The following is a 121,009-nucleotide window of genomic DNA, read 5'->3' as shown; positions in this document are numbered from 1 at the left end:
TATGACCCCAGGACACTGAAACCATCATAAATACGAATCTGTTGCCAAACATCAAAATTTTGATCGCGTGACCATGAGGATGCTGCAACGGTCACTAAGTGTGAAAATGGTCACTAAGTGTGAAAAAGGTGATCAGTCACTTTTTTCAATGCCATTGTAACTTTGGTCACTAAGCCCATTATACCACCTTTCTTGCTTTTATTTATGTTTGTGAATGAAATCAACATATTTCTTCGTATCAGCTGGTTACAACTTTGAAGGACCTCAGCCCCCTGATCAGAATCTTCAGTGCATGCTTGCCAAGTTCACTCTCACATGGGTCATTAGCGTTGCAGCTAATTTTTGAGATGTCAGACCCTAGACTGAACGTTGGCTGCTCCTCTTCTCAAAGAGCTAATGAAGTGACACTAGACTCTAGAAAAGTGTGGGGTTTTTTCCCCCTTTCACTTTGATCTAGCCTAAAAAGAGACGATTTATTATAGTGGTCTCTTTCAGTCCTAAAAGCAGGTTTCTGAAGTTTTGCCAAGAAAACTGCAGGGACTCATCCTGGCAGTTGCCAGAAGTCAAGACTGATTCGATGATACAAAAAAAAGTGTTGGAACTTCTGCTGTGCCTGTGGGCAAGGGGGGTTTCTGAGCTTGCACAGAGCGTCAGACGGCTGCAAACGGATTAAAGGCTGCCAAAAAGACCTATCATCTTCACAACGCAGCACAGGACCAACAGGTTGTCTCACAAATCCGGATGCGTTTTTGACTCCAGGCAGTAGAGAGCGCCCGTTAGTAAGCAGCCTATTCTCCGCCCCCACTTCCCCGCTTTTTTCGGTTCCTCCCCAAGAAGGCGGAGCGCTGTGAGAAGCTTCAGTTGAGACTGAGAAAAATCGGCGGGAGCCGCTGCTGGACCACCCGCCGGCGCCTGGGCCTTTCCGGAGCGAGCGGCAGACGAGGTGAACTTCAGACAAGGACAGTTCCGAAGGACTGGTGGCTGCAGCCCAAAGGCGGCTCATTGCTGAATAGGACTAGTCTGGTACAAGCGCGCGCCTAGAAAGACCGTTTCTTCTTTCCTCCCCCTCCCTTCTGCCGTCCCCCCCCGGAGGGGGAAGGGTTAAAAATGGACCCGAACCGGCAAGCACAGGGGCCGGGGTGAATGGAACTCTCTTGCGTATCTCGCAGGGGCTTGGAGAAGGCTGGCGGAAGGGTTGGGGTGGGCGAGGTTGGGCGTAGAGTTGTCCTTTTAAATCCATGTTCGCCTCAGATAGTCGGGTGCTTATGGAAACGCTGTGCGTGGTCGGCTTTCGCCAAAGCTCCTCGGAGGCCGCAGGTTTTGTTGTACTTCGGTTGCCTAACAACGCCTCCCGGCTCCTTAAAGCGGCAGGGCTGGCGGAAACTTCAAGTTGCTTGTTTGCGCTTCTCTCTCAGCTGCGAGCGGCTGACTTAGTTCTGGGTGGTTTTCTCCGGATTTAGAAGATATTTCGGATATCCGTAGCTTAAGGTTATCTTTGTGTGTGTGGCTCTTTGCTGCTTGGAATCCTGTCCTAGCGATTTACATCAGGAAGCTCTAAAAGATTTAACCATAAGATGCCACCAGAATGAAACCAATCAGGTGTAAAAATACAAGTTAATGCAAAGGGGAAAAAGTGCAAACATAATAGTGATTTATTATCCAAATGTTCTCTTTCGCGGTAATTCATTCTTCATTTCCGGAAGGCTAACAGTGAGTTTGTTAACCCACCCTTGAAAGGGAAATAGTCTCATAATATGGCAGCTGCAATTGGAAATATTGTTTGCTGGTCTCTCTCCCTTTCATCTCATGGTCCTGTGAATTCATCAAAACTTTTTGAAGGAATAGTTGTACTTTTGTACTTAGAGAAGTTGAATAGGCCACTTTTATGTGATTGAGCCATCGGTTTAAAGAAGGAAAATAACACACGAAGATGGTTTGTGAAGTGAGGGAAGTTGTTGATGAAGCAAACCTCTATTCATTATCTTTGGGAAATTCTGGAAAATGGATAAAATATGAGAGTATGTTACTAAAGAAAGAAAAATATTACCTTTAGGAAGCTACATACCATTCAGCAATCCATTGCTTGAAAGACTATAGAGGAGACCACCCATTAATCTACAAATTTACTAAAAACAGTGAAATATTAGAAATCCTTAGGAGTTTGTCCAAAATGCATCATAATAAACTAATTTTACTTCATGTTTTGATTAGATGTCTTCTGTAAATATAAGGGTTGTCTCAAAGTGTGCAGTAGTGTGATCTTATAAAATAATACATCTGTTTTATGAATAAAACTAAAAAAATAAAACTATTGTGATTGGCAGATAGCTCTGACTGAAATTAGACCTCTCTAAGCCTAGCATCTCTTAAAATTTGTTTTGTGCCTTACTCCATATTTTATATGAACAGACCCACAGTAGTTGTGTCCAGACAGCATGAACAAGTTTTAAAGCACTCCTACTTTGTTTGCACAAACTTGATCAGCATTTTTTTTCAATTGCAATTCTTCTAAATTACTTGTGACCTCTGGAGATTGCAACCCACAATTTGAGAACCCCAGCCTTGGTAGCATCAAAGGTACTTTTTTAAAAGAGGCAACTGGACTTTCTGGTTTTTCTTTGAAGACATTTCGCTTCTCATCCAAGAAGCTTTTGACTAGATGTTGGGGAATAGAAGGATTTATACTCCTTGCAGATAGCTGATCATTTGCATTCTTTTAGCCGGTCATTAAGGTGGACATTTATCTGTGTCACCAGGGTCACCTGAGTGGTGCAAATTGGTGTGGAGTGTTTGAAAGGACTGTGTTGTAGATTGGAAATAGATGATATTGTATCCCTCCCCCTCTGTTGAGAGAGGGCTGTTCAATTCTGACAAAAAATGGCCTTTTTAATCCCTCTTTCAAACCAGCAATCCTCTCTGTCCAAGAGGGTTAAAGAGGGCTTTAAGGGGTTTCTTTCAAATTACTATGGGATTTAAAAAACCAAACAGTCTGTATATTGATTAAGCAAATTTAGGCAACTAATAAAATAGTGTTTCTTTTATTTATCCATTAGGTACTATATTCAGTTAGATTATCATTTCCAGAAGTAAATAATGATGGCTGAGAACCTAGACAAGTTTCTTGAAGACCACAAAGCCAGGTTGTTACAGGACAAGGCAAAACTTGAAAATGATCCCCCATACATGGAAATGCAGGTAAGATTTTATTGTAAAACAAATAAATACAATCCTGTTCCTTTAATTCTGATTCTGTAGTTCAGGTTAAAAGCTCTTAGCTATCTTTCTGTCCAAATAATCATATAAATTGTGGTTTGCTATTTAATCCATATTAGACCATTATACCTATAAACTAAACAGAGGAAAGGAACAATATATAATATACATATTCCTCTTTTCTATACAGTTAGCTGAATACATCTTCTTGTGATTCAAAATGAATTCAAAAGCTTACATTGTTAATGTATTTGGGGCGGGGGAGAACCCTGATATATCAAGAAAACAGGAGTATCTTGCTCGATTAGATCAATCTTCTTTCAAAAGTATGAGAATGACTGAACTTGTTTTCGCCACTTCTCCATTAGCCCTAGCTATCAAGCCAAAACTTGGAAAAGGGGGGTGGGGGTGGAATGCAGAATCACCAGAAATCTAGTTCTGTGGTTTTTATGCTTTTTCTTACTCCAAGTAGCATTTTTTATACCTTTTGCATGCATTTATTAGTTGTACCTTATCATTTTTTCTTTTTCAGAATAAAAGTGCAGAGAAACTTTCAAAGGCTAGTGAATTATTAATCTCCATGGCTAAAGAAAACATCCCACCGAATAGTCAACATATTGATTTGCATGGTATTATTTTTTTCTAATGGTTATTGTGTTGCAGTCAGTGGGAAATGATTAAATTGATCTAAGGGTTAAATTACTCCTAGTATCCTTGTTATGTTATCATAGGTTCAAAATATATTAAGCTAAGTTTTTAAATATGATGTGGTGATAAGCCAGAATGGCCTGTCATACTTCGTGCTTAATGGATAGCCTTGCAGTGCAGGATGGTTAATGCTTTTTTTTGAGGGAAGATGTAATGTCACTTGGTTTAAAATAAGGCCACTATGCAGCCTGTTCCAATCTTATCAAGCAGGTTGTTCCAGTCTGTAGTCATTGTAGGAAGAGCAGTTGATTCAATATGAGACTGCAGGACTTGTTTATCCCTCTCATGTTAATTAATGCCTGTCTGCAACTGCTGGTCATTTATTTTTTGGAGTAAAATATCCTTAGTATACTGATGATGTTTAGCCATATATTGCCACTTCAGGTCAGAGGTTTAACGGATTGAATGTTCAGATTAGGCTGTAGCAACATGGAAGTGCTGGTAGTTTGTAAACATCTTGACAGAAATATCGGTTTCAGTGGCTGCTCTGAGATGAAGATACAGTCCACCAAAAGAGCAGGTCTATGTCATGACTTACAGCTCCACCTGGAATAGCAATGGAAACTATAGCAAGAGAGGCTTGGCAATGGTAACTCAGACTTGATCATCATGCAACAAAACTGCACATGGCATTGCTTTAAAAATAATCCAGAGGCTGCATTTAATTCTGAACGTATTAACTAGACTGTTATCAGAGAAAACCTGCTCTTTTGGGGGTCACTGCACTGGATTTCCATTTATAAATTAGCATGCTTATTATTACCTAGAAAGCCCTATAAAGTATTTCTACGTTTTATCAGGAAGGTATTAACATGACTTATTAACATGATCCTGCTTGTCCTATAGGGACACCTAGAAATTTACATTTTATTCAAAATTTCTGGGTTTAAGCAGAATATGAATTTTATAAAACAAATAAAAGATAAATAAAAAATAACCCTAGGATATACTGTGATGTATAAACTGTGGCTTTAATATTATGAGAGCTGGGCAAGTCCTTTTAAAGTGATGATTTAGAACTGCAGGTGTGCCAGTTAAACATCTTTGTTTGAATTAATTCAAGCAGTTCAATTTTCCAGGTTTATTTGCTATTTTGGGGGCCATTTCTGTATGTGCATAACTACTTCGTTTTACCATATTCTTTTGGGTACTTCAATTTTTGTCTATATATGTTCCAGGTTCTTTTTCAACCTGGGCTTAGTGATAGACATTATCTTAGAGGGTTAGTTGTTACTTAGCAACGGCAGTTCCCCTCACGTGTGCCTTTCCTCTGTTTAAATTTAATTTTCTGCTATTTCATTTAGCTGCCATTCGTGATTAATAATTTTTTTTGTGAATGACATTTCAAATTATTACAGGAATTATTTTGGAAACCTGTACTAAATTAATTACAAAGTAAATATGGAAAATACATTTTTAGAATTAATGTTAAATTAATATTAAAGTAAACTGTGGCTTTAAATTTTGAATTTGTTCATCTTTCAGAAAGAATGTAATTTTGAAATTGGGGTAGAAAGTAGGTGAGGAAAAAATATCCAAGCTCTTTTGTAAAAAGAAGTGCTACCATAATTGTATGTTAATCTTAAATTAACAACTACTACTACTCAAAATGCAGGCTGATTTCAGTGTACAGTATGCTTAGTAATGAATTTTATATTGTGTTTTCTGACAAATCAGTAATGCACTTTAGGTACATAGAACCTACATACATTTTCTTTGAGTTCTTTAGATAGAAGGAAAGGTGTAGCTGCTGTTTGTCTAAAGCTAGGCTTAGAAAATGGTCTAATACAGATAGTCCTCAACTTATGACCATAATTGACCCTATAATTTCTGTTGCTGAGTAAGAAATTTGTTAAGTGAATTTTGCTCCATTTTACAACTTTTCTTGCCACAGTTGTTAGGTGAATCATTGCTGTTGTTAAGCTAGTAACATGGTTGCTGCGTGAATCTGGCTTCCCCATTGACTTTGCTTGTCAGAAAGTCGCAAACAGTGATTTCATGACCCTGGGATGCTGCAACTATCATAAACCTGAGTTAGTTACCAAGTGTTTGAATTTTGATCATATGACCATGAGGTTTCTGCAATGGTTATAAAGCGTGAAAAAATAGTGTGCCATTTTTCAGTGCCGTTGTAATTTCGAACAACCACTAAATGAACTGTTGTAACTGAAGGACTGCCTGTAGTTGGTACTTAGACTCATAACGTATATACATGCTCCATGTAGCAAACAATTATGTCAATGTCAGTATTCAATGGCATGGATTGTGGAATTTTCTGTTCATATTGACATTCTTGGATTCATTAAGTATGCCTATTTACAAATTATTCTTTCTCTCAATTTCATCTGATGAAATGATAAAATGCCTGGCTATCTTGCAGAATGTTAAAGCAAAAATCAATCAATACATATTTCAGAAATTAAAAGTTCTAGATAACTAATTTCTCTCCAAAGTTTGTTTCATGAATAAAAAAACATCTAGGAAAGTAGGCTACTGAAAAGGCATAAAAATTGCTGCCAGGTCAAAATAATTGCATACGATGTTTTTGCACATGGATTAAAATCAAGTAACAAGTTGTCCCAAAGTTCTTTCTCTTTTATCTACCTTGTCTTTTCCAATTTAATAAACCTCAATTGTTACAAGTGAGAAGAATATTTATTATTATATTATATTATATTATTATATTATATTATATTACATTACATTACATTACATTACTATATTATATTATATTATATTTATATAATTAATATAAGTGACAAAAAATTAAATGGAAGAGGCTGGATTGTTTAATAAACTGGTGGTTGGAAAAAGAGCTTAAATTTTCCTCTAATACAACTTTTTTGCACTGCCATTTCTCTTCATTCAGCCCTTTCTCTTTGCCAAAAAATGTGTACATTCTTACATTTTAGCATACTGAAACAAAGTTCATATGGAATATCCATCCTTTCATACAGTATTTATGATAAAACTTCTGTTTGGTGTTAAATTAAGATCAGAATAATTCTCATGTACTTCTTCTCCTTAAAAAACTTTGATAATTTAAAGAATCAGGAAGAATACATTTATGAATTGTTCTCTTTTCTATACCAAAAGATCACAAATACACACTTACTTTTGCAATTTACCATTGTTGAACATGTGTATGCTTAAAAGTATTTGGTGGTGTCAGTACTCTGGCAGTGGTAAAAATGACATCACTAGAAGTGACCTAAAATAACAATTAAGTGTAGTTTACCCTCAGAGGCCTCCTGGGAAAACACCATGACAGCACCAAAAAGAGTATGTGTTCCATATTTGGATTTTGATTTGTAAATGTGTTGATCTTAGAAGGTAAAAATCACCTTGTTCAGACAAACTAGCTGTTACGAGCTTGATAAATTTGGAAATTTCATAAATAAGGATAATTTAGTGATTATTTTCTCTGGTAGCTTTAGTATTTAAAAAGTACATATCAATGGAAGTTCCCATTTTGCGTAGTTGTAGCTTCTGCTGTACCTGCATACTGTAAACCTCTTTTTTTCTGTTCAAAAGTTTTATTTCTTTTAAAACAAACATTTCATCATTCCTCAATCAGTAAGACATCGAAGTACAATTTTTTATATGTCAAAATAATTCTAGTTTACCACCAAATAAGGACCATTGCCCCGCCCGAATGTTGTATGCATGTTGCTCATTATTTTATTATGTGTTGTCGTCTTAGTGTTGTATTCCCCCCTCCCTGGTTTTCTGTGAGCCGCCCTGAGTCCCCTCAGGGAAAAGGGCGGCCTACAAATAAAATCAATTCAATTCAATTCAATTCAATTCAAATTCTTGTCTAACCTAATGCATACCCCTCCCTCCCCCCTCCCCCCAACCCCCCTCCTCCCTTAGCTTCTTCTTGCTGAACTAACTTTAAACAATTTAAATCATTTCTGATCTTAAGCATAGGCTAACTGGAATTTCTTGGTCCCGTATTTATTTTGTATATAGTCAATCCATTTTTTCCATTCTCGTTTATATCTCTCATTTGAGTGATCTTTAATATATGCCAATATTTTAGCCATCTCGGCTAAGTTTGTAACTTTCAATGTGCATTCTTGAGTTGTAGGCAAGTCTTCCTTCTTCCAGTATAGCGCCACCAACAGTCTTGCTGCCGTTATTAGGTGCAGAATCAAGTTACTCTCTACCACTGTAAAATCAGTACATATACCTAATAAGAATAACTGAGGAGTAAACTTTATCCTTCTTTTAAAGATATTTTGCATAATCCACCATATTTTTATCCAAAATGCATTAACCTTTTGGCAGGTCCACCATATATGATAATATGTAGCATCGAGAGAACCACACCTCCAACATTTAGGCTGTACATTCGGATACATAGAAGCCAGCTTTTTAGGATCTAAATGCCATCTATAGAACATCTTATAAAAATTTTCTCTCAGATTTTGAGCTTGTGTGAATTTCACATTTGTTACCCATATTCTTTCCCATGTATCCAACATTATTGGTTCTTCAATATTTTGAGCCCACTTTATCATACAATCTTTAACTAATTCTGTTTCCGAATCCATCTGTATTTATACATACTGTAAACCTCTTATAAACCTATTTAGCTTATAAAATTTAGAATATTTTATTTTCTAAAACAGGACTGTAGCTGTCAGGTTAAATTAACTAATACATGTAATATTGCTCATTAAGATATTTTCCCTAGTTGCAATGTATTGATAATAGTACAAAAGAGGCCATTAGTATTTAGGATGATATTTATATATACAGTATTACCAAGCAATTGATCATGGAATTTATGAAATCCAACTGCCATTGAAAAGAACCAGCGTAGAAAAGTGTATTTAGCTATCAGCTTTCCAGTAAGCTGTAGAGATCTCTTACAGTTAACCTTGTTAAAAATATTTCTATGATGTCATAGAGGGCCAATGCTCATAAGCTGCTGTTATATGATTATCATGGTATGCTATGAGGTTCATTATGAGGTTCAAGCAACCTCCCAAATAAATAGTCTCAGTTGCATATTTTTTTTAATAAGCGATAGCTCATGCACAACATGCCTAAAGTTTAAGTTTAAACTCTGTATTTTCCTATCATATTAATCTGATAAGCATCTTATTCCTCTACTATTTTTTATATCAGAAAAGTTTATTTGCTTCTTAAAAATATCATTGACATTATAAAATCTAATCAAACTCATAATTATATGCAAGACAGATCCACTAAGTTTAATGGAACTAAAGGAGTATAATCTATTTAATTATGTAAACATACACAATGTTTATTTCTATTTATGTTTAAAAGTTTTTAATGTTTAATTGTTTTTCTGTATGCTGCTCAGAATCACACTGTGAGGTTTATTTTTATTTTTCTGATTCATTTTGGAGAAGAAAATCTAAACAAAATAGGGGAAATTGGTATTTTGAATATCTAAACAGAGTCAGTTTGGTATAGTGGTTAATTCATCAGGGTAGAAATTAGGAGACCATGAGTTTTAGTTCTGCATTAGGCCCTAAGCCAACAGAATGACTTTTATCTTAGCTTTAGGAAGGAAGCAGTAGCAAACCACTTGGAAAAATCTTGCCAAGAAAACTGCAGGGACTGGATCCAAGCAGTGTCCAAGAATCGGACAAAATTGAACAGAAAAAAAAGAGCTAGACGCACTAGGTATTAATTATTTTCTTCACCCCAGCCGCTTATAGCAAATGCAAATTGGTTACTAGTTTCAGTGACGTCCCAAAAATACTTTTTTCCAAAAGCAACTGGTCTTTGTTTTTTCCTTGAAGTCGTTTTGCTTCTCATCCAAGAAGCTTTTTCAGCTTGAGCTTAGGCTGAAGAACCGTCTTGGATGAGAAGCGAAAAATCTTCAAGAGAAAAAAAAACGAAGTACAGTTGCCTTTTGGAAAAAAGCACTTTTGGGACAACCACACTTGGATGACTAAAAATCTTCATAGACATTTAGTTTCAGTGATAATTACCTGACCCATACTACCAACATTATTCAACTCTCTTTGCTACAGTAGCAGTTCAGCAGGATATTTGGCACAGATATTTCACATCAAATTCTGGCAGGGATTGCGTATAGAACTTTCTACAAGATACATACTTTGCTGCTGAATTGCAAGCCACTCTGTAGAATGTGTGCAAGGAGACTGCAGGAATAAGGTGGAGAACCCTGTGACTCTCGGAGTTGTATTGCATTGGAACTTTATTGCTTCCAGTCGTTATATCCTATTTCAATTTTGTAGTCCAAAAAATTAGTTGACTGAAGATTCTTTATATCAACAATGATTAAAAAGGTTTCTGAACATATTGCAGAAAATACACATGTTGGATACAGCTTTGCAATGAAGTAAGCCTATATGATGGTTATATACAGTACTGCATTGCTCAAGAAGTTCTTATTGATCTTCTTTCCTGTTTTAAAAATTGTAACCAGGCTATGTTTATATCCTTAAGAACACACTGTAGTAAGAGTGCATTTTAAATCCCTGATCATAATTTTTAAAAGTGGAACTTTTTCAATTCAGTTTCTTTTATAGGGTAATAGAAATATTAAATTACCTTCATTTGAATAAATTCTCAGGTTTGCTACACTGGAATATTTTTTGCACAGACCATTGATAAGAAATGTCTTGTATTTTGTAGACTATGGCTTAAGCTTGCCTCTGGGGGAGGATTATGAACATAAAAAACACAAACTAAAGGAGGAACTTCGACAGGACTACAGGCAATACCTTTCACAAGTAAGGAACTATCATTAAAACTTAAGTGCTGGTTTGTGAAGCAAAAATACATTAAAACTAAGTTTGCTAAGAACTGAAGACATTAATTTCTAGAATGTGTTGCTATGCAGCATCAGGACATTAGGTAGGTGCCATATAAAATATCTGTGATAATAAATTATTGGAAATTGATTTTGGAAGCTGCTTTGAAAGGACTTTGATTGGAAGATCAAAGGGAGAAATTGTATTTTGAACAGGTGAATACTTAGTTTAATTTAATCAAAAACCAATCAATCACATTTTAGGCTAATGTGTACTGTAAGGCTATATTTTATATGAGTTTATGGTACATTGTACTGTAACCCCTAAACTTGGGTTTCTGTTAACTAAGACAATGGGAATTGTTAAAAGAGATGGATCACATTAGAAAAATAAACAATGGGAGGGAGCCACAGCCAAAACTACCTTTCTCATCTCCATGTTCTAAAACTTGATCGTTTTCTCCTTCAGAGAAATGCTGAGACACGGAGACTTTAGCATTTTCTCCTCCAGAAAGGAGAAGAATACTAGTGAAAGAGGTGGACTGAAATGCCGAGTCTTTCAGAACGTTGCAGAGCCTTGCAGCATTGAGGTCCATTCCTTCAAGTGTAGGATCTTTTCCCTTTCCAATGGAGAGACTAGAGCAGCGATGGTGAACCTTTTTTGGCTCGCGTGCCATAAGTGGGGGGAGCGCAGGGGGGTCGTGTGCTTTGTGCCGCACCCATAATGCAATGTGTGACCCCCCAGTGTGCATGCACGCACTACAAGCGCTCCCCCCATTTTTTGCATGCTTTTTCCCCCCTCCCAGGCTCCAGAGGCTTTATAGGAGCCTGGGGAGGGCGAAAACAGCCTCTCCCACCCCCTGGAGGCCCTCCGGAGGCTTCAGGGACCTTCAGGAGGCTTCCCTGAAGCCTCTGGGGCAGTCAAAACGACCCTCCGAGCAAACTGGAAGTGACAAGGGCACTGCAGGAATAAGGTGAAGAACTTCCGGTTTGCCCATAGGACCGGTTTTTTGCACTCTGGAGGCTTCAGGGAAGCTCATGAAGCCTCCGGAGGGCCTCCAGGGGAGGGGGGCGGGGAGGCTCTTTTCGCCCTCCCCAGGCTCCTATAAAGCCTCTGGAGCCTGCGGATGGCAAAAAATGGCTTTAAAAAAGGGTGAACTCAGGTGGCCAGTGTGCGCATGCGTGCTGGCCAGCTGACAGGGCAGCGTCTTGCGTGCCCTGACAAATAGCTCCGCGTGCAATCTGTGGCACGCGTGCCATAGGTTTGCCATCCCGGGACTAGAGGAAACCTCTGGGGGAATGGACCTCAACCTTCCCTACGAGCTTCCAAAGAACCTGCAAAGAAGATTGCAAATGGTGATCACATGATCACAGGTCACTTGGCAAAATGCAGGCATGTGAGGGTAGTGTAGCATTTTATGATGTCTGGATGTGCTTTATGGGCCTTAAAGCACCATGAATAGCATGCCTGCAAATGGCTGTTAAGCAACCAATCATAAATTGAGGACTATATGTAAGACTCTATAAAACATTTCTGGTATGGTAATGTTTGGGTATATTTTTGGTGTGTATGAAACCTGAACCTAACTTTTAAATATTTTATTTACTGCGACAAGAATTTTCACTTATGTTTAGTTAACATTGCTGTGATGTTTTATTTGACAATATTTAAGGAACTGCGGGTCAATCAGCATTATTCAGACAAATGAAAACAGACTGAGTTAAGTGATGCATCTATCTAGATTAAATATGTTAGAGGGATTTTACTTATAGATGGAAGATAAAAATATTGAAGAAGCAGCTGAAAAACAGAGGCAGTTGGAAAAAACCCCAGAAGAATATTTATATATTCAGTACAAAAAAGTGAGACATGAGTTTGGATTAGAGAAATGGAAAAATAACTTTAGTATATAATTAAACTTAGCATCAAAAGATGAATTAGCAGAAAAATATGTTTTATATCATATCTAATATCATTAATATACATATGATACTTCATAAGGGAATGGCAGGAAGAACAAACTTGGTTAACAACTAGTTTTTAAAAAATCTACTTTCAGATGTTTTAAATCCTTTTGTGCTGAATTTTCAGTATGTGCTTGAGTTTGTGTGATGATGCAGTAGCAAAGATAATGATCCCAATATGTATAGAAGAATTTCCAGTGACAATTTTCCAAAACATTGGAAATGTTTTTAGAAGTAGTTAAATGTAATAGTGTAAATTGATATATTAGATATTATTTACTGCACTTTTTAAGAAGCAGCTTCTTTAAATTGTTTTCGATTTGCACTTGTCTGTCTAAAGAAGGAAAAATATCCAGAACTATTGTTGATAGAGTATTCTTTAAGATGAAATCTGTTTTCCAAACTTTTAGGGTATGTCACAGGCAAAAAAAAAGGTATGATTCTTGCATTATGCTACTCTTCAAATTCATATCTCACTTTATTTGAATGTGGTATTAAAAAGTCTTGGGTGAAAAATCAGTCTTTGTGCTTGTCTTTGTTTTGTGGCTGTCCCACCATTAAAAAATTGATTTTCACATGTTATTCATAGTTTTCTGTTCATATCATCTTAATTGTACTGATACTCTGTCCTGTATTTGATTTCACTGCAAAATTGATAATTCTGTATTATCTAAATATAATCAATACAGAATATACAAATTGATTAGCAGTTTATATTAGCTTTAAATTATTTCTACAACTTATAAAGATTATTTGATTTAAATATATATTTATTTCATTTTTTAATAGAAAAGGTATTTAACATCTGGTGAAGTTGACCCATATACTCAGGGACTTTCTCTTCCTATTAGCGACAGAAGATCAGCTAAGGTAAGTTCTTGGGAATTTAAACAATTTGTAGAACTGTTGTGATTTGCAAATATATATTTTGATGTATTTTAACTTACAAATTAGAAAATAAAAAGTTTAAAAGCCAAAACTAATTTGTTGCAATTAGTGGTGTAAAGTAAAATTTAAGTTCAAATTCTTTTGGTTCCATTTTTTTAAAAGCTAGTCTACCAACTTCTGATTTCAAAATATTTTTCCCATGTGTTTGGATAGCTAATTACAGTTACTGTATTCCTGCTGGTATGTATCAATGATCAAACAGTCAAGTTTCAGGGGAAATGTTCAGGGTACTCTCTTCTGATTTTATATTATTAATGCTAAAAAAATAGCCGCTCTTGTACTTTCAAAAATGAATATCAAATTATGATTTCCTTGTTCGGGTGAAACTTTGATGTTGGCAAAATGCATTTTGCATAATAGTGATCCCCTGGAATATGAAATTCTAAATAAACCTCAGAACCTTGATTTCAGTTACATGTAGAGTCTCTGTGTTTCTATATGCGAACAGATCATTCGTATAAAATTGAAATCTGAGCTTTTTTGCAATCTTGCTTCATATATAGAAAAATCATGTCCCTATGGTTTAAAACCTTTTGCTGCTTCTGTGCAATTTCTGATATTTGTTCTAGGACAGGTTAAGACTTGAAAGAAACAAGGAATACAATCAGTATCTCAGGGAAAAGGAAGAATGGAATGAAAGGTTAAGAAGAGTAGGGAAGAAACAAAGAGAGGTAAAAGATAGATTTTTTTTTCAATCATATTGGAAATAATGGAATGATACCAATGATTAAGCTGGAAGAAAGTTTAATTGGGGATTGACAATAATCTTTTTTTTATATTCCATTATAAATCCATTAGCTTATAAATACAGACTTCTGTGTACTTATGAAACAATGGTGGACTAACATAGGTTGAGACAATATAATATTTGCTAATGTTTTTCTAGATTTTTATCATAAAGTTTATATGACATCGTATAAATCCGCTCTTTTTAACCGCTTTTCTACTTTTGCTTGCCATTTGTAAATATGTGAATGAGAGGGAAAAGTAATGATCATATTTTTGGCATATCCTTTCTTTGTATTTAGTTTAAAAATGCCTAGACTACCCATCACCTCATATAAATTGATATACAAATAAAATGACATGTTCAACTGTCTCAAAATTATACAATATCCTCCATAAAAGTGGGTGGGTGGCAGAAATCTGAAATATAAAGCCATTTCAACCAGGTACCAGATTAAATTTATAAAAGATTAAATGGCTAGAAAAATATAAAAAGTTTAAGTTGATGCCCAAACAAATACAGGTGGCTAATCCGATCTTTGTTGACAGAATATTTCAAAATTATGACATTACCAAACATAAGACTCCTTCTACTTGTATCTTGCATTGCATGTCTTATATTGAAAACAGTTCATTGTGGTTATTTAAGATGCCATTACATTTCCTCTTGCTTTTTGAGTTTTTTTTTTAAATGGCTAATTAAAATTAAAATGTGTCTTAAAATTGAAACAAATATAATCAAAATGATTTTGTTGTATTTAGTCTTTAAATATTTGTCTTGTATTAACAGCATGACACAGATAAGCAAAATTTTGCTGTTAGCAGAATCCAATCAGAATTATATGCTCCAAATGTGTCTTTTCAAAAAGATGAAGACTCCAGAAAGAAAGATGCTTATACATCTACAGATACCTATGATGGGTTATCAAATATAAGATTATTGTTAGACGAACAACATAAACAAGATATTGAACCTGGTTCTGGGGATTTATTACTGAATAAAACACTTGATGAAAAACTGAACATTTCCAGTCGAAAGCAAGGAAAGCTGGATGGCAAACCGGATAACTATTCCCAAAGACATCACAAGTATGAGGATCATGATCCTGAAATAAATGATGAAATGGATCCCAGGTTTCGCTATGAAAGTGACTATGACAAAAAACCATTGCGGGTCTTTCATGCCCAAAGGTAAATTTACTTTCCTTATTAGTGTACTTTGAGGAGAATGATGGTAAGCATCTTTGTCCCTGAGTTCAGCTGTCCCATGCTAGCCCTCCCTATACTAGATAATTACCTTAAGGCTAGCAATTTTTCTATACCACTGTAGTTCAGTTACCTCGTTTTGTATTTAGAATATTATTCCATAATATTTGAGAACTAGCTGTATTACAGTTCATTTCCTGTTGAAGAATGATTGGATGATCTATGTGCCCCGGGGACTAGCCCAATTTTTATCAACATCTGTTTTGACACTTTTGCAACTTTGTCAGTTATACCTTTAAATATTTTGGATACTTTAGGATTTACCATTAAATCCTTTGCTAGGTTAGCTTAAACTTTCTATATTTTTAAAAAATTACTCAGTGACCAATTTTGTATCTTTCATTTCAGAAGTCAAGGATATTCCCCTATTGAGCAAGTACAGACTGCTGTTGATAGAGTTCCATATGCCACAGGACTAATACTTGGTATGTTTGAAAAACTGGGATACTAAAAAATGTTATATTTTGATACTACATGTAATTATTGTTCAGTTGTTTCATCATCCTTAGCTCCTAATTAAACTAAGGACCTAATTAGGATTGATGACTGAGAAAAGATCCACTGGGGCAACCTCCTCAGGAATTCTAGCCAGCAACTGAGATCCAGAAGATCGTGGAGGCCACTGTCAAGGAGATAGATATTTCATGCACATATTCCCCAGTCTAGTTATTGCAAAACTTTTTTTTCTGATCGTGGCATCACAATAGCTGTATCTAAAACTCAGTTTACCAGATTTTTGATAAGCCCATCTTTATCATTGTGCAGCCATGTCTCAATTATACACAAACGAGGTCCACAATCTTTATCAATACTTTATGAGCAGACAGAGTATTACTGCACATAGACCTAGACCACTTGGACTCATGGTGGGACAACTGACTTAGGAGAAGGGAACTGTACTTACCTGAAAGTGAGATGGAGTGCTATATAAGTTCAGTAAATTGAATGTGACCGTGCCAATTATAATGGTAGTTTTGGCAGTTCCAGTTGGCATTGTTAGGCAAATCCCATACAATCAGTGTCCTGATCGCCATTTGTGATCTTCTGCCTTTGCTTCTGACAAGCAAAATCATTAAGGAAGCTGGCAGTGAAGGTCATAAATGGTGATCATACAACTTTGGGACACTACAATGTCGTCATTACAAGCTGGTTGCTAAGAGCCTGAATTTTGTGACTGAGGGACTTTGTGATGGCTACAATTATGAGAACTCATTCCCTTGTTTAGCATAGTTAGAATACGTGCTGGACCTTAAATGAAGACTACACATATTTCAAATACACAAGTCCAGCTGCTGTTTTCTGCATCTCATCTCTGATGTCAATGTGAATAGCTGATCAAATATTGCATTATTCTGCACTACTTTTATTGGTTGATGCATTTGAAATTTGAAAAAAAAATCAATCCCGCAGGCTGAGATACAGGGGATTGGATTATCTGATTTTTTTCTTGTTTGACTTTAGAGATCATCTGCAGATATAACTCCTAATTAAGACATCATTGCTGTACTATTGTTTCTCTGAAAATTGTTATTACTTATTTTTCAGATATGAAAATTAATTATTAATTCCAGTGGAAAGTTCAGAGCCAATTTATCTCATTTGTTATCTAGTGAATAAGCTGTAATTCAGTTTTTGGATGTAAAGATGTTTCTTACTATGGTTACAATGTTAATGGAACTATGCAGTAGGAATAAATATGGCATAGTTTTGGATGAAATATATTTGCTTCTGTTTATTTCCTTTTTTAGGAAGTCAAGACAGAGAAAATGTTCAGAAAAGAAAAGAACAATACAGGCAAGATTTAATAGAGCAAATGGCTGAGCAGCAAAGAAATAAGAGACGGTAATAGAAGAATGATGGTTAAAAATTATTTCATTATTGATTAGTAATAACATTTATTTTTACAGGTAGATTTTAGTTTGAGTAGTGCAATATCGGATTTGGTGCAAATTATAAATTGATACCAAAGCATCTTAAGGCAATCCAGAATTAAGTTAGTGCAAGGCTAATGTGGTGCATTTGGGGCAAGTGCATGTACAGTTGCCACTGGGGATTTAGATGCTAATAATTTTGTGTGGAAAATGGAAGAAAGGAAGCTTTCTGCTCAAGGAAAGCTCAGAAAAAGAGGTTAGTGTAAAATTACAACAGAATATATACAAGTTAAGCACATACGTTTTGTAGATGCGTTTACTCTCTTTTACTGTTACACAGTACTTCATTAATAAACAAATTTATATTTAAACATTTCTATTGCCTATTTCTATTGTGCTAGAACCAATTAATCATAGATAGGTCACTTCAAATAGTGTGAATTCAAATACAGTAATGTTATCATTATTACATATATATTATATACATACATGATCATTTTATAACTTCTTTTTCTGTCTGAATTGTATTTTAATCTTTGAAATTTAGGAAATTTAGAAATTTAGGTTTGGACATTCTTGAGTCTTTCCTTCCTTTGAGATCTGTCTTTTGGAAAATGTTGATGTTTTTAATTCTTTTTTATTAGTTCTAACAGAAATATTGGCCAGCTATGGATTTATGATTGAGGGATTTAGTTTATATGATTGATCTATTGCTCTATAAGGATCATTAGGAGGATCTATTGGCATTTGTTGTATCAGAGCACTGATTACAATGGCTTGAGCAGATGAAGCTATAGCTTTCCCAATGATTGTTCAGTTTGAATCTGGAAGATCTGGATTATAATGCTGAATTACCTTAGATAAATAAAATATCTCAAGCTAATGTGTCTTAATCCTCAGTGAAAGTGGGTTTCTCCCTCTTTATTTTAATAGTGAAAAGGAGCTTGAACTCTCTGTTGCTGCATCGGGAGTTGTAGACCCTGAGAAAAACGTGAGTTAATTATTCAGTTCTTTTCTAGCTCCAAAGCACAATGCTGTACCACCATGCTACATTGAGGATATGATGTACTTTTTGGAATTATGGCCAAAAGGTTCAACCTTTGTTTCATTAGAGCATAACACATGCTTTTTTACTTGATGTAGGTTTGTAAATGTAGTCAGAGTTGGATGTTTTTCTTTGTAAGAAAAGACTTTGTTCTTGCCACCCTAACCCTCAGCCCAGACATATATGAAGTATCCAGAAGATTGTTGTCACATGTAGTCACAATCAATACTTGCCAGAATTTCCTGCAGCTCCTTTAATGTTGCTGTAGATCTCTTGGCAGCCTCTCAGACTAGTTTTCTTCTTGTTCATCAGTTTTTGAAGGATATCCAATTCTTGGTAATGTGACTGTTGTGCCATATTTTCTTCATCCGTTGATGACCATCTTCTCTATGTTCCATGGTATAGCCAATGTTTGGGGGGGGAAATATACCCTTCTCCTGGACTGGCACCATCTAACAATGAGATAGATCCATTAGATGCTTTGTAGCTTTTTGTAGAGCATGAATTTTGCTGTAAGAAGCAACTGGGTAAATACCAGAAAAATTCTATCAGAACAGCTGAAGTTTATATGGGCTTGATGTGAGTCACTTTAATTGATGGCAGGTATGTACTGACTACTGTTTAGTATCAGTTTGTAATTGATTAATTTTGAACAAAGCCGTATCCCTACTTATAAGAGGGTGTGCATACTTATGCAACCACATTATTATGTATTTTTTCTCTCTCTCTAAAAGATAGGGTTTTTCTATTGAATTGTACAGGTTATAGGTTATGATAAAAGTGGAAAAAATTCTGAAGAGATTTAGCTTGGTCTGATGTTTTTACTTTTCAAATATCCACTGTACAAGTGGGAAAAGATTGCTTAATCCTGTTATGTCCAGACTTCATCTCTGTATTAGATAATATCTTTTCAGAAAACCTGAAGATGGTGAAAGCTATTTGTACAGCTAAATCTATTATCTCTTTTTTGTGGAATATGGCAGTTATTTGTGCTGAATTACCACTTGGAACTGATTTGCTGATCTTTTTACTGCCTTTAGTTGACTTAATAAAATATCTCCAGTATTATTTGAATCACTCCTGTAGTGGAATAGATATTCTAATCTCACTATTGTTTTCTGTTTTGGTGCAACAGTACACTTTTGTTGGTAATGTTGTTAAAAATTTAATTTGACAAAAAGATTGATATAAAGGTGTAAGTAGACAAAAGTTGCAAAAGATGTAAGTGCTCTTTATAGTTTTAGGACGTGTTGAGAACAATTATGTTTTAGGTCATATTTATGCAGAAATATTGAATATTCAAAAGGGTTCACAAACCTACAGTTGTCATTGTACATAAATTGTGGTATTTTGGATATTTGTTTCTATTACCCCATCCATCCAATCCACGACCTTAATATAATGTCTGCTATAAGCTTGTTGCTGAGTAGAATATTATATATAAATGCCTTACTAGATGGTGCTCTGTTACATCATTAATAGTGTCATTATGGAATGGAATCTATTTTTTTAAAGAATATGCTGTATTGCCTTATCAAAAATAGGTATAATCTTCAGGTATCTTAATTTGATGATTATTGGCAAATAAATTATTGAATTGTGGGTCACGATAATCTGGAAATGCCCTTTGTTCTCAATGATATGTATCCACAAGTGATAGATCATATGACTGTCTTGGTACATAGGATACAATATATTTACCTTGAAAAATGTATGGTGGGACAATCTGTATCTCAGAATAAGCTATAACAGAAGAACAAATGAATGTAGGTATAGCTAATATCTTAAAGGAAAAAATGCATTAATAATGAATTAATTGTTTGAAAACTGATAAATTTCATAATTTAATCCCTTGAGAATATTATCTACTTGAGTATCTTCCTACTTTCAAAATATGATCTGGTTAAAGAAAGAGTACTTAAGAAAATTGAAAACATTTTTAAAATGTATTTCTCAACTGAGATTTAGATAATTGCCATTGTTTTAATATTATACATGATTATAGTCCAGTGAAATAAGGAGGCCATAATATTGAGGAAGCACCAGTTATGTATTTAATTAAATTGTTTAAAAGTAACAATCTACCGTATTTTTCAGAGTAAATGCTATTTAAAACAAGTATTTTGCAAACTGATATTGTGCATTGGAATCCTAGGTCCTCCAGACTGAGTACAGGTAATGGGCTTGTGCTCATTATTGTGACACCCTTGTGCTTTCAGGAGCAAAGGAAACCCCATTTTTCTTTTTTGGCGTGTGCCTCTATTTTTAATTAAAAGGACAAATAGAAGATGTTGGCAAATGGGGAATAATTCTGTATTGTCCAAGATTATTTTGATTGGATAAGCAGATGTGGTAAAGGCACCTTTTACGTCTAGGTGTCACATTAGGTTTTGCATATTGTAAGATGCTTTCTTCCACTAAAAATAAAATGCAATAATTGAGTAATTATTATGAAAGCTCCTTTTGGTTTGTTCTGATGGAGGTATTTTAATCACGTTCTAGTCAGATTATCTGATTTAACAATATTTGCCAACAATGTTCTACTGCTTAGTTTTTTGGGTTTTTTTTACACAAGCTAATATACTACACAGGTTTTATTTTATTATGTAATTTTATTTGTCTGAAGCTGCCCACTAAGGAGGAGGAGTCATGTAACATAGAATCTTGTATTGAAAGTTATACATAATATTTTCCCTCTGATTTGTATGATGAGATTATCTTGTGGCTGCAAATAGAATAAAACATCATGGTTAGTGTCCAATATTTCCTCCAACCTGAGTGTTCCTAAACCTGAAACAATTTGAGTCACTTGAGAAACTAAACAATAAACAAATCACAATAAACACCACAATTGGCAAGGGAGATAAGACTGTTTTGTTACTGGAAAGATACAGGTTGATAGTGAAAGTTGATAATAAAAAATTAGTTGATTTTGGTGATTAATAAGTAGGAATTTTGTAACTCTTAGATTGTTTTAGATTGTTATCAAATGTTTACCCGCTAAAAATTAATTAACCATAATAATAATAATGAAATGATAATGGATACAGCATAATGATATATACATGTATTGGCAATTTAGTAAAAGAAATTTGGATATAAATTGTAAATTGAGACTTGGGAAAAAGACCTATAAATTTTATTAACAAATTTTAATTTATATCTTGTTATAAAGGTGTAGGTTTTTTTTGGGGGGGGGCTCTGACAAGAGGAGATGGGACATACATAGTAAATGATTTTTAGCCAATTATAATAATAATAAGGAAATGTTAATGGTCATTGTTTAACAATATATACATGCTATGGTATTGGCAAAAGTAACTTGGATATACATTTTAATCAGTAAGTTGGGGGGGGGGAAGGGGGGGGAGGTTTAGAAACTTTATTAATTGACTTTTACTTAAAAGATGTTATAAAGGTGTAATGTTATTGGAGGATTTTTTGAAATAGCTAATGAATGCCATTATGTGGTTGTGTCTTTAAGTATGAATGATTTGAGGTAAAAGCATGTTCAAATAATTGTAGTCAAATGAGAATTGTGGTACATTGATAGTAAGATATGCAAAGATTTTTGTTTTAAAGTGTATAATCTAATATGAACTATAATGACTGTGGAAGAAATGCACGAGTTATCTGTAACCAATCAATACACTTTCTACAAGATGTAATGAAGGATGATGCTTTTTTTGTGTTTTTGTTCAATTAAAATAATTTTTTTTATAAAAACAAATCAACTTTCTTTCATAGCCCAACAGACTAAAAGAGTTGGGATTAAAGCTAGATATACCTGAGGAAAAAATACCACCTGAAAGACCAAGACCAGCTTTCTATACTCCTTCTCCTGGAATTACTTCTGTATCTGCACCTCCTGTGTCACCAGTGAATGAATATTTCCATAGAGGCTTGTCCAGTGCTCTTGGAGAAGTGTTGGCTCCCAGGTGATTTTCAGTAGTGTTCACTTTAAAATTGGATAATGGTTAGAAATGGGAATGGGTTTTGCCCACAAACTTCATCTTCGCATTGTTGCTTTTGTGTGACTATAATTAGCTGAAGAGGTTCTTGGTTAATCCTACTTTTCCAATGCATGCAGATTGAGAAGATATAATAAACTAGGGTTAGAAAAAAATATCAATTTCTCAAAACATGTGGGTCCTTTTTGAAGAAGTTGATTTCTAGGTGCTTGATACTAAGAATGAAGCAGTGTTAAGAGGACAAAATGTCTAGGAACCTGGGTATTGACTTAGATTTGTGTATCTGAACTGGACCATTTCCATATAGAAAAATGAGAAATTGCTTTCTTTGTAGGCATTGCTTTCAAAGAGAAAAATAGGAAAAGTATCCTGTATTTCTTTTAATGTGAAATGGTGATTTGGGCGATGATTAACAGGTTTAAATTAAGGTTTCCATACATTCATTTTATAAATCTAATGTATTTTCCATTACATTTAGTTGATTACAGGTCATTTTCTTGCTGTCTTTTGTTCTAGATCAAACATTGGCTTACACTATGTTGATTCTGATTGCTTCATGCCAAAGAAATAAATGTCCCTTTTACACACAATATTTAATTTTATGGAAAAATAACTGGTGCTTAATTAAGTGCTTTATCTTCTGTATTATTTCTCTTAGTAATTCAAAAATGTCTTTAGCATTCTATTTTGAGAAAGACGAGGCTTTACCATCACCCATAAAAACCTCCAGATAAAATGGTACATCCTACTATGTTTGATATTTCTTTTTTGGAGACCAACATTACAAATATTGTTTGCTTTAAAAGGGCATCTGGTAAAATGTTATTATATTTCTAAGTTTTAAAGGAATGTTGTTCCCTTTTAAGTTCCAATATTACATCCTTTGTATTTAAATATATACATTTAATGACTCTATTCTTTGAATGCCTTCTATGTGCTGTCAATGTATTAATTGTGTAGATTTCCTAAATTTCTAATAATTCAATAATATATTGATTTGAGGCCTGAAGCAATGCAGCAACTCAAGAATAGGTGTAATGCAGTAGTGTCAGGCTACTGCTGCATTCTATCAGCTATAGCTTCCAAGTCAACTTAAAAAGCAGTCCCATTATAGTAGCCAGATCACGTGATATTGAAGTCATTGGTCCCAATCATCAGAACTTCCTGTCCCAGACAGAAGCACAACTAGCATAGCAAACTAAGCTGGGCGAAGCCCTCCTAGCCATGGCCTCTATTTTCTCTTCTAACAGTAATGGTAAATCTGGAAGAATCTCCAATATACCAATTTATTTCTTCAGGGATAGTTCATCCTCAACTTGAGCTAACTGTAACTGATGTTTATGAATGAGCAGTTCTTCTGTACCATTTTAAAAAGTTGCTTCATCTTTTTTTGTCTAGAATTGCCCCCCTCCCACCACCTATTGCACCTCCAATTTTGACGGATAGTTATAGAACTCCATATGATGATGCCTACTACTTCTATGGCACCAGAAATCCTTTGGATCCCAGCCTCGCATATTGTAAGTTTTATTTTATTTTTTATTCTTTTCTTTTAGAGTGATAAGATATAACTTGCCTTTCATGGATAAATGTTACTGAATTGAGGGAGGGTGATGAATTATGAAAATATAGAAATGCAAGTTGGGTTCAAAAATTCCCAAGCAGTTCTTACCTCATCTCAAATCTTTGTAGCGGCTTTGATGATAATTCTTTCAGCTTTCTTTTTTACCCTCCTCCTTCCCATTCCATGGGAGAGAAAAAACAGCTGTTTTGAACTGTTCTTCTATTTAAAATTAATTCTTCCAGTGTTCCTTCCAAGAAATATGTATGTATGTATGTATGTATGTATGTATGTATGTATGTATGTATGTATGTATCAGGGACGTGCAGTCAAGGGAGGCCGGGGAGGCGGGGCCTCACCAGTGTCATGAGGAAAAGAAAAGAATAACTAAAAGGAAAAAGGCTAAGGTAGCTGCTGACAGAGTCACAGTGAATGATTCTGCTTAGTGCTTAACTGCAGTGGGAGGCGAGAGAACTACGGGCCTCCTTTACTCTAGCTTTATGATCACTTGAGCAGAGTTAAGCAAGGGTTAAAAGATGAAAAAATTCTTATGAAAAGGAGGTACGTGTTCTCTCGCCTCCTGTAGAGGGCATTTTTAGAGGCTTTTTAGAGTTCTCTGGGAGCAACTAGCTCAGTCTGACTCAGAGCTCTGGCCTTTCATGAGGGCAGGCAAAAGCAGAGTTGAAATCCTCTCTGAAACAGCTGCAAAAGGTGCGTGTGTGGGGAGGGGGGAGGAATTCAAAAAGTTTGATTGCATGCAGAACCACGTTGCCTTTTCAAACACACACACACACACACACACGAACACACAGAGCTGGATATAAGCCCAACTTCACTGATTACAAGTTTGAAAAGGTAACGTGATTCACCTGCAATCAAAGGCTCCGATCGGAAGGCAACAGGGGAATGGGGGGGGGGGTATGGCAGAGGAGCTGCTTTCAAGCCTTTGGAAAATATATCCAATCCAACTTCTGTGTTTGTGTTTGTTTGAGAGTGAGTGAGTGAGTGAGTGAGTGAGAGGGATCCAACTTCTCTGTGTGCGTGTATCTGTTTGAGAGAGGGGGGAGGGAGAGAGAGAGGGAGGAAGGAGGGGGAGGGAGAAGAAAAAGAATGAGGAAACTTATTTTGCAAGGGGGGAAAATTCTGTCGCTTTAAATCGGAACAGAGCATGCCTGGCTGTGGAATTCTGGGAGTTGAAGTCCACAAGTCTAAAAAAATTGCTGTCTCACCAGCCATAAAGCACACCGCACGTCACTGGTATGTGTATGTATGTATGTATGTATGTATGTATGTATGTATGTATGTTCTGACCCCCCCCCTCCAGCCTGTGAGTAACGCAGACACAGGCTTGGCTATTTGCCACTCTTTAATCACAGGAATTACAACTCTGTTGGCTGAAAGCCCAGACAACACTCTCATGCAGGAAGGGTTGGCAGCAACCCAAACCAAACAGAACAGAAATACAAAACAAACCAGATAAGAGTTCCTCGAGACTGTTACGAACAATTGTGTCCTGCAAAAGGACCCCTCCCAATTTCTCACTTATATACTCTCTTGGGAGGGGCCAACCACAACCACCTGGGCTTGATTATCTCTTATGAGTCTGCCTCCGGAGCTGCTGCTTCTGTTTCTCCACCTTTCTTAACCTTGCCTCAGGGACAAACTACCTTTGATCTTCCCCACTGATCCATGCCTCAGGCGCCTCTTGGTGGCCAACCAGCCTCTCTGGTCCCTGCTCTGAGTTTGAACCCTGCCCAAAATAGTATAGGTAGTCTTTGAGTTATAATGGCAATCAGGACCAGGATTGCTGTCACTAAGTGATGCAGTTGTAAAGCATGACATTGTTACTGCATTACTTAGCTAACAATCATAATTCCAATTAGCTAACAACTGTAATCCTGACATAACCCCAGGACGCACAGGTTGTTAAGCAGGAAGATGCAAAAGTCCCATATAATGGGCATGGATGCTGTCGTGAAGACAAGGGGGGCTTGGGGGAGGGCTGGGTTATGGTTTTAGAGGCCTTCAGCTTCTCTTTGTATGGCACATTTTAATCCCCATATCTGTATCTTTGTAATCTGCCAATATCCTTTTGCACATGTGGTACTTAGAATCACACACTACCACAGATATGGTTTATTAGTAAAGAGTGCAAGGTAGTAAGTACTTCATATGTCTCTGATACAATTCTGTTTCTGATGTAATCTGGAATTACATTGGTTCTTCTAATAGCTCATAGTGTTGACTCATGTTTTCCTTGTCAGTGACCACAACCAAGTCCTTCTCTGACATAGTGCTTCCAAACCCCATATCCCTCATTTTGTATGGATCCTCTGTAAATGTAATACCTTTCATTTTTCCTTATTGAAAGATTTCTTGTTCCTCTTAATCCAGTCTTCCAACTTGTCTAAATTAGATTTCAATCTTATTCTGTTTTGGAGGGCGTTGAACAGTAGTTTGTAGTGTGTCATCTGCAAATTTGATAAGCAACTCATTAGTGTTGCTATACAGGCAATTAATTACAGTGTTGAATAATACTGAAACTGAGACCAGATCCCTGCAGGACCACCTTGGATTTACAGAGCCATAATGCTAACCCTCTTACAACCACTTGTCTAGTGACTAAAGTTACAATGGTGCTGAATAAAGGGATGTATGATCCATACCCAAAATTACAGAAGTTGGAGCACTACTCCCACCACTCCCATAGTCACAAGATCAAAATTGAGGCACTTGACATCCTACCAGCACTTATGACCATAGAGCACTTCATCTTGTCCCATCTCCACCCCACCCACACACACCAACTTGCTGATCTGTGCTCTACCAACTGGCTGCTGGGTGGACTGGCCTGGCTTCAGCTGTAAAAAAATAAAAATGAAGCCTAAAGCAGCTCAGAGCTGTGGTGCTCCAAAATGCTCATTTGTGTCATACTCCTAGACCAGGCTGGTCCATGCTTCAGCTGCAGGGCGGAGAGCCAAAACAGCCACTGTCAGAGCAACAAAATGTCTCTGTGCTGGAGTGGGGAGGAGGAGGAGGAGGAGGAGTTGTAGTATGCTGAGGCTTTACAGGAGTATGAAAAGGGCATATTGGCGTACTGAAGCTCTGGTGCTGCTTTTGACTTCCTTTCTTTTCTGCAGCCCAACCTCACCCAGGAGTGTGAGCCAAAAGGGCAGAGATGGGGGGATGGTAGATGCATGGGGGACATTGGAAGCAGTCTCTTATCTTACTGAGACTTGGGGCTGGACGGGATGAAGCCTAGAATGGTTTGGATTGGGGGTGGATGCTTGGCTAACAGATGGTTGCATTTGCTTAATGACATCAATGGAAAGTGCTGGTATAGTATTTGCTAAGCGATACAGTCATGTGACATCTTGCTTTATAACCCTAGCATCATTTACCAGCTGATTAACACTATTAGCATGCTTCTGGTGATAATAATTTGATATTTATTATTTCACAATATGTATATTATATTTTGCTATACATCTGAGATGTACATTTTGGATATCTTTGCTATTTTAGATGGTGCAGGTGGGACACAGCCTTCATCTGCACCACAACCTTTTGATGCTACTCAAAAACCTCCTTTGCCCATGTAAGTACAAAAAAGTACAAAGTAAGCAATAGTTAATATTGTTTATTTATTTCTAGTTGTTAATACAGTTTTGAAATGATTTGTCAGCTTTCAGAACATAATATATAAAGCAGACCACATTTGTAGCTGACATTATACAGGAAAATTATGAAAACATCACTTAAAATACACTTTGTTTAAATCTTTTTGATGCAGCAATAAAATTGGAGCAAGCTTTGCAAGTACTAGACCAAAAGGTTTGGGAATATTTCCGGAGGAAAAACCAAAATCCACAAGAGACGCTACTTTAGCTTATCAGCAAGAATTACAACAGCAGGTAGGCAGGTGAAATCTGTCCAGAAATTATTTTTGTATTTTCAATTGAGGTGTTATTTTTTTTAAAAAAATTGATAAGAGCAAATAATATTTTCTGATAAGTAATTTCTCATTAATAAACCAAATGATCTTAAATTATTAATACTACACACTCATGCTGCAAACCATGATATATGCTTAGATATTATATTCATATATTTTGAATTTCTAGATAAACACTGGCATCAGTTCCTTTAAAACAGACAGCTTGTTCCAGTCTACTTTGGGTACATTGCCAAAACTGACAACCTTCTCTTCTCCCTCTCTCTTCTTCCCCCTCTTATCCACCCCTTTTGTTCTCTGTGTATATAGAAGTATTATGCAGGATGATAAGATTTCAAGGGACCATAATGGTACAGGGGTACAGGTGACAATTTATATCTTCAATATTCATATTCATATCATTCATATTCAAGGACTATTTAGACAAGCCCAAACACACTTCAACAACCGGTAACAGCAGAAAACAGAAATAGAGCATCTTTACAACATATTTCAAGAAAATGGATATCCATGCAACTTTATCAAAAAGTCCCTGACCTCTCAACTCAATACAAATACAACCAACACAAACCCTAAAAAGAATTACACTGCTATACATCAACAATATCTCAGAAACTACCAACAGGCTACTGCAACCACATGGAATCAGCAAAGCACACAAGCCAACTAAAGCCCTTCAAAACATTCTAAGCAGACCAAAAGACCCAACAACCCCAGAAGAAAAAACAGAAGTCATTTACAACATACAATGTAAGGACTGCCAACAACCACTATGTAGGACAGACAAACAGACTGGCAGAACGCCTCCATGAACACCAACTAGCAGTCAGAAGACATGATGAAAATTCTTTAATTTCACAACATATAGACAGATTTAATCGTAGGTTCAATTGGGAAACTGACTATCCTAGACCAAAAACCTGGCATTCTAACAAATTAGCCATTAATAGGCACATAGACATAAACAATATCTATAGATTATTCAGAAGAGACAATCAACTAGCCAAAAGGGGGACAAATAGACCTAAGCACCTCTCCATTAGCAATCAGCACCCAGTAGAACATAGATTAACTCCAAGGTTAACATCAGACCAACAATCAAGTAAGCAATACCCTAATCAAGAAACTGCCAAAGAAGCCAACAGCAAACAGCCCAATCAAAGAATCTAAGACCACCCCCACCAACATTGACAGGCTAGTCTCTAGAATATAAACTAACAGCAAACTGCACTCCTTACTAGCATTGATGAAGTTACCTAGTTTGGGTAATGAAATGTCTGCAAGAAAACAAGCAATTTCAGAGAACATCAAGGACCCTTCTTAGGTCTACAACAGGGATATCAAACTGGTGGTCTGTGAGCTGAATGCATCCTGTGTAGGCCATGCCCACCCCAGATCTGCAAAGGCAAAAAACCTGTCATGATATGTCGCAATACATCACGTGATACAATTTGACACCCGTGGTCTACAGTATATTTCCAACTTTAATGTATTATTTACACCATTATTACAAGATCAAATTCCTGCAATACTTAGAAAATATGAATATTGAAATAGCTTTCTAAAAATGCCATGTGATTTTTAATAAGTATAAATATGTTGTGGTTATTATTTTTAGTCCTGGTCTAGGTGTTACTGATTATCCTTTTATACACCAATTAAAGAACTGGACATTTTTGTTTAATCTAATTTGTAAGTATACATCACAATAGGACAATGTATGTCAGTATTGTTCAAATTCAGTATTTGTTAAAAATAATTGCTGTTTCATGTATATTTATATAGATCAGGGAAAGAGAAGAACGCCGTAGGCAAGAAAAAGAAGAAAAAGAACACTATGAGGCCAAATTAGAAGCTGAAATGAGAAATTACAATCCTTGGGGAAAAGGAGGGGGCGGAGCTCCTCTCAGAGACAAAAAAGGAAATCTTATAAGTATGTTTGAAAATCTAATTATCTTCCTTTTAGTTCTTCAGACTTGTAGCTGTTTATATATACTCTCTGCTAAAGGGCATCTTGATATACAAGTAAAATGGATGTACTACAGCGAATTTACAGCATAGAAGGATTTTTTTTTCCTGGTTAAATAATATGGTTGAAAAATGTTTGCTTTTATGTCAACAAAAACTGTTTATAACAGGATTTTTAAAAAGTTGATTTGATAGAATTGCATTAAGAAAATGATGGTTGGATGTTCTGACCCCCCCCCCCCCCCAGTCCACACCAAAGCACTCCGAGCCATACTTTATGGAATTTATTCACAGAGAGACAGGTCCTTGGCAGGAAACCAGCACAGATAAGCCTTGGCAGCAATCTAGGTCAGACAAGCGTTGGCAGCAATCCAGTCTGCCAAGCTAACACCACAGTTCTCCAACATTAGTTAATGCGTTGACTTCTGCAAAAGAGGTGTGTGCACAAGCATTCCTTTTATAGTCTGGAGAGGAGCCTAATTACCACCAGCTGAGTGCAATTGCCTCTTGTAACTGCGTAACTTCTCTTTACACCTATTAGCTCTCCGGTGCCAGGCATCTAGGAACAATTCCCTTGGCTCCTGCCCACTGCTGACGTCTGGATCACACTCCCTTGTCTCCTCCCCACTGGTCCAAGGCTCAGGCACCTCCTGGTGGCCAACTAGCCTCTCTGCACCCTGCTCGGAGTCGGAACCCTGTCCAGGGTCCTCCACATCATCCAAAGCCGACTCATAGGGCCCCTCGCTGTCGGAGTCTGGTGGCAGCTCCAACAGCTCCTGCTGGGCCACAACAGTTGGAGTCCTGTGATACCTTTAGCATCTGGACCAAGATTTTTTTTTTTGTAGGCCATTATATTCTCAATAAAAAGGCAATTGAATTACAGTAGCCTTATAAAAGTTGAAGGGTCATTCAACCTTCATACCTTCTGTTAGAAGTTCTGGTTTTTCAAAATAAATAACAACTCAGTTAATGTTAACTGTTATCCAAAGAAGTTGTATGTGTCCTTTTGGAGCATGTATACATGCAGTAGAGGTTTTAATTTGTATAAAATTTTAATCATATTTTAATCAGAATTATAAAAGTCACGTTGATTTTTTAACAATGTTAGGCTGGAGCCATTGCTTCTTTTCACTGAGGTAGACTGCTTTCTAGGCAGAATTCTGTTCATTGTGCTCAAATTAAGTGGAAGGGATAAAAAACAGTTTTGATCATTCTCCTTTTCCTGCATTTTCCAGATCTGAAATATTGTATTTGAAGCAGATTATCAGAAACAATTGAAAAATACAGGAGATTAACTAGAATTTACTTCTCTCCATTCTTTGAAAATGCTGTTGAATTAAAAGCCTTCTTGTCACAAGAAGAGATTGTCAATTCAATCTTTCATATGGAAAGTTTTAAAATATCTATGTTTTAAAGTAAACCTTGCACTAATCGTTTAATACTATTAGGTAAAAGTAAAATGTAACAACAAAATTGAAATAAGAGTACTATAAATTGAGTGACCTGATCTCTTATAGCTAAACTGGATGATAATATTTTTAATTTTAAAAAGATTTTTAAAAAAATACTTGACTTATAGTAGAGTTTGAAATAAAGACTATTGTACACAGTGCACATAATACTGTCTTAGACTGAGGCCCTCATGCATCCTTTTAACTGTAATTCTGCATTAATATTTCTTGAAACTGTTATAAACATGCCACATTGGAATAAAATTTCCCCCTTTTCTTCAGCGGACTTGCATATGATGCACAAGCAAAATGAAGATGCATACCATAATCCAGAGGCACGAGCATATGAAGATAAAAGAGCTTTAGTATCTGTTGACCTAAGTTTGGCCTCACCAAGACTTGAAAATACAGATGAATCTACAAATAAAACAGCAGGTTTAAATGCTAATATATTTTCAGTTGCAACTGTGTTGTGTCATTGGTCAAAATTATTGTTCATTCTTCCTATGCTGTACTTTCCACTGAAGGCAATCCTTTATATTTTTTCAATCCTCTTAAAGCATATAAAGTTAAGTAGTACTAGACCTGTATTATTAAACTTACAAAAGTTGTTACATCCCTGTTGACTTATGATCTGGATCAAAATGGACTTTGTGCACATGCAACGGTTTTTCCACTCATTTACAGGCTGGATTCACATTTTGGGAATGTAGTGAGGTTTCTTTTATTTTTTTTAGTGTGGTACATTAATGGAATCAGTGAATAATCATTGTTTTAAGACAATAAAGACTTTAAATAATGATTTTTTTTAAAAAAGTCATTGCAAATGGGGATAATTAGACTTAGAATAACTTTTTTGTCACTTTGAATGTACGCTAATTAGCATACATTAAAATGAAATTACATTGCATACATCTCTCAATTGGATTGTTCATGGTTTATGATTTCTGGTTTGCATTTTAAACTCAATTCAAATTTGTTTATCTTTTTCCTTTTATATGGCCATTCGTTTTGTATGAGTGACTCTGAGCGACTATCACAATTAAAATGTCAATATAACAATAAAAAATGAAATTGAAAAATGACAATCATCAAGAAGCTTTTGAGCAGTTATAGAGGCAAGACAAATACCTAAAATAGGAAAAAAAATCAAAGCAGAATTTTTTTCAACTGGAAGATTGAGTAACATGTTCATTAATTACAATAAAAATATCTCGCTGGGTGGAATATAATTTCCATCATATTGTCTTATTTGAAAACAAATCCTAAAAATACTCAACCTGCCTAGAGTCATATACTGGACTCTTCTTCAGGATTGCATTTGGACATGCCTCTTTCATGATTTTTAAACATTTTTTATGCCAGCAGTCCCAAACTTTGCTGCTTGGTGCCCAGCTGGGTGGAGAGGAGAGCTGGGTTCATGAGCAGCAGACTGATGTGCACATGTATACCTCCGCAGCTCAACTGCAAGTTGAGTTGTGTGCACAGGCACATCTACATTGGCCCACTGTTCATACGAGTTGAGTTGCGCTCATGCATGTGTGCTGGCCCATGGCTGGTTGCAAATAGACCATGGGCCAGTAGTGGGCTGCGGCCCAGGGGTTGGGGAACCCTGTTTTACATAACTACCATTTTAACAAACTGGACTCAACTCAGTTTCAGGGCCTTTGTATGATTTGGGATGAAGAAATGGAAATTATTGCTTTTTAAAGTATGTTTTGAAGAGAAAAAGTGGACATTATGAAAACTGACTGGGCCTTAAATGGAACAAGCAGAGGCCAAAAACGGGGTGCATGGAGGTGGCGATGGGCGGTGGTGATCCCCATAGCCTGGAACAGCTGATCAATGGTATTCCGGGAGGCCGATCCAACTGCCAATCAGCTGCTCGTGCTAAATCAGGCTGTGCTGAAGCTGACCAGGCTGTTTGCTGCAAGGAGGCAAATTGCTGGGAGACAAGATTTTGTTTTCTTGTTGCTAGTTGTGTCTTATAATCCGGAGCATTTTATAGTCTGAAAAATGCGGTAGTCCTGAAAATCCACCTCCATCATATTAAATAATTTAAAGATGTTCTAATTCTTGGTATATGATTGCTAAAGCTCAGGGTATCTTGGGCACAATTCAGACCATCACAGTAAAACCTTTGAATGTAGAAAATGTTGATTGATTAAAGGCTTTGGGGTTTTTTGCTATTTCTTTTCCCTTATCAGTGTGTCCATGCATATTAAAGATATGGTTGAAGGGGTGTACATATTCATGTTTCTATCTAGCAGTCATTTTGTCTTGCCTTTCCCTTTTGTAAGGTTCTTATTTTGAAGAGTATATATTATATTATTATATTATATTATATTATATTATATTATATTATATTATATTATATTATATTATATTATATTATTATATTATGGTCTTGTTGTATTCGGGTCTTTTCCCATGTAAGATTGAAAAAACCCGAATACAACAAGACCAGCATACCTACACCCGTGAAAATCTACGAAAACAAATATTATATTATGTCTGCACTTCCAGTTCCCTTTGTCGTCTGTTTTGCAATCTTTATTAGTATTGGTAGTGGAAAATTTAGTTCTTTCAAATTCATAACTTTTGTTTTTGCTTCCAGTGGAGGTAGGTACCTATTATAGAAAAAGTCAAATTGATTCTTTAAAAGCTTTAAAAAATACTTTTGAATTGTTAATTTCAAATATATCTTAAATTGGGTAATATCAGTACATTCAATTACAGCATAATTATAGATTATTTGGCGTAAGATACCTAAGGTCAGCTTAAAAGTATTTGTGGTATTACCAATGTTTACAACTTTCCTCCTTTTTTTAAAAATTAGGCTTTACATATACACAAACATCCCCTTTTGCACGGGGTAATGTTTTTGGAGAGCCCCCAAGTCCAGAACATCTAAGGAGACAAGAGTCATATAAGAACTTTCTTCGTTTTCAAGTGAGTATATTTGTAACAATATTAAACAAAGAAAAATATATTTCTGATTTAGTTTATTTCCATTTTCTAAATACTGCTGCAGATCTGGGCTGTTTACAGGTTAAATAGTAGTATTTTTATTTAGTAGTAGCAGATTTCAAATACTGAACACAATCCCCAAAAGGCCACACACTAAATGCATGAGGTTAAAATAAGGAAATTTAGGTTTATTAAAAAGTTGCAAATGTATCATCCCATCATAATTTCTAAATAATACTTTTTGAAAAATCTTAGGATACATTTGTTTAGACATCATAGAATGTCCAGTGCCAATGGATATGAAAACTGATTAGTGGAGAAGTGGACAGAATACAATGAAGTATCCTCAGAAAGAGTCAAAATCCTGAGTAACAACACTTCAGTTTACAACATTCAGTTGTAAATTTCTCCTTGGGAGGAATTTTAATCTTCATTATTTGCAACCATTATATTCTGTTTTCCCGAAAATAAGACCTCTCTGGATATATAAGCTCAACGAGGCTTTTGAGAGCATGTGCTAAAGTAAGCCCATCCCCAAAAATAAGCCCTCCCCCAAAAATAAGCCCTCCCCTGAAAATATTGCAACACACCAGCAGCCATGAGGTGACCACACTCGCTGCCTCCTGCACCTCAAAAATAATAAGACCTCCCCGAAAATAAGGCCAAGTGTTTATTTCAGGGGTCCAAAGAAAATAAGGCCCTGTCTTATTTTTGGGGAAACACAGTATGAGGCACTAATCTTAATGAGTGAATTGTATATTATCAAAAACTCTGTACCTCTTAGAGGAGTTATGAGAGGATATAGATCATCACCCTGGGGCTAGTTCCTTTCTATGAGAACATCTCCTTTATCCTTGAGGTGATATTCTCTGCCACAATCCTCATTCTCCATTACAGCATAGGAAACTGCATCCTGGGAATGGAATCAAGCTGTTACATTCTACAAATTAGAGTTAGTACTTGATTTATGACCACAATTGAGCCCAACATTTATATTGCAAATGAGAAATTTGTTAAGTGAATTTCCCCATTTTAAAACTTTTATTGCCACAGTTGCTAAGTGAATCACAACAGTTGTTAAACTAGTAACATATGATTGTTAAATGAATCCAGCTTCCACATTGCCTTTGCTGGTCAGAAGGTCACAAAGGTTGATCACATGACCCCAGGACACTGCAACCGTCATAAAAATGAACCAGTTGTCAAGCATCTAATTGTAAATTACATGACCTTGGCGATGCTGCAATGGTGTGAAAAATGGTCACGAGTCACTTTTTTTAGTGCTGTTGTAAGTTTGAACAATCACTAAACAAACTGTTATAAGTCAAGGGCTACTTGTATTATCAGTGTAGCTTACTGGTTGTCTGAGCACACATAGTTTAGAATTTGGGTCTCAATAAAATGGGCTGTTCTCTGATAGCTTATTACATTGTGCATAAATGCATAACTTGTACACAATAAGCAGCTAGTCACGTATTTATCATACTTTCAACATATTGGGACCATTCCTTTCCAAATTGACTTTCATCTTCATACTAGTTACTATTGCTATATTTGTATTCTTTAGGAATTGTTGTATTTTCATCATTTAGGCCTCTTTCTTTTCACTTAACCTAAACTAACCTTGGGGACACAGTGGCTCAGTGGCTAAGATGCTGAGCTTTTCAATCAGAAACTTAGGCAGTTCGGCGGTTCAAATCCCTAGTGCCGCGTAACAGAGTGAGCTCCCATTACTTGTCCCACCTTCTGTCAACCTAGCAGTTTGAAAGCATGTAAAAATGCAAGTAGAAAAGTAGGAACCACCTTTGGTGGGAAAGTAACAATGTTCTGTGTGCCTTTTGTGTTTAGTCATGACCACAGAGATGTCTTCGGACAGCACTGACTCTTCAGCTTTGAAACAAAGATGAGCACCCTCCCCTAAAGTCGGGAATGACTAGCACATATGTGTGAGGGGAACCTTTACCTTTAAACTAACCTTGATGTGATCAGTGTTTTTTTTCCTTGCCTTTTTCCTCCATTAATCTTCCTCACAAAATTCCACAATTCTATCTACATTCCTGATCATGAGATTCCAATTGCTTCTCTTTTTCTTTATGAGGATATTCAAGGTTAATTAACTATAACTACTAACCTTCATAAAAAATACTAAGAGATGCAATGGTTTTCATAGTAGATGCATGTATTGACACAATCCAGTGATTAAGATTGCTGTGGAGAGAAAAGACTTTCATTGATAAGCAGTTCATCATAATGATCTAGCCAGTCTAATCAATTTTATGAAAACAGCAAACAAATGATATTTTGTTTCCAGATAGAGGAAAAAAGAAGAAGAGAAGATGAAGAACGTGAAAAACGAAGGCTTGAAGAAGAAAGGGAAGAAAGAAAGTTAGTTGAGCAGAGAGCTAGAATACAGAGAGAGTATGAAGAGGAACTGGAAAAGAGGAGAAGGAAAGAAGATGAGGTATGATTATAAATTAATTTGATTGATTTTTGCAATGAAGAGAATAGTTGCTTCCTTTTATTATCCCAAAAATGAGACAATAAATTACTACTTCTGTAATAATTCCTTACATCAGTTTTTTTTTTAAATCAAACTCCATATTTTTTGTCATAGGAAGTTGTCAAAAGACATCTTCCTTGATTGTACACTTCTGTCTGATTAATGAGCAGGTAAAATGTACTTATTTTTCACTAGTATTCCAACTTCACTTTAATTAATACATGAGTAAAGAAAATGTGTATTTCTATTCCTTAATTGGAGAACTCCTGTTAAGTGGAGAACAGCAAGTAATTTAATTAATATATGTAATGCAATTTATATAAAATGAAAAGATTTTAAATATATCAGTTTGATTTACAAATCTCTCACATAAATATTTAAGTGGGCACTTGGTAATATTACATATGAATAGGCTTTCTCATTCTTTGCAGTGCAAGAAAAGACTTCAGAGATGCAGTTTGATCAATTGTTATGCCATCAACATTAAATTTGTTTTTTGTCATTCCATTTTTATCTTTATAGCAAAGATTAAAAAATGAAGAATTATATAAATTAGCTGAAGAAAGAAGGAAAGAAGCTGAAAGGAGAAAGATAGAGGAAGAAGAAAAGAATAAACAGGATGTTGAAATTAAAAACTATTTTATTGATGAGAAGGTAATTTAAAAACAAAATCTTAAAGTCTGTCCTTATTACCTTAGATCCATCTCCATAGAATTCCAAACTGCAGTTCTAAGCACATCTCAAAATGCTTCACTCTCAAAACTGCATGGTTTCTAGGACATCAATAAGAATAGCTCCTAGTTTGATGTTTGAATCCAATGCACCAATAATTATTGTAAAAGAAATTGCAAAACAACTTACTGTACATATTATTTAAAAAAAATCTCTTAATGGCATAGAACATTGGAATGTTTAAATTTGGGGCCCCCAAAGGTGCTTTTTCAAAAGGCAGTTGGACTTTCCTTATTTTTCCTTTGAAGACATTTCACTTTTCATCCAAAAAGCTTCTTCAGTTCACTGTGTGCTGTTTTGCCTGCAATATGATCATGTGACTGCAGGAGAGGATGCAAACTATGATTTATGGTGGCCAGAACAGTAATGGTTTTCTCTTTGCTACCGGTTTGGAACTGGGTGCACACATGGGGCACTTCTGCGCATGCACAGAACCTGCTGCACATGCACAGAACATCTGTGATGATGTCTGGGTGGGTGAGCGGAGCCTCCTGCCACTGCTACCGGTTTGCTCGAACTGGGGCGAACCAGCAGAATAGCACCTCTGGGCTGGAAGTGCTTTATAGCCCATAAAGCAGCCTTTCCGAGGTTGTCATAACTTTGAAAGATTGTTAAATGACCACTTGTAAGTTAAGAATTACTGCAGACATTCTCTAGATTAAGGTCTGAATATGTAAATTCAACTTTGTGCATCTAAAATATTTAGCAGCATAATTCGTAAGAGTTCAGAGTAGTATAGAACATTGGTAAATATATTAAACAGACTTAGCTTTCATTGGGTTGTGCTGTTGAGGCTTAGCTGATCACAGCATAACTGATGGAATTTCATTCTATAATGGGCCAAGTCCTATTTGGTGGTTGTCACATCAGAACATTTGTTTTTCTTTCAATATTGTATTAATTGAACATCAGGTTTACACATACACTTCACAAATGCACTTTGTATGGATAAAGAATAGGGTAGGGAGAACTTTTAAGTCTCTCTGTTAGTGAGAACTTGTGCCCAGTGGTCTGGGCAATGGATTATTGGATCCACACAGCCATTGTTTATGTATTGATAAAAATTTGCAAGATAGTTGCAAAACAGAAAAGAAATGTCCATTTACCATTCTGCTTTTTCTTTTTCCTTTTGTCCACATGCTCAGAGCTAAGGATAGTGTCCATTTGTCTTATTAGTATTATAGACTATATTCAATTTTTTTTTATTTAACCTGTGCTAAATTTCAGTTATTATTTTCATTCCATGGTGTATGAGAGATTTATTTTGAGAAAGTGTATATACATATATATAATAGAATGATAGCACAAACTTAATTTACCTACCTGAATTATAATAGCCAACTAGTATAAAAGGAAATATTACAAAATGAATGTCAAAGTACAAAAAAACCTATAGAAATCTTACGTTATTCACAATGATTTCTTTCAATATTCTTTAGTTTCTGTCCATCAGACATTAAAGAAAAGGAAACAGGGAAATTAAAGATGAGTAAGATACAGGGACTGAACAGTCTTTAATGGATGTGATTTATTTCTAAATAACCTTTTAATATTTTCCTGGGATGTCCTCAGAATCTAGTCTTCTCCAGTCCCAGTTAGAAGAAAGGCATACGTTAGTTCTGTGTCTGGGATAAAAGCCCCTTTCTGAAAGAGTGGCCTCAAGAGAAGAATATAAGATTTTGCAGTGTTAGGTTTCTGATATCCTAATTGTATGTTGTTCTGTTCATGTTCAAATTAACATGACCAGAATTATACCCCGACAGTCTGAAAAATTTGGGGGCAGAGAGCATCAAGAAATACGGCGCTGCCATCTCTACATAAATGTATTTACCTTCATTGAGTTTTATGGTAGAGCAGGGTTTCTGCCACGTTTTTCCTTTTTGTGTATTCTAATTTTTAATAGAATGTTTAATTTTTTTAATACAAAACTAATCCGAAACTTGAACTTCCATTAGTATTAGCAAGATAGAATGCAAACATTAGTCAGTACTGTTTTTTGCTTCCAAAAATGTAGATTCTATATATTATTTAACAGTGAGTTTTCACAAATATGTTCCTTAAAAAACCCTTGTTATCATTTTAAAAATAAATATAGTCAAATCAGAACATTCATTAATATTACATCAAAAGAAAATTATAATGATTTTTTTAATTGATAGTTTAACTATTGTACTTGTTGAGGTCAGTTTTAGAAATGTACATTTTCATCTGCCCGTTTTCTTGTTTATCAGATTTCTAGACAACCTTCTCCTCTTATACCAACTCTTCAGAGTAAACCATTAGTACAAGAAGGAAGAAAAGTTCTGATGGAGAGTCGTTTGTCTTATTACACACAGGTATGTTTGCTTATTAGACAGGTGTAATTCAGGAATTATTTTTAGTGTTATATTTCCTAATTGTGTTCTTGAAAAATTGTAAGTTACTTGAGGAAAGGGCACATCAACATATTAATTTATATATTTATTCTCCTTAGTAATGTTTAATAATTTTATTGACTTTATCTTAGCTACAGTTTAGAGCACTATTTTCCAAACCTGGCAACTTTAAGTCTAATTTTGCTTTCTTCAGCTTGTAGCATATGTTCCATGACTTAGAGGTTCTAAGAATGTGTAATTCTACAGTGTGGTTAATAATAATTTTAAAAATTAAATGGCTGATAGGAATGGGAAGTTAATATAGATAGACGTATTTCTTTTTTTTAAAAAAGGAACATCCTTCCCATGCAGCATTTAAAATTAAGGAAATATCTATCATTAAAACCAATGGATTATTCATTTCTTAATACTAAATGTTATGGAAAGGACTGGGTTATGGTTATTGATAATGTAATTGAGAAAGGAAGGATTATATCTCTTTTTCCTGGTTATAGTTTCCCCCTTCAATATTTAATATTTAATTTAAAAATTACTTGAATATGAATTATATTGTTAGTATCATATGTAATCAGGCCTTAGAATGCATGACAGCAAAGCCAGTAAAAGTGAGCTATTTCCCCTCTTATGGATGAAAATTTTTCCCCAAGATAAATGTAAATTTAATTTTTTTTCCTAGGATGTCCCCAGAGCTCAATCCCCGCCAGTGCCAGCTAGAAGAAATCAGTTACGTGCATATGGTAAGAAATCTATAACTCTTCTTACTTTGGTTGTGTTAATGACCAGAATAAATATTTCTAAAGGAGAATGAATACTAGGCATTCTGTACCTAATTATTGTTATACTGAATTTGCAGAAGAAAAAAAGAATGTAATAAATGAACTTTCGGAGATGAGAAAGCAGCTCCGCAGTGAAGAGCGACGACTACAGGAACAGTTGTTTAGAGTACACAGTGATGATGATGAAATGCCAGGGAAAGGGTAAAGAGTTTGGTTTGTTACAAATCGTTTGATAAAATACACATTTCTTCTTGGGAAAGTAATGAATACTTTAATTCAGCAGGTCCTAACCTTTCCAGCTTGGGGTGGGGAGAGGAGATGGTTGTGTGTGAGTGAAGGGTGGGCGCATGTGCAACTCCATTTATACGAGCACACTTGCCTGCTGCTCATAGCAATAGCAATAGCAGTAGACTTATATACCGCTTCATAGGGCTTTCAGCCCTCTCTAAGCGGTTTACAGAGAGTCAGCATATTGCCCCCAACAATCTGGGTCCTCATTTTACCCACCTCGGAAGGATGAAAGGCTGAGTCAACCCTGAGCCGGTGAGATTTGAACCGCTGAACTGCTGATCTAGCAGTAGCCTGCAGTGCTGCATTTAACCACTGCGCCACCTTGGCTCATGCAAGTGGAGCTGTGCATGTGTGCTCTCCTGCCACTTCCACGGCCCGATTCCAAAACAGGCCGTGGCCTGATATTGGACCGTAGCCCAGGTGTTGGGGCCCCTGCTTTAATTAGCAGTAAGGATACTTGTATGGAGTTAAACATTTTAGAATGAAAAAGTATCTGAAGACAGTATTTGGTCTTTTGGTTTTCTATGTTTTGTTACGACAGATACATTACCATATATACTTTACCACACGTAGTTTTGTATGTGAACTGGTATCCTTTCATTAGGAGAGACCAAAAATACATTCTATAGAAAATTAAAGGAAAAACTTTCTATAGTTTTTTTCTTCTGGAGCTGCTCCATGGTGGAATATCAGATAGGACTGTGATGAATCTGGTTCCGAAGTAGTTTATGATCTAAAGAAATTCTGCTTTATAGTTAAACAATAACAACCAAACAAACCCATATTGTCAAGGTGAGGGATAACTCAGCGATTGCGAACCTTTTTTGGCTCACGTGCCAAAAGCGGGAGGAGTGCAGGGGGGTTGTGCGTGGGTGTGCCACACCCATAATGCAATGTGCGACCTACAGTGCACATGCGTGCATGACAGGCGCTCTCCCCCCCCCCCATTTTGTGCATGCTTTTTTCACCCTCCCCAGGCTCCAGAGGCTTTATAAGAGCCTGGGGAGGGTGAAAACAGCCTCCCCTCCGGAGGCCCTCCGGATGTTTCAGGAGCTTCCCTGAAGCCTCCGGAACGCAAAAACACGGCCCTACGAGCAAACTGGAAGTTCGGGAACGGACTTTAGGTTTGCTCGTAGGGACAGTTTAAGCCCTCTGGAGCCTTCAGGGAAGCATCCTGAAGGTCCCTGGAGGCTCCAGAAAACTAAAAACGGCCCTACGGACAAACCGGAAGTGACTTCCGGTTTACTCGTAGGGTCGTTTTTCGTCCTCTGGAGCCTTCAGGGAAGCCTCAAGAAGGCCCTGAAGGCTCCGGAGGGCTTAAACCTGCCCTACGAGCAAACCGGAAGTCCATTCCCGAACTTCCAGTTTGCCCGTAGGGCTGTTTTTTTGCACTCCGGAGGCTTCAGGGAAGCTCCTGAAGTCTTCGGAGGGCCTCCAGGTGGGCAGGGGAGGCTGTTATTGCCCTCCCCAGGCTCCTATAAAGCCTCTGTAGCTTGGGGAGGGTGAAAAATGGCCTCAAAAAAAGGCTAAAGTCAGCTGGCCAGCGCACACATGCATGCTGGCCAGCTGACAGGGCAACGCCTCACATGCCCTAACAAATGGCTCCGCATGCTACCTTTGGCACGTGTGCCATAGGTTTGCCATCCGGGGGCTAACTGATACAATCAGTGTGTTGATGGCTTCAAATAGACATTCCTAGATTTAAGCAATTTCTTAATTTGGTTCATTTTTAATCATTTGTATTTAGATTGGAGATTCAAGTTTTTCCAAGACATAATTAAACAGTTTCCTCCCTGGCTGCTTTATTTAATGAAATACTTGATATATTTAACTTTTTCATCTTGGAGATTATTTGTATTTCTTAATTTATAGCTACCATTAATAGCTAAACTTTAATGGAAACTATTTGCCTAAAATAACCTAAAACCTAAAATAATGCATGGCAATGCATATTGTCATAGGTATTGCTGCATGTAGTGTTTGTAATTAGTAAATTGTAAAAATTGGGTTCTCCATGTCTTTTATAACTGGCTTTCTAGAATTCACAAAATTGGAACATTTTTTCATTTTGTTTTAGACCCATTTTTATCATCTGTTTAATTCTAAATTTTCTTTTGATTTTAAGTGAACTTGTATATATTCGAAATTTGGATCATCTTTTTGCATGATTTGGTAACTTTCATAGGAAAAAAGATAAACAGAATTTGGATGTATTTGAAATGGCCAGACTCCGCATGCAAGCTCCAGTAAGGCGACCATCTTCAAAGGAGATTGCTGATCCTATTAATCTACAGAATTTCCGTGAATTTAATGAACTTAAATATAAAGGTTAGTTGACAAACTCTGAAATGATGTCAAAGAATGAAGCAACAAGCATCAAAATCATTTTTTCAGCATTTCTGTGTGTACCACAGTGTTCTGACCCCCTCCTCTGTCCAGTAACGAATGCCGAGACAAGCTTAATTGGAATGTACTTTAATTAGCAAAACACCAAAACCTTGATGGCTGAAAGCCAAGCAAACAAACAGATAAAGACCTTGGCAGCAACTCAGACAAACTCAGGCAGCAATAAACACAGATAAGGCTTGGCAGCAATCCAGCCAAGCCTTTACTCACAGAACTGTCCTCCAACATTCAATCCTGCGTTGACTTCTACAAAGAGGGCCGTGTGCACAAGTAGCTTTTATAGTCTGGAGAGTAGCCTAACCTGTACCAGCTGAATACAATCATCTCCTGTAATTGCATAATTGTTCCTGACGCCTAGTAGCTCTTCGATGACATGCATCCAGGAACAACTCACTGCTGGCTTCTGGATCATTCTCCCTTGTCTCCTCCCCACTGGTCCAAGGCTCAGGCGCCACCTGGTGGTCAACCAGTCTCTTTGTGGCCTGCTCGGAGTCGGAACCCTGTCCAGGATCCTCCACATCCTCCAGAACCGACTCATAGGGCCCCTCGCTGTCGGAGTCTGGTGGCAGCTCCAACGGCTCCTGCTGGGCCACAACACCACAGTAAAAACAAACATGAATTGTGTTCATAGTTTCTAAAAGCTATTCTATATGTAGTGATGCTAATAACATAGAGAGAAAATTTATCAGCACATAAATAGAAACTTGAAGCTTGCAAAGTATAAAATATTTTTATAACTCACACCCAGTGTAACCAAAACAAAAAACAGCGAAGAGTTCAATTGGAACTACAGTAGGTATGGAATATTGCCTGATGGATGACAAAGAAAAAAGAAGGGTAGTGTTGGGATCAAGGAAAGGAACAGAATAGGCTGGCTGAAATCGTAAACAAGGAAAACAAACCGAAATATTAATTTCACCTATCAAAAACAAGTAGTCCAAACAGGACTACTTATAAATAAAAAAAGCAAGAAATCTCCAAACTTTGCAAAGCAGGCATACACACCAAAAAATGAAGCCACTTGAAGAAAATAAAAACTAACCGAGGGTTTAGGAAATCCTGCAAAAGCCCATAGTGTAGCCCAGTGTTTCTCAACCTTGGCAACTTGAAGATGTCTGGACTTCAACTCCCAGAATTCCCCAGCCAGCAAATGCTTCAAGTTGCCAAGGTTGAGAAACACTGGTGTAGCCAATGATTTTTAACACAATTGAAAATGCACATAAAAAGATAAGACAAATCATCTCAAATAGTAATTGTTTAATAAAGTCATTGAATATATAGATCATTTGTATTTAGTCCACCCCTACCCCCTTGCCAAATTTTTCTGTTCAAAGAGTTATGTATGTTTGAAGAAAACGATATGAGACTTCTAAATGCTTTATTTTATGTTATAGATTCAGATACACGAGTAGAAACAAGACATTTATATCCTGATCCTCCCACCAATAATGATAGTCTGGACATTCAGCAGCTAGCATTGCTAAGAGAGCAAAAAAAGAAACTTAAAAAAATGAGGAGAAATGCAGAAGGTAAGCTAGGGCTCCTCAAACTAGGTGGATCTTTCATGGTTTTAATTTCACTCTGCAATCTTTATCTTGGTCTTTGCACATACCCAGTTATACCCCAAATATAACTATGTCAAGCGTGGAAAAATCAGAAGCACAGGCAGTTCAAATGAATATAAAGGTTTGTTGCAAGCTTATGCTCTATATGAGAATCTGAACTACTAACAGTCAAAACTAATTTGGGCAGAGTCAATGGAATTCAAGATGGGCTGGACTTAGATCTCTTGTGGCGTAAAGGGACTCAAGATTGATGACTTGTTTGACCCCTTCTTCGGGCTCAACCTGATGATCTCCTACAATTTATTATCTTAATAGAAGATCAGTGGATACCTATTGCTATTAGCTTTGAGTTTTGTCATATCACGGCTAATAGCTGCAGTATTTTTCTGCCATTGATGCTTGTGGGTTTTCCCCTACCTTCCTATGCTCCTCATAGTTACAGTATTCAAATTCTATGAAAAGATATCTGGAGACTCCATCTTGGTGATGATTTTGGGATATCAAAATTAACAACAAGAGAATCTTTGATTGGGGTTTTTAGATCTTGTGATATAGAATTGCACAAAATACTGTGTTTCCCCAAAAATAAGACAGCGCCTTATTTTATTTTGACCCCCAAAATAAGTGCTTAGCCTTATTTTCGGGGAGGTCTTATTATTTTTGAGGTGCAGGAAGCGGCGAGAGTGGTCACCTAATGGCTGCTGCTGCTGTTTGGCAATATTTTCAGGGAGAGGGCTTATTTTGGGGAAAGAACTTATTTTAGCGCATGCGCTCAAAAGTCCAATTGGGCTTATTATCCAGGGAAGTCTTATTTTCAAGGGAAAAAGGTACAAAAAATTAATAAAGTTGCAGAACAAATGTAAAAATACTATGTTAATACAATACCCATATTTTGGGGGTTGCAAATTGGCTGAATATTGATCAATAACTTATTTAAAAAGGAATTAAAAAGGAAAATCCTATTTGTACATAATTTCCTCAATAAATGTCTAATAAATTACAGGATTTGGTGATAACATTAAATTTTCTACTTTATTCCTGTTTCATTATCAATTTTTGTTTATTAGCATGTTATTTTAATAATTAACATTACCATTTCTCAGTAAAATTCTCCTGCTGTTGGTGTGATTTTGAATGCATGGCTTTGATAATATTTATTACATTCCTGAATTCTAGTGTTATGGAACACTGTCAGGGTCCTTTGGTTTTTAATTCTATTTTTCTTATCAATATATTTGCTTTATTAGGTTCCCTAGATTTTGATGAGCCGGTATCTAGCATCAGACCAAGAGACAAAGGATTGGTGAGTAACAATACAATAAACTTACTCATTTTTTTTTATTCCTTGTTGGAAATAATAATTTTGTGCACATGTACTAATTCATATTCCTTGAACTTTTGCCTTTTATATTCAGTTTCATTAGAGATTTCACTTTTTTTAATGAGGATTATAGTGCTAGGTTTTTCTGTGCAGGTCCCACCTAGTTGTCTCTATGACTTCTTTAATGGGTATCTAATTTGTCTAAGTTAAGGTGGTATCATGGGTTGCATGTATAATTTTCAAAGGCTTCGGTAAACAGTGCCTTTGAAAAGCAACAGTGAGGTCAGTGTGGGCTGGGATTTATATCGTGAACACTTATTAACAGTATTGAATAGTTGTGTCATTCTTACACATTTCACTGTAATTTGAAGGCTGAAACCTGGAAGAGTATTCTAAAGGATCTTTAGTTATCTTTTAAAAAACAATTTTAAAATGTTAAAATGTTTCCTCAGTAATGAGAGTTGGATATGTTTAACTCTTATATTTGATCAAAATGAATTTGATCATAATTGATATCATTATTTTGTATTTTTTGCAAACTGGAGATGTGAATATCAGATAAGCTGACACATAGAAAATTAAAGATATCTCACGTTGAAATAAAAATAGTAGAGTAGGAAAAGCTGCACAAAGGAGAACCAAAATGATCCATTGAAGTAGATCCATTGTTAGGAAAGTTTCAACTATTGAAAGGCACTGAAAGTTCACTTCCAAATTGTTTCCAAGAAAACCAAAGAGAGATATTCATAACACATTGAGTTCAGCTGAAATGAAATTTTACTTTTAATAAGGAGACACAGAAAAAGATTACATTATAATATTAGAGAAATAAGATAGAAATCATTCTCGCTATACTGGATTTCAGTGTTGTGTGTGCCTAGAATGGTAATGAAAAGAAAGTAGCTCTTTAACTGTTTGTAGTTAAATTGAAATTTATTACAAAACAGGATAGTTGCCAATTAGAGAAGAGATTAGATAAATTAATCCTTTAAAAGGGGTACATGACTACTGGCTAGTAGTCTTGATAGTTATTAATTGACTTCACTATTAGGGTTTTTCCTCCTTCAGTGCCAAGTGAACCTGTACAGATTCTATCGCACTTCCACCCTGCTTGTGGCTGCACAGAGGCATCTTGTTGATTGGATAAATACATCTTTGCTGTGATTCATTGGAACTTTATTTTATTCCTTCACTTAGTAAAATCTATTCTGAATGAATAGTTATTTTCAGAGTAGATTAAATACGTGCAAAATGAAAGATATATGGAAATGAAATTGTGGCTTGCTTTTTAAAAGGTAACTTTTCAGTACTGCATTACATTTATTCAGTAATATATTAAGTCAAGATCCAGATTACTGGAGCTTGACTTACTAGATTGGAAGGCTATTATAGGAACAAGTAGGAATAATAGAAAACTATTATCAATGTTAAACAAAATAGACTGTTGATTTGACTTGAGTTTTCTGTTGCTTTTCATTTGTAGATTAGAGATGCAGACTCAGATGGACTTATGAAAACATCACTCCTGGAATCTGAGAGTGCTTTTATTGGTGAATTTATCTTTTTAGTATTTTTATATTTGACAGACTACTTATCAAGAAGAGCTATCTTGTATGTGTTGCTGCATTCCCTTCAGGTTTATGCAGCATTTTAGTTACAGCTAATATTTATTGTTTGTTTGAAAGGCATATATCATCCTATATTTGTAGGAATAAAATCAATTGATTGTCAGATATTTCAGTTTTTTGAGTTTCTATTGATACATTTAATAGTTTTCCATTATTTGGAGGTATAGCGATAGCAGTTTGAATGTAGTGTGTTGAAGCATCTTCTAAATTACAGCTCTTCAATGAATGAAGCTACTGGAGACTTTTTCGGTCTAGTTTTTTTCATAATACAGTAGTCCTCAACTTATGACCACAATTGAACCCAACATTTCTGTTGGTAAGTAAGACAATTGTTAAGTGAGTTTTAGACCATTTTATGACCTTTCTTCCCACAGTTGTTGTGAATCACTGCTGTTGTTAAGTGAATCTGGCTTCCTCATTGACTTTGCTTAAGGTCACAAAAGGTGATCACAGGACCTCAGGACACTGCAATCATCCTAGATATGAACCAGTTGCCAAGCATCCAAATTTTGATCACATGAGCATAGGGGTGCTGAAATGGTTGTAAGTGTGAAAAATGGTCATAAGTCATTTTTTCAGTGCCATTACAACTTTGAATGATCACTAAATTAATGGTCGTAAGTTCAGGATTACCTTTTATGGTTAACTAATATAGTTCAAAAACTAGCTTTACAATTTCACTATTGCTTAAAAATCCAGTATGAACTTATATTTTTGACACTTGCTTCTCCTAGATACGGATGGTGAAACTTATCCAATTTTAGAAGAGCATCACTACTATACAACTCCTTCACCCCCTGTATCGGCAAGAGAAAGAAGGAGAGAGAAGAAGGTAAAGGAATTTATTGGATTTTTTCCCCATTGGTGCTTTGTGCACCTAAGTCTTGTTGAAGTAAAATTCTACCAACTGTTTATTTTAATACACCTTATTCAATTAAATTCATTCTCATTCTCATTCTTCCTCCCTCCCTCCCTCTCCTGATGAAGTAACTAGCATTTTCTTTATAATATTTCTGTGTGATGTGCAAATTTTTGATTATTTTGGCAATTCCAGTAATGTTGACTTGATAAGCATTTCATAATAATTCAATCAAATTCTCTGTATCTTCAGGATGATGCTTTTTATAGGGTGACTCCACCACCACAATTGGACAACAGCTCTCTCCACTCAAATTCTAGTCTCAATATAGATCAATTAAAAGTCAGAAATGAAGAAAGACTGCAAAGATTAAATGAACTACATAAGAATGCTGCTCATATAGGTATGATCGCTTTATTGAATGTTAGGACAGAAATTATTGAAGAATTAAACATTTTGTTAGATTTGGAAGAACTGATTAATACAGTGTGAGCAAACTTTATCTAGATTAACTTTTCCCAAACTTGGTAGCTTTCAGATATTTGCAGCTCATCTTGTAGGATTCTCAGAAATTGTTGAGAAACTAGAAACTAGCCATGGATTCTTGGAAGATGACCTGCACAGTTGGTACCCATTGGATGGGAAATGCTAGCCAAGGGCAAAGTATTTCATATATACTGCACACCCAGAATACATGGCTAATGTGCTACCAAGGCTAAACTGCACAGAACACAAGAGTGCTGCATTGCATTACTCTTCCTTCCCACATTCAGATTTTTAACATACGCAAGTGCATTAACATATAAAATGGAATGGTGTGGGTGGGGGTAATTGCTCTGGATTTTCTTTGTAGCCTTGTAATTAAAAGAAGAAACGACTAAAGCAGAAAAAAACAGGTAGCTGCAGATCAATTTAGGCAACAAGTTAGTTGTAGCCTCCTTTCACTGTTGGATTCATTTGAATGTAGTCCTATATTTATATCACAGACAGACCTACCGAATTTTAAGAGGTCTTTAAGTCTAATTGTATGAAGGTAATTTAAAGGTAGAGGCTTCCAGTGAGGGAGAGTCTCTCCCAGTTATTGATTTCATTGCCACCTTGCTGTTACTGTTACTGTTCTTAATAGTCATCATCTGAAATATATTTTCCTTAATTTAATCTTATTAGACTGAGTCTTCACTTCTAGATCACCATACACAAATATTTCAGTCTTATGCATAAGATATTTAAATGCTATGAAGAGTAGTATCACCATATTTTCCTTCAGTCCTTTTCTTCTTGAGGCAAGAGACACCCAATCCCATCAATTTTGTTGTTGTATGGCTGTATTGTATGTTGTTGTATTTATACCAGTCATATATTTTAATGCTAACCCCCTCAAAGTATGATGCTCAGAGTTGGATACAATCCACATTTAGAACATGTTCTGATAACATTTCGATACAGAATTTGAGTATGGCCTCTACTATGATACTATGTGGAGGGATTTCAATGAGCATCTTTTCTTCAGCTTTGCAGCCTTTACCTTTAATTTTTCAATTTGAGATTATAGATGTCAGACTGCCAACCTTAGCTGGCTCATACTTGGTTTCCCAGACACTTATGACCTGGCACAGGGCTGTTTGCTTTTGTTTTTACAATAAGTGCACGAATAAAAAAAGGAAAGGACAAGGATCAGGGGAAAAGAACAGGATGTAAGGGTATGTAGGAATCACCTTGGGGCATGGGGGAAGAGCTGCAGTCTATATAATGGATAACTGTCCCTAATTTTGGGGAGCCTAAAAGTGAAGTAAATAAGGAGTATTTCCAAACTTGCAGATTCTGTTAATGTAATCCTCTAATAATCTTGTAATACTGCAATATTACTACTACCACCACCGTGGTTGCACAGTGATTAGAATGCGGTATTGCAGGCTAACTCTGCCCTACAGCCAGGAGTCTGATTTTGACCAGCTCAAGATTGACTCAGCCTTCCATCCCTTCAAGGTCAGTAAAATGAGGACCCAGATTGTTTGAGACAATATGTTGAACTGTAAATTGCTTAGTGCTGTAAAGCACTATGGAGCAGTACATATTGTAGATTTAAATGCTATTGCTATTGCTAATAAAGACAGATCTAGTACTCCTGGTTATGTTTCTTGTCTAGACTACGTTGCAAAGCTGACATCAATCTTACAAGCATAAAAGTAATCCTACCTATGTTCATTGTTATTCTCCCCAAAAGCAGGAAGAGTCCCTTCTGAGATGCTTTCACCACTCCTCTTCCGTCAGACTCAAATTTTGTTTCTCACACTGTAGGCTGAAAAACAGGCTCTTCCTCTTTTCCAAGGACATTGCCACATTCCATTATATAGAATGCCAGCAGTAGTACAGTTTTGGAACTACTTCAGTGGCCAACTTGAGAAAAGCTAACTGGCTCTGATGAATGCTAATAATTGTTATGAGATAGCCATACACTTGTGCAATTCGATCTGAAGTTTTGAGGAATAGAAAGACTAATGATGCAGAATATATAGGATGCATACAATCAGTAGAATTGCCTCCTTTTCTGGATTACCATTAGTGGAATTATAAATTGAATTTCTCACTGGAATTCTGTGATCAATCAGTAAACATCATCTTAACCCTTTGTTGCAGCATGCATCTGATTTATAATCAACTTATCATTGATTGCATTGAAACTAGCCTTAACTACTTAATTCAGGGGTGTCAAACTGGCTGCACATGGGCTGGATGCATCACACGCAGGCCATGCCCACCCCAGCACAGCGAATGCAAAAACTTTCGTGATATGTTGCATGACATCAATGTAACATGGCGAGTTTGACACCCGTGACTTAACTTGTTCTTTAAATTTCCTGACTATCCTCCTCCAGTCAGAATGCAAATTGGCTTTTCTCAAATTTGTATGTCTTTATTTGAAATTTCAACTGGGATTTTTCTGAGCCAGGCTTACCATTCTTCCAAGATAATTTTGATCTCCCCCACCCCGCTTTATGCAGTCTACAAATGTGTTGAAATTTCCCTTCACCAGGAAGCATTATATAGCAGGTACTATCACCATAAAGAAACCAATGAGATGTTGAAAAAGATTTTCCTGCAAATATCATATATTCTTTCTTGATAGGTTAGCATATTCCATCACCAAAATCTGGACTGATTTTTGACATTTTCTTTGTAGAAAGGAAGTGATAGTCAGGGTGAGTAACTGACAAAATTTAGTTTCTTTTAGTTATCTTTTAGATAGACTCATAGATATTTGAAGATCCTTTTTGAATTCCAGTTTCTCAATGCAGCAAATGCCAAAAAAGATTTCTGTTCATAGAGAAGCTCTTCTGGGTGCATAGAGAAGCTTTTCTTTGGTGAATGCTACCATGTGCTATTCAAACATTTGATTTTTTCAATCATTTTTTTAAAAAAAACAGCTTCTGCAAACCAAGAAAATTATTCTTTCTTTGGAACCTCAGTGGTATATATTGCTCCTAGGTGAAATTCTGTATAGTATAGAGTCTTAAAACCTCCTAAGAGTCTATATTGAGTTGGACCTATTTTCAAATTTGACATAATTATTTATTACTGAAGCTGCAATTTCAAGAAGAATCTTTATTGTAGTTTGACTGTGTTTATTGATTGGCTTGATTAAAATTAATTTATTCATCCATCTTTTTGAATTAGATATGAAACCATAGACCCAAAAATACTCAAATGTGATACTTGTCTTTCGTATACACAGATTGGTGCTCCGAACCTCCACCTATATGTTTTAGAAAGGACTGGAAAAGTATCCAGTTTGATGCATATGCAGATTTTTGTTTGCCTGGGGTTAATTATCTTTTAATTTTACACTTTTAGTAATTTATTAGTTAGTACTAATTTGTTTTATATAGATACCTTTATATATAGATAAATCTATTCTTCCCTCCATGCATACAATATTTCTTGTACCCTTGGCTGCTGTACAATCCCTGAGCATCATAGAGCCTCCTATATATTTTGTTGGCAAGGTATTTTTTCTTCAAATGCTTCATCTTGTTTTTTCTAAAAGTGTCTTACGTTGTTGTGGCCAAAAACTTCTGTGTCAAAAGAGTGAAGATTTGTAAGTTTTCTTTTGCATACCTGAGATGTTGACTTTTATGATGACATTGAAGAAAAGTGCTGTTTTGATAATTCTCCCATGCAAAATCATTATTGTATAAATAATGTTCTTCTATGGATAGGGACACCAATGTCAACTAAATGTCAGTAGGTCATTTATGGTGACTCCTGGTTTCTGTTTTGTACATCTGACTAGTTTTCAGGCCATTCTAGCAGAATTTTTTTCTTAGTCTTCACCATAGTCAGCAAGTAATTGAAACCTAAAGAAAGATTGGTTATTTCAGCAAGTCAACCTTGAAATAATTTTCCAAATTGATCATGAAGTCCCTATGTGACCAGGAGTGCCTGAAGTTTTGCATACAGGTGTATGTAAGAAATATGGCAAAAAGGGGAGTTGGGTCCTCCAGTGCTGTTTTAAGGCCTAGTATGCAGTTGGTTTTGATCACCTTCATACTTACCTTAGAAACGCCATTTCCCATCCTTCTGTGTCAAGTAGCATTATTTGACCAGTCACTCCAGAATAAGGAAATACTGAAAATCTGAAGTACCCCAATTGGGCAAGTTGTGCTGATCTTGCTGCATTTTTATTCCACAGAAGTCCTCTGTAATACTGAAGAATGAATAATTTGGTCACTGAAATATATGGTAGGATACGAAGTATGACTTCATATATTAACATTTATTTGTTTTCCTCAAGCTGATGACATTTCATTGGGGAATGGTGACGACATCCTGAAGGAATTACTTCCTAGAGATGGCAGAAGATCCAGTTCGATTGATTCTGTGGCAACTGAGCCATGGCTTAGACCCGGGACTTCAGAAACTCTTAGAAGACTCATGGCTGAGCAGTCAAGTCAAGCTAAACCAACTTCTGAGAAGAGCATAACATTCAATTGGCAGGGGCTGTCAACTGCCCATGGCTAAATAAACTTGTTTTAAAGCTGTTTGTGCCTTTCAAAAGTTTCACTATTGCACTTTTATATTCATACTTGATTGTGAAAACAATTCCTACTTTGTTTAATTATTGATACATTACTGATAACCTCTAAATTTGGAAATATATTACCACAGTAAATTTTCATGACAGCTTCAGAGTATAGCTAAACATATAATTTAGAGTACATTTAATGGTACTGAGGCAAAATTTATTTTTGGGTTATTATTTTTCTCTGAAAAAGTACCTCAAGACTTCTGCAAGATTTGAGAAATATGACCTGAATGTAATCAAATAAAATACTGTGGCTTATTGTTCTTAGACATGCAATAGACGTTTAGGGACTACCCAGAATTTAAATTCATTGCTGCTTTACTTCTAGCCCACAAATTTTATCTAATCATTTGTTCTAAAATGCTGTTTTTTTAATATGTATATATGTGTTCCCAAATGTCAATAGTGAATTCTATAAATGTATTTATGTTCATGACTTAAGATGACAAAAATTATATTTTTATCATGATTCTAATGAAGTATTTGTGAAGATGGATATTTTGTGAAATGAATAAATTGTCTTTAATAATTAAATCTCTGGAGTTTTCTTGATGATGCTTCTTTTTCATTGCAGTAGAAATGGCATGTTCATTGAATTTCATTATGGAACTAAATTCTGTCTGAACTGTATTAAGTGTAGTACAAATTTGTTGATTTGTTAACCCCTTCACATTTATTTGGAAGGAAAAAATACAAATATTACTGATGGCAAAGCTGCAGGGCTTTATCAATACAAGTTCCTTTTTGTGTAAACAAGATGTTTACATAGTATTCAATATTTAACAGTATGTGTAATATACCATTAAAATGGACTCTTTTCCAACAAGAAATCAGTTTCCCAACTATAAAATCTGGAAGGCTGGATGGGTAGAAAAAGATACCTTGAAGAATTTTCTGATCACCTAAATATAACTTTTTCCTTTCCTTCACCAGGATGTAGTTCTCCTTTATTGAACATTTAATTGTAACAAAAAACAATTGCTTTTAGGCAAATATACAGGGAAACAGAAGAGAAGCTATAATAGCAAAATACAGTAATTTATAATGTCAGTCATTGGCAACGTCATTGGTTACTAACCCCTTTTCCTCCAAATAGGGAGGGATTATTGAGTCATTTGGGGTCCAAAAAGTACTTCATAATACTTCAGAGCTGGAGAAGCTTCTTGGATGAGAAGTGAAACGTCTTCAAAGAAAAACCAGAAAGTCCAGTTGCCTCTTGAACAAGCACCTTTGGTACTTCATTGTAAGTTTAGCTCCTGTCCTCAATTGCCTAGTGCAAAAAGGAAAGAGATGTACTACACTGGTTTTCCCAAGGGAATAGTATTTTCTCAGAGTAGGCTTACCCTTCTGCCTCATTTGAAATCCTTGATTTACAGCTACTCTATAGCTATAAGATCCAGCAGTCTTGTTCTCATCACAGGCTGGGAAGCTGCTGCCTGCCTTTTCTGCTCAAGCCACTTATTGGATGATGAAGCTACTACCCTTGATCAACTATCCAACATTTGCCGTATTGGCCCTGTCTTGTTTTTTTGCCTGGCTATTGGAGAGATTTTTGCATGAGGGTCAGTTCGAGGCAGCCTTCAGTTCTGCCGTTCTGTATGTGAGACAGAATACTGTCCTAGATCTTGATTTAGCTACAGATTTTCCAAAATAAGATGATTTTGAACTGAAAAATAGAAGGAATGATACTTAAGTTAAATTCTTTAATGACTTGCAAACATGCTGAAAGCAGTTTGCTTCAGCACTGTTAACCATCATTGTTAAACTTTTAAGTTTCTTGAAACATTAAAACAAGTAGTTTTACATTGCATTGGTTTTCATTGCACCGATGAAAGAATTCAAAAACTTTATTGACTTATAACCTGATTAGAATATGCCAGATGAGAACCAATATTGTACAGAAAGTTGTACAGAATTTACATAGAAAACTTTACAGAGCTGTACCATATACATTTTTCCATCTGAAAAAATTTTCTACATCCACTGTAAGACAGAATGCTTGACAATCTTTTCTTTAACCATCAGAGCACAATTCACAGTATGAATACATTTCCAATAAATTTAAAACCATCCCTAAACCATGCCAGATTTGTTACTTGAATATATTTAACATTACATTCTGTACACAGAGTGAAATCTACATCAAACAACCCCACCCCACCCCCGAAAGGTGACATAAGATAAAACCTAGACTCATTTGCAGTGATTCAAGTTCCAGCCCAGAAGGATCGTTGCAATGGCTTATTATATTTAAAAGCCCTATCACAGGTATATTACAAACAGTTAAGCCAGTTGTGACTTTTTCAATCTCTGCCCTTCATTAAAGTTAGCAGGACTAACTTTTAGGATACAGATCAAATCAATCACAACATAAACTCAGACTAGTGCATTTGGTAAACAAATGTATGGGTTTCTATGAAATCATAAAAGAATGCAGGAAGAACTATATAGTGTTTGTAATTTTATATTACAGACCTGCACTCTTTTCAGTTTTTTCACTGAAGAATGATTACCTATATCTCAGCTTGAGTGTGCAGATTTTTTTTCAGAATAAGAATTCCATAAAATTGCTAGATCTCTTAACTAGTGTTTTCCTGTGCTCTCAGTACAAACCATTCTTTCAAATACAGTTCTCCTGAGTTGAACTCTATGGAAGTTCAAACTTTTTAAGTGTTAGTTCTTTGGGTACATATCTTAAGTTCACAGCCATCATAAATATACACACGCATACACATACACATAATATGTATGCATGTCTGAATAAGAGGACATCACAGTCCAAGCTGACAATAAGACTGTTTAAAACTGGCTCAATGCTCAGCACAAGCCAGGAAAGGGAGGAAGAAAAATCCACTGGAGAATTAAAAGTTTTGCAAGCCTAAGTTACAGCTTTACTCTATACTGTGAACCTATAGATGCCCACACTGCCATATAGAGACCCTCATCATGAACATCCAGTGCAAGTTGATTTGGTTCTTAGTTTCCTTAGTTATACTTCTACTGCTTGGCTACATCTTCCTCTTGATCTGCTGGCTGAGATATTTGGAAAACAACTCCAATTCGTAGAAAAAATCTTCTCAAAACAGCCCGGAGTTCAGGAATCAGATCAAATTGCATTATTTCACACAAAAGTGGATAGTAGAAAGATGCATGAGCTTTGAACTAAGGGAAAAAAAATTCTATTAAGTTTTTGAACGAGTAAATGCACTAATTCAAACATTACAATAAAAATTATCTAGGTGTCAGATTCCTCATCCCATTTTCTGAAGGAACAAATGTTCATGGTCTTATTGGCACTGAAGTACTGATACCAGAAAAGGGTGAAAAAGGCAAATGGCAATATGACATGAATGGATTGGAATGTTTTTATTCCTCAACAATGGAAGGGAATCTATCCTAAAACTGGTTTATTACAATTAGGATATGTTGTTTGTAAAGAAAAAAACCTGGGCTCAATCCTTAACTATTCAGAATGCTTACTTACCCGATCATCACTTATCTTCAGAACCTTTGTTAAGAATAAAAGTAACAGGCTTGTCCAAGCTTCCCGGTGACTCTCTGAGGTCAAAGTGAGGAAGTAGCTGAGAGCTTCCCTGCAGACACTACAAGCAACATGCAACATAAAACCAAAGTTTAGTTGCTTATTTTCAAAACAGAATCCTTATCAGAAAAACTGCATATTCAGAAAGATAATTCAATAATCACATCCTACACCAACACATTAAAAGGAACATCAGTAAGCCCAAGTATACTTAAAAGTTAGACAAAACACTTCAGCATATTGTAAAGCTGTCAAGGAGCAGCTGCAATGGATTGTTTCACTGATTACTGAATGGATGGTCTCATCTCAAAGATGCTTACAGCTGGCAGTCAATTTTTCAGATATTGGTAAGTAGTAAAAGGAGAAGGAAGGAGTGAGATCATAGGCCTGTTTACTGAACCACTGAACAGCAATAATAGAAAATATTCCCAATAAGCAAAAAGTTAGATCTAGAGAAATGCTGATAGACAATGACTTATTGGTTCTTTCTTTTACTGTCTTTCCAAGATTCTTCTTTTGAAGAACTTTGCTAAATGGAATCATCTGTGTCATGAGGTTAATTTCTGAAAATTAATCAATTCAGTATGTCTTTAAATTTTTAACTACTGTTATGAAACCAGGTAAAAGCTATGAACAAGCCATACTTTAGTAATCGTTGTTGCACTTCTTCCCAGGCATCTTTGCGACTCTCATCCATGTACATGCGGAATAGTATACGTAACCCACAGGCAAGACTGCTAGTCTCCTGTTTTAAAAGATTAGGCTTCGATTTCCCTTTGAAACCTGCCAAAACAATATCTGTTATTTAGATTTTATTGACTATCTAAAAATCAGCACTTGAATTTAAAAAAAAATGGACAAAAATGGCTATTGCATAGGCTATTCAGATTCCCTAATCAGGATGCTTCTAAAATTCTACAGGAGTGGGAGTTGGATTTGAATTAATATCATCTTTTTAAGCAAAATGTTTTACTCCATATGGTGCAGCAGCTTTGTGCCAGGCCAGGGTGGTTGGGACTTTCTGGGTCACGGTGGCTTTGCACCACACTGTAACTCAAGGGATTCTTAAGGCCCAGAGTTGCAGTGGATCAAGAAACTCTCCTGAGCCACAGTATATTCTTTCTTGTCTCTATCTATAAGCACACCCTGTATTCTCTTTCCCTGGCCTTCCAGAACTCACTAACTTCAATTGAACAATGGTGGTTAAATGCAGCACTCCCGTCCCAACTCAATGTGGCCGATGTTAGGCCTCCCAGGGCCCCTCTCCCTCTCTCTCTCTCTCTCTCTCTCACACACACACACACACCATGGCACCTCTGCACTCTTTATCTGGGACTTCCTCTGCTTCTCAGTTAGTGAATAGGACATCTTGAATTACGATAGCAACTGGGCCTGTTAGGATTGCTGTTGCTAAGTGATGTAGCCATATGTTACGCTGCATCACTCAGCAGCAGAAATTCATGTCTAATTGTAGTCATCATCCTCTCTTTTCCTAGCATGTCTCTTAATGCCTGCTTTGTTCCTGCTCACCAAACAATACATTTTGTAAATTAAAAAGAACAAAGAAACACTGCCATTTGTTAAATAGAAGTTCTGTGATTGGTTATATGAATGGGTGCAACTATGTTGTGAATGAACAGACCCCTCTTCCCTCACATCCATTTTGGGGCTATGGAATCTCAAAATTTAATGCATGCACATGTGATGAAAAATGCTAGTGATACAGCACAACATTCAGTATTTATATATAATTTTTGTTGTTACAAATTATGGTTACCCATCTGAAAATATTTAACTATTTAAATAAATGAATTATTGAATCATAGTCATTGAAGAAGTGATGAGTGAACAACAAAGGCAAATCCAAAATTCATATTCCTCTAAAACTTTCAGAATAAAAAATATGGGTTACAGATGTCAAGACAAGATGAAATGTTTCTGTTATCAGTACAACTTGAAGCTATTGCTGTTTTTCATCTATAATTTTACTATGCCACATTAAAATAACTTACTGTACAAGTAGACTTCAATGTAAAACCATTTGTTTAGCTACTGTTCAAAGTTATGATGGCAGTAAATGAGAAAGATTTACCATCAGTCTTCAGAATTCTGGCTATCGCAGTATCTCTGGAATCATGTGAGTGACAGCTGTGTCCTCAGTGCCCAGTTTATAATTACAATGTTGCAGCAAGTTCTAGCCACATGATTACAATGTCCAGACTGACTTCCCACAAGCAAAGACAATGCAGAAGCCAACAGGAAGTTGGAAGTTATTCCTGCCACTTTTTCACCAACCTATCCTTTCTACCTTCTACTTGCAACTGCCTGTGCTCTCACATGCAGCTGCTTATCTGGAGTCTCATCTCTTCTCATAACAAATTGCATGTTACTGGAATAATAATGGCAATTGTGACTATCGGACTGTCGTTAAGCAATGTGGTCAACTTAGGTTACATTTTACGACAACACTTGCTTAGTGATGGAAAATCAAGTCCTAATTTCTGTTGTAAGCTGAGGACTACCGGAATAGTATTTTTCTGTAACATTCATCATTTAAAGTCTTTAAAATTAGCAAGAAAGACTTACCTGCTTTCCAAAGTGCAGTTCTTTGCTCATTATTTGAGTTGAAAGCCTTAGCAAATTTATGAGATTCTAATAAACAATCCAGGAGTTTGAAAAGCTGCTGTGATGTTAAAAAACGATACATTCCTTGATCTTGTGTGTCCACATGAACATTAAAGTCTACTGCATCCCTCTGGAAGGAAAGGAAAGGAAAGGAAAGGAAAAGGGAAAGGGAAAGGGAAGATTAAGTTTTATTATAGTTAGCTTTTTGGGTGTCACAATGAATATCAATATGGTTTCCAGCTGTTGAGAACAAACTGATTTCATCAAGATATCATAAATAAATCTCAAATATTAAACCTGAATTTATGGCATTAATGAATTATATTAGAACATGTTGATGCAAAATGCTAATGTTTAAAAGATGTAATTGACCTTACTTAGTTACTTAGCCTTCAGAGTAAATCAGATACAAGAAATGTTGTTCATTATTTTGAGTTGATGTCTGCATGCAGATTTTGCCTACTGTATTCTGAAGTCTGCTAAATGAGGAATCTGTTCAATTGACATTTTACTCTAAGTAAATTTACAACTATGTGGAAAATGATTGTTGGCTTACCTGAACGGTCGTTCTCTGGGCGCTTCGGGAGAGTCCAAGCATGGGTTAAACACAGTCTATCTGCTCTAGGACTGAGTAGATTTTTCTTTGACCATGCCTCCCTTTGTCTCATTGAGATTTATTTATTTATTTATTTATTTATTATCAAAATTTATATGCTGCCCAATCCCGAAGGACTCCGGGCCGCTTACAAAAAAAGAGAGGAAAAAAGAGGGGAAAAAAGACAGTTTAAAAATGAAGGTCTTATCCGTTGCAGGACACCTGTCCAATAGTCAAATTAGAAATAAAGAGTTTTGAACACCTTGTTAGACGCTGAGTGGGTTTGGACTCTCCCGCAGTACCCAGAGAACGACCATTCAGGTAAGCCAACGGTCATTCTCCTGTGCGCTGCTTGGAGAGTCCAAGCATGGGACATACCCACCTATTGTGTCCCAGGGAGGGAAGAGTTAGTGTCCAGAATATCCATAGCCAAGGCTACCTGTTGCAAAACATGTCTGCCAAAGAAGGCTTCAGCGGAGGCAAAGGTATTAATTTTGTAATTCCTGATGAATTCTGTGGGGGACGCCCACAGAGCTGCTCTGCAAATGTCAATGATGGACGCCTGGGTCGCCCACACTGCTATAGTGGCAGCACTCCTTGTGGAGTGTGCCGTCACTCAACCCGGCATGGCCCTGACATGGTGTTTATAGGCCATTTTAATGCACGCCCGCAGCCAACGGTCCAATGGTCGAGGAGGAAATCTTTCGTCCCAGCGAACCAAGCTGAAAAGAAATAAAGAACGATTCAGAGCGTCTGAATTCCTTGGTCCTTTTAACATAGATACGGATGGCTCTCCGAACGTCCAGCTTATGCCAGGAGCACTCCTTAGGATGCTTGGGTCTGTGGAAGTGAGTGTTCACTTTCGGTATAAAGGTGGGATCCAGTTGTAGAATGACTGTTATGAATTACACACAATTCCACCCTGACAGAGAAAGCCGCAAGCTCTGAAACCCTCCTAGCAGAAGTAATTGCCACGAGGAAGGCAGTCTTGAGAGTCAAGTGACGGAGATCGGCAGTTTGAATGGGTTCGAAGGGTGCGCTTGTCAAGGCTTGCAGAACATAAGATAAGTTCCAGGAAGGGTATTTATGTACCGTTGGAGGACATATGTTGGATGCGCCCTTCAGAAAGCTCTTGACCTGAGGATGTTGACTCAGGGAACGAGAGCTGTTTCTTGCCAGGATGGTGGACAAGGCTGCAATCTGGTGACGGAGAGTGTTTGGCGCCAGAACTTTGTCCAAACCATCCTGAAGGAAGTCCAACAGTTGAGGTATGGATGCTGATATGTCACTGATACCACGCTCCTTGCACTAGCCCGAAAAGGCGACCCAGGTCGCGTCGTAAATGCATGTCATGGATGGTCTTCTGGATGCTTGGATGGTCTGGATGACCTTGTCAGAAAGATTTTGCTTCCTCTGGAGTTCCCCCTCAAGTGCCAAATGGCTAATTGCAGCCACCAAGAATCCAGGTGGCTGACAGCTCTCTGGCTGAGGGAGATTTGCTCCTGAGGAATTCTCCACGATTTCCGGAGGGAAAGACTGACAAGATCCGCATACCAGGACCTCTTGGGCCAATGCAGAGCTACAAGGAGGATCTCCGCCTTCTCCGCTAGAAGCTTGGCAATCACCTGCAGAATGAGCGGTAGGAGCGGAAATGCATAGAGTAGTCCTGAGGGCCACTTGCACCTCAGAGCATCCGTCCCTTCCACCTGGGGCGAGTGGTAACGTGAGTAGAACCTTGGCAGGTGCGTGTTGATCTAAGTGGTGAATAGATCGACTTGCGACTTGGCCGAACCTCCAAACTATCTGCTCGAACAGAGCAGGATGCAGACGCCACTCGGAGTTGTCGATTGTCTGTTGGCTCAGCCAATTTGCCCTCATGTTGCTTGTCCCGGACACTAGGTGATGCTTCGCCCATCTTCCCAGAGACTTGACCTCTGTCATGAACCTCCTAGAGTGGATGCCACCCTGCTGGTTCACGTGGGCCTTTGTTGCAATGTTGTCTGTAAGTAACAGTACATGGCGACCCACAATCTGTGACGAGAACCGTTGGAGGGTGAGCCTGGCCGCTCTCAGCTCCAGCCAATTTATGCTTTGAGCTGCCTCCCTCTGTGACCATCTGCCTTGTGTCATCTGCCCTTGGCAATGCACTCCCCGTCCGTAGAGGCTGGCATCAGATGTGACCACAATTCTGTCGGGTACTGTGACTGCCGTCGAGTGCCACAATCTGAGGGAGCGGCATACTTTCTGAGGGACCAGCGTACCTTCTGAGGAAGCGGAATCCTTCTGGGAGAATTGCTGTGTTTTGACCATTGCATTGACAGGAGGAACCACTGTAGTTTCCTGGCATGAAGGCGTGCCCAAGGAACTGTCTTCAGGCAAGAAATCATGATGCCGAGTAGTTGCGAAAGTTGGACAATCAGTATTGGTCTGGTCCGTCTGCACAGACGAATTCTGTTCCTGAGATCGCGTAGACGGTCTGGAGAAAGGAACACCTGGCAAGATATCAAGTCCACGATGGTACTGAGGTGTTGAATGCACGTGGTCGGCTCGAGATGACTTCACCGAAAAGCCATGTCTTTCTAGTGTTCGAATGTTAATCTGGATGTCCCTCAGGGCCTGGTCGCAACTTGAAGACTGAATAATGATGTCGTCCAGGTAACATTCCAGGCATATCAGACGTGCATGGAGATGAGCCGCTATTGTTGTCAGAAGCTTTGTGAAGGTCCTGGACCCTGACGCGAGGCCGAAGGGGAGAGCCCTGTACTGGTAATGCCTTCCGTTGTAATGGAACCACAGGAACCTTCTGTACGACACATGGATGGCATGTGCAGGTACGCTTCCTTTAAGTCTATGGAGGTTAGCAGGTCTCCCTGCCTTATGCAGTCCGGGATGGACTGGAGGGACTTCATCTTGAAGCGCTTGTAGGCCAGATGTTGATTTAGGCGCTTCAAATCCAAGATGGCCCTCCACCCCCCTGAGCTCTTGGGAAGGAAAAGAATGGAATAGAATCCCCTCCCTTCCTGGTCTGTTGGAACTGGCTCTATGGCCCTTATTTGCAGAAGGTGACAAATCTCTGCTTGCATGAGGGACCTCTTGAGGGGGTTCTTGGGGAGGGGGCAGCAAATAAATGTTCGCGGGGGAAACATGAGAAAATCTAGGACTAGACCCCTCATGATGGTATTGAGGATCCACGTGTCCGTGGTGATTTTCTCTAACTGGTCGTCATAAAGTTGTAACCAACCACCTATGGGAGGGTTGCCCTGCTGATCACTTGGTGCGTTGAATTGGCAGCCGTTGGAACCGCCGTGAAAGGGCTTCCGAAAGGAGCCCTGTTGCTATCGACCCCGGGGCCTGAAGGAATTCCTGTCCTGATTCCTGTCGCTAAACTGGGGGTAGGACCTCTGGTAAAAATAAGAGGAAGATGCCTGTGTACTGTCTTGGATTCGAAATGGCTTCCTGAAAGAACCAGACCCCTTGTGCTCATTTTTCTTGAGAGTTGCCGGAAGGAACTTTCTCTTGTCCTTTGTTTCTATTAATAATTTGTCTAAAGAGCTGCCCTCCCTTTCATTTGGCCTTCATATCCAGCTGCCAGTGACGAAGCCACAGCAGGCGGCATGAAGTAACATTTGATGTTATGAGCGCCCGAGGCAAACTTTGCGCATTTAAAGACGCATCTGCGGAGTATTCCACCGCAGTTATGATCTTAATAATGACATGGCGCCACTGAGATCCCTCCGAGGGAGGTTTAGATATCAATTGGCGTAACCAAAGTAGGGATGACCTCATGAAGAAGGACGCAGAGGTGGATGCCTTGATGGCCCAGGTGGCTGCCTGGTGCATCTTATGGCAGGATCTTTCCGTCCTTTTGTCCCCTGCCTTGAGTTCCTCCAGGAGATCTGCTGGCAGGGTCGAGTTGGACGTCAATGAGACAACCGGGGCATCCACCTCTGGTAACTTCAAGGTATCCTCCATCCTGGCTTCCAGAGAATACTAGTTTTGTCCCTCTCACTGGGGTTAGCCAATGTGCCAGGCTGCGCCTATTGGTGCTGGACAATGTCCATGAACAAGTCAGGGACTGGAATCAGCTCCTGAGCTGGCGCGTCTTCCTTGAAAACGCACTGCTTGTGGTCCTGTGAAGTAGAAGGTACTTCCATACCCTTAGTAGTAGTAGGGGCAAGTTCAGTGGAGGATCTGGCGTTATGTAAAATGGCTTTGAACAGGGACGGCTTGAAAATGCCTGTAAAGGCGGGCTTATCGGGAGGCAAATCCTCATCCTCCGATAATCCAAAATAGTCTGTGGTTTCCTCTTCCCAGACTGACGCCTCCGTCGCGACGGAGGTCCCTGGAGAGGCTGGGGTATGATCCCTGGGCTCAACTGGCTGAGAAGCAGTGCACAGGAGAAATACAATTTACCCTATACAAGTCTGCTCTATACGAATTCTAAACTATGTTATTTAATGATTGCCCATATCCAAAAGACAAGAAAACAGCATCCTTCAGGAGCAGCCATTATCTTATGAAGCCACAGTGATGAGGCAAAATATATGCTTTATCCTAAAAATCTGTACCTTTGTCTCCCACATTATTTAAGAGAAAGGCACATGTAGACCAAATCTGACATACTTGCATCTAAACTCTGGCACTCAATTACAAAAGGATGTTATGATGCAGGCCCAATTTTTCTGTTATCGTAGTTTATTCTGGATATTAATTGAAATGTTTAGAAATCTAGGACTTTTCCTCCAGAAATTACAACCTTTATGAAACAGAACATTTGGCTCAAAACCGGAAGAAGAAAACACTTATAAGAATATGCATACTAGTGGACTCTCCTTACCTGTGCTGCAGCTAGATTCTCTGCATCTTCTTTTTTGCTAGTTGCTGGGAAAAATACAATGTTGTCTATTGTTTGAATAAGTTCCAGCTGTACCACACATTTGATTAACAGCGCACCAAACAGTTTCTGATCTGGAAATTCTTTTAAAACAAGAAAAAAGTAAAATAAATTTGGTAAATGAAAGAATCATGCAAACCACTAATGATCTATGTTTGTTAGAAACTTTCTACTGTCTGCCAAATTATTTGCATTGAATATACATTAATACAATTGTCAAATGTATTGCCCTAAATTACATATATAAAATATCTACAGTACTTGTAAAATTAATGATAATCAATATAAAGACTTTAAGTGTTGTTGAACACAAACACACAGAAGCCCTAGCCACAAAAGGTAATGAAAGATTAGTGAAATGCAATCCAATAATTTCTGAAGAGTTAAATACAGCATTGTCCATCTGTATCTTTAACACAAATATCATAGAAATGTATTAATTAAACTTCAAAGCTGTACAAACTGAATTGTGTTAAATTTCAGCTGAAAATTTAAATTCAAAAATAGATTAATACTAAAATATCTTGAATAAAGTTTAAAAATTTGTCATCTAAATGTGTAACATTCTTTTGGGGAATGAGTGTATATTGTCATTTTAAATAAGCATGGCCCAGATGCAAAAGGTGCTGAGAGAAGTTTGGAATATTTATTGTAGGTCACTTCCATACCATAGTTTCTACTCTCCAGCACATAACTGTCTTCTGCCAACCTTAAAATGTTGAAAATAATACCATGGCAGCTTTATGATGAAATATGGGAGTGTAGAGTGGTAAGTGTTCCTACCCAAAGGTGAACAAATGGTTTATAATTTCTGCAGAATTGCAGTGATTCTAGGAAAAAGAAACATACACAGTGTGTATTGCTGTGATTTTAATTATGCCACAGTTCACCCAGCAATAAATCAACTCAAATTTCTACATGTAGTTGTCATTGTAAAACTGAATGGCTTCAGTGTCATTCCAAATTCATATGAAAGTGCGCTGTATTACTTTTAACATTGTTGTTATATGATCTTTTTTTTCAGAAACTTTTAAAGCAATATAAAAATGTAGAAAAGATTGAAAACAATAGCCCACTGAAAAGAACTTAGAAGACAGGAAATTTTTATTTTAGTGTTTTTTCTAAAAACTTGAAAATGGGAAGCAATCATAAACACCAGAAAGAATATACACCCACAATTAGAAATGTAAAGAACATCACAGGTGAGAATCTTTTCTTAATTTTCAGGAATCTTAGCAATTAGGTTACTGAGGCATTTAAAATAAGAGTAGGCCCGAAGTAAGCCAAACTCTTTTTGTAATATTCATTCTCAATGCTTATAGAATTTCAAGTGTTATTTCTCACACAAACAGTAACCTGTCAGAAGGAAAAACAAACATAGAATCAAATGCAGATTATCAAACAAGTATTTATAAACATTTCTTCTTACTTGCTATAGGTTTGTTTTTGCTGACCTCCTCATTTGCAGGCAACCCTACAATAGGTTGAAACTGGCGTCTATCTAACGGTTTTGGTTGCACAGAATCATGAATATCTACAGATTTTTGTGATATGGCATCCTGGAAATAAAAGATAAAAATTATCTCATATGGATTTGGCAAACAAATAAACTTCTTAGGAGCACTTTAATACAACAAAGTGAATTTGCTTTGAAGTAGGATTTTTGGTTCATTTATCTGGTAAGTCAGGGGTGTCAAACTCAAGGCACAGTGGTCGGATCCGGCCCGCGGGGTGCTTAGATCTGACCTGTGGGGCTGCCCTGGAAAAGCAATGGACTGACCTGCAATGCCTCTGCCAACGAAAACGGAGCTCGGGAGGCTGCGTGCAGCCTGTTGAGCTCCATTTTGCTGGCAGACGGTTACAGGAGGCTGTCGCAACCAAAACGGAGATCAGGAGCCCATTTTTGCTGCCAGAGCACTCGGACCACCACAGGCACCCCCAACACAAGTAAAGTCGAGCTGGCCACACCCACCCTGGTCCCCCAAGGTAAAACACAACCTGGATGTGGCCCTCAATGAAATCGAGTTTGACACCTCTGTGGTAAGTACAGAACACTATGAAATGTACTATTGTATATTTAATTATAATATAGGCAAAATATATTTATTTTCCGTTTACCAAAGAAACAAGTACTAATTGAACAAATCCTTTTGGCCCTTCCATTTGTACAGATTTCAACTCAGCTCTGGAAGATCAGAGTAGTCAGGTAAACGTAAGACACCCGTGAAATGTGTACAGTGGGGAAAAGAGAAAGGGGGAAAATTTTCTGGAATTGAGAATTTTTACAACAACCTATAAATAAATAATGATAAGCCTATTTTAGGGAACAAAAAAGATCTAAGTTAATAGGTTAATTGCATGGAAATTAAGCAATATAATTTCAGTTTTGATTTATTTACAATGACATGACATAGTTGGCACAATACTGTAAAGGACTAACTTGTCTTCTAACCTGGTAAATGTATTTATTAAATTTATATGACATTCATCTCACAGTTGGAGATAGAGATGATTTTCTTCTTTTAGGTGTACATGAAATCTATGTCACATAGAACATACAATGCTACATTTCTCTCTTTATTCTGTATGATGTGGTATCCCAACTTGTGATCTTTTCCATCATTACTTTTAAATACAGGTAGTCCTTGAGTTACAAAGGTAATGAAGCCTGCCTATTCCATTCGTAACCCGAGGATTTATGAATCTTGTATCTTGATCAAGATCATTCCCTCCTTTTGTTCACGCATTCAGTAATAGAATGCGAGTCTCGTTAAGTGCACATGACGTATTTCAGGGTAGGGAAGGCCATGGTGGGGTCTACCAATGGAACAGGCCACCTGTCTAAGACCACTCAAGGCCTCCCTGACCCAGTGAAATACCTCATGCTGGCCCAAATTGCTTATCCCCCCCCCCCCACAACCGGCTGCGCTGGGTCACTTAACTTGTGAAGATCTAGAAAGCAGTCTCCTCTCCAGTCTCATGTGCTCCGTTGGCCTTATGCAGGCATCCCCTGGCCTGTTGCAGGGTGAAATGGAGATTCCGGAGGCCAGATCCGGCCCCTGAAAGCTACATTTCAACATGTAATGGGTGGGGAGAGGCCCATGGAGAGCCGAACGGAGCCTTGGAGGGCAGGATCCACCGTTCAGAGGCTCCATTTCGGTCAGCAGGTTGCCGGGCAAGGCCTCTGGAAAGTTGAACAGGGCTTCTGGGGGCAGATCTGGCTCTCAGAAGCTCTATTTTGGCCAGCAATGTAAAAGACAAATGTTGCAGAGTCTGCAGTTGTTCGTAAGGACGAGCAACTGCCGTGGTGTTGCAAGATTCATAGTTTTGGGCCTTGTTCAGAAATGCTAGGGGTGCTGATTGCTTAGCTTCAAACATTCTCTAAGGGAATGCTCGTGACCTGGGGATTACCTGTAAAGACAAAAAGGAGTATTCCAAAATATTTTCCCTGACATTTTTATTTTCAAACATACCAGCTGTTTCTCTCTTCCAGAAGATGGAGATAGAGGAACAGTATCTCCTCCCACTGGTCGCCAAGTTAAAAGCCTTGAAAAGAGAAAAGAACTTTCTTTAATTCTAAAACAGAAATATTTCAATGTTTTAAGATAAAAACAATTACAAATCTGTAATAGTGTTCTCAACAAAAATAAGCCCAAAAATGGTTTTAAAAACCCTTCCTGGGTTATAAATAAATACACCATATTTTCTTATGTTGTCACCTCTTTTATTTAATTTACAATTTCTTTTAGCAAAGGAGGAAAAAAGCATGACCATTAGATTTAGAAATGTTATTTTAATGGTCCCCAATTAGTAGAAGCTGTTTAGGAATGAAAGGACTTAATTAGTTTATTAGGCAACAATGTTATACAAGGTCAGTAATCACTAAACACATCTGAACAAATTCAGTTCAGATGACTAAGGAAAAGCAGAAGAGAAGTCCAAACATCTCACTCTATTATTTAAATAATAATAATAATAAGCAGGTGAGGGATTAGAGCTGCTCTGAGCATGAATTAGTTAAGGATCTGACAGATAGAGATAAGAATTCCAAGATTCTTATGTGTGACTAAACCCAATATAGCTAAATAGATGTCACATAAAACAAATACACACATGTTCATTATATCAAGGCAAGCATAGCTAATGCATGTTCAATATTTCATACATATGAATTTGTTTGCAGACTTGCTCCCAAATATTTACAAAAGGAAAAATATCTTACGCATGGGGAATAGTGGTTTTGAAGATATCCAACATACAGTTGCAAGTCTTATCCCAGATTTCAAGGGTAAACTTTTCCCCATTCAGAATGACAACATTCTCTAAACAGTTTGTACCAGACCGTGCTAGTTGCTCATTGTCTGAAATGCAAACAAGGCATTAGCTTGTTCATATATTACAGAATAAATTGCAAGCATTGTCTGTAACAAATTGATGCAATCTTACCTTGCTGAACACACCAGTACAGCTGAGCAAATATATCATCCAAAAGAACATCACTAAGTACTTCTAAATACTGTGTGAATACATCACAAATTGCATAAAGTGCATGATTGCAAGTTGTTGTCATCCACTCCGCTTTCTAGAGAAAAAAGCAAAGAGACCTTCTCAATAATAATTGTATTAATTAAATTGAACAGCAGCCAGAAGCATCAAAGTCCTTCAGAAAGCTTGGAGGATATTAAAAAAACAACAATTCTGTAATAGAAGCCTAAACAGGCTGCTGAGAAGATGTTAAAGAAGGAGTAATATAACAGCAACACAAAGGAAATTATGAGAGCAAGGCAGATTCCTTTTACATTTTTAACCACTGATTTTAGGTCACTATCTCCAAAGAACTATAAAAATGTTTTTCACTTGTCTCTTTGTAATTAAATTTTCTTTGAAAATGTGCTAATTATTCATATGAATAATTTAATATATTTTGGGTTATTAGATATCAACTAAAGTATGCAAAGCAATGAAGCACTCTGAACCCAAGGGTGAAAATTTTATTCAACACCATCACAGCAACTTTGTTGTTAAATTGGTAGACCAAGCGGGAACTGTGAGCCATTTAGTATTTTCAAATATATAGGATATTTTTGGCTCAAAAAAACCCCCATAAACAGTTATGAAGCTTCAAACTTCATTGGAATGATCAACCTCACATAGAGATAATCATAACAGAAGAAAACAGGAATTGCACAAGGATTAAACATAATGTAGAAAGAATGTTATAATTCCTATAACAATTTAATCTATAAAAAAGTTTTAGCACATGACTACATACTCAAAATCGTTCATATTGCAGAAAAGAGCTTTATATAAAGCATACCAATAAAGATAGCATGAAGTAGAATTTAAAAATGGACATCATATAGACAGTTTCTTTCTCAGCTTATGGGTATAAAATGCAATATGAACATAAAGGTGTAGTAGTAGTAAAAAAATGAACTGCTCTCATGTTATTTTTACCTCTGTTTGCTGTTCTGGTAACTTCATATTGTCAAATATTCGGAAGACTATCCGAAACAAATCCTGCCACCAATGCTTTTCATATGTGTGACCGTATGTTTTCATTATTTCAAACATAACTGTTAAACCTCTGAAATAAAAATGAGTATAAGAAACAATTACCAACTAGATCTTTCAGCTCTTACTTTTAAACTATTATTACACATAAACTGATACACTCAGAATAGATAGGCAAATACCTTATGGGTAATACCTTATGGGTAATATTTTACAGTCATAAATCAAGGACTACCTGTAAATATCTCTATGTAACCTTCTAGAAACAACAATTACAAAAAAGAAGCTGAAAAACTTAAAAGCCTGACAGAAGCATTTTATGTGGGCAAGACTGCTTCCTTCAATAAAAAAAATTGGGTGATATATGATTTTTTCTATAATCAAAGTTAGTAGAACAGACCCTAATATATTGGATTCTTGTATCCAATCCATAAAAATAATATTGGTCAATATACTCATAGAAACTACATGATGATTCAGGCATTTTCTGTCATAATTACCAGACTGTAAAGTGATTTATTATATATACTGCTTATGAATTTGGATGCATATAACTTTGTCTTAGTCAACTGTAATTTTCTATGTGGACACATAATGTTGAGAATTTGATCTATTCTTTCACCTCACATAGGTTATTGCTGAGTTGGCAACATTTCTATTCCAAAATATTATGTACAAAGGGAATCGGAAAGAGAATGGAAGTTTATAATGATGGATTGATTAAGTTTTAGTAGTGGATTTTTCAAATCTCAATTACTGTCCACTTCGTAATGTGCTACTTATATTTTGGTTTCATTTGCTTACATTTCTGCTTAAATGCCACATGCATGAGAACATGCTGCTTCAGAAATTTAGCTTTTTAGATTAAATCATGACGTTCACCTTAATGATTCTCTGGCAGTCTGACTATATTATCTTGTTCAATGTGTTGTCTGCTATCAACTCTAATTTTAAAGTACTATTGCATGATTAGGTTTAGATTTTAATATAAAGATAAGCCTGACTTTTTAATATAAACAACTAGACAGCCACACCCATATATCATAGTCACAGTAAACACTACATTCTCACCCACACATTTCACACCTCCCTCTCTCTCTCACTCTCTCTGCCCCAGACCAATATTCAATAGAGTTCCAACAGTTTACTAAAGTAACAATGTCTTTAAAGCAAATACATGAACTATTATTTTTATTTTATTTATTTTTCCCATTATTTTGTTTCTTTGCAAGATGTAGTCTCTTGCTGACAGTCAGATTAGTTATAAATAATGTGGCAATAATAATATCTCTCATCTAGCACTTTCCAGGAGTGTACAACTAAAATATATACTTTATGACATTGAATGACAAATATGGATTGTTACCTGGTTCTTACATCTAATTTGCATCTATTGATAATACAGGACAGCTCAAAGAGAATTGGAAACCAGCCTCTCACCCACACCCTGTCTTCTGGAGCGACATTCATGTCATCACTAGTATATTCTCTGAAAGCCTTTAAAAGTAAAGACAAGTTTGTAACATTAGTTCTCTTTAGTTGTAGCATTTCTATATGGAAATACCTGGTCCAAACTTTACACACAAGAAGTCTATTTCTAAACATAGAAGTATGATGGACCAGACTAATAAATTAAGAAAAAAAATAGAAGTTTATGCAATGAAAGTTTTCAAAATAGATTTTATTATTTCAGAGAGGATTCAAACACACATGCCATCTTATAGCCTGCTGACATTTAGTTTTCAGTACAGAATATAATCATCACCTGACACATGTAACAATATTCTGACACAGAATAAACTGTACCTGAGGTCTTTCGGATACATATTTTGCACAATGACGAATAAGGCGAATAGCTTCCATACTAGTATCAGGAAAAGCTGCATTACATGCAAATTCAGACAAGCATTTCACTGCATCCTGGAAGGAATCTATGGTTGCTGGGAAATGTTTTTCAAACACAATTGCTAAAAGAAAGAATATGCAAAAAGTTTGAAAAGGTTTTTTAAAGCAAGATATTTTTTAAAGCAAGATATAAATCCTACTACAGCAAAATAATAAAATATTGATAGCATTTAAGATAAACATAAGAAATCAAATATCAATAAACATAACTATTATTTTTAAGTTCCCCTAAAACTAAAATTTATTATTGTGCCTTTGATTCAGCATTGACTCTTAGCTAAGAAAGTCTGGAAAGTCTGCAATGTTCTTAGCAAGACCTCAGCCCATCCCATCTCACAGGATTATTGTGGGGAAAAAGAGGAGCAGAAAGGAGTATTATATATATTCTTTGCCTTGAGTTACTTATAAAGTAATCAAGACAGGATAAAAATCTAATAAATAAATACATTTTGGAAATGGTTTGCCACTGCCTCCTTCCTAGGGATGAGGAAAAAATGATTGTTCCAAGGAGCTTTGTGCCTAAGGCAGTGGAAGAAGCCACGGTGTCGCAGTTTCTAGGGACAAAATATTATACTTCTTGGGAGTATTCTATAAATATAATTAGTACTCACTGACAATGTGGCCGGTAGTCTGAAATGCCAGTTCCACTATACTTTCGTCCTGATCAGATGCAGCCAAATGAAAAACTGAGAAAATGTTCTTCCAGCCTGATCGTATATTTGCTGCTTGGGAATTGACCATCTGGGCTATGCAACGGACAACCATGTCACGAATGGTTGGTGATCTAAAAGGAATTTCACAAATAAATAAATTTACTGGTTAAAAGTGACTTAATTGTAATACTTTGATGTAATCTGCAACATGTTTTTTCTTTTTTTGTATGAAAAGGTCAAGTATGCCTCTAATATAAATATCTTAAATTAATACTGTACAAGATATTGAAATAAATACATCAAGAATTATAACAATATAACAAAAAAGGGGAGGATTGATTCATTCTTTGTGTTTAGATTACAAAATGATTTTAAATACCTATTTCTCTTCATGATGTGTTCAAATGGTCTTAAGAAATCCTTTTGGAATCGGAAATTAGCAAGTTCCCCTTTTTCTAAGAACTTCATTGATAATTGCCTTAAGGAATCAACGGCAAAAATAGCTACATCTTCATTGAGATTACAGCCAACCTAGCAAAGCCAAATTAGCACAATAAAATTCAATGTTATCTATAAAAAAAAGAAAACAGCCTACTACAAGAAAAGCAACCTATATATTAAATCTACATTTGACAAAAACACTACAAAATTATTTAAAATATCAAACGTTGGTGTTTCTTTCCAGCAACAATGTTTAGTAGAATATTATTGCTGTCTAAAACTTCAGTATGTAATCACAGTTCACAATGCAGAAAACTCACATCCTGCCCTAAGGGGCAGGAAGGGTTAGCATAATATGGATGTAACACTTAGCACACTGATTGCCAATATGATTCTAGGCCCAACTGAAAGTGTTTGTTTTCATATATATAAAGTTGTCTGTCCCAATTTGAGAGGTACAGGTATAGCATAATACTGAAGGTCTGTACCCTGTATGAATTGAGGAGGGTGGGTGCTCTTTTTTGATGGCAAGCCCATGTCATAGAAATAATTTTCCTGAGGTGTGGAGCCTTCAACTCTGCTTAGCTCTTATGGGACACTAAACATCTTTCTGTTCCAGTGGGCTCTGGGGACTACTAGTGTGGATAGACTCTTATGAAGATAGTATGTTTTGATTATTTATATTTCCTGATTATCTTTATTTTTGGTTATATTTGTTGGATGTGAGGATTAATAAAAAGGTAACAAAAATAAGAATACAAATAATATACTCTGACATACCTTATTGAAATGATCTCCAATAACTTCCCATATTCTAGACCACTGTAGCCTTATTCGTCCCATGTTATAGTAAGAAATCTCTACTATTTTTTGTAAACTGAACATCCGGGGATGGGTTGCCGACAACAATTCATCCATAGAAACAGCACAAAGCCATCTGACAAAATCCACTGTTAAATCCAAACACAATCTACTTATTATTATTATTTCCAAAATGTCAATTAATTCATTCTTTATTACAGATTTATGTTACACCATATCTAAACTAATGCTTACCAATAGCATTTCCATCTAGTCTGGTAGATCCTGTAAATATTCTGCAAATAAAACAAAATTGCGTAATAATTTTTGTGACATGTTTTCTTTAGTACAAATTAGGTTACAAAAGAATTTTACCAGTAAATATGAAGAGAATATTACAATTTCTACCTCTGAAAATATGTGTGGAGTTAAAAGAAACATGAAGAGATAAGAACATTTTCATTTCATCACTCTCATAAGCATGCAAACATATACATAAACCACCCAAATGGTTTAGTTTTCTTTTTCTTTTAATTTTTTTACAGTGCTTTATAAAATGACTACACTACCACTTGTACTAATGAACAAAGAATACTATTTTCTAGATAGCAAGTTCTGATACTGGATAAATTACCTGTCTACAGCAACAACAACACTTTGTGAACTAGTTTCTCCAATAGATTCTTGAATACTTGCAATCTGCTTCCAGTCCATATTTCCTCCAACTATAAAACACATCATTAAAAAAAGAATATGGATTGTGAGAGAGAAAAATACTCTGTAAATAACTAAAGGTATGTTTACTACATTATTAAAATAGCATTGACAAAATGACTGCTACCCAAAAATTGTTTACAAAAGAGATATTGTCTACTTATTGCTAGATGCAGCTACCTCGCTATACTATGAATAAAGACTAAAAGTATATATTGAACTTATCTCCAACTAATTTATCATTATTTAAAAATTAAACAGTAGCAGAGCAGAAGAAATGAGTCACTGATGGAAATAAGTAGACTGATCAATGATACAGCTTTTTAAACTCTAATAAATAAAGGTTATTTTCTATTGCTGGTCTAAATGAAGAATGCCCTTAGACACAACAGCAAGCAATAACAGAATGAGAATAACAGAACTATGTTTTACATCAATGCAGCTACCTGTCATAAGTAAGGGAAATAATGCCAGTCACCACTCATTCTAATTAAAGATTTTCTGTCCCAGGTAGGGATATAGGGACCCATTACACTATGAAGGTTTACAGGATAAACAAATCTAATGAGTACCAAAACCCCCAGCAATATATTAAAGTTTTCTGTGAAATGCAATGTTAGGGTTGAAGAAATTTTCAGCTTGCAAACAGGGAAGGATGATTGACCACTTCATCCAAGATTGATGCATAAAAATCTAAACATGACCCTTAGGACACTTCGTTAGAAGCTGACAATGTGCTTGGTGCTTGGAACTACATAATGTACCATATTTTTCAGAATATAAGACGCATATTTTTTCCTCAAAAAAGAGGCTGAAAATCTGGGTGCATCTTATACAATGAATACAGCATTTTTTGCCTCCAAACCCTGCCCCCTTCACCAAAATGGCCATGTATAGCTTGTAGGCGGCTTTCAGAGAGTTCCTGGGGGTTGGGGAGGGCAGAAATGAGCAGAAAACGGGGCGTTTTTCCAGCCCCCAGCAACACTCTATAAACTTCCTAAAATCTATCCATGCCCTTTTTTTTTGGACAAAATATGAGCCAGTTTTCGCGAAGAACAGGCCATTTTTTTGCTTGTTTTTGCCCTCCCCCCCCCCCCCGGAGCACTCTACAAGCCTCCTAAGGCTATTCATGCCCCTTTTTTTTCCAAAAAAGGGGGCGTTTTTGCAAAAAACAGGCCATTTTTGGGAGGTTTGTTTATTTATTGTGTCACAACCCCTGGTATGCCCAAATATGGGAAGGAGCATACTGCTTCCTTTCTCTGTCTATTGGCTCATCTCAAGAGACCATCCAGACAGAAAGCCATTATTTTTAATGTTGCCTTTTTGTTACATTTGTGTTGCATTTGTGCTGATAAATAAATAAAGGGACACAATAAATAAATATCTATTTCCTTGGCCTAGTTGATAAAGGAGGAGAGCCTGTGGCTTAGTGGCTAATACAACTGCCTAATATGTAATACAGCCCAGGTTTGAATCCCACTAAGGGTATGGCTAGCTGATGAGAGTTGATGAGCTTGAAATAGATCTATACTAGTCTCCCTTTATTTATCAGCACAAATGCAACACACACATACACACACAGACACACACACACATATCCTGTTCAAAACCTTGGTGTGTCTTATATTCCAAAAAATACTGTAATTTAACAGCAGAGGAGAATAAAAATATGTAGTTATTCCATCTATGTCTAAAATGATTTCTTTATGATATATTTACATTACTTTTTACATTACATTACTTTACATTACATTACTTTTTACCAAACACTTTTCATATTATGTAGATGTTCCTATATAATCCCAAATCATTTTTCCTTGAACGTTTAGTTTGTACAATCATTCCACAGTATTTCCTAATAGTCACAGCTGTTGAATTACCTTAGCAGATTAAAACTAAACTGTACATGCAAAGGACATGTCATTTTTGAAGCAGTAAATATGAACCAGTTCCTATTTACCCTTTTCTAAATAAGACCTAGACATGGAGAGTCTAGCAATATTTCCCTCTAGTTATAGAACTAAAATGAGATGCCAATAATAAAGCTATTTAGAGACTAAAAATATACATTTTTAAGAATCATATTTTTTTCACTTTTTATTCTTTCAAAGAAAATACACTCATATTTATGCCAAAAATAGGTATTATGTTGTTAAAGGAATTGTTCCACTCAATTAATAGTTACAATACATACCAAGTCCTAGGCTTGCAAATTCATCAGGAGCCTGATCTTTTGTTCCTGTAAATGAACCTTCTCGGCCTCTCACAGTCCCAGATATGTAACGTGGTTTTACTCCAGTACCTATTAATTGTGCTAATTCAAGCTGACTGATGCATTTCAAAATCTTGAATTAAGAAAAGAATGCTACAAATTAACTAAACAATCCACAAAGGCTCATGTCTTAGAAATTTTACTACAGCCTAAAAAATACTACAGGAGTCCTCAGTTAACAATGGTAATTGGAATCAAAATGTCTGTTGCTGAGCTATGTAGTCATAAAGTGTGATGTCACATGACCTTATTGCTTAGTGATAGCAATCCTGGCAACCCCTACTGCCATAATTAAATGAGGATCGCAAATCATTAACTGAGTCCCAGGTGGCCTTCAAGCAGGCTGGCAGGCAGGTAACGCATGGTGCAAGAATGGCAGGGCCAAGATTAGCTGTTGCTGGGCAGGGGAGGCTATGTGAATGGCTTGCAAGGCTCGATATGAGCATGTTGGGGTGGCTGCTGCCTGGCAGGCATATGAGAGTGGCCCAAGAGTGTGGTGAGGTTGCTGGGGGTGTGTGTGTGACAGCGAAAGAGTGGTTGAGTGGCTTATGAAAGAGCAGCAGGATCGGGGCGGCTTTTGCCAGGCCAAAGAGGGTGTGAAAAACTTACTGGAGCCACCTGCAAATTTCCCAGCCAGCTTCCCCATTGACTTTGCTTATAAGAAGGTAGCAGAGAATGTTGTAAATGGCAATTATGTGACTGTGGGATGCTGGAAATTTCATAAGCGTGAACCAGGTATAAGTGTCTAGATTGCAATCATGTGACTGAGGGGGTGCTGTTTTGCCTGGAATTTTGAGGTCCCTTGCAATCATGTGACTGAGGGGGTGCTGTTTTGCCTGGAATTTTGAGGTCCCTTTTTTCAGCAATGTCATAACTTGGAACAATTGCTAAAAAAATAGTCGATGAGCAAGTAGTTAATCATCCAGTTTCCTTTTGGAGTTTGCTTTCCAATATGCAATATTAAGCCAACATATGACAATAGTGTATGTAATTTAAATAATTTTATGTCATTTAAATAATTTTATGTAATTTAATTTTATACTAGATGCTACACTTAATATTATATAATTTCAATTATTATATATATTTGAAAAGATAATCTACCTCATGCCAAGAATTTCCCAAGTAATTTCCATCAGTGTGAGCCACAGTAATTAGTGTTTTTATTGTGTCAATATTCTTCTGCTTCATTTCAGTAATACCAGAACTCACAGTAAGTAAAGTAAATCTTGCTAGTGCTTGGACATAAGCATCCCTCTCAAGCTATAGGAAGAAAGAAATAATCTGTTTCAGTTTGTTAATGTTTATTCCATTTTATATTTTTCATATATAATAGTTCTGTACACCTAGAAATCAAAGTGAAAACAGAAGCAAGCAAATTAAGAAAAATGGGTGATCTAAAACTGGCTGCTGACTTTTTATACTCAAATGCATTATAAATAGTACTTGTGTCACAACCACAATTGAACCCCAAATTTCTGCTGTGAAGTAAGACAATTGTTAAGTGAGTTTTACCTCATTTCATCATCTTTCTTGTCATAGCTGTTAAGTAAATCATTGAAGTTGCTAAATTAGAACCATGGTTGTTAAATGAATCTGATTTCCCTACCGACTTTGCTTGTCAGATCACAAAAGGAAATCATATGACCCTAGAACACTGCAACCATCATAAATCAAGTTTGATCACATAACCATGTGAATGCTGCAACAGTTATAAGTGTGAAAAATGATCATAAGTCACTTTTTTCAATGCTACAGTATCTTCAAACAGTCACAATGGGAACTTTGCTTAGTATGATTAAATGCCGATTAAGAAAAGGCAAAAAAACATGCAAGAATATTTAATACTGGTAATCCTCAACTTATGACCACAATTAACCCCAAATTTTCTGTTGCTGAGACATTTGTTAAGTGAGTTTTGCCCCATGTTATGATCCGTCACAATTGTTACTGTTACACACAGTTGTCAAGCATCCAAATGTAAATTGTGTGATCAGTGGGATGCTGTAATAGTCATAAGTGTGAAAAATGGTCATAAGTCACTTTTTTCAGGGCCGTTGTAACTTTGAAAGTCACTAAATGAACTGTTGTAAGTTGAGGACTACCTATATGGCAGATCATATGGTCACACAGAATACTTCTGATATTTTGATTATGTTTAGATTATTCCACATATACTGGATCTCTGGTGACTGTTTCAGAGAATTTGAAGGATGGGCACAATAGTTTGGTAAAGGTAATATAATCCTCAAGAAACATATAAACCAAATAAGGAAAAGGTAATCCATAGAAGAAATGCAGCTGGGTATGTTCTCTTACTCTAATTCTGTTACTTCTTTCAAGTTCTATACATTTAAAAGATGATACCGAGATAGAAATACAAGTAGAAGTACAAGTAGAAGTACAAGAAATATCAACATTTCAATTTGCAGCAATTATACAATGTTTGGGTTTTTCTCAAAAATCTTATTTTTATCAGTTACTGTCTATTGATAGTCACTTTCCCTAATAATCAAAAGTATAGTTTTTCTCTAATTAACTGAAAATATTTTTGGACATATATTGGTGCTTTGCTTGTTAAAATTATATGTGTTGTTTCACATATTTCCCCTATAAGGAACAGGAGTCCTTCACTTCTACCATTTCTTATAGTTTTGTAGATGCAAGTAGTCCATTTAAATTATTTGCTACTCAAATTCATTAGTAATTTTTGCATAATAATAACTAATAAAATACTTTAAGAGAGTATCTCCAATTGGTTTAAAGCACATTTATTACATACATACATACATACATACATACATACATACATACATACATACATACATACATACCTGTGTTGTGATACATTATAATATAATTGTTGTGAATCCATTTCATTCATGAATAAAATTAAAGAGCAAGTTTATAAACTGAAATAAATGTCATTTCTTGGTCTCTAGGAACACACAAAATCTGATGATTCAGGAGCAAAATGAACTGAAACTACATGAATACTATCTCTCTAATCTAGGTCAAACTTCCTATATTTGTAGCCCAGCAGCAAATGGATAATTTTCCAAAGTAAATTCTCTGAAATGTGTTCCAGCTATTGTGTTCAAAACAAAGAGGTCTGATTTGGGATCATATCATTCCAATGCATCACATACCATTTCCAGTTTGGGGCATTAACTTCGGGAAGTCTCCAAATATTGTTTGGAATGGCATCAGCCAAAAGAGGTTAGTATGGTTCAAAAGAAATGGAACATTATTGAGATGTTTATAATGTATGTTTTTGCATTAACAAATTCTGTGCATCCATATAATACTGGTATGATTTTACTTAGAAGGTAAAACTTTCTCCTATCCAGTCATGTCTAATTTTATGGGGCCATACTTATCTCCATTTCTTAGCTGAGGGAGCCGGCATTGTCCAAAGACATTTTCATGGTTATGTGGCTGGCATGATTATATGCCAAGGTGCAGAGAACTCTGTTACCTTCTCATCAAATTGGTACCTATTTATCTACTCACACGTGCATGCTTTTGAACTGGGTTCAACTAGATTGGCAGGGACTGGGGCAAGTAATGGGAGCTTATCCTGTCTCATGGTGTTCAGGTCTCGAATCCAGGCTGGATTTTCCAGATGACAACAGCTGACTCATCACACCCCCATATGATTTCATTTACATCAGATTATGAGGAAAATAAGCTTCTTTCACAAGCTGTATCTGAGCACTTCTTTAAAAAAATACAATGCACATTTATTCTGGCCTTATTAAAATAACACTTTTAAATTTTACAGCTAATAAAATAGAAAGGGCATTTTTTTCCTGTACTAAACATGTAAGAAAGCTTGAATTAATTTCAAAATTAAGTTTCATATACCACTTTCCATTTGGTCTAATTATGAGGAATATATTTATTTTAATATGCACAAATAATACAAAATTATGCTGTTGCCTAAATTTAACCTTAATATTACTTTAAAGTTGGTACAGGTAATTTATTTGAAGTTAAAAATTAAATATTGCTTTCAATTTGGAAAATAATTCTTAATATTGTTTACTATTCTTAGAACCAATACTTGTTCTATGAAATTTTAGAATTTAGTTTTACCTGGATACTGAAAATGCATGCTATCCTGATTGCACATCGAATTCCTTCCAGGCAAAGAGAGGCAACTTCTGTGTCATCACAATCTTGCAAACCCACACTGAACGCAGCTAGGAATGGTGTCCAGGCTAACTAAAATATAGAATTTTAAAAATGGTATATCACATTTTAATATTCAACAAAGTATAGAAAGCTAAGTATAGAAGTGACATAATTTACAATTTCTTTCACTTTTAATATATATTCTATTCAGCTTTATTTCCTGTTTTTTTAATCTTATGATAATTTATTTGACTTATTATTTCATATTCTTTTCCTGGGCCTAAGTATTATGCTGTTTACCACAAAAGAGAACAGTGAGATGGCTATTGATATATACCCGTGATGGCGAACCTATGGCACGTGTGCCACGTTTGGCATGCGGAGCCATTTGTTAGGGCACGCCAGGCGTTGCCCTGTCAGCTCCAGCGCACGCTTTGGCCTTCTTTTTTGGCCATCTTTCACCCTCCGGAAACTTCCCTGAAGTCTCTGGAGAGCAAAAAACCTCCCAACACACAAGCTGGAAGTTCGGGAAACGACTCCCAGTTTGTGCGTTGTACTGTTTTTCATGCTCTGGAGGCTTCAGGGAAGCCTCCTGAGGGCAAAAACAGCCCTATGGGCAACCCAGACGTTCAGGAATGGTGACTTCTGGTTTGCCCGTAGCGCCATTTTTCGCCCTCTGAAGACTTCCCTGGCTGCTGGTGACCTAGGCATCTAGGTATGCCTAGTCCTAATTCAATATCATATTCATTGCACAACTCAAATCTTAAATTGCTATTTTTTTTCTATATAAGAAGAAAAAAATATGTTTGCTGACTCAAATAAAAAAAGGAAAGTGTTAGGGTTTTATTATATCTTATTACACAAACTGCTACTCCTTTGTGGGCATAAATTATCGCCTTCACCACTACTAGAATGACTGACACTTGTTTTCTTGGTGATTTTTCACAGTGAATTGGAAGTTGGAAGTGATTATTTCAATAGTTAGAGGACATTTCTAAGTAATGGATTATGTTAACAGATGGAATTTTGTTCCCAAACTCATAATCAAAACCAATTTAGTAATATGAAAATTATTTAGGGAAGTTATGAGACTCTAGCCAGACCATGACGGGAAGGTCTCACCCAATGCACATGCTTAGAGATTCATATATATGTGCATGTGACTGTATGTATGTATCTGTGTGACAAGGTTGATAAAAATGTAAGCTTCTCTAACTCATATCATTAAAAATACAATCTAACTTATATCATCAAATTTATAATACCGTACTGTTAACATATTTTGAATTGCCCAAAATTGTAATGCTAACATTATTTGAAAAATGATTAAGAACCAAAAAGATCTATTCTTCAGATGATTCGAAACTAAAAAAATATTAACTTCCCCATATGAAAGATACAAGAATGAGAAACGAAAAGATTTACCTTGAACATGGGTCTTACATGTTCCAAGTGTGTTGCACTTGTAAAAGGAGCTTGAACATGGCTTACTGCTTCCATCAATGCTTTAGCTGTTTTAGCCATTTGCTCCATTTCTAAATTATAAAGTAATCTTCTCTGCTTTTCACTAGGTACATCTGCAAGCAAATTATTGTAATGAAATTATTCACCATCCACATCACAAAGAATATTGAAATCATTTAACTATATTCACTATATCCAAATACTTTAAAGAAAGATAATCTTTTGTCGGAAATGACATTAAATATTTCGTTATTTGATTTTTTTATTTAACATTGTTTTGGTAGCTATTTATGTTATCAATAATCAAAGAAGCTGTTGTTGAATATGTGGAGGCTAGAACTGATACAACATACAGTAGCCTAGGTACTTATCAGTATATCAAGGTTTGTCCATGTAAGACTACTACTACTGGACTGGCTGCCAGTTAGTTTCTGGATGCAATTAAGGGCATCAAAGTTCCAACCAGAAATAACCAGCAATTATCCTGTGAATAATAGTCTTCTGTAGATACTTACTTTGTTTATTTGTTTTTGTGGGTATTGTTAGTTCTTTTGTTTCCTTCATTGAGATCTTCTTTCCTGCTATTTCATTATAAATAGCTGACAGATATTCTTCAGGGAGATCCTTACTATCATTGATACCTCTGTTCATCTTAATGTATTGTTCTTTGGTCATTTTATTCTTTACCTAAAAGTTAGAAGTAACATTCCAGTATTATAGGTAAAAGAAAAAAAAATTATGAATGCTAATCAGAATCCAGTAAAAGATAAATTAAGTTTGAGACGAATTTGATCTAAAGAAAGAGCTACACATTTCAGTATTCATTTTATTTACCACATCATGCCATATTTTTAGTCTTTTTATCTAATTACAATGATAGTGGGTATATAGTTAATATATTTATGGCAGTACCCACAAATTTTTAGTTTGTATTTAAAGACATTCTGATTCAATCTGGATAAAAGGTTTGTATTAGTGAAGCTGTCAGAAAGGATCTTTTTCAATCCAGATGTTTAGATTTAAAAATTCCTGCTCCCAGAGATTTGTTTTGCAATTCTGTTGCAATCTTTTTGGTACCAGTTCAATACTTCATTCTTCTTTCATGATTTTTATTCTTTCAATTTTAAAAAATATTTTATGCTTTTTAGCAATTCTGGTGTCCTCTCTATTCATTTTACTTGGATTTTGCTCTTTATACTTTTATTATTTAGAAATTTTGGGATATGAACGTTGAACTTTGTGAACTGCCACAAGAGGCTGTTGGACAATATAGAAATGTAATGAATACATAAATACTATGACAGTATCTGATTGTCTATGTATCAAATTTTCCCCACACAGAAAATAGAACTGAAACTTCAGAAGCAGAAATTATATATTTCTGAAAATATGCACCAATTAAGAGAGGAAAAATGGGATAACACACAACAGAAATACTTATCTCAAGGCAGCATTAATGACCAAGTGAAAAGGAAAGAGTAGTAACTGAAATATCTATACATTTAATTCTTCATTTAAAGGCATTTTAAGAGATTTATGAAACATACCTGTGGGCTATGGAGATCTGTTGTCAACATAATAATTGAATAAGCCAAGACATATGCAGTGTCTGCACTAGCGAACAGAGTTTGCCTGTAAAAAATAGGTGCAGAAAGAGAGAGAAAAACATTTTCTCCATTGTCTGGTTTTAAGAAATATTTTTCCCATTATCTGGTTTAAAAAAAATAGAAGAGAAAAATGCTCACCCTTGATTACATTCCAAGTATCTAGCAGCAAATTTTTCCATTAATCTATCTATTTTCTGAGCCTCTCCTGGAAGACGGAAGCCTTCCAAAAACATACGCAGAGCAGAAACAAAATCCTTCACAGAAAAGTCATGCTGATCCACATATGCATACATAACTTCCTTGTTAAATTTATCATTGTCTCCTAGAAACTCTCCAACTTGAGTCTAAAATGAAAGAAAAACAATGAATTCTACATAGCCATATAAAACAATGAATTCCATATAGAAGGAACATATTATTGTATTCGTTTACTATGGCTTCCAAAACTAGATTAGATAGATAGATAGATGGATGGATGGATGGATGGATGGATGGATGGATGGATAGATAGATAGACAGATATAGACAGACAGACAGACAGAATGACTGACTGACTATATAAGTCTTAGACCTTTCAGGTTCTATATTACAGGCAGTACTTGACTTACAAACATTTGTTATTGACTGTTTGAAGTTATAACAGAAGTAAAAAAAAAGTAGCATGACCATTTTTCACACTTACGACCATTGAAGCATTCAGTGCTCATGTGATCAAAGTTCAGACACTTATCAATTTACAGTGTCCTGGGGTCATATGATCACTTTTTGATATCTTCTGGCAAGCAAAGTCAATGGGGAAGCCAGATTCACTTAACAACTATAAAAAGAAAGGTCATAAAATGGGGCAAAACTCACTTAACTGTCTTGCTTAGCAACATAAACTTTGGATAATTGTTGTAAGTCAAGGACTACCTGTATTTCTTCATTTAACTACAGGCATGAATTCTGATTTAAGAAATCAGAAGTATCAGAGTAGTATCAAAAAGTAGGTTTTTGTTTTTGACAAAAAGAGCATTGTGGCTAATTCTGGTTAATATTCTCTGCTTTCAAAAAGTGGGTGCTATCTTTTCTTCTTAAATGTTCAGCATTTTCTGGAACAGGTACCTTGAAAGGGGACAGAGATTTGTTAAATAACACGATAAAAAGAAGTAAGTTTTGACACAAAAAAAATTGTACTCCGATGTCTTACTGATTGAGGAATGATGAAATGTTTGTTTTAAAAGAAAATAAAACTTTTGAACCCCAAAAGAAGTAAGTTTTTTTCAGAAAGAATCCCTTAAAAACAAGGAACAAGTGCAGTGAACATGTTCCACAGCCAATAAGCCCTTTTTTCTATACAGCAGAATGTTTTCACAATTCAGAGGAGGCTTCAAAGCAGGGGACATTTAGCATGGAGGGCAACTGCTTCAATTTGTTCTGTCACAAATCCCTTGGAATAAGTAGTCGCCTTGAGTATATCTGCATAAAGTCTTTAAACTATAGGAATAAGCCAATAATTGGAATCTAAGATTACTCATTAATCTAGATCAAATAATGGTGATTAGGTTTATAAAGGTAATTTTATTGAAAATGGACTAGTTTTCTTACAGAGTCTAATCTTTCTTCTTGATGCAAGAACTGGGCAATATCTTCAGAAGTAATACCAAGCATTCCTTGTTCTTGTAGATACTGAATTCCTCTCTTTGGCTTCTTATTAAATCTGCACATAAAATATGTTAATTGAACAATGATAGAAAATCTACATTTTCATATAAAAAAGCATTCAGAATAAATAGCATAATTATTTTAAAATAATATAAATATCAAATTAACCTTTATAGGAGCCTGGGGAGGGCAAAAAGAGCCTCCCCCGCTCCCTGGACGCCCTCCGGAGGCTTCAAGGACCTTCAGGAGGCGTCCCTGAAGCCTCTGGAGGGCTTAAACTGGCCCTACGGGCAAACTAGAAGTCACTTCCAGTTTGCTCGTAGGGTCATTTTTAGTCCTCCGGAGGCTTCAGGGAAGCTCCTAAAGCCTCCGGAGGGCCTCTGGGGGGGGGGGGAGGTTCTTTTCGACTCCCCAGGCTCCTATAAAGCCTCTGGAGCCTGGGGAGGGTGAAAAATGGCTTTAAAAAAGGCTGAACTTAGCTGGCCAGCCTGCGCATATGCGCTGGGCAGTTGACAGGGCAATGCCTCGCATGCCCTGACAAATGGCTCCACATGCCACCTGTGACACTCTCTGCCAGGAAAAATACAACTAACCTTTAGGCTATCTAGTTTCTGTATAATTGAAGAAATTTCTTATTTGGGGAACTGCTCCAAAATCAGATTGTCATTTGATTAACTTATTTTGACTGAATTCTATTGTTTTGTCTTATTTTATTGATTAGTTTATAAAAAAAATAAACATCCAGTTAAGAAACAACTATTACAATTGAGATGAGCAAACCCCTCCTCGCTATCTCCAGGGCTCAAAGTCTCCATCTTCACAAATAAAAGCCTCACATTGGAAAAATATGGGGCAGAAAAGTGCAGCAAATTTTTCTCTTAGTGAAACAAATTAAAACACTTTTACATTTTTCTCTTTCTCCCCTCTAGTTATCTAACTTGCCCAAAATCTACTCTGGAAGACCTTCCAACCATCTAAACAGCAATGGATAATTTTAATTAATGAACATTAACTATTGTAGTACAAAGTAAGGCAAACATATGAGTCTAGAAGAACATTAAGGGGCTAGGTATGCAAAGCAGCATGAACCCTCCTTCAAACATAAACATACAAATAAATCCACCCACTGTTTAAAATGGATCCCTATGCATTGCATAGAAAGAAAAACACAGCAGTTCTGAAGTCTTTTACTGAGAAAACAGCAACTTCAGTGAAAGAGATAAATCATGGTTTTTGCAAAATAGCAAAAATAGAATAGTTTTAATTTAACAGTTTAACCCTTACACACAATTGTGTGGTCTCCTCCACTAATTTGCTGCCACTGACAATAGTCTGCCCTCTTTTTCATACAGCCAAGAGATGCACCTACTGTAGCTGCATTAGGTTTTATTTCTTAAACTGGACCAATTAGCTGTCTTGGGACTGAAAATAAACTTTAGTAAATTTTAAAATGGCACGAAGGGTATTATCTTGCATTTTATAACCTGTTGGGGACATGGATGAGAGCCTTGACTGCAGGGCTGCACAATACATTTTCAATGCTCCTTCAGGAACCATAACACTGAATTAGGATCTTTGACTTGTCTTCCAAGTCAGAGTTCCCCAACCTTTCCAGCTTTGTGGACCGGTGTGTGTGTGGAGAAAAGGGGATGATTCTGTGTAAGTAGTGGCAAGCACCTATGTGCTAGTGCAAATGGAGTGTGCATGCACACACTTGCTTGCTGCTCATGCAAATAGGGATATGTGCGTGCACAGATGCTCGGCCATTACTTCATGCGGCCCAGTTCTGAACAGATCATGACCCAGTAGTAAGCTGTGGCCAGTGGTGGTTCCGGATTCCGTTCCAACCGGTATGGTTGGAACAGCCCCTGAGTTACCCATGTGCACACACGCGCATGTGTTCTAGCATCAAATGACACTTCCGCAAGCCTTCCTGATGCTCTAGCTGCTCCACGGAGCATTGCGCAGGCACCGTACGCGCCATGCGCATGCACGGAAGCGCCAACAGCATAAAGCACCATAAGGAGCATGGGTGGGCGGGCCCTCCGGAGCACCATACCAGAACGGTATCCGGTGCTCCAGGCAGGATCCGGTATACCCGTACCGGGGCGCACCGCCTACAACCCACCACTGGCTGTCGCCCAGGGTTGGGGATCCCTGTTCTAAATGGAATTCTAATAATGGAAAGTATGTGTTACACTTCTTCACAGTTCTTGAAGTGTTAAAATTAATGATGTTTATTTTTAAGATTAGTGTTGTGGTATCTACTAAGATATTTAAAAGTAACAAAATGAAGAGATTGCTCAAAAAACAAGTAGAAAGTTCTTAAAATTCATCATACAGTGAAAACAATAAAACGTACAGATCTATTCCTTGTTCTATTATTTCTTTCTGTTGCTTTAGAACCTCAAATTGCTCTGGATTGTCTGTACCAGACATCTGGGTGCTATAGCTACCAATTCCAGAGGAGGCTGTGGAATCTAGGGAATTCAAGCTTCCATATCTGTTAATTGTCTCAGGATGTTTGGTTTCAGTACTTTCTTGCTCAGTGGGTTTTTCCTGTCCTGTACAAGAGAAGAAAAATAAAAGTATGTTTCTAAAGTACATTTATTGGCTAATAGCACACTAAACCTTATTAGTAGTAACGTTAAATATATGTGAAGTAAAAGATTTTACATAGTTCCAATAGCATAAATTTATGTTTAACATTTTGTAGAATGCACATAAAATAAGTTCTAAAGTGTTGTTCTTCTATATTTGCATCATTTAAAGCAGGAGTTTTCAATTTTTTAAATTTTTTTTAAAATCCTGGAATCCCTAAGAGGGGAAGTTTAAGTGATAGAACAATGGCTGTGATACTTCTTCAGAACGAATAATTAACTTAGTTCAGCAAAATATGATGTAAATCCTAGAAAAGTTTTATTTATAATCATTATAATAAATCAAGTAATAATTTACCTAAGGTTGTTTGAGAGTTGGGATTTACATATTGATCCTTACTCCATTCCACCATGCACTTCAGTATTGATACTAAGCATTCAAGACCCTTCTTTCTCAAACTTAGCTCCTGTGTGTATAAAAACATTAAGATTGTTGATAGTTTTTAATCATTATTAATTTTTACAACTGAAAAATATGGCATTGTTCTTACCTGAATGCTAGTCATGCCAAGTTCTTGGCTACCTCTTCCTTGAGCAATCTTAGACAGATCATTAACTAGTCTTTCAAAAATATTTGCAGCATTTAAATCACAGTCATAATTTACATAAATGTCTACTACACTCTGGGCATCTGTAAAGAAAATAGAATTTACATTGAAATGCTTTTATCAAGTACAGAAATAAGTATAATAGTGAAAACCGTCAAACAAGCAAGATATCTGAACAGTCATGTTAAAGTCTATAACATGCCCAATGGAGTAATACCTGCGCATATCCGCGTCAATGTTTGAATAACCATCCATTTATGATCGAAGGAGCTAGTGGAAGTTTCTAAAATATATAGAAAAATCTCTTTGAAGAAAACCTAGGAAAAATAGAGATGTTATTTGCTTATTTGAAAAATTTCTGCCTTCTATACTTTTCATTATAAATAAATGTCAGATATACAGTATAGAAAACTACCTATGAGCCTTTCCCTGAGGAGACCTTCCCCCCGCCCCCCAAACAGGCGCTAACACCAGATATTTATGCTATTTTTCCGGGGGGGGGGGAATGTAGACCATTATTTAAGTTTCCTCACTTCATAACTTTATAATTATGTACAATGAAAAATATTCTATCAATGTAATAGACATATGTGGTAAAGATATATTTTGAATTAAACAAATGATTCATAAAGAAACTTGTGATAAAACATAGTCATGGAGCACACATCATCTAATTTTAAGCAGTAATTTGACTTACTTAAATATCTAATGCATTTAAATTCTGTTCAATTGATTTGAATGTCTTGCTAAACAAAACTGAAGAAGATACACTGAACAAATGTAAAAATAAACCTAAAACAACTACTTTCAATATAGTTTTCAGAATGGTGGACAGATCAATATAAAATTTTAGGGTCAATTGTCTGTGTTTCTTGGACTCTAAAGAATTACTTAGAAATATGTAGAAAACCTTGCACACCGCTGATAGTTAGACACATAAATAAATAATTTGTGTCACAAATTGAATTAAGAAATTTTTTCAATTTCAAAACAACTTGCTATGCTGAATAAGAAACTGTGATTTAAGACTCAGACATTTCATCAATCCTCTTCATGACTTTTTCAAATATTCAAAAGTTCAAACATTTTTTGCTTTTAGAATATATACACAAAATCAAAATCTGGCATTATTCAATCATTACTGCTGCTAAAAAAATAATAATGCACAACCTGCTACATAACTGAAGATACATTACTGTATCTGGGGTGCCTAATGGCATCATTTTTTTTAAAGGAAAAGAAATAATAACAAATAGCCTCTTCTAACATTCCTATTAGCACAGATTTTACAAAGAAATTGCAATTTAAGATACCCCAGAGCACATCTATTAGATCCATATAATCTAATATGTGGAAGTAGGCCAATAATACCAGATATACTGATCTATATATAAGACTCTAACAAAATTTAAATTCAAATGTCAGGGGAAGAAAGAACAGAATAATGCTTCATTCTGAATAGTATCTGAATGGTTACCTAAGATAACGTATCCAATTATATAATACTATAGTTTATTGTTCTTTTAATAGTAATAATTTGGGAACAATTTATATTATATATTGTTGTTTCAGGACAATGATTTGAATGCAAACGTCCAATCAATTGAAACAAGATTTTTAAAAAATTATACTTCAAGCCTCTCAATTACATCAGTTTATAGTACAATAAGTATACTTTTTATATTAAGAAATGTACATTACCTCAATTTGCATCTTCAAATGTGTCTTAAAATTTGAAAGTAAAGTCAGGAATATAGAAAGGGAAAGTTCAAATACTTCTGGAACAGATGAAACTCCATTTTTAGACAATGCTACACAAAGGTACTGCTTAATAGCATTAATAAACATTTCATTTGTCCTAAAAACAGGTCCTGCGTTTTGCAAAATAGATAGCAGCAACTGCAATGAAAGGATTTTTGACCGCAATTCATGCGACCTAGAAAGATATAATCTTAGTATGAGAAACAATTTATGGAGACATCTCTCTTTTTAAGAAATAAAAAGAAAAAATAATTATCCCCAATTCTCTAACTATTGGTAAAGAGCAGATACTAATACTAAATATTCAATAACAATATAAATTAACTAAATAATAAACTATGACTGACTTAGCTTAGATTAATATTCTTGTGTTTGTTGCTATAGCGCACAATGTAGTTTGTGTATAAAATCTCAAATTAATATAAAATACAGTTATATAGCTGATTGATTCATATATACTAAGTGTCAAGAACAACTCTTTTAAATAATTGTATAAAATACAAATAGAATATTTTTAGTTCAGGATTAAACTCTCTGAGAGTACCAAGGACCATACAACTATAACGTTCCATAATAATATATTGTACTACATTGGAAATGGGAGAAGAATTAACAGGCTATAACTACTGCTGATTTATACTTTTATGCCTTGAATATTTCCCACGAAAAATGGTGTCAACTTACTTTGGATCAGGGGGTCCATCTGACAAAGGCTTCATAGACAGTTTACACAGTGACCTGAATACTAGAAAGGCATCCTTTTGTAAAATATGGGAAAATTTAGCACCAGGTGTAGGTCCTGAAGAATTTCCAGATTCCTGAAATTAAAATATTTTCATTTTCAATTTATATAATAAAAATACAATGTAATTATTTTATAGGAGAAAAAAACAGGCTACACAAAATTACAATGAAACTTTGATTAACAGTATCTATAGACTGCCTTAACCTATACGGACTAAGGTGTAAATATATTTCTAGAAATGATTATTACTTAACATTTAACTTTAAAAAATAAACATATTTCTACAACTGCAAATTTAATATTTTAGTTATTTTGTTTAAACTAGTCAGCATCACAAATTTATAGACTAACAGACAGAAATTATTATGGCTTCCAGAGCCCTGAATTTAACAAACCACAAACCAGCCTCGCAATTATATAGTCTTCTACTTCAAAGCCTTCTTTTTTTCCTCTTCCTAAAAGTACAACTAATCTTTAGTGGCATTATTTCCAATAATTAACAAATCTTTTCTTCATCACCTGAAACAAATTGAAAACAATTACAGGTTTTTTTTATTTTCATTTGTTTTCTTTTAAATCCTGAGATTATTTTCAACTTGTTTCAGATCACAAATTAAATAAAAAAACAATTAAAAACTATTTTAGATAGCCTTGTGATCACATTTAATACAGAAAAAATCTCAGCAATGCTAGGATACTTATCACTAATTATTATTTTGCAATATTTAAGTATTAATTTTAATCTAGATATATTTAAGTTATCATATGCTATATCTCTTTCATTTTTCTGCAATTCCACTATGCACATTATTTTCTTTTTTTAACATTGTATGTTTATCTAAGTAATGCATTCCTGTATACTTATGCTTATTTTGTTAATTCATTCCACAAATATACGTAACTGATGAAGGTAACCATTCATGTCAAGAACTGATTTTCAAAATATTCATCTATTAAAATAAATCTGTGATAAGAATAGAATGAGCATTTCCCAAGGCACCATTCTGCTTGCCAACTGTGCTAGTGCTACATCTGTTCTAGGAAGAAACGTGATAATTACCTATCCTAACATGACCCTGAACAGCAAGCGTTGGTCATATTGGTAATTTACTGATTGAATATTTATTTTAGAAATCATATACTTGCAGAATAGGAACATATTTTCAAACAATATAATGAATGCATTCTTAGCATTGTATTCACATGTGCCAAACAATTGTGAAAGCAAATGTTTGCCAGTTATTAATGTAAAAGACATTAGCTCCAGTAAAAACATCAGTATTTTACCACATGCATACTAATAAAACAACTGAAAGAAAAGAGAAACTCTACTAAACATATGCACTTGGAATATACGATTTTACATTAGCAAGCAGCAATGAATTTCATATAGAGCTTTAAATCCATATGCAGAGCACAAAGGAAGTAAAAGTACAGAAATGGCTTAAGGAACAAATGTTGTTCATTCATGCACATGAATCTTTTGACACTGCGGTGAAAATAGAAAAAACATTAAAACTACTGTTTTGCAACATCATCATATAAAAGACTGGCTTACAGCATATAAATTATCTGTGTCCTATGCTTCTTATTGATTCACATAATCAAAGCACCTGTACTAAAGATACTAAAGATGATACCTTACAAGCTAGGTGAATCAGTTAACTGTAAATATTCCCCAAATCAGTTTAAAACTATAGTTTGCCATATTTTCAAAGTATAATCATTCATTCTTGTACCTGAGTATCATTGGAAGAGACAGATAACCTGTCATCAGGTAATGATGGTGTATACACAACAGAAATAGGTGTCCCAGGAATTCCATTTGCCTGGATATTTTCACTATCACTACCATCCTCTAAAGTACCTATTGGTCCATCAACCACAATCTTTTCAGTAAATCTCTCACCTATATCTAAAAGAAAAAAGAATTATGGCAAACAGTAAAATTATGGCATTTAAAAGTAATTATTTATACAATTAGAAGTACATTAAAACAACTCAAAATACATATTGCCACAGATGAGTTCTGAGTATACATATTGCCACAGTGTTTTATTCTTGATGCCATATCAACATTTGTTCAGCATTTCTTTAAAAATTAATGTAAATACTGTATGATTAACATTCTATATCATGATTGTTTTCTAGGTAACTCACAGCAGAACCATTATGATATGAATCAAAATATATTTAGCTCTATCTGGGATACCAAGATGAATTGTCTAGGACTATTTTATAATTCACAATCAATCTGTAAATTACCTATAGGTTTTACAATAAATGCTTACTTTTTTTAGTTTTATCTTGACCAGAATCCAAACAGGATTTTTTTCACAGATTTGACAAAACATTTCGTTTGTTTGTTTGTTTGTTTGTTTGTATGTATGTATGTATGTATGTATGTATGTATGTATGTGTTTGTGTATATGTATATGTATAAATATATGTATATGTATATGCATATGCAGGTTCGATTCCCAACAAGGGTGTGGCTAGCTGATGAGAGCTAAATAGCTTGAAATAGATCTATACTAGTCTCCCTTTATTTATTTATCAGCATAAATATAACATATGCATATATATATACATATACATACATACATACATACATACATACATACATACATACTAGTATAGATCTATTTCAAGCTATTTAGCTCTCATCAGCTAGCCATACCCTTACTGGGATTCGAACCTGGGCTATATTACATATTAGGCAAATGTGTTAACCACTAAGCCACAGGCTCTGATTCATTATCAGCTGAGCCAGAGAGAAAGGTATATATTTAAAGTCACAACCCCTGGTATGTCCCAATTATGCTTCCTCCCATAATTGGGGCATACCAGGGGTTGTGACTTTATATATATATATACATACACACATACACACACACACACATATATACATACATACATACACACATACATGTATGTGTATGTATGTGTGTGTGTGTGTGTGTGTGTGTGTGTATATATATATATATATATATATATATATATATATATATATATATATATATATATATATATATATATATATATATATATATATATATATATACACACTGCAATTATTTTAGAACAGAACCTGCTGTGAAAGAGCTTACACATAAAAGAAAAGCCTAGCAATGAAAAAAAAAGTAGCAAATTCTCAAATCCTATTAACTCAGACCAGGCTGTCCCATTTGCTTAAACACTATTCAACTTTCCTTTAAGTTTTAAAAAGGTCTGTTACCATTTCAACTGCATTTCTTAATTTTACTTTATCATCAATGTTTCAGGAATCAGTAACTGATAAACTAACAGCAACTCTCAAGGCTGATTTTAATATAAGTTTTATCAAAATTTGTATTAACTTTAAACAAATAATAAATCCAGGTTTACTCTATAAATTGGTTTACTGTCAATTATCTTCATGTCTTTCTCCGGGAAAAAACAGAAAAGCGCTTAGGCTCCCCATTCTCTTCCTTCAAGAGAAAAGAATTCAGTGACCTTCTAGTGAAAAGTGATCCTCTTGCAGCTCTCTGAACTGCACTGACTGCTTCTGGGGGTTGAAAACAGCCCAATCTCTATTTATTTTTCTTTTTAAAAACCCATAAAATTATTGCTTTATCTAATTTTCCAAATTAGCACATCAGTGGTGGGTTCTGGATCCCGTAGCAACCGTACTGGCCAGTGTTCTCCACATGAATGCGTGCAGCGCGCACATGCGTCTTACCATCCAGTGACGTCTCTGAGATGCTCCAGCTGATTGGCGCCAAGAGTTTAAAGACAGGTAAGGAGCATGGGTGGGCGGACAGGCCCTCCAGAGCACGGTACCCAATGCTCTGGGCAGGCACTGGTACGCCTGTACCGGGGTGTACCGCCTGCAACCCACCACTTTATTTTACATATAAAACTTTACCATCAACTCCTCTTGTAAAGTTCCTTTAATTTCTACCTAAATCAGCAATACAGTTGAATGAAAGTATATTACCTCTTACTACTATGTTGACCATTTCCTGAACTATACTCTGTACAACATCCTGAGCTGTTTCTTCACATTGATTACTTTCTCCATCATATGACCCTGCATCATTTTTAGTTAGAGCTACAAAAGAAAAATAAATATATTATTTAAAATTATTAGGAATCCAGTCAGGTCAATACATTTTTAAATTATAAATGCTACATAAATACATGTTTATGATTGTTCATAATATTTACTGTACCTGAGGTTTTAGAAAATACATTTTAAAAAGCAATAAGAAATTACTACAAAGTTTATAACTTTATAAAAAAGAAAATCATAACCATAATATTAAAGCCTGCTGATAACTGTGTGTAGTTTTTAACCAAATGAACTTGTTATAAAAAAAGGCAAATCAATATATTTGTTCTTCTCAGTTCAATTTTTTGTAGTACCTCGAAGCACCCAGAATACCTCAAATTTTTCAGCAACATACATATTAGCATTTAATGCAATATAGAACTGTTAAACCTCTAAAAAGCTTCCATTTTACTCATTAAAATTGCCTGAACCCTTTCTCCAGAAACATCATAGGGGTATATTACCTGGAACTTCAAAAACAATAAACAAGCAGAAAGCAAAATTCCTAACCGGAAAAAACACCTCCAGCTTAAGACAATTTGGCAATATGATAACAACATGCCCATTAGCATCTCATTCTGATTAATCATCATTATTACTTTCTGCTGTTGTTGCTTGATCAGCTTCTGTTTGTTCATTTTCTGCACTAGAAACATCAGATCCATTTTCTCCTTCTGTATCTTCTTGAAGGTTTTTGTCCACATCATTTGTATGATGCTCCAAATCCCTTTCATGATCTTGGGATAATTGATCAACAGTCTCCTCGGAAAGATGCCTTAATTGAGGTGATTCAGGCTCATGATGGCTTAAAGGAGATTGCTGCAGGTGATACTGTTGCCGATGTCTCTCTTTCTCCATTTGCTTGGCTTCTTGAAGCTATAAATTGTATTTATTTATATGAAAAATAAAGCATTAATTAATACATGTTACATTTGACAGACATGATATTATTTGTACACTTGGTGCCCTTCAAAAGTTGGCACAGATCTGAAATTTTATTGTGATACAAGTTTTTAAACACACACACACACACACACGAAGAATGCTCTTTAGATTCTTTTAATCATCTTAATTAAATACAATTCAGTTTTTGACCTGAATCTAGCCACTTTATGATCACAATTCTCATTAAACTATTTGGAAGATAAGAACTATCCTTTTTCTTTAAAACTTTGTGTGTGATGTAAATTTGGAATTTGTTTTATTTTTTTCACATGGCCCAAACATATGCAAATACTGTTAATTCTGCCTATATATTTAATTATTAAATAATAGATCTTTTGACTATCTATGTATCTGACTATCTAGCCACCCATCTCGTGAATGAGAGTCTGGGTGGTGTATAGCAAAAACAAGTTAATAAAAACAAAATAACCATAAAACATGCATATAACATGAGGTAATATGTAAAAACTTATACATAATAATGGCCTCTTGCAGGCTCCTTGTTCCCAAGGGATACCCAGATCTACTGGAAAAAAATTCTTCAGACCTCTGGAAGGCCAATAGGTTTGGGGCTAATCCAGTGGTGCAATTCAGCCGGTTCTATCCGGTCTGGCAAACCACTAGCAGTAACAGTGGGAAGCTCTGCCCACCCGCCCAGACGTCATCACGTCCCGTTTTTGATGCTGTGTGCGTGCTCACATTTGCGAACCGGTAGCGAAGGTAAGTTGATTTCATCATTCACACCAGGATAATCTCACTTTAGGGTGAATGATGTTCCAAATAATGGGCGCTACAGCAGAAAATACTCTCTTTTGGGTTCTGTAACATGGAACTCCATAGGAGGTGGGACTATAACCTATCTTTCCTGATTGTATGGGTAGACGGAATCAGGAAGAAATGGTCTTCAAATGACCAGGCCCCAAAGCCATGTAGAGTTTTAAATCTTCCCATACGAACTGCTGCAGCATCCAGGCACTAAGACAGGACATCAACAGCACTCCTTAGTTTACCAGGGGTGTAGATGTACAATTGAGTATACTCGTGACACTTCAGTCCATATAGAGGATGATCTCATCTAAAGGCTTGATGTTGGTATGAAACAGGAGTGTAAAGCATTCCAAGCCCTGCAGAATCTCACATAGCTTGAGTTGAGGATAGGATCTCTCACTCTCAATAAACACTAGTACCAGCTCCACAGGAAGGAAGGGAACCATCACAAGTATCGTTGACTCCCAGTCTACAGAGTCAATCTAGAAGGATACCATGGTTGCTAATATTGAAGGCTGCTGAGATGTCAAGTAGAACAAGAATGAATGCGCTAAAACCCACTGAAGAGATTATTGACTTCACAGCCATATGACTCTGTCCACATCCTCAGCCCCAGTCAGAGGTGGGTTCCTACTGGTTTGACAAGGTTCAGCCGAGTAGGTAGTAACTCGGATGCCTACATCCCCAAACCAGTTTTATTGGCCACGCCTATTTTGTTTTCTGCTTCTACACATGTGCAGAAGCAAATTTTTCACTACTGCACATGCATGTGTAGCATGCATCAAGCGTGCACGTGCCCAAAGTGCATCCCTGAGTAAACCAGCAGTAAAAGAAACCAGAAACCACCCCTGGCCCCAGTCCTTTAGTTATTCTGGTGGCGCAGTGGTTAGAATGCAGTATTGCAGGCTAGTCTGCCCACAGCCTGAAGTTCAATCCTGATGGGCTCAAGTATTGACTCAGTCTTCCATCATTCTGAGTTTGGTAAAATGAGGCCCGATATTGTTGGAGGCAATATGCTGACATTGTAAACCTCCCAGAGAGTATTGTAAAAGCACTATAGGGTGGTATATAACTGTAAGAGCTATTGCTACTCAATGATTGTTAGATGAAATAAGTAATGTCTGGCAAATGCGTATTCAGTTATTTTAAGGTAAAAGCCAAAAGTCAGAGCACATATGGTAAGATTGAACTTCTTCATATTTGATCAAATGATTTCCAGTGGTTTTGGAAGGCTTGTTCCAACATTGGAATACATCTAGTAAGGTTGGAATGGGATGTTTCAGAGTTAGAACATTTTCCTCTTATACCTCTTGTACAATTCAATTGGCAAACAAATCTAAATGTTTGCTATTCCTAGAGCTGAATGAGATTTTTGGAACAACAACTCAAGTACAAAGAAACTTACCGCTTGGTTTTCCATGCGTGCAAATATTACATTCAACATTTGTGTGAGAGTGGCCTTGGCTGTGGTTTGATTTATGAGATTCTTGCTTGCAAGATAAATATTGTAGCATGTTCTCACAGCTTGCAACACGGTCCCTTCATGTATCTCTATGTGTTGAGATGTTACTGCTGTTAATAGAGCCTAAAATAAATGTACAAAGTTAGACCTGCAGTTATTTAGAAATCTTGTATATATATCTCCCAGTTCTTTTACGTATAATTGGCACATGCTCAATTCATGAAAATACTTTGTAAATGATGAGCCATAAATGTACATACATAATGTATAGAATTAATCTGGCAATCATATTATGTATCTATAGGCACCAAAAGCTTTAAAGGAGATAGGAGCTGCATAGAAATGGCCTTTTTACTAAAAGTCCATAACGCATTTAAATCAGTCTTTGTACATATGGTAATGTAGTTCATTCCTTTTTAATGAACACTTCTAATATCAGTCTCAGACAGTATTAAGGTATCAAGAAATGTCATCTGATGTAAATATAATAAATTATTATAATTAGGTCAGATTCAGTTTGAAATCAGTATTAACTTATGCAAATCCTTATAAGCAAAAACAATCCTATAATTTAAGAATTTGATCAATTTGATAATCTGGAAACCGTACAAATTTCATATTCATTTAAGACCACAGACCCTTGGAGGATTTAATAAGAAATCTATCAGATTATATTTTAAAAATTTAAATAATAAAGTATTTATTGAATTACAATGGAGGGATTTTATAGATGAATAGTCTATGAGTCTATAACTCAATAAAAATACTGATATTTTTAGATATGAATAAAAATATTCATTAGATTCATAGTTTCTATTCACTGTAAACTGTTTTTGAAAAATCAAACATAACCATTTAGAACGTCTCAAATTCAGTAAAATATAATTATTAACAATAGTTTTAACCTTACCTTTATAATTTGTAGTTGAACACCTTCATCTGTCTGTGGACCTTGAAAGCAGCCACATATTGTTTCAATAATTCTATCAATCAACTTTTTCCCAGGAGCAGTGCTATCTGGAGCGTTACCAGTCAAATGCCCATAGGCTATAAGTTTCTGAGAATAAAGTAAGTAAACAACAATGAATAAGCAAAGCTAATATATGTTCTTCAGCCAGGGAAATCCTCATCTAAAAATCACAATAAGTTTCAGGTTTATTAAATAAATATTGGAGCCATTTAGGAATAAATATCCTTTACCCTTATTCTTGCAAAAAAAAGTTTGGATACTATTTGGATACACTTTCACAAGGCCCTGAACACATGGTACTTGCAATGGGTGTGGAGACTCCAGAATGATATGGAGCCCATCAAGTGGCTCGTTTGATTGTTGTCACCAAGGGGTGGGGTGGGATATTTTTTTCTCCATATTGTTTTTGTATTGGAATTTTATCCTTGTAAGCTGCCCAGTCACTGAGTTGAGAGGCCATATAAATTTTCTTAAATAAATAAATAAGATCCTGGGGTATTTTCTTCTCTCCAGTTCATACTATTGCCTTTTTCAGACATTATTATTATTATACAATTGTATCACAGTGGCCAGTTGTTTCGCTGGATTTGGCATTGGTTACTAGTCGGGCCCCACCCAGGGGCCTAGGACGTCGTAACGTATTTTCGTAATATGCGTGCAGATCCAAGCAGTGCGGCTTTTTGCATTTGACTGATGGTGATTTTGTCAATTTTTAACTGTTTTAAATGTAATTCCAGTGCTTTTGGAATAGCACCCAGTATGCCAATTACCACTGGAATTACCACTGCTGGTTTGTGCCATAGTCGTTGAATTTCAATTTTTAAGTCCTGGTATTTTGTGATTTTTTCATGTTCCTTCTCAGCGACCCTGCTATCACCTGGTATTGCAATGTCTATGATTGTGACCTTATTTTTCTCAACCAATGTGATGTCTGGTGTATTATGCGCCAGTATTTTGTTTGTTTGTATGCGAAAATCCCACAAGATCTTGACTATCTGATTTTCGGTGACTTTTTCAGGCTGATGTTCCCACCAGTTTGTTGCTGTTTTAATATTATAATTTTTGCACAAATTCCAATGGATCATTTGTGCTACTGAATTGTGCCGCAATTTATAATCAGTCTGCGTGATTTTTTACAGCAGCTGAGTATGTGATCAACAGTTTCATCAGCTTCTTTGCAAAGTCTGCATTTGGCATCATCAGAGGATTTTTCGATTTTGGCCTTAATGGCATTTGTGCGGATAGCTTGTTCTTGCGCAGCCAGGATCAGTGACTCTGTTTCTTTCTTTAATGTACCTGTTGTTAACCATAACCAAGTTTGTTCACTGTCCACTTTATCTTTTATTTTTTCCAGAAATTGGCCATGCAGTGCTTTGTTCTGCCAACTCTCCATTCTTGATTTTTATCACATTATTATTATTATACAATTGTATCACAGCGGCCAGTTGTTTCGCCGGATTTGGCATTGGTTACTAGTCGGGCCCCACCCAGGGGCCTAGGACATATTATTATTATTATTATTATTATTATTATTATTATTATTATTAATTATTTGGATATTAGCTTGAAATGGGCTTCCATGACTAGCTAGAAAACAAAATTATGATTAACAGTAATAATTTATCAGATTTTTTTTACATCACAACAAATCATACAGTCACTATCATAATGGGTGGAAACGTGTTGTGGTTCACTGTATTGCTTCACTATGAACTAGACCAGCAATGGCAAACCTTTTTTGGCTTGTGTGCCAAAAACGGGGGGAGCGCAGGGGGATCGAGCGCGGGCATGCCATACCCATGCTATGTGCATGACCCCAGTGTGCATGCGTGCACGACCAACACCATCCCCCATTTTTGGCGTGCTTTTTTCACCCTCCCCAGGCTCCAGTGGCTTTATGGGAGCCTGGGAGGGTGAAAACAGCCTCCCCCACCCTCCTGGAGGCCCTTTGGAGGCTTCAGGAGCTTCCCTGAAGCCTCCAGAGCATGAAAAACCGGCCCTACGGGCAAACCGGAACTTCAGCAACGGATTTCTGGTTTGCTCGTAGGGCCAGTTTTAGCCCTCCAGAGCCTTCAGCCTTCCCTGAAGCCTCTGGAGGGCTAAAACTGGCCCTACGAACAAACCGGAAGTCCATTCCTGAACTTCCGGCTTGCCCATAGGGGCGGTTTTTCGCACTGCAGAGGCTTCCTGAAGGCAACGTGCCATAAATTCGCCATCACGGAACTAGACCATTACCTTTACAGATCTCAATTATACCACTCAATTCATAAGATTTTTTTTTAAAAAACAAAAACATCTCCTTTTGACCAAATTTAATTTTTTATAAATGTTTAAATCAGATTTTTTTTACGTTGATAATTGAATAAAATCAAGAAAAAAGTTCCTTAAAAAAATAACATTAAAAGTAGGCAATAATAGCATATATTTCAGGAAATATAGATTCATACAGACCTGCAAACAATCTAACGATGTATTAACAATTCTGGGACACTTGGATTGACATGCCAATTCAAATGGTAAGAAGTATTTGTCTGCTTCAATAAAGCTAGTCTTTGATTTCACTGGTGGAAGAGTGCTTGAGCCAGGTTTTGCTTCTCCATGAGGTGGACTAAATAAAATTGCAATAAAATAAATGAGTTAAATTTGAATTTAAAAATAGCTAGGGCTGTTATCAGAGGTGGGTTGCTCCTGGATCGAGCAAACTGGCAGTGGCAGGAGGCTCCACCCACCTGCCCAGACACTTCTGCAAACACGAGTGAACCAGTAGCACTGGAATTTACAACTCACCTCTGGCTGTTATTATATACTTGCTTTATCTTTAGTTGTATATTTAAATAGTAAAACATTTATCATTAAAACTGATACTTTAAGTCACACTTAATTTACATAGCTGATTTGTTCTACTGCTTGATGTGAATGAGGTAGACTTTCTGTTTTTGGAATCTTGATAAAGCAAAATAAATGCTTTAACTTGTATACAAATGTCTTTTAAAATAGAATTAAATGTATTATATTAATAATTATGACCTAGTACAAAATTAATAAATAACAAATCCTCTTTAGGTTTATTATTAGATTTATATGCCGCCCTTCTCCCAAGGACTTAAAAAATAGATTACAGTTTCATATGTTCAAGAAACATGTAAAAATGAATGGGATGGAACATTTAGTTCACTGTAAAAATAACAATGGTTTTTAGGAGACTCCTCTGTCTTAAGTAACTTTACAAAGAAATGAATCAGGACAATAGAGGATTCCATTAGAGAGATTCTTTTTAAAAAATCTGCTTTCTCAGGTGATATTCTGATGGATAGATGGGGAACGGTTACAGCTTTCCTTTGTTTTTAACCATGCTTCTTTTTTTGTACAAAAATGCAAAAAGATCAAAGATTTGTTGCTTCTTAACTAAGATATTCAAAGAGACATACTTGATCATTTTTTGAATTAATTTGAAGTCAAAGCTATTAGAAATTAGATATGAAAATTTAAATTTCTTTGTTTTTACAAAACTGAAGAGTTTCAATTAACTTATAGAACACTAATATATACACGACTAATCCATGATTTGTGAAATAAGCCTTAGAATCTAACCTATTATTTGTTGACATGCATATCATACTAAAGAAAAAAAATGATATTATAGATAAATGTTTATGTATGAACTAGGTCAGAATGTCTCATGATGTTTCTGCATTTCAGACATGATAAAGTGCTAAAAAGGTAGTTTATAAATCCTTCTCCCTAAAAAATAGAATGAATGGCAGATTTAATTTCCATATAGAGTCAGATATTTGTGCTTATAATCATCTCACAAATGTAAGTATTCATATTTAATATGAACAAAATTACCTTTGTTTTCCAGTTTCTGTTTTTATTTCCTCTGGAAAAAAGCAAATAAAAACTTTTTAATAAGAATGATTAAAACTATAAAATAAAACTATTTTGCACATCTCATATATAACATTTCCAATTAAGATGCTGAACTTAAAACTATAAAATAAAACTATTTCCCACATCTCATATGTAACATTTCAAATTAAGATGCTGAACTTACCTACCCCTCCCCCAATTAATAAATAAATATAAATAGCAATTTCTACTATAATATAAAATATGGGGAAAGCATGTCAATCCAATAGCATCCATAGTATTATTCCTTGTATCGTTTTCACATATTTGTGAGGGAGATTCTAGGACTACATGATAAATGGTTTTAAAGTTTGCAAACTTCATAAATGATATAATTTGAACATTGGATAGTGACAAATAAAACAACAAAAAGCATAAAACGTAAAGCAGTCACCTACAAATGTTACCTAATAATAAATCCCTAGAATTATCAGCAACAGTTCCATTGTATATTATGCCTGATCCTATTTATAGTTTTGGGGTAACATCATCAAAAGGTGCAAAAATTTGCCTGGTCAACCAAAAATGTGTAGTTTTTAGGCTGACTCTCTTCTATGGGGCAATTGCATGTCTCATACTTCACTTTCAAAATGCATATCAAAGTCACAATCTCTTACTCCTTTAATCATCTTAAAGCTAGGAACAAGGACTAAGATTCTTCAAGAAAGAGCAATTTCAATACTCCTTTTCCCCTGGGATTGAATCCAATTCAAAGGTTGTCTTTTTCCCAAATCTTGAAGATTTCTATTTCATGAAGGAACTAATTCTGCTTTTTGTATCTATTTAGTCCTATTATTAACCATACTGATTATGTACATTAAACATACTTTTATTGGTAGTTTCCCTAAAATTTGGTATATTTTGGCTTTTAATAATTATATTTCATAAAGCTTAAAACACCTACGAATGTCCAGTAATAAAAGTCACAATAGAAGATAAGCACTCCAAGCCTGAAAGCTCTCATTTCAAAACAATTTGCTGCATTTTACATTGTATTGAACACATTTGTTTATTATTTATATTGTCGTCATTTGAGAGGGTTATATAAATATTGTGCATGTAAGATGATACTTATTATTATAGTGTATTTACTCATCAGGAAATCCCTGAGATATAGATTAGACTTGGGAACTTGGAGAAAAACAATTGAAGAAGGCAAGTGCCAATACATTCCCAAACTATCTCCCAAAAAACTGTATGAACATCTCAGGGGCTGGTTTGATGCAAAGGAGACTTATAGTTACTAATATTAAGAATACATTTGGGAATTAGGCAGTAAATTAATATGTGTAAATAAATTTTCCCTAGGGATTGTCACACATATTTTTTTCAGATCTTACTGGCATTAGATTTACTGCCTAACTCAAATTTATTACATTATTGGTTTTCCAACTGCTTTTTAAAATGAGACGTTTTCTATGGATAAAAAATAGTGAAACATTGGCATCTTTTATAATTGATTCAAAACAATATATTAAATGACATATTTAAAATATACAAACTCAGAATGAAAAAGCTTTTGAAGTATCATACATCAATTTCTTTCCTTTTATCATCATTACAAATACTTTAGAGCTAACGTTTCAAGTTTGATAAGTAATGAAGAATGAACCAATTAGAATTTCCTTAAATATATAAACAGATTTTAAATGTGCCCATATTAAAGTATTATCTGGCTTCCATAATACAATATAGTCCTACAGAATAATTTTGCCAACATGTACTTTCTTGTTGAAAATATATATTTATGCAATTAATTCTGATATTTTGTTTAATGCCTGGTATTATTCTACAGTTTTATACAGGAGAAAAATTACTGGGGTTATACTTTTTATAGAAGAGAAATTGTGGGCATTTTTAAAATTAAAATATCATAGTGTTAATATTAATAGTATCTTGCAATGTTTGGAAAACAGAAATGAAGAATCAGAAAAGAAATGATCACAAAAGCCAATATAAAAAGAGATTATAGGGCTATAGAATTTCAGCTATTCTTCAACCGAGAACAAAACACTGAATTTGCAAGTAAATTCTCTTTGTCGGTGCGTGTGTATACATGCACAGATACACACACACAAATAATGAGACATCAGTAAACCACTCCATAATCCATATTGAGATTATTTGATTTAAACGTTTTGTGCATTTTTAAGACAAGGCCAGTTTTTAACATAAATATTTATGCTACAGTACCTCGTTTATTGACTACTTGTTTAGTGATAAAATTATGATGACCCTGGGAGACTTCCAACCTGTCTTCGAAGTTGCAGCTGCAGCGTTCTTGTGGTCAGGTGATTATAATTTACAATCGTTGCAGAATTCCACAGTCATTTGATCATTATTTGCAACCTTCATAGCCAGTTCTGCTAAGTAAAGTCAATGGGGAAGCCAGCGGGAAATTACAAATCATGGTCATGTGATGTAGCAGTTAACAACCACAGTCAGACCTGTTATCATGTCAATATGGTCACATGATTTTGTGTTTAATGACTTAATGACAGTTGTCAGCCCCCAATGTAGTCAGTAAGTGAGCACTACTTGAAATTCAGATTTCAGGGTTTTTTACTTATTGAGGAACTGCCAGAAGGCATACATTTGAGCATAATGAGCTGAGGAATGCCTGGAATGTATTCCTTCTGTAACATAAAGGAAAAGAAAAAAGAACCAATCAAGCTAAATTAAGTTTCCCCAGAACTTTTCTGCAGTAATGAAGTATGAGAAGTATGTGTCTGAGAACAAACTATAGTCAGTCTAAACTTCAAAGTTTTCAATAATGAATGATCAAAACATGTCTGCAGAAAAGCCTAACAGAGAAATACCTGGAAATAAACTGTAACAAATTAATCTGGTTAATTTAATTTAATTCAAATGCTTATAGGTATTAAATACCAGATCAGGAAACAAACATAAACCTTTTATCTATGTAAATAGCTCCCTATTATTTGACAAGTTGCAATTCTCTACAATAGAATCAGGTGGTGACTAATGTCAGAACTGGAGTAGAAACATAACCTTTAAGAAACAAGAGCATGGGAGGCGGATTCTTGCAACAATTAAATATATGAGATCAGGAAATAAAAGTTCCAGGCTTTTATTTAGTCGATTAGCTTCATCCTGACATAAAACATGGTAAAATTAAATTCTTCATGACAAGTCACTTATACAAACAAAACTTGTATAAATATATAAAATATATAAAAATAAGGATAACCTCCTTTTCCCTCAAAAATCTAAGGGGGACTTCATATACTTATCATTTACAAAATAAAAAAATGTATAAAAAATGTAAAATTAGAGATGGTTTTTAAATGTTACTTGGAGACAGTTTGCTACAAGTTCCCAAGTAATAGAAAATTATTTCCATCCACTTAACATTCATGCCAGCAATTATTCATTATTTATTCATGCTAACTCAAGATTTTTATTTGATTTATTATTTATTCACGCTAACTCAAGATTTGTTTTAATCCAGACTGATTAAAATGCAGCAGTCTATTTTGTATAAAACCCTAAAACAAAAACAATTCTTAGATTGCACCAGGCTAAATCCAAATCAAATATATTAAAGGTAGTCCTCGAATTGTGATGGTAATTGGGACCTGTATTTCCATTACTAAGCGATGCAGTTGTAAAGCACAATGTCATGTGACCACATTGCTTAGCAATAGCAACTTTGGCACTTCCCACTGCCATCATTATCCAAATTCTGCCAGTCATTACTCAAAAAACTCATCCAAATCTAAGCCATTCTGGGCTCAGTCCCTCCCAACTCCATGGCTCGTTTCTTCCAAGGTAAGGGACTGCCTCCCCTTCAATTCCCTCTTTTTGGCCACCCTGTACTCTGCTTTGTGGGGTGGCAAACAGTCCCAAACCCACAGAGCTCTAACTAATTTAGTACTACTATTTGATAAACCGCTATTCTTTCCTTCCTTGACTTTGTTTGTTTTTCTCTCAATTTGTGACACATTGCTGGATTGAGACCTTTTCTAGCTCAGGGTCTGGATTAGTTGATTCAGCCTGTTCCTCTGCCACTTCATCTGATTTCTATGGTGGCTGAGTGTTAGACTGGTGAAGCCATTTTTATTTGCATAAATTCACTTCTTAAAAAGATTTAAGAGCTTTTAGAATGATAAGCAACATGTTTGTAAGAGGAGGTATTTGTTAGTTTATAGTGGCAAAAATTCAGGAGGAGTCTGATAGCACCTTTTTTGATTAACAAATTTATAAAAAGGTGTTAAACTTTCATGAGCTGCAGCTCCTATTATCTCTATGCATCTGGCAAGATGAGCTGCAGCTAATAACATTGATGCCTTTTTAATATTTTGTTATCTAGAAAAAGTGATACCGGACTCCTGATTTTTTTTTGTCCAAACACCGTTTTTTCCTGTGTGACTAGAATACATTCAGGTTTTGACCACACTTCAGGTTTAGCTTCAGAAAAAGAGGGGGTGATATCAGCTTTTTTCTTAAATTTGGACCAGTAGTTTATCAATCCAAAGTATGTATTTAAATACTATTTAAACAAAAGCAGGCAATGTTTTGCATATCAATTAAGCAACAGAGTAAAAAAAGATGAGAAGGTAGTAAACTAATGGAGGCGTGAGATCATAAATCAGAACAATGTCATGCTAATTGGAAAGCAACTTTCATTAAATTTCATTAATTTTTTCAGAAATCAAATACAGCTTGACTTTCAGCAGTTCATTTAGTGACTGTTCAAACTTATCACTGAAAAAATTATGTATGACCGTTTTTCACACTTATGACCACTGCAGAATTCCCATGGTCACATGATGAAAATTAGACAGTTTGGGGCTCAATTGTGGTCATAAGTTGAGGACTAGATGAAGGACTGAGTTATGGCCAATGGGAGAAAACCTATTTAACTCAAACTGCAAACATTTAGTTTGATTTTTTCATTGTTGTTGAAGTGAGTGCTATCACACACCTAGATAAAGAGAGTTCCAAGAGGTCTTCAGAAAAAAGAATGATAGTAAGTAGAAGATAGGAACAAGCACCTTACCCCTCCAAAATGACATTTTAAAGTACATTCTATACTTTTATTGTTTTATGGCAGACGTAACAACAAAATTCTTGACTTATGACTGTAATGGAGCATATCTGTTATGGTTGTCAGTTGTGATAGTCATAAAGTAGCTCATCACATGACTGGACCCAATTTTACAACCTTTTTTGCAACAGTCTTTAAACGAATCTATTGTTCCCTATAAAGTACTTTTGTTAAAAACCAGAAGTAAACTGGTTTTCAGCAAAATGTCATGAATATAAATGACCACTGCATCAAGTGACTGCAAGATAATGCAAGCAGCCAGAATGCTGTCATATGAACCACAAAGGGCAGATATCAGAACCAGGTTGTAAGTATCTTTTGGGAACTCCATCGTAACTTTGTAGAAACATTGCATGTTATGTTGCATGTAGTAACATTGTCGCTAAGCAATCAATCATAAGTTGAGGATTCTCTGTATTATCTGAAGTATTTTATACAGGTCAGAGCCCTATGCCAAAATTGTGTTGAAAAGACAGGTATATCTATATATCATTTGTTGATGAAAATTTTCAGTCATCCACATACAGTTGTCTGGAAGTTGAATTATGGCAAGTAGACATCTTTTCTTTTTGGTTTCAAACATCTCACTGCTTATCAGCTTATAAGACAGAGGAAGTTGGTGGATGTTTCAAGCCAAAAAAAAAAGAAGTCCACTTACCAAAATTCAAATTTCCAGACATATGTCATTTGGTTCCTAAACAACTGTTCCTTATTCAGAACAATCTGAAAAAGACATTCATATTTTGAACACTATTTCCTCAATGTGGAAGGAAAACATCTATTATATTGGGTATCGTGATGGTATCTGCAGGTAGTCACAAAGTGACTTTCTTTCGCCCGCCTGAGCTCGTGGCAGCCCGCCTGCTGCGAGCACAGGCAGGCGAAAGAAAGTCACTTTCTTTTGCCCACCTGTGCTCGCGGCAGCCTGCTTGAGCTCGCGGCAGCCCGCCAGTGCTCGTGGCAACCCGCCTGAGCTCTGCCGCGAGCACAAGAAAGTGACTTTCTTTCACCCGCCTGTGCTCTGTTGCTGGAATTCTTGTTAAGTCCATCCCATTTATCTCAGCAAATCTCTTTCAAGAGAACTCTGGAACAATCGGGCTTGGGAAAGAATCTATGGTTTTAAGCAGCTGCCAAAGAGCCTGACACCATATGTGCAAACAGACAACACGTAACTGGATACATCTGTTGATCATCACAGAACAAGCCTCAAACTTGGTAATTAGAAATTTCATTAGGCACTTAAATTATACCAATAAAACCTCAGATGGCATAGTAAAAACATCATTCCTACAGACTTTTTTTACATGGCCAATTTTATAGCCTAAAGAGCAGTTAGTCAGGACTGGACTAAAAATGTTTATCATGGCCTTTTAAAAAAGGACTGCAAGAGCAAATGATCACAAATACTAAGGAAAACATTTAAAAATAATAGTAGGCAAAAGTCCTATTCCGCAAAATTAAAACATTTTTACTTGAGAATAATAAGTAAAGCTATTATCTCTATTAATAAAATATATTGCCATTAAAGCAAGATGCAACAACATCTTGGTTACAGAAAAGCATCTAATATTCTATCCCATTCCTTTTAGCAAACAAGTGTGCACAGAATGGCATAACTTATTAGTGATATATAGTTGACTTGAAAATTGTACTTGTTAATTTTCTCATTAAATTGAAATAAAGTTCTATTTGAGATACCACAAAGTTCTCTTCTGAACCTGTTAGTTCAGTAATTTTATTCATTATAGTTAGTCTTTGCTTAATGACTGCTTGTTTAGCAACTGTCAAGTAATGGCACTTAATTAACAATAATTACAATTGATCCTTCAAGGTATGGTTGTCACAGCATCACTGTGGTCAAATGATCAAAATTCAGGCACTTGGAAGCACACGTGCACTTTCAACTGCAAGGGCATTTCAATACACACACACACACACACACACACCACTGCCACCGCCGTCTTCTTCCTCTGCTGCTGGCCCAGAATCCAGATACTGGGTGAGCATGCAGCTGGTGGCTGTATGCCCTGAGCCTGACATGGTGGCAGAGTTTCATTTGCTATAGGGAACTTGTTGGCCTGGCCTGGAAGGAGTCCCTGGGACAGGATGGTGAAGTGCAGCACTCTCGATCACCAGGTGGAGGGAAAGAGGTGGCTCTCCAGGTGAAAGTAGAAACTGTGCCTGAGGCATTATTCAGTGTGGCAGTAGAACTAAAAGAAAGGGAGAGCCGAGGTGGCGCAGTGGTTAGGGTGCAGTACTGCAGGCCACTTCAGCTGTTATCTGCAGTTCAGCGGTTCTAATCTCACTGGCTCAAGGTTGACTCAGCCTTCCATTTTTCCAAGGTGGGTGAAATGAGGACCCAGACTGTGGGGGTGATATGCTGACTCTGTAAACCGCTTAGAGAGGGCTGAAAGCCCTATGAAGCAGTATATAAGTCTAACTGCTATTGCTATTGCTATTGCTAAGATACCTTTCCAGAGGTGAAGTGCAGGCTCTGTAGCTCACATTGGAAGTGATCCTGGAGACCCAGCCTGCAGGGCTTTAGCAAGAGTAGAGGCAAGCCCAGCACCAAAAAAACCTACCTGCAGGCCCTCTGCTCACTCTTAGCCAGCCTTCCTCTTGTAAATTTATTTATTTATTTTATTTATTTATTGGTCTTGTATGCCACCCACTCCCGAAGGACTCCGGGCGGCTTACAATAAACAGAGGAAGGGGATAAATAGACAGACAGACAAACAACAGTTTAAAATACGCAACATTCATAGTTACAGTGGGGCTGGCTATTTCAACAGCCCCCCAGCCTGCTGGAGCAGCCTGATCTTAGTGGCTTTGCGGAAGGCCGGGAGAGTAGTAAGGGTCCGGATCTCCACGGGGAGTTCATTCCAGAGGGCTGGAGCTGCAACAGAGAAGGCTCTCCTCCGGGGAGTCGCCAGCCGGCATTGGCTGGCAGATGGAATCCGGAGGAGGCCTAGTCTGTGCGATCTGATCAGTCTATGGGAGATAATTGGCAGGAGGCAGTCTCTCAGGTACGAGCCTTGTGAAGAGCCAGCAGACTCCAATACATTGAAACCAGTAGGATGGTTCTCCAAGGCCACTTTCAGCAAAGATCAGTTGGGGGCAGTGGGGTAGGTGGCAGAGTGTAAGAAAGCAAAAAAAGGCAGATATGGGAACAGGGAGAGATAGGTGTGCTGGGGAGTTGAAGTGAAGGCAAACACAGATCAGGAGAAGCATGAAGTCCTGGCCTAACAACAGTGTGGGCTTGGCCTAACAACAAAAACTGGAATTTCTGGAACTCCCATTACTAAGTGGTGCAATCATCTTTCACCTAACAACCACTTTCAATAGTGATAGAAATTCCAGTCCCAATTAGGGTCATTAAGTGAGGACTACCTGCAAGAGGATTGAGAAGAAAATGCTTACTAAAGATAAATATAATAGGAAATTGGGTGGGATGGCTAATAATCTAAAAGATAGGAATAAAATGTAAAGTTAGATTAAGGAAACAGATTGAAACTATCAAAGAAAAATACCAAGTTGTTGATTTGGGTAACAGAAATAAAGTGCGCAGATATATAATGTGAGATCTTTTTTATTAACTGGACCTGTAAAAAAGAATGATGGAATAATACTTGATCGCAAATGGAGTATGAGTCAGCAGTATAATTTGGCTGAGAAAAAGGGAAATGCAAATTTAGACTGCATCATCAAAACAATTTCCAACTCTCCAAGTTGTACATGGATCACAAATCACCAAGTGCCATATGCAATCCTGGTAGCGTACTTTAAAAATAATTCAGAGACACTGGAGTAAATTCAGAGAATAATGGGAATGGTCAGGAGACTAGATACATACAGCTAGAAAAAAGAAGAGAAGACAGACTAAAGGAAGTGAGTGTTTCAGCCTTGAGAAGAAAACACCGAAAGAACTCTAATACCTGAAAAGATGTTATATAGTCCCAAAAGCTCTTTTCCAAAAGGCAATTGGACTTTCACAGTGTCTTGTTTCTCATCCAAAAAACTTCTTCAAAACTGAAGAAGGTTTTTGGAAGAGAGGTGAAATGTTTTCAAAGAAAAAAAAAGTCCAGTTACTTTTGAAAAAAGCACCTTCAAGACAATTATGACCTGGATGATTGAGAATCTCCATAGATATGTTATATGAAGAGATCAACCAAATTCTGTTTCTATTATACCATATGCAGAACATGAAATAAAGGATTTAATTTAAAGAAAAACAGATTCCAACTGAAACTCAGAAAAAGTTTCTTAGCATTTCAAATTGTATTTCAATTACTTAAAGTACTGGTAGGTTTTCCTCCGCCCAATTGTATTCAAGCTCAAGGTTTGTTTTTTTTAAAAACAACTCATGGGAATGCTTTGTTTTTTATTGACTGTTGATCCAGTTTTCATGAAACTGTAAAACATGAAGATTGGAACAGCATACAGATTAAAATGAATATTTAAGTAATGGGAATGAGGGAGAGTACATAATCTATACCCTTTCTACATTCTAAACAAAGTCAATATCGTTCCTCTGACATGAAAAAGTGAAGCTAGCCTGAAGGTATAAGCTAACTGGTTTTGTAAGATTTATACCTCAACCCATACATGTAGGAAGAGTTATGCAGCCTAATTCTATAAATGTGCGTGTTACCTTTTATTAGATTGTCATAATGATTTGTAGATTCAATAAAAGTATATACAAATTTACTATGTGCATTCATTTTTACATTTCTAGTAATCATTATTATTTTGATTTTTCTCCCTAGGCAAAAATATAACACTTTATTTTTATATATCACTTAGGAAAGTCAGCCTAGTAATTTTTTTACAATTTTAACATAGTATTTTTTTATTTGATTTATACCCTGCATTTTATTGAGGAGCTTGAGTTGGCAGATATAGTACTTCTTCCTATTTTTCTCTATAATAATACCCTTTGAGGGAGTTAGAGCAGAGGTCACCATCCAGTGGTGGTCCGTGAGAAAATTTTGGTGATCCACGGCACACCCGGGTGGAGGAGCTGCTCCAGGATGACCAATGGGCCAGTCCTGTGACTAGAGCTCTGAAATATGGGACCGGCCAGGCAACTCATGGTGGGGCTGGAAATCTCTGCCATAGAGGGAAGTACATGAAGCTTGCAACTTTGCAGGAGGTGCAATGTGCAAGGAGTGGCACAGCCCTTGCTAGCTGGAATGAGATAATGGTGCTGTTGTGGCAAGGGAGGTGTGTGTGGCACAGGCAGGCCGAAGCAATGGGGGTCGGGAATCTGTGGCTCTTTCGTACCCCTACTGTGGCTTCCTGTCGGCTGAACCCACCACTGGCTGGCCTGGTCCTCGCCCTCCCCTCCCACTCACTCCTAGCCTGGCCTGAGAAGGGAAGGGTGGAGGATGGAGATTTGTTCCATATTCCAGAGGGGGAGCGAAACTTCATCTGTTGCTAGATCTCGCGGGCATTTCTTCCAGCCCTTGTTGATGTTGTGCGACTGGGAGACACATGACTTCCTCTCTGCCCCAAGACACTGGCTGGACCATGAGATGAGATAGAGATAGAAGAGAGCGAGAGAGATGAGAGAAAAGAGATGAGAGTGAGAAAAGAGAGAGAGAGAGATAAAATGAGATGAGAGAGAGATGAAAGAAAAGAGAGGTGAGAGGTGAGAGATGAGAGAAGAGAGAGAGAGAAAAAGAGAGAGAGATGAGAGATGTTTTGTTTTCTGTGGGAAATGGGTCCAAATGGCTCTTTGAGTGTTTAAGGTTGCAGAAACAGGCGGCGAAGCTAAGTGCCTGAAGGACCCCATCCCGTCACTGTGAGTCCAGGTGCTTCAGCGAGTGGCATGCTGGATTCATATTAGTGGTCTGCAGGATTTCAAATTATGAATTTGGTGGTCCCTGAGGTCTGAAAGGTTGGTGACCCCTGGTCTAGAGTGAGAATGAGTGGCCCAGAGCCACTCAGTAAAACTTTGGGGCTGAAGGTGGGTCAGAACTACAAGTGTTTTTAGCTGTAACTTTAAGTACTTCTTGGATTAATCTTGCTTCCATTACTTGCTTTTATTTAGTTAACTAACAAGGCTGGCATTGGAACAAAAACAGGCAAAAGCAAAAGAGCACAAAATATCTGTTGTTGAAAATTAGGATATTATACTAATGATAAGAATCTAATGAAAGTCAAGATGATTCATCCTACCAACTGGAGGAAGAATTTTTCCTTTTTGATCTCAGTACAAATAAGGATTGCCCAACAGCAAAATATACACAAATGCTTTACTACATTTATTATTCCTTACTTTATTATCCAATTTTAAGGAAGAATCATAGTGGTATTCCTTCTTAACAATCTGGAAATAAGACAATTCTTTAGGATGCTTATGTCTGCTTCTTGTCATATGTACATAAAAAACAATGCAATTGCACCACAGCTTGGGGTTGTAAACCAGTCACACTACAAAAAAAGCTTATTCTCATGAAATCCCTCTCTCTCCAATCTCTCCAAAGAGGAGAAAGAATGGTATGGGAAAGGAGAGAAATCACCCACCCCGCCTTTTGCAAATTTTTAACAGAGCTAGTAGAAGTGACAAAAGCAATATTAAATTTGCAAAACTACCAAAGATGGAAACAACACGAAAAACAAGGAAAGACTCCAAATCAGGAAGAAGTCCCAATCTTCAATTACGATGCCAAAAATATTAATGGGCAGATAATAATTGTCTCAAATAAGATTACAGATGGAAGGAGCGTACTGAAAATTTGTACATATATCCAGGATACTTTAGAAGATATTCCATTTACAAGAATATCCAACAGATTGAAAGAGATCTGTCAAACTAATCAAAGAAAGAATACTTTACAGAATGTTCGAACAACTGCATAATATCTTTAATGCTAGCAAAATAATTCTTAGGACCATCCAATGAAGATTAGAGCTCTGCAGAGAGATGCCAGATATTCAGCATGTTTTATAAAAGTCTGAAAATCAAAGACATTACTGCTAATGTATGCTGGATATTTGAGAAAGCCTAAAAATCTAATAAGTGTTTAATTGACCATAGAAGGCCTTCACTTCTTTCAAGCTGTGTCAAGCTGTGAATGCCTTTAAGAAAATGAGAACCTCATAATATCTCTGTCCTCACATAAAACCTATGCATAGGACAAGAGGTCATGGTCTGGGGAGAATATGGCTAAATATTTTAGGTCAGCAAAGGGATGAGGAAAAGGCTGTGTACTTTCTCTTATTTATTAACCTATGTAGTGAATATATATTGAGAAAGGATAAATTGGAATTAGATGAGTTTTTTGTTAAAACGGGATGAAAAACTTTCAATTACCTACATTATGCTGATAATACTCTCAGCTGCAAATCTAAGTAAGATCTAGTAGAAAATTATTAATCTTACAGTGCTAATCTGCAAATGTTAGTAATGAAAATCTAAAAGTATAGTGAAAAAAATTGTACTATTATATGTAATAAAGATCAAAGTGATACAGCAACCAGATTCAGAACTGACAACCAAATGGTAGATAATTTTTGCCTTTCCAAATCAACTATTAACCATAAAGGAATGCAAAGGCTCTCACAGGAACCAATTTTAACTGACAAGTTAATGCCATCAATACTGTACCTTAATACTTTCATTGTTAACTGTGTGTGTGTGTGTGTGTGTGTGTGTGTGTGTGTGTGTGTGTGTATGATGTAAACTAATATGCTATTGAGGTATGCTGGATCCACCCTATTATTTAGTATTTGTCCCAGTATTTAAAGCAAGAATACTTTAACTCCTTTAACCCTATAATATCTAATCATTTTCTATTAAATTTTACTTTTGAAATGGGATGCCATTAAAAAAGAATCTGGATACTTTAAAAAAAGTTATATTTATTCTGAGAAATTTAAAGCTAAGACACTGAATCTCAATACCTTTGACAATATGGAAGATAAAAAGGAATGAATTTAAAATATTTTACAATTATATTTAGATTAGAAATGTGCATAAAGTAATGTAATTTGGTAAAGAACAAATTATTTTTTTCCAATTATAAAAGTATTTAATAACACGTAAGAAACAAAAACATCAATTTTCTGGTCTAGGTCTAATATAATCTAGGCTTAAATAATCTTATATAAACTGGTCAACTCACTGGGTTCCACTATTTTTTTATAAGAAGTGAAACTCAGTGCGCATTAGCTATTTTATATGTCTCAAAACACAATGAAAGGAAATGATAAAGATAAATATCCACATTTATACAGATATCTATAAAACATTTCAATAAATACCTTATTTGGGCCAGAAGCCTTAAGTAGAGATATGTAGATATGATTTCCTTTAGAAGTGCAAGATAGATTTAAATCCATATTTAAAAAATATTAGTTTTGTATTTCCTTCCATAGTGACATAAATAAATAGGTAAGACAAGAAACACTAATCCTCCCAAACAATACATTTTTTTTAAAACCATCTCTGTATGCTACAATAGAATGCCTTCTTCCACCATTGCCTCCTTTTCTGATGTTATGCATTTTCCTTACACAACAGCCTCTCAAATCAGGTATCAAATGTTGCCAGGGTAGCACTGTCCCTTGTTTTTCCATCATCTTCTTGTCTTCAGCTTCCTTCTCTTCCTCCCTCCTCCCCTGCTGCCTATCACCTGCTCCCTTCCCAGACGGCCTTGTTCTTCCAGGTCAACTCTTTACACACCTTCCCTTGCCTATTCATGCAGGGTGTGTTTATGAGCGAGGGAGGAGGTTAAAAAGAAAGGAAAGCAAGCAAGCCATGTCAAGGCAACCGATTATATTTCGCCGTCGACGCAACGGAGGGAGGAGAAAAGAGGCGGATGGTTAATTGATAATTAATATTCTTCCTGTTCACGCTCTCAAGGTTCTTTCCCAAGACGAGTACAAAACACGCAAGAACAACCCACAGGGGTTCCCCCCCCCCCGCCTGCCTCCCATCCCCGTATCCACCTCGAGCGTGACTCGCCGCATTGCTAGATCACAAAGGCCTGGCCTCACGTATCTAGAGGGCCACAGCAGCTCCTCCTCTCCCTTCCTGGCTCCGGATCCAGGCGAAAACTGACCGCGGCGCATCTCTGTCGCCCCACTCCGCACACATAACCCTCTCACAAAACGACCCTCTCTCTCTCACACACACACACACAGACGGCCCCACCTCCGTCGCCTTTTCTTTCTCAGGCCGGCCTCTCCCTATAATGACAGCCGCCCTATTCGATTCTAAGGCCCAGTCTGCCCGCCGCAGGTACCCGGTTCTCCCTCCTCCCCACTTTTCTTCGCTCCCCACCCCCCCGTAGTCTCTCCTTCCTATTTACCTAAAGCCACCTCGCAAGCTTTGCGCAGCTGGGAATGATGCGCCTTCTTCACCTCCTTGTCGGCCAGGATCTTCTCCAAAGCCCGTGTCAGGAACATATTCTTCGTCTTCTTCCCCTCATACATGAGGGCGCGCTGAAAGTGAGGGGAAAGGGGAGGATGAGCGGAGGTGATTGTCAGGGCTGCGCCGGCTGAGACCCGAAGAGACTTCCCGGGGAAAGGGTCTTCTCTCCCCTCCTCGGAGGAACCGAAACCGGCTCTGACCCAGGCGGCTACCGCAGCCCCTGCTCGACGCGGAGGAGGAGGAGGAGGGACGAATCGGCTCTCCCAAGAACGCAGCGCTGCCCGTTTGCCTCAGCCTCCATTAGAAGCAGCGGCAGAAGCGAGAGCGGCAGCAGCAGCGGCGGCGGCGGCGGCGCCCAAAGCAGCAGCCTCCCGTCCTCGCCATGTTGGAAGGAAACGACGTCAAGGCCGGAGCCGAGTGGTTTACAGAGGAGGAAGCGGCAGCGGCGTCGAGGTTGCTACAGCTGCTGTTGCTTCAAGGCCGGGAAAAGAGGGCGCAGCCGCAAGGGGGGGGGGGAGCGAGCGAGCAAATAGCGGCGCTGCCAGTCGCGCAAGGTAGAAAAGGGGAGCAGGGACTGGCTGGTGGCCGCGCGCAACAGGTGCGGGGAGGGCGGGGCCTGGGATTCCTCTTCGGAGAGAAGGGACGGAGGAAGGGATTGGAGGCCTTCCCGCTCGCCTCCCGCCTTCTCCCGCCATATTTGATTTCTCTGAAGACTCCGTCGCCTAGGCCGGCTTCTTCTCTCCGGCGACTGAGAAAGCGGTTGGAGCTTCAATTTCTTGGCCCCTTTTGGCCCCACGATGGGAAAGAATTTACCGGCGGCTGGGACTCGGAACCGACTCGACTCGACCAAGCTGGGATTTTTCCTCATTGATTTGGGCTGTAAAATGAATATAGCGAAGCTGAGGGGGAAATTGGGTTTTTGTGACCAAGTACTTCCTTCGAGGAACGGCTACGGAGCTGGTTTGTAGTTTTTATGTCTGGCGGACTGTACACCGATGCCTGTAATAATCCTTGCATTCAGTTTTAATGTTTTGAATCTTTATTCTCCATAGTGAGGGGGAGGAGTATCCAGCATGGGTTGACTTTATCCTCTCGTTGATTGGACTGAGTCATCAGAGCTCTTGGTATAAGCCTCTGGTCCACCAGGCTCCGCCCAGTTTATAGACTCAGTCCACTCAAATGGACAGTTGACCATCCTAGATCTCCAACAGGTCGAAGATATTCAAGAAAGAAAAGGAAGGAAAATCCCAGTGTCTCCCTCCTACAGCATCCCAGGCGAGCTGGCAACTCCCGGGACTGTAAGGATCGGCCAAAAGCCCCTCAGCGGGCGGCCCGCCGCCCAGGCTTCTGAGTGAGAAAAGCAACACTCAGACAGGAATTTGCCGGGTGAGCAGGAGACAGAGGGCAGAAGCCTCTGGCAGGCACGCCCGGCTGCAAGGACGCCAGCAGCGCCGGAGACTTCCCCAAGAGCCGCGGATCGTGAGAAGGGACAGGCTAGGGCGGCGCGGAGCCCCCCCGCCCCCTGGAAGGGAGCCTTGCAAACGCGGAGCGCCCGCCCCATTGGTACGTGACCCACCTCATTGGAGGGGGCTCACGGGCAAAGCAAGGACTCCAGCGGCATGGGAAGTGAAGAAAACGGCAGCAGCGCAGCTCTTCGGAGCACAAGCCGCCCAGCCAGAATATTCAAAAGGGGCGCCTTCATCTCCTGGCAAAGGCGCCATCTTGAAGCCATAAGGGACCATGTGTTCCAAGATGGCGGCGCCCAGAGGCAACAGGAGACTGGCAGGACACAGGTACTGGCAACAACAGCCGGCAGTCCCACCAGGTTAGTGACCACCCCTCAGGCGGCCCAGAGAAGGGGGGGGAGGAAAGGCAGAGACAAAAAGAAGCACCTCTCCCCCAGCGCAGAGCTGGAAACAGGCGGGGGGGGGGGAGGAAAGGCAGAGACAAAAAAAAAAAAAACCTCCCCCCAGGGCA

The 121,009-nt window shown here is 36.6% G+C and overlaps 2 protein-coding genes across 10 annotated transcripts; one reads left to right on the top strand and one right to left on the bottom strand.

Annotated features, from left to right (window-relative positions):
• The first annotated feature begins 855 nt into the window (after positions 1-855).
• Positions 856-53,870, top strand: CSPP1 (centrosome and spindle pole associated protein 1). Of its 8 annotated transcripts, XR_015695625.1 has the most exons (31): positions 856-943; positions 3,054-3,195; positions 3,746-3,842; positions 10,564-10,661; positions 13,057-13,080; positions 13,436-13,516; positions 14,164-14,265; positions 15,111-15,511; positions 15,935-16,011; positions 17,335-17,428; positions 18,391-18,448; positions 22,250-22,440; positions 23,872-23,993; positions 27,560-27,632; positions 27,828-27,948; positions 29,775-29,922; positions 31,691-31,843; positions 34,248-34,360; positions 36,690-36,839; positions 37,401-37,532; positions 39,842-39,946; positions 40,662-40,722; positions 40,839-40,962; positions 43,238-43,380; positions 44,853-44,987; positions 46,271-46,326; positions 47,828-47,894; positions 48,707-48,804; positions 49,084-49,234; positions 51,959-52,031; positions 53,624-53,761. XR_015695625.1 is itself a non-coding variant. In XM_087706971.1 (30 exons), the coding sequence occupies exons 2-30, from the start codon at positions 3,094-3,096 to the stop codon at positions 53,848-53,850; spliced, it is 3,504 nt and encodes a 1,167-aa protein (XP_087563097.1). In that variant the 5' UTR covers positions 863-943; positions 3,054-3,093; the 3' UTR covers positions 53,851-53,870. The 8 variants fall into 8 exon arrangements, 7 of the variants coding, with proteins under 7 accessions (XP_087563097.1, XP_087563098.1, XP_087563099.1 ...); XM_087706971.1 differs by lacking the exon at positions 51,959-52,031 and having other exon boundaries at positions 863-943; positions 53,624-53,870; XM_087706972.1 differs by lacking the exons at positions 13,057-13,080; positions 51,959-52,031 and having other exon boundaries at positions 863-943; positions 53,624-53,870.
• Positions 53,871-55,603: 1,733 nt separating this feature from the next.
• Positions 55,604-119,630, bottom strand: ARFGEF1 (ARF guanine nucleotide exchange factor 1). Of its 2 annotated transcripts, none has more exons than XM_087706969.1 (39): positions 118,971-119,630; positions 104,523-104,553; positions 103,125-103,281; positions 100,614-100,760; positions 99,647-99,826; positions 97,128-97,404; positions 96,415-96,528; positions 94,175-94,350; positions 92,375-92,508; positions 91,631-91,865; positions 90,144-90,246; positions 89,873-90,012; positions 89,680-89,788; positions 89,084-89,285; positions 86,665-86,776; positions 85,216-85,421; positions 85,018-85,102; positions 83,986-84,157; positions 83,432-83,583; positions 81,968-82,096; positions 78,974-79,132; positions 77,792-77,942; positions 75,518-75,608; positions 75,139-75,179; positions 74,863-75,032; positions 74,021-74,172; positions 73,600-73,772; positions 72,890-73,050; positions 72,450-72,580; positions 71,027-71,156; positions 70,016-70,151; positions 69,792-69,930; positions 69,043-69,115; positions 66,999-67,128; positions 65,513-65,652; positions 60,042-60,210; positions 58,100-58,238; positions 57,399-57,516; positions 55,604-57,076 (listed from the first exon to the last, which is right to left on the bottom strand). In XM_087706969.1, exons 1-39 carry the CDS (start codon positions 119,092-119,094, stop codon positions 56,912-56,914), a joined length of 5,553 nt encoding a protein of 1,850 aa, XP_087563095.1. In that variant the 5' UTR covers positions 119,095-119,630; the 3' UTR covers positions 55,604-56,911. The 2 variants fall into 2 exon arrangements, with proteins under 2 accessions (XP_087563095.1, XP_087563096.1); XM_087706970.1 differs by having other exon boundaries at positions 90,147-90,246; positions 118,971-119,629.
• Positions 119,631-121,009: the final 1,379 nt, after the last annotated feature.

The sequence above is a fragment of the Thamnophis sirtalis genome, unplaced genomic scaffold (assembly GCF_051295495.1).
Source record: "Thamnophis sirtalis isolate CommonGarterSnake01/CBP01778 unplaced genomic scaffold, rThaSir2_p1.2 scaffold_2, whole genome shotgun sequence".
In the NCBI taxonomy this organism is placed as follows: domain Eukaryota; kingdom Metazoa; phylum Chordata; class Lepidosauria; order Squamata; family Natricidae; genus Thamnophis; species Thamnophis sirtalis.
This window is presented reverse-complemented; position numbering and strand designations above follow the sequence as displayed.

What these genes read in the sequence shown, in the direction of transcription:
- ARFGEF1 (XM_087706969.1), bottom strand. Translation starts at nt 119,094, where the DNA reads ATGTATGAGGGGAAGAAGACGAAGAATATGTTCCTGACACGGGCTTTG. An exon ending in GGTCAACATAGTAGTAAGAG is followed by an intron (nt 94,351 to 96,414) that starts GTAATATACTTT and finishes TTTTTCTTTTAG; the next exon opens with ATATAGGTGAGAGATTTACT. An exon ending in CAGATCTCCATAGCCCACAG is followed by an intron (nt 84,158 to 85,017) that starts GTATGTTTCATA and finishes TCTAACTTTTAG; the next exon opens with GTAAAGAATAAAATGACCAA.
- CSPP1 (XM_087706971.1), top strand. Translation starts at nt 3,094, where the DNA reads ATGATGGCTGAGAACCTAGACAAGTTTCTTGAAGACCACAAAGCCAGG. An exon ending in ACAGGCAATACCTTTCACAA is followed by an intron (nt 10,662 to 13,056) that starts GTAAGGAACTAT and finishes CCAAACTTTTAG; the next exon opens with GGTATGTCACAGGCAAAAAA. An exon ending in GTTTGTCTTATTACACACAG is followed by an intron (nt 39,947 to 40,661) that starts GTATGTTTGCTT and finishes TTTTTTTCCTAG; the next exon opens with GATGTCCCCAGAGCTCAATC.